A 143246-nucleotide genomic window follows, 5' to 3' on the forward strand; every position below is an offset into this window, starting at 1 on the left:
CTGACTTGTACTTTCATATCAGAGTGCATTTAACTGTCAATAGACCCCATTAGAAAGTACTAACCGCTTATTACGGCGGCATTTAAATCCAGTGGGAGCGGAGCGACACTCTCTGCCATTCCCTGAAATCCCGAGTGGGAGCGTTTGATGTGTCGATCGTAGCGGGCCTCTCAGAACCTGCAAAATGTGTCTGTTTCATCTCTCAATTACTGTCAGGGTTTGAAGTGCTGGTGCTCTACCTTTATCTGTCACAATATGGCTCAAGTTTGGTGAAGTATCTGGAGAAAAAAAAGGAGGCACAGCCAGCGAGTCCAAAAGAGAAAGAAAGAGAAACAAGCAGGCCCGGCAGCTGGTGCTGTTTCAAAGCCTGCCCGAGCCTTAAAGATTAAATCCATTTTGTTTCAAGTCCCGCACCCAGCCCGCCTGATGAGGGCTCAGGGGGTGAAGAGGGAGAGAGAGTCGGAGAGATAGAGAGGGAGAGATAGAGAGAGAAATCTGTTTGATTTGTCAGAACTTCTTTTATTTAATCTACAGCTGTCAGGATGCTGAGAATCCAGACCTCATCACTGGCTTTTATCTGCCTGATTTCACCCCAGGCACCAGACACATGCTCTACACACACACACACACACACACACTTACACCGACACAGAGCGAGCGAATGAGAGAGGGATGAGAGAGGACGATAAAACTATTCATTTATTAAAGAACACAAATAAAAACTAGATAGTTCGAGCATGAAACAGAAAGAGAGGGGCACGTCATCTCGTCTGTGAGAGTTTATGTTCAACTCAGAGTGACACTGCACTGATCTGCTTGACTTTGAAAAGCTCCAGACTGCAGAAAGAAACAGAAGAAACAACTCGGGCAAATCTCCACCGAGGCCCAACAGTACCCTTACATTCAGCTGCACAACATTTCACACAGTCATAGTTATTATTCCTTTATAAAATGCCAGTTTCCCCCCCCCCCCCCCATCAAGACCCATAAATGATTCTTTGAGAAATTGGCCTGATCCAGATCCTTGAGATCTTCCCTGACCCATACAGCATCTTCTCACCAGTAATCTGACGGGTTGTTTCAGCGTAACCATGCTAACAATGGAACAAACAAACCACGCGGCATCAAGGTCGTGCTGAGTCATGCGCTCCGATGGTGATGGTGAGTCAGTCTCAGCTGTCAATTCACCAGAATTTACATCATCAACAAAGTAACTGAAACTAAACTTACAGAAAAAAGAAATTAAAGGGACATCTGTGAGACAGAAACCATCTCTGAGAAAAAGGTAACCTTCACTCTGACTTTATAGTTTGGCCCATGTCCCATGCGCTAACATGAAGGAGGTGGAATTTATGACCTATACAGCAACCAGACATCAGGGGGCAGGGCAGACATGTTGTTCATCTTTATATACAACAGCATAGGAACCCAAGTTCTACATTATTGTTTCGCAATTAAGTACATTTCATTAAAGTATATCAAGCCTTTGTCTCTCAAAAGTATCCGACTATAGCCTTCGTCCTCTGGTCTTTACCTCTGGAGCGGGGTTGTTCAGGTTCATGTCTATTGATTTAACTGCCTGACATGTTCAGCTTTACTTTGGATTTCCCCCTTGACGTTCACTTGTCCTCCACACTTGGACCCCCATGTTTAAAACTGCCCTACTTTAACTTTAATATCACTGACTTTCTCCCTCCATCTCTCTCTGTGGTTGTATATCCTCCATCAGCTCGTCCTCTCCTGGCAAACGCTCCCATTTCCCGGACTCTCTCAATCTTACACAAGTCCAGTCGCTTAACTCTTAATGCACACACGCACACACACACACACGCACACACACACGCCACACACACACACACACACACACACACACACACACACACACACACACACACACACACACACACACACACACACACACACACACACACACACACACACACCAGATCAGACACCTACACACAACATTCATCCGGAGGCTTATTGCAGATGTTTGTCCGCTCCTGTAGTGTGAGCTCGTAACAGAGGAAATTAGAATTAGACACAGGCCTGCAGAAATATGACCCCCTTTCTCTGCCCCCCTCTGAAGGTTTCGATTTTTTTCCGTCTTTTTCTCTCCTCTGTCCTCAAGATAAGTGTTGAATGGAGGAATCTGTGGACAGAGGGCTATCTTGTTATTGAATCTGAGGACTTGACAAGAAAAATAGGCTGCCTAAAGCCGCCCTGTGTCCAACCCCTTCCTGAAGAGATCCAGCGTTTCACCGACCCTCTTCACTCTCTCTTTTCTTTCTGTCCTGGCTGCTCCCCTTTTCTCTTTTCCATACCTCACATTTCACTTTCACCTCTGCGTTAACCTTTACTGTCAGCCCTACCGAGCTGGGAGCTCACAGTGCATTCATAGATGCCTGGTGAACGCATTATGAGATTAATTTATCATTTATGAATACACCAGCCTTTCTTGTCTTGGCTCCTTCACTTGTCTTCATCAGTTCTGTTTCTTTTGCCTATAGTCCCTCTTTTTTTACCTCCACCCCTCCACATCTGGCTGCCTCTGTCTACAGCTCTGAGGTGAGTCTAGACATCTGTCAGGCCGCACAAGACTTTGTGCCGTGTCCAAACTATATGTCTTTATTCTGTGGCCACTTTATTTGTTGACTGATTTATCCCCAGCAGTCATGTTGGGCCAGTTCCTTGGAAAATCCAATCACTCATAATATTTTACGAATATCTAAAAAGTTATTTTTTATAAATTAAAAAAGTGCATGTAGACTTTTACTGTCTTTGACCTTAATCCAATAATTTTGTCGGGATGTCTGCAAACATTTCTCCAGATTCTTACCTAAAGGTTTCAAGCAATCGGCCCAAAAGTGGGGGAATTGACGCGGAATGACCTTAAGGTGAATGCACCAAACAAAAAGTTATTTTAAAAAATGTCTGTGATGCATCACAATATGTTACTTGAGTAAGAATTTTGATCTTGACAACAGGGTTCAGGATTTCAGATATAAGCTCAGCTGAGGTTCACATCTTGAAATGTCTGAAAGTGCAGGGATTCATGAATGAATGTCAAACTGTAATCCGACACCGCTCATCTGTCATCTCTTAAAGTACAAATACAGCCGTTTATTGAAAATATTCCAGAGTGATGCTCCAATGCCGAACACCACAATGGAATCTATTCTTCGAGGTAATGATTCAAAACAATTTCCCAGGAACGTGGTTCATGAGTTTAAGAGCATGTACAGTTAATCTGTCAATGGATCAATTCCTTTAGACTGTAAACTTATAAATACAGATTATATACAGTTATATATTTAGAAGCTTTTTACCTAACAGATGATGTTCAAAATGAATATAACAGACTGGTCTTGGCAGAGCTTAGTTAGTCAACATGAACATTGCTGCAGAGATATTTCTGGTCGTCTAAACCACTAAAATACAATAATTTCACAGATAGAAACGCACACACACTCGAATGAAAATGTGGCTAGACCAGACTGGCTCAGATCACAACCCACTAAGAGGGGGTGTGATGTCATAATCTGCTCAGGATGCCATTACTCCTTTACACAGAAAATATTTGTATTTAAAATCTCACACCTTTAAATTTGTTTTAACTTTAGTCAAAAAGGTAAGGGAACCTCGAAATCTTATCTGAGCACTTAAACTGCTACATCATATCTACTGAGCTCAGATTATAAAAGCAGGAAATACACCTAAAATGACCATTCCAATGTACATAGATACAGAATACATTTTATATATATTTCATATGACGATAAAAAGTTGTTTAAGTCTTCATCATGCTGGTATATTTAATAGTTGTTGTTACATCTCATTATTCCATAGGTCAGAATTACATATACAAGCTAATCTAAATCGATAATTGATGTGTTACTGCCACCCAGAGCTCAAAGCTGGAATATAATATTAATCTTATGGTGACTCAGGCCATTAAATGCATGATTATCTTCAGAAAACCATTAGGTGTCTTATATAAGCATGATCTGTGTGAAGAGACTGTACTGTCACATTGGGGTGTAAGGCAAAGCAAACCTATAATGGATCAAAAGTGTCTTAAGTGACCTTGGGACAACAGATTCAGTTATATTCAGTTATAGATTCACTATTTATCTTCTTGTCACACAAAAAAATAGATTGAAAGCTTAGAGTGCACCCCACCATGTTTCACTGTTTATCGAGTGTTTGTCATTTTCTGCTCATAAAGAAGAGTTTAAAACCACAACCTTCACTCAGGGGCAAAAATCAGTTGCTAAACGTAATATAATACATTCATTAATAATAATTAACTACAATTGAATAATATTTTGACATTTATCGTGAAAATAATCGATATCGACTGATATTAAATCATATACTTTTTGGCCATATCCTCCAATCCTATAAGTTGGTTACAGCACAGTTTAGCATAAAGCAAAGAATGAGGAGACATTCACATCTGAATCAAGATCCAAAGCCCAGACATCCAGGCCCTTCACACAGAGACTACCTCCATAACACAACAGCTCCAGGTCAACACACTGCACTATAACCAGCAAAGAGATCGAACACAGGCCACAACAAAGTGTCACACAGGAAACAGCAGAGAGCAATGACAAGACAGATACATGTGAATCTCACTGACCTTCTCTGAGGTTCCAGTATGTCTGCTTCCATACTCAGCCATCATCACTGGCAACACTGGAAATCTTAGGCCCAAATCAGATTTAAATCAGACCAGGACTTGTCCCCACAGTGACTTCAGGGGTTATTACCATTAAATTTGTCCACTCGGTTTAATGATTTTACAGGTTTTCAAATGATTTAAGACCTCTTTCTTCCGGTGGACTCAAATGGTTTGGCGGTCACACAACCATCAACTCAGACCACGGAGCATGGCTTTCATTATAGGCCACAGGGGGCGCTGTTTAACTCATCTAATCTATCTAATCACAAAAAACAAGGTGGGGGGACACGTCCATAACAGCAAATGTTTAATAATAATTCCTGTGTTGTGATGCCCTGAAGTCAACATATATCACTGTCTTTGTAATGTCTTCTTATTTTTTCTGGATGCACTTTGCTAAAAATATGCTTAATTACATTTTTCTTATTTCTCTTCTCATCTGCTTTTGGTTTATTTCTCTCCTTTCAAAACCTATATTTGACGTAATGTTTTCGTTTACCTCATCCAGCCAGTGCTCTTTGTTGTTTTATGTATTGAAAATCCATAAAGATTGATAAGGGGGGGAAACCAAACAATCATATGTCAGTTCTGTATCAGATCATTTGGTTTTATCCAAAATAAGAAATCCAGGCCCAGACTTCAATTACAGTGGTTCCAATTCATAATTCTAGCAATCTTTTTCCTCCTTATGAGAATCTTAGTTTGCCTCTGCTGATGATACTGAGGACAATCAGTCATTGTGATATCTACTGTTTCCTGTTACAGTAACTACACATACAAGTGTCAAATAAGACTTGAGTACTTCTGTTTTGTAATACTTCCTCTGCCCAGTAGAGGGAAGCAACACACTGATGTATTGAAAGTAGATGGTTTGATAAACTCAAGATGAAACCTATTGTTTGGTCAGAGCAGTCTTCATGGTTGGCTTATTTAAAACAAATGAAGGGGATCTGACAATCAATAGGTGTTTTCAGGATTACTGCTTCATTTTTTGGTCACTAAATATGTATTGTTCCTTAGTTAATGTTCTTCTATTATTGCTATAAATAACCATGCAAATGTATTTATACTTGATTTTGGGTATGTAGGTGTATGAGTTTGTTTATACCTATACATATATATATATATATATAGCCTTATTTTTGTTATTCATATTGTATTCATCATTACATATATTTTTGTAAATTATATACAATATAAAGCACAGGCAAACAACATATTTATAGATGTATAGGAAGCTGGTTAAGAATAAGATCATTATTAATGAATGACTGTGTACTTCTTCTCACTCCTTTTCGAAAATGTAGATTAAATCATTGTGTTTCATTGTTTTTTTCTTCAATAAATGAACTCTCTTTTCTGACAGATGAATGCACACTTTCTTTGACAGTTAAAGGTTCAGTGTGTAGAATTTAGTGACATCTACTGGTGAAGTTGCACGTTGCAGCTGAATATCCCTCACCTCACCCTCCCTTTCCAAACAAGAAAGAGAACCTGTGGTGGTCTTCAGTTGTCATAAAAGCTCAAAAGGTGTTTAGGTTGTCTAGTCTGGGCTACTGTAAAAAACATGGTGTACTCCGTAAAGAGGACTCACTAGTGATGTAAATATAAAGTATTTAAATATAAAGGCTCATTCTAGGGAAAACTACAATTTGTACAATTTAGATGATTTTATATTCAATTTCTGCCATAGATCCCTTTCACCTACATCCCCGGGCCTTTAACCGTGGTTATGAGACTTGCTCTATTTACAAACCACCAGATGTCGCTGCTGGCCAGAGTCTCTCTCTGTAGTAACCTCTACTGTAAATGCTGCTCCATCCTCCACTGGTCGTGACTGGACTGCAGATGAGTTGACATTTCAGAGCTCCCCTTGAGATGAATGATTACAGTACACACTGAAATATGTTCAAGCAGCGGTTGTGAGCCTGGATGTTGAAAATCCACATGCGATCTTATTTTTATTTCTTCTGAACCACATTTTAAAATACTCACATTAGGCTCCATCATTCATTTGCGAGCACTAAATCTTTTTTTTTTTATCTTTAGCATAATCAAGTTGACAGATGATGGATGCTCCACACTGGAAATTGGTGCTCGGGCCCTTCAAAATACATGCACCACCTTTTACCCTACCATCAATGTCAGGGTTGCAGGGCGTGCAGGGTGTTTTATTATGAAGGTGCCAACCGGAAGTACTTGATTTATTCGGTCTCTCTTGATGCATGTCGGCGCACAGGCATCCTCTCTGCACTGGTGGTGTGTGTGAGGTGTGTGTGTGTGAGAGTGTGTGTGAGTGTGAGTGTAAACACAGCCCGGTCGGCTCATGTTAGGAGGAGTGAGCAGCAGCAGCAGCAGCAGCGGACCCCCCCCACCGCCCCCCTCACCCCACACACACATCCCGGCTGCTGAACCAGGGGCTCGGATGCGGAGATGGCAGCCGAGTCCACCCGGAGATTCACCAAGAACCTGCTGAAGCCGGGGAGCGCGGCGGAGATCCGGCAGACGGCGAGCAACGCGGTCCGGCACTCCGCAGTGACGGTGAGTGAGCCCCGGGGGGAGAGAGAGAGAGAGAGAGAGAGAGAGAGAGAGAGGGAGAGAAACCAACATGGTGGAGGACGGAGCATCACCACCTGTGGGCCCCTGCGACGAGCACCAAACGTGAACTTCCATGTGTTTGTGCACCGGGCTGCTGCTGCACATCTGCACGTCTGACATTGACATTCACGTCACATCTGTCCGCGCAGCGCTTGGTGCAGCAGCAGCAGCCTCGTATATCGATCCTGCAGAACAGGAGGAGGAGAGGGAGGAGAGGGAGAGAGGGACGATTCACTACGTCCAACAGAGGATGAGACGCAGTGGTCGTCGCCACATTTCTCTCTCCACTCCTCCGTCGTGAAGAAGCTGCTTATTGGCTGGTAATGTGGCTAGTAAGAGGTAGAGCCTATCGTATTCCCCCCCCCTCTCTCTGTGGGTTGTAGTGTAATCCAGGGTGAATGAAATGCAGCGGGTGTAGTAGGATGCGGTGTGATGCCCAGTTGTGGGGGGGGGGGGGGGGGTAGATGGATGGATGGAGGGAGGGAGGTGCAGAGGAGAAAAAGAAAAGGGGGAGATAAGGAGAGCGAGGTTAATCCGACCACTGGGTTTGATTCAAGGCCAATTACATGATCAGGTTGAGAGTATGGAGGGATGTGAGGGAGATGTGGGTGTGTCACGCCTCGGAAGGAGAGTCTGGGATCGACACATGCATGAGGGGGGGGGGCAGGAGAATGGAAGAAAAACAACCACATGCACACACACACACACACACACACACACACACACACACACACACACACACACACACACACTCACACTGGAGAGAGAGATTTGTGTTTTCATGATGTCATTTTGAGGACAAATCCTCCCCCTACGATCTGTGCACGAGTGTGTGTCTATGTGTGTGTGTCTCTGTGTGTGTGTTAGTGTGTGTGTCCATACTATGGAGGTTAGCACAGGGAAAGGTCACTCCACTCCAGTCTCTCCATCCTCTGCACTGACTGCTGTTAGTGTGTCAGTGGGACACACTGGCAGAGCAGAGCGAAGCGGGGATTGATTGAAAAAAGGAGGGGAAATCTAATAATAGGAGACAGGATTAAAACTAGAAAAGAAGTGAAGAGGCAGTTTTAAACCTCATCTTCATTTTCTATGAGCAGCCAGATGTTTACAGAATACTAATAATAAAGGAATCCTTAAAAGGAAAATCAGCTTTACTGACAGTTTGCATCCATCATGTCCACAAATGTTGAAAGACAGTATCGAGCACTATTGATTTGTTTTGTTGGATCCATACTTTGACTGGTGAGTCACCTTGCGTCTGTATTAGAGATTTACATATATCATTTGTCCTTCTCCAGAAACCGATTCCCATACCTGGACTTTGTGTATCGGCCGATACCGAGAACTTATCCGATACCAGTGCATTTAATGAAATGACAAATGACAAACATATGCTGTTTGCTACTCACCCTGTAGGGAGGTGATGAGTGCTAACGTTGGTGTGTGGCCTGGCTCAGGTTGAACCCTTTGATAAACAAAGACATACAAAGGATGAATGGTGCTTTTATTTTCTAGTTTGACCATCATAGCTGAAAAGAACACAAATAAATAAATCTAGGAATGCACAACAATCACTTTCTTTACTTAGCTGGAAACTGAAGTATTGCATATGGTTATTTTTCTTGTGGGATTTATCAGCATGAAGTATTTCCAAATTGCTGACCTGCTAGCTAGCTCTCTGGCTATCGTGGAACAGTCCTTGTTTGTGGCAGATCAGCACAACTGCTGTGTTGGAGCAGCAAAGAAGAGGTGATTTCTGGGACAATATAACCGCACATACTTTAAAGAAGTGGTATCTGATCGGTTCATAGATTTGCGTACTTGTCGCTGCCAGACCCGGCATTTCCAGCAGTATCAGAGGAATTTCCAAAGCTGGTGTCGTGAACATTTCTAGTTGGTATCATGCTGGACACTTAGATAAAGTGTTGCACCGGAGGAACAAAACACTGCAGAGCTTCAGTGCCTTGCCCTAAAGCACTTCAGCTGAAGTCCCACATTGAGCCTGTGGTTTTCAAGTAAAAATAACAGACAAACTAGAATCTACTGGCGTTCAGTAGAGCGCATACCTCCGCTAAGGCCCAACCCTCCACACAATTGTCTAGTCCTTATAGTAGAAATATAATAGGAAAGAGAAAAGATCCTGGAGCCTTGTAAACCCTGGTGTAAACCCACAGTGAGCTCCTTGGTGGAGGTAACGGAGTTAAGTTACAGAAAGTTACAGAAAGAACGGCCGAGATCAACAAGAGATTCACAAAGAAAGACCCGCTTTTCATCAGCTCTTCTTCTCTTATCATCCTCCAGTGCAACAAACTGCCTGGTTACTCCATTTTTTTCTAATATCTTGAAAAAGTAATGAGGAAAAAAAACATGAATAATTAGTCATATTTACAGATATACGATGCAGGAATGTAGCTAAGAGAGGTTCTGTGTGTTAATGGTCTGGTATAATGTCTGTGTTTGTGTATGTGTGTGTGTTTGTGTGTGTGTGTGTGTGTGGACAGGCTTAGGTTAAGTGAGTGTGTAAATGTCCATAGGCGTTGGATGTTTTTTGTGTGAGTGTGTTAATGCACGGCCCTTTTGTTGGTGAAAGAAACCAGGTCAGCAGAATCGGGCCCTATGGCACAACATCCACTGAAGCGAGAGCCTCTCTTCTCTCACACTGACCCCCCGCTCCATTTTCATACCAACCAGTTTTCCTCATTCACTGAACGGCAACCCCCCCCCCCCCCCGTGACTCCATCGCTTCCCCACTCTCCACTATATCCGAGTCACTTCTGACACTTGTTTCTCACTATCCCTCCGCTCTGCATGGGACCCAAGACAGACGAAACCAAAGTGTCTGTGTGAGTGTGTGTATCCATGAGCCTGTGCAGCCTACATGATACCTGGAAAATCCCCCTGGTGCACGCTGCATTCTTCCTCCGATGAGCAGCTCTGTGAAAGTAATCACCGCGTCCATGCTTCTCATAGCGGTGAGCCCACCTATCCTCAAATATGCAGGGAGCACGGACGGGTGATAGTTACAAGACTGAAGGATGTAACGGTGGTTGAACTTTGGTTTTCCATAAAGACATGTTGTGTTTCTGTGACCATGGGATGTTTTCCATTACATCCTGTCTGTCTCTGAGCTGCTGCATACCACATAACAGTGAAATATGATAGAACTAGAATTTCCACACTGTGGTTGTATGAATCCAGTGCAACCAGTGTAGTTTCAGTCTGTATACATTTTTTCCAGATGAGATGAAGTCACAGTGACCTTTGACCTTTGATCAGCCAAATCGAATCAGTTAATCTGTGAGTCTTAAGTGAACATTTGTGCTGAATTTGCCAGGGTTTCCTGGAAGTGTTTTTCACAGGGGAAAAACGGATTTTGTGAGGTCACAGTGACCTTGATCTTTGACCCCCAAGCTTTAATCAGGTTATCCTTGTGTTGAGTGAATGTTTTTGCCAGATTTAATGAAGTTCTCTTGGTGGTTGGGTGTGTCTGATATATCATGTTCACAAGAACATAAGGTCACATGTGACATTTGACCTTCAACCACCAAAGCAATATCACTGCATCCTTGAGTCCAAGTGAATGTTTTTACCAAGTGCGAAGAGATTTCCTCAAGAGATTCTCGAGATATCTTGTTCACATGGCAAACATGTGCTATGTGAACCTCTGACCTTTTGATATCCGTTTGTCCGTGAGTCCAAATTAACATTTGTACCAAATTCCTTCACTGCATTCCTGAGATAACATGGTCACAAGGAAAACATTTGTATTGTGAGGTCACAATGACCTTGACCTTTGACCTTAGACCACCAAAATGTATTCAGGTCATCTCTGAGTCCAATGAATATTTTTACCAAATTTGAAATTCCCTCCAGACGATCTTGAGATGTGTTCACAATATTGGAATCGATGAACAATTTGAAAACATAGTGCCATAAAAAGCCATAAAAATCAAATAGAAAATAACATTATCCACTGTATTTTCAACCTATTTCGGATTGTTGGCACCAGATAGACTGTTTTTATTTTTGCATCACTGCAAAAGTGAGCAGCCTTACAGTGAGGACACAAGTGTCATTGTTGTTGTGACTCCGGCTCCCTGCTGGGATGAACCACATGTCATACCATGCCTGGAGGACACCAGCCACATTAACCACACAGCCAGGGATTGGGCAGAACGTGCCCGCCCTGGCATCCCACTGTAGCTGAGTCTATTTGCCCACTAGCAAAGGGTTGCTTGTATGCAGTCACCAGCCGTCGTTGCTTTGGGCCATATGCATGCTCATTCCTTTTCCAAATGGCTTCCAGTTTCTGGTGTTTTGTCCCCGTGGTCCTGTCTTTTCTTTGGCAGATATTTCCTCTTCTTGCCCTTGGCAGCACCAGTGCCCTTATGGTATGACGAGCTTCATGCCTGTTCACATATAACTGTCTCTGGTACCCAGTGTCAGTCCAGGCTTTTTCTATGAATTTGCCATTGTGTAGCCAATGTTTATTTTCCAATCATAAAGACGGCCCTGTATGTAATGTAAAGTGTACAATAACTAAACCAGTGTTGTTTTTCCTGATTCAGCATAACTACAAATCCCTGTGCAGACTAAATTCGAAGAGCCAAAATTCTTGCTCTACCTGACAAATGGTAATCAGTTCATAAAGATGTAGTAGAATATGATTTTGAAAAAGATAAATGCAAAAATCACTTGTCTGAAAAGAATCTACTTCTTTAATCTGAAAACTTACTTTCAGACAGACTGATAGAGTTAACATTTTCTAATAATGATTTAGATTTTTAAACATTATTATAAATAATTACAAATATAAAGAAAACACACACACAAAAAAAAAAACTTTTTTGTAAAATTATCTTTTCTGCATTGTTTATTCTGTTAATTAAAATGCCGGCAAATATCTGCAAACATGAAGGATTTGTCTGTGAGAGGCTAGAATCTGCCAGTTGTTGGCGGCCAACCAATAAATCAATCGGTCTATACTGTCAGGTAGACATCTTAGTGTTATACTGGCCCCACTGGTTGAAGACCCCAGAAAACTGACGTGTAACTGAGATAAAAAAAAGTCTCACCTACGTTCCATAAACAGGAGGAGTCAGTCTGATTGTGTGATTTATGAGAGCAGCCTGGAGGTTATGAAATCCCTCCAAGAACGTGTGGGTTGCTTTGGAAACTACCTGACAGTGATGTTAAATCAGTGTGACTTATAGTTAATGGACTTAATACATGAAAACTCGTTTGGTATGACGTCTCTGACCAATGTGGTTCACCTCCATGTTCATTTGCTTGCTCCTGTTCTCCTTAACCAGTTGCCATAGAGAAGTACTGTGAGTGATCTTTAGCTTTAACAGTAACAAGTGAACACATACTCACACTGCAACATAAAGAAAGAAGGTCACACTTGGGTAAATATTCCTTTCTTTCCCCTTTTTACTTTTCTTTTTTTTGATGTGACCCAAAGCTTGAGGAGGTGAAACACATAGTTGAGCTATTATTATGATAATTATTGATATCAACTGATATGAACTTTTTTATCTTGATAGAATTTTTTGGTCATATTGTCCAACCCTGTTTTGTCTACATCCCTCTCCTCTCCTCTCCTCTCCTCTCCTCTCCTCTCCTCTCCTCTCCTCTCCTCTCCTCTCCTCTCCTCTCCTCTCCTCTCCTCTCCTCTCCTCTCCTCTCCTCTCCTCTCCTCTCCTCTCCTCTCCTCTCCTCTCCTCTCCTCTCCTCTCCTCTCCTCTCCTCTCCTCTCCTCTCCTCTCCTCTCCTCTCCTCTGTCTGTCTGGAGCTACATTTTGTGTCAGACAGCATGGAGCAGTCATTTGTTGGTGGGGGGTGCTCTTCGGGTGGTCGTCGGGGGGGACATGCTGTCAGTCTGACTCCGCTCGCTCCCCGATGACGCATCATGTCGACTGCGTGTGATGCATTGTGCGTGACATGCTGACCTGACTCTCTGTCTAGCATACATGCATGGAAGCCCTATAGCTGTCTGCCTGTTACAGAGTAATGTGAGGTACTTGTGGTCTCTCGGAGTGAAGCTGTGTGAAAAAAGCCTTGCAGCCTTCGAGGTTTCATCCGTGTCAGCATTTTATCTCTAATCAACCACACCTCAGTTTCAGGAAGAGAGTCGTCAGTGTCTCGTTAATCAGTCGCTGGCCACGCAGACTAATATTCCCGTCTCATACCAGTAAGTCAAACTGATAAGGCTGCAAATCAATTGTCCTGGTGGAGAGAAACGGGTCAGATTACCAGTAATTACTCTCCCACCATCCATGCCTCTGTTGCCACGGCAACACAAAAAGGTCACTTACGTTGGAATTCTAACAGGAAGCCCTCCTATCTCTCCTCGCATATCTCTACTTTTTCCCCTCCAGTGTATCTTGTTTCATCTCATCTATCGGTCCTCCGGTCCCACGCTCCTCTCATCGACGTCTTACAAGAAATTGTATAAGTTAATTTACTGGTTTGTGCAGCTGCGTGTATTATTCTTTTAATAACAACCCCGGTCCATCTTTCATCGCCGCCTTTGTTTTATGTTTTATTTATCTCTTTTGCTTCGCTTACGAAAGACATTATTAGAAGACTGGCTGCGCCTGTTGAAGGAGAAGTGCGCTGATCCTGACGTTTCTCTCACATGATTCCTCTTATTACATCTGGACAGTGGTGAGGTAGGACAGGAGCCAGAACCGAGCTCATAATTAGATCAGACATCAGCAGTCTGTGGCTCTTATCATTTCAGAAGGTTAGACCATTAAAAGAGGAAGACCGGGGAGGAATGAGGAAGGAAGGGTGAGAAGAGGAAGAGGAAGATTCAGTGAGCACTGAGGCTCTACTGCAGATATCTTGTCATCTTATTAACACTGTCCATGTTTGTGCGTGTAATCTAGTCATACATTTAGCCCAATTTAGAAGCAGTATTTGCACACGTCATTAGCAAACTGGAGTGTTCTATATTCACAAGTTTGCACGCTGGAAACTTTTCCGGTCCCTGTGGGCGTTCACGCGAGTGTTACAGTTCTTTAAGAAAGTTGCGTTTCACAGCACCTCAGGACAGAGAATAGAAATGCAGCGCACTATTGTTTTATTCCCACAGATTCAGATACAAAGCTTTCTGACAAATCAACATTTCCCTGCCTGCCAATACACTTATGCTCTTACATAAGCTGGATATTTGGAAAACGTACCGCAGTTGGATTGTATAACCATACAAAGAGACTCAACAAGAACAATCAAGAAAAGAGCTTTGCGTCTCTTACATTGCATTGGAACTATTAATGTAGGAGTATACAGAATAATACATTTAATATAAAGAACTTTTATAGAATAACACCCTAAGTTGGGTTTCCGCTTGGTACAAAAGTCTTCCACACATAAAAATATATATATATGTGAATTCTTCATTTAATGCTACTTTCGTCCCTCATTTTTGAAGATATATTCTTGATGGCATGCATAGTTTGTGATGTCTGCATGTGTTGTTGTTCTTTCTCAACGATACAGATATTTTCACACTGTGACAAAACTACAGACAAGACCAACGTGGAATTGAAACAAACCCCCCAGTCAGACTTATTGAAGTACACTCTCCTGTCTCTGTCTGTAGTTTGTGAGATAACGTGGTGTTTTAGGGTTAAAGTCTACTCAGCTACTTCTCCTTATCTTCTTCATATCGTACTTGACATAGATCTTAAATTTCATTCATTATGGTCCTAAAAATGCTATATCCAACTCAGCAAGTGCCATAACTGACTGACTCCAGCTAATGTTGATCCGGGTGCAGTTTCCTTGAGGGAAGACCCTGATTACACAGTAGCTGAATTAGCGCTGGTACATAGCGCCACACTGATCAGCCAGGATATTAAACGCTGTCAGAGGTTTTTGATGTTGTGGCTATTGGGTTGTTTTGACTGAACATGAAGTCATGGAAAATAACTGAAACTCAAAAAACAATCAAAACAGGCCCCAGTATTAAAACTTGTAACGGGTCCTCATGTTGTGGTTCATCAGGGTATGACTGATCGTGCCCAGCAGACAGACAGACAGACAGACAGACAGACAGACAGACACACAGACAGACAGACACACAGACACACACACACACACACACACACACAGACACACACACACACACACACACACACACACACACACACACACACACACACACACACACACACACACACACACACACACACACACACACATTGATTTATTCGTGTCATTTTGAATGCACCACCCTCTTTGGTCCACTGTCTCAAAATCACCTTTGCGTTTTTGTCACACGATCGTTATCGGTCTCAGCTTGCATTACTGTAACATCTTGCAAGGAAGTTACAAATAAGATTGTGAAAGTGTCACCTCCTCCTAGGCCGCGTTGTTCACACGAGGGACAGGATGTCATGCTCACCAACACACACTCACACCCACACCCACACACACACACACATAAACACACACACACACAGATGTGGTGTCTCTAGACAACTCGGCTTGCAGCGTTTCTCAGAAGCACTTCTCCTTGGCGCCTCCGTCATGTGGTGCAACTTAAATATGTCTCATCACTTTTGAGATTTCAGCAGCAGGGTGAAACACACCTTTTTCTTTTCCTCTTGTCGGATCTCCCTCTCTGTTCCTCCCTCCACTTTACCTCCTCTCTCCTCAATCTCTTACCTGTTCACTTCTTACCTTGCTCCCTCTCTGCCTTTTTTATCCTAGCACCACGTGAAATCCCCTAATAACCTCCACTTCCTTTCTACTGCCTCCATCTTTCTCCAACAGCCCCTGGATTACGTTCACTCGGCTCTTCTTCTCCTCGCTCCTTGTTCTGTCGAGTGAATGCTTCTGCTGTCACCGGTGTGTTTATACACGCAGACAAGAGAATAGAGAAAGGGATTAGAGAAGATGAATAGCTCTTTGACATTTGTTATGACTGAGCTGCCTGCTCCTCGGCCGTGTTTGCCTGATAACAGTAGGGCCGTGCACTGCCAGGCCTTGGTGTGCGTCTCTCTCGCTCCCCCATCGTCTAAATGACTCATTCAGAAAGGGCAGAGAAATAAAAGCAAAGCGAGGAGAGAGAAAAAAGCCTGCGAGCCTGTCACTGGTGACACTGTCTCCCGCTGAATTCCCCCCACTGTTTGAACTCCGTGTGATGCTGCACAGTGATCTCAGTAATGTACGTGCTGGGTGTGAGCACAGGAAGTCCCTGACATACATGGACAGTAGCATTGTGGTGTAGGACAGCCAGTTGTTGAATTGTATAAGAGAGTAAAAGTCTGTTTAGTCTAGGTAGGAAAAGGGGATAAAGAGAAAGTGTCTGTCAGTGTTTGTGAGAGGTCACATGAGAGAGAGGGAGAGAGCGAGGTCCCCCGAGGCTCCACACATTGTGCCAAAGTGCCTTTACAATAGGCTCTTTGGAGAGAGAGAGAGAGAGAGAGAGAGAGGCTTCACAGCCAGTGAACCGCTGCATTCACACTGAGCTGACCGGGCTGCGCCTCGCCGGAGCTTAACTTTTATCCCCTCTCTCGTTCTGTAAAACTCCATCCAGCCTTGCCGCCCTGCCACGCACCTTCACCGACACCAGCGTCCACTCCACTCGTCCATCCAGACTCTGTTCATGGCCCTCAGGGAGAAGGGTTGAGGAAAGGAAGGGGGGGGGGTCCACTTCACATACTGAGACTAAGAATAGTTCAACGACTCTCTGCGAGTGAATCGCTGTGTTGTGTCTCTCCCTCACTCTGCATTCCACAGTAGGAGGCCATGAATATGTTAACGCCATTACCGTCCGACCTCCATGGCCTGCTGCCCTCACCCTGTGTATCTGCACACACACACACACACACACACACACACACACACACACACACACACACACACACACACACACACACACACACACACACACACACACACACACACACACACACACACACACACACACACACACACACACTGATACACACTGTGGCAGTTCTACGTGAAATGGACTTTGCTCTAATTTACTGTCTCCTCTGACTGGACAGAGTGGGACAGAGGGAGCAGGGGCAGGATCCATCTCATTAGAGATATAATCTGTAACCATTCGTCGTTAAGATGTCTAAAAACAAAGAGACCTATGTTAAATATTTTGTTGTGTATTTAGATTATGCAAAATGTTTCCAACAATTTTCAAAAACAGAGAAAATTTAAGGTCACAGGACTTTTCCTTTCGGTCGACTTTTAACTTCATCACATCCACTTCAGCTGTGGTTTTGCCCGTCACTGCTGTAACCCGCAGCTCAGACCATATATGACGAAGGAGAACCTTTTGTTATTGTTTTTATTGAGAGACCCCTAGCGGCCAAAATGACAAATAATCAGATGCTACATTTTGTCCATGTCGACCTCAGAGTCTGTAAATCTTAAAAACAGGACTGTGTAATTGTCACGTGGTCAAATCCTCTAGATCCCTTTTCTCCCTCTCGGCTCTGCCTGTCGAACTGTTCCCTGTTGGCTTTGATCAACCCGGCTGAACATCCCATAATCCTGTCTGACCGTGTCTGTCCTCCTGGCCCCAGTGTCAGGAAGTACAAGAGAAAGAAACAAGCAGCAGCTTTTGTTCATATTACACTACTGGCATCAGCAGCGGTTACACACATCCATCCACACGACGCTCACAAAGATAAAGGTACACGTGTGCATACACACTGTATTATGTCTGTGGTACCTGTACATCTGTTAGAAATAGAAAAGGCAGTTCTCACTTACAGATCATGTGTTGACTTAAGTAGCAGATCATAGACGTAGACTGCTTGGGGGACCCAATAACTGATAAAACACTTATAGTCTCAAGGGAAAGCTGATTTGGAATAGATATGTATGAAAAATATATATTTTCAATGGTGAATCATTTTTTTTTACACAGCACATCAAAGGGCTGGAGATTAGACAGAGTTGATCCAATAACCAACGCAAAACAGACCTTTATTTACTCAATCTACAGGGATTTTGTAAGGATTCATTTGGTGTTTTGCAAAATACTTGTAGCATTGGATGAGAAGATCGATACCACGACAGCTTCAGGATGAAACTATAGTTCACATTTAGTAGGGTGATATGACAAGCCTGGTTCTGTCTATAGACCTTTTTAAATAAAAAAAAAACATTTTAAGACTAAAAGCCAAAAATGAAATTGGAATTACATGAACAAATACACAACAAATGTGAGTAAGTTTTCTACTTAGGTCCATTTCTAACTTGTAAGGACTCTTTAGGGATATAGTCAAAGTTTTTATTCTGCTTAGTCATGAGTCCTGCTGACTGAGAGGTGTCTCACTGAAATGTGTCCCCCCGGAAACATAGCCTTGAGGTAAATAGCTTAAAAAGTGAAGGTAGTGAAGTCCAACATAGATCCGTGACTCTCTGAGATGGTTGTGGATTCTGATATTAAGCGGGAAGGAGTCAGTAGGAATTTATATTCTTTTACATCCGAAGCCAGTCTGTGCAACTGTGCTTGTGTCTGAATCACTCTGTGTGCATACATCAATATGTGCACCTTAAACGACGGACAAAGACCTGAAATGGGGTCTGCAAAAGAAATAAGCGAGAGGGTGGGAAAGCGCATCGGGCAGAGAGGGAGCAGAAGGGACTTTTAAGTCTGTGAGCAGGGGAGAGAAAGAGGGGAGGGAATTGGGGGGAAACGTATAAGGAGGGATAACGCATAATGAGAGCGCACGAGGAAAAGTCTTCAGAACAGCTGCGTCCTCGGTCTACACTGGGACCTCGGGGAGAAGGAGCAGTGCTGAGTGGGCGTCTGGTGGATAGTCAGCGCCGGGGTGGAGGTCACTCTGAGGTCACATGTAGGCTTTGTGTAGGTGGCAACTGTATGCAGGCGTTATAGTTGAATGATTTATTGCACACGAGGCATTGAGGTGGGCTTCTTCATAGCTGTGACTGTGTAGATTGGGGTGGGGGTCTTCATAAAGTCTGATGATTTTATTATTAGTGTGAATTAAGCTCATCTGTAAATGTTTTAAATACCAACAGATGTTTTACTGTTTTCAACTGTCCGAGTGTGAAATTCTGCCACGACTACGTTACAGTAAATATTGGCTTCAGGCTGATGTAGGATGAAGGGGCGGGTTCAGAGGGAGGACACATTTTTCAAGCTCACAGGAAAACCGAAATCGTTTGGAAAAGTTGCTCGACAAATTACAGGACAGTTACAGTTTCCTACCGTCGGTGACTCAGATCTGCAGAGGAAGTAGAGATAAGAGATTTAGGGTATTTCAGAGTTTGACTTGGCTCCTGTGAAGGAGGGAGGGAACTGTCTTTATTGGCGGGAGCTTCTCTCACCTGGACGGGAAACAGGAGAGGCCTACAGCAGCTGTCGAAATGACCCAGATGTGAACACAGAGAAGTGGAATCATGACCACTGTAGAGGACTGGTGTTTATTATTCTGCTGCACAGCTCTTTCCTGTACTGTCAGCGTTCGATGAACAGATTATTATTGGCAAAAACCTTCTCTCCTTTACAACAGAGGGAACAGCTCTTCTGCTCCGCTCGATGCTGTTACCTTAAAATGTCCGTGGTGTGTGCGGACCAAGCTGACACGTAATCTGCGTTTTACTTTAATATTTAATAACAATCTAACAGTGGTCAGTACCATTTTAAAAGTACGCCACAGAGTTAAAGTGCTTTACCACCACATGCATTTTTGCATAAAGATGGGTAGCACTGCAAACCATTCATTGCAGAGCGCGTGAGAAGCTGTGACCTCAAGCGTCAGGAGGGAGGAGGGGATGGGATGGGAGGAGAGAGGAGGGGGAGAGAACCGCTGGGAGATGTGGAGAGATGCCACGTGGGAGAGTGAATTAATGAGGCACCAGCTCTGTGACAGTAGCTGTGTGTCTTTCTGCTGCTTATACAGCTAATTAAGACTGGTATTCTGTAATGCTATTCTAGTACATGTAATATTTGTACTCTCTTGTCTTTTACAGTTCAGGCTTGTTTTTCAACGTGATGCAGGTTTATGAAGGTGTGAGTCAGTGATTAATTTTCATAAACAGTTTTATCATAAAAATATTTTCTTAATCCCCACCCAGCGCTCCATCCCACCGAGCCTTTGCTAGAGAAAAAAACACATGTAAAGATAAATACGTTAAAGTTTAATCCCAGCTGAACTCACCACATAAAGCCAAAAACAACAAGAAAAAAAGAAAACGGAGAAAACCTAAAAAAAGAATAATACAGGGTAGACGAAAAGAATAGAAACTTCAATTCAAACTGCTTCAACACTCTTGGCCAAGGGTTCAAAGGAATACATTTATTCTGGCCAGAGATTATATATTAAAAATAAGTATTAGTTTGAATGTTTTTACCATTGACTCCACACTGAATGGAAGGATCTTACAGAATAGACAAAGAAACAATACTGTACTTAGATGAGGGTCACCTCACCTGAAGCACAGATCACTTCCACCTACATCATAAAAAGGATTTATTATAATAGAGTAAAATTTTTCCGAGGAAATACAAAAAAATTATATTTTACCATATCCAATATGGTTTCTGGGCGATCACCTGGTGCTGAAGATAAAACCATCTCTGGACTATGTTTTATCCCACATGCATTTCATGTGTCTCCATAAATTATGCAATGAGCAAACTATAAATAAATAAAAAACGCTTTCCCACTTTACATACAGCTGACCTCTTCATTTCTATGTTCATAAGGCCTCTTCAAATGCTACATGAACTAAGCTGTGTGTTGGATTTGTGTCTCGTCTGGATTTTTGCAAAAACTAAGAGGTTTCTGGAGGTTTTGGTGGTCTAGGAGTGAATTTTCAGGCCGGTTAGTTCAAGCAGAATGAAAGGAAATTTCTTAACAATGCAGCTGCTCCTCACCAACTTCCCCATATCCCCCTCCTCATCATCCCCTCTCATGCTCTCGCCCCTCTGCCTCGGGACCTCAGTTCAGTAAAGACATTTTAATAGCTTCCTTTTATAAACAAACCAGCTGCCAGACGACCAGATAGTATCTCTGGCACAGAGCGCCTCCTGCAGGTCATTGGTTGGAGGCATGGCAGAGGCAGCGGCTGGTACTCCGAGGTGTGGAGACTGGCACGATGCACTGGGCCTGCTGTGGTGAGCTCTCAGCACTAGATGGCATTGGCTGTGTGCTGTTGCTCAGTTCCTCCTGTTACTTCCTCCAGAAAACAGCTGAACTCAAGATTCAGATAAAACTCTAAGAAGTTAGACATCACTCAACATGATCTTTTCACTTTGGGGTTGCACAGTTATAACATTCAATCCGGATTTTGATTGATAGTCGCCGTTGCTTTCTCAAATTAAAATAGTTTTCTATTGTTTGCATTAAGAGGGAAGTCCTTTTCTAATTTCCTCCCCGGGTTGCTTCTAACAATGATAAAGCTGCTGTGCATTGTAACATGTGCATTCATGTGACAATCAGACCTCAGAAGCTAAATCAAAACTAACATAGAGATGCATAATAAAGCAGGAACAACAAAATCAAGAGCAGATCCACTTCAAACACTATTTTGCTGCAGCTGCTGCACATTAGGGCAACGCCATGATTTCCCATGAATAGCTTTCACCTGACTTGTAACCTGATAGATTCTGCCACCACATGAGTTTCATATAAACAATTTTTCAGATAAAAGTGGCTTAAAACCTTAATCCAAATTCGTAGAAAGGCAGTTCTGATTGTCATCTTACTATGAGATATAATATGTGTATCAAGTAAAAAAAACAACACATCAGGTGCATCAGGTAAAGAAAAAACCTGCAGACTTTTTGTGTCTTCCTGTTATGCAAGATACGTTTTACTGTGGTTTTGCAACCACCAGCTGAGGTTTTACTAAGAACTGTAAATCAGGATGAGTTTGAGACTATATTAATTGCACTAGAGAAGAAGATGAACTACAGAGAAAAACATAGGAACGTCTTGAGCTGCAGAGTTCCTGTTCTTTATTCTATGAGCTATAAAAATGGGTCCTTTGAACGACATATAAATGACTTGATCAATTTAATTTGCTCAAACAAATCAGATCAAAACTTATTCAGCTCTTTCTGGCATGATCTGCACCTGGGTTCCTGAGAAACAGATTTATTTTATTTGAAAGTTTGTAGTTTCAGTGCTCTCGTCTTTCTGTAGCTGCTCAGTGTGAATCCACCATCTCTGCAGCACATTACACAAAAACACTGGATGTGTGTGTGTGTGTTGTGTGAGAACAGGGGGTGTAGTGCATAGAGGTCGACCTTGTGTCCCTGCTGTTGCCCTGCGAGTGCCACGATGGGGGGGGGGGGGCCAGGCCGGAGTTTGCCGAGAACCCTGCACACGTGAGTGACAGCATCCTTCCTGTTGTGGTCACCATGGGAACAGGATAGTGTTTTCCCGAGTAAACCCAGCGGAGCCCTGTGCCACATCAAAGGCTGCTGCCATGAGTCAGGCTGCAGCTCTACAGGGAGCCTAACTTTAGCCCAGTAACTGCTTACAAGGCAGCGCGGATGAGTTTAAATGGACTGTGGTTTCCTACTCGGCCTAGTGGAGGTATTTGAAATCAGGAGAATAGCTTATGTTGGTCTTTTAGTCTAAATAACCTGCATGCAATTGCGGCTTGAACACACGAATACCGGCAAAAACCAAACTCCTGCAATACTAGTGCACATGGCCCGTGCACTACTTTTTCACTTCCAGTGTTGTTCTGCAAAGAAAAGGTTCCACTGGGAGACGGAGGGATTTCAGAGGCCGATACCGTACAGCTGGAAAACATTAACTCTGAAAATGAGGGCCCTGTACACCCCGATGATGTCATCCTTTACAGACGCTCAGACTGACACACAACTTAACCCTGGTTACACAGAAGCAAACTTTTCCCAAACATATTCCCTATTATTGAAGTTAGCTATCCTCCCGGTGTTTCTTTTATTTCAGCAGGCTCTCTGAACAACACGAAAAAACTATAAACCCTGTCTTCAAGTTGTACACTTTATGTTTTATAAATGAACTACTTAGATTTGAATTATATTGCCTTGAAAACCAACAATAGCAGTAAAATGTTTATATGTTACAACATAAAAAGGCTATTCTGAAATAAAACATGCAGAACCATAACTCGAAAATGAGTACTTTTATACTGCGGTACTCTAAAAACGTCCGTCTTCCTGTTTGCAATAATATTCTCCCAATAATGAATCTGTAGCTTATTGCCCACATCAAGGAGGTCATGGTTTCACCCCGTCCATCATTACGCACAAACTACTGTATGAATTTCAATGATATTTGGGGGAAGGATGCAGTATGGGCCAAGAAATAACCAAATACATTCAGGGGAGGATTCGGACAAAAGAGGCAGATCCAGGAATTGTTTTAATCACTTTATTCTTTAACATCGCATGCATCCTTCAACATTTCCACAGTTTTCCCAGGGAATAATTCATGGATTGACTTGGAAATAAATTAGGGAACTGAAATCAATGAGTGTGTGCGAAGTGGTGCAGCTTGATTTAATTTAAGTGGACTGTTAGGTATGCACTCTACTGAGGTCCATTCTAGTTTTCATATTATTTAAAGGCCCTGATTCTGTCTTGGAGATCTCTCTTGGAATTAAAACCTACTTAAATACTTCTTTTAGTTTAATTTCCTGCAAGGTCACATTTAATAGCAGCAGTTACTTACAAAGTCACAAGTGCTTTCTCTTGTTTCCTTTCCTTTTATCTCTGTTCTCGGAAAAGTCTGAGAAATAACAGTTCCATATCATTTGCTCTCTCTGAAGTTATTTGGAGACTAAATGACCCATGGAATAAAGAAGAGGTTGGCATTCATCATCCGAGTTTCAAAGGAGCTTAGAAATCGGGCATGTGAGTTACAGATGAGCAATTGAGCATAAACGGAGCGACAGAAGAGAAAACAAGCAGGTAAAAGGAGGAAATAGAGCAGATTGTTGCATCTCATTCTGTGTGTGGTGTCAACACTTTGTGTTTTTGTCTTGGGATGTGACACTATCCTTGTAGAGTTTTGTTCTCCCCTCTCATTTAGTAATTTATTTATTCCTCTAACAGTATACTGGTGTTCTGGGAGATGAGCTGCTTAGCTCTGCCTCACCTCCATGTTTGTGTCTCCATCCGCAGAGAGCCCAAGTCTTTTTCCTCGTTTCCCTTCCACACAGGTTCAAGGTCCTCATTGCATATTTAACACTCCACCACCTCGTTCTATGAAATCCGCCTCGGGTGCTTCTGCTCTAAATTCATCCCTCCCTCTGTTTTATATGGAGGGGAAGTGAAACAATCACAAAACGGGCTCCAGCAAAACAAACAAATTGCAGAGAGGATCGTAGTGATCAAGGCAGGGCAATTTTTATTTATGAAGCACATTTCCTACGCAGAGTTAGAGTCAAGGGACACAGAGAAAATCAACGCAGAGACAACATTTTTAGAAAACGATTAAAAAATCTGAAAGCATAGTTTCACACAATTTCCTAGCATAATAAAAGATCGAAATGATTAGTGTTATTGAGACTGCAGCGTTTCCGCATTAAGACTGCAAGGTTTTCCAATAGGAAAGGTGCAGGAATTTTTCATTTGATATTTATTTGGCTTTGTATCAACAGTGAAAGACTTGCAGCATGAATGTAATGTGATCAGACCTCCTCCAATGATGTCACAATAGCCTTCAACCAAATACAAGCACTGTATCTTTTCCATTGAAAATGTATTTTATGTTGTGTGGACCAGTGCATACAAATCATGTTGTAAAAACATAATGCTATAAAAGTTTGAAACTTGGCTGTTGCGTAAATGTTGGCAAATTTGTAAGATTTAGTAATCTGATATTTGAGTAACATGACCTGCTCATTATTCTCTTCATGGAGTATTCCAACTATGTAGAAGCAGCACAGATCTGCTGCACCAGAGAGTCCTAATAATAGGAATTTCGAACAGTCCCCTTAAATTTTTGCACCAAATCTTCCATGTCCGTTTGGACATATAGCTCTTAAATGATTAAAGATACAGATGAAGTGTTGATTCCTCTCTGAATCCACATTATCCCAGCTACATATTGGTGATAAATACAGGTTTCCCGTCCTATTTTCACTGTACAGTGGTGGAAAAAGGCCTACCGCCCTATGAAACCACGTTTAAATCCACCAGATCTGGATTTTTTATTTGGATCTATAGATATCAGTCCCCTAAATGAGGCAGATTTTGCAACGTTTAAGAAAGTTATTTAAAAATCTTGTATCCCCCCTTTTGTGCGGATCTGCCACTAAACTAAATGGGGTCTTTTTTTGGTCCGTGTTCCATCCTTTCACCAAGTTAGTCGGAGTAAGGAGTAGTTTTTGTGTTATTCCGCTGACAAACCAGCCATTCGACAAACCAACAGGGTTGAAGAGGTAAAAATCACATGAACGCCATCTCAACATCACTTACACTCCTTTAAAATCATATTATCTACTAAGACTTTATAGTCCAGTGCAGCATCAATTAAATGCAATAATTCAAATTCAACCATGGTTTGGATGGAGACAGTCAAAACGCCACAGTGATATGATCAGTGTTTGTGTACAGTGTGAAGACAGGCGGAGTGAACGAGAGCTCGGCTGTGGAACATGGGGACTCTGCTGGCAGCTAGAGGGCATGATTGTGTGTGGGCATATTTGCATGACAGGACCATTGTGGCGGCCTGGCGTTCACACAAAGCCCATCTCTGTGGTTTCTGTGAGCTTTAGCTGCAGCCATCAGGCATGTTGCACTGAAGAGCTTTTACTGAGATGCAGTGGTTTTGGAGGCCGGGGGTGCGGGGGCGATGGGGAGGATGGTGTCGGCGGTGGGTGCGGTTAGCGTTTCATCTCTCTCGCCTCTTTGTACATTGCACTGGACATGACTGCACTGTCATCTCCTGCCGAGTGGGACACATTAACATTTCTACACCGCGTGGGAGAGATTTTGCGACGGCCCTGTGTGGACACGCCTCTCTATGCGTTTGTGTTTGTTGCGCTGTTTATATTTAGCTATGTAAAGCTTTATAATAACGAGCATTTATGTGGGCAGTGGGTGGCATCGTCTGTCACATTAACATGGACACTAATGACCTTAATCGTGACCTAACAACATCACCATGGTTACCTCCTACTCTCTGCAGGGAGCGCGGCATTTGCAAATGTCTTGACCTCCACATAACTGTATAAGTCACTAAATTATAGATCTGCAGAGGGCCTTTGACTATTATGCATACAACAAGCCAAATTATATTGCATTACAAGCTAAATATGTTAAACATTACCTTAAACGACCCGATAGGTGCACAAAGCTGTTTCTATTGCAGCGATGCTTCGTACATGCAGCGCTTGTCGGTCACATTTGCATGTTTAAACTAGGGATTTGTTATAAAATTGTAATGTAATTTGAAACATCCACAAATTAAATTAAAGTTATTGTGTCATAACTAAACATAAAAGCTTGAAAAGACACAAGTGAACTCAAACCATCGCATGTATATTACGACAATAAGCTTCACCATATATATATATAGGACATATATTTATCCATGGGAACATATTCTAATTGATTTGAACAGTTATGGTTCCATTGAATAGATATTACAGCTTAAAGGAGTTCCGCTTGTCTCAGTCAGCTGGTTTCCTTTGTTTGGATTCTCTCTCCAAACCAAAATCCAGGCTGCAAAACTCCTCTTCTCAGACGTTTGGGTGTCATCAGTCTTATTTCCCTCAGATCAAGTGTGACTGGCACGAACACGAAGAGGAATTTTAGACGAGATTTCAAATTGCTGCAGAGCATTTGAAAACCATTTGGTTCTCAGAGCGCTCTTTGTTCTTTCGCTTAAGCCACAAACTGGAATCAGAGATGATAGGGACCAGATGTTATGGTGACATGAGAAAAATCGGAGTGGTGAAAGCGATTGTCGCTGGAGCTCTGGGACATCAAATCTGCTGTACAGGAATTTTATTGAAGAGCTTCAGTCGGTTTCCTATTGCCTGTTTATGTGCTGATTCAAAGTCGGGGGGGGGGGGGAATTTCACATTGTAGCTCTACAGTCAGAAAACTCCACATGCATGCTCCGTCTGTAAAGCCGCCCACTCCCCCACTTTCCAACCATCCGCTTTCCTTTCAACAGCCCCTCTCACCACTGCTCCCAAACACTCTTCCCTGCGCCTGACACACACTCTGCCCACCTCCACGCTGGAATATTAAACAGAATTTACTGTCGCAGATGCATGAATATGCATAAACACACACCGCAATGGAATCTCTGTGCACTGTCTTGTGAAAAGCAACAGTTTATTTCACCGAATCAGTCGCAGTGTGCAGGAGTGTGTCGTCAGTGCACACACTGCAGAGGCAGAGCCAGCAGAACTCCTGACTTGAAAGGACCGGTGTGACTGCAAAAAAATTGGACACCGACAAGTAAATGCAGCAGAATGAAAAATCAGAAAGAATATGTGTGTGTCTGCGTGTAGGTGCATACAGTATATGTGTGTGTGTGTGTGTGTATATAGCAGCTGGTTCTGGTCAGCTGACAACTATTGTAGACTGTGATTTGTTGGGTGAGCTGGGCTGGGCTGAACCGTGCACAGCTGCAGTCTCTCTCTCTCTCTGTGTGTGTGTGTGTGCGTTAGAGAGCGAGGGGGAGAGAGAGACATGTAAGGCTGCCACTGTGTGAGCTCTGCAGCGGCAGCATTAGGAACTGGAGACTGGAGCAGTGCAGGAAAAGGCAGAGGGAGCTTGCAGGGCAGGACTGGTGGAAGTGAAGCCTGAGGGGAGGGGGGGGCGAGGTCGGACGGCTATGAAGCCTCAGTTTTCCCACCGGGCTTGAACACGGCGCAGCATCACTGGCTGGACCAGGGGGCTGAAGTGAGCTGCACGAAAACTGTGTCATCCAGACAGACAGCTGAGCTCAGGTTCAGACCAGGTGAAGCCTCTACTGCTGGACGGGACCAGGCCGAGCTGAGGGGCGACAGCAGTGGATTATGGGTTGTTCTGCCAGCGTGGTCCTACTCCTGCGCTCGGTGGGCGAGGCCGACTGCGGTCACATGTGTTCTCGGCAGGACCGGATGTCATTGGACGCGGCCACGCCCACCCTAGAGGGTTACACCTCTGCCACCTCACCTTTGACCATCATTGTAATGGTAACCAGCAGCACTGCACTTCCAACGACCTCCTACCTCCAATGCATGTGTGGGCAGGGAGAGGGGACTCCAGGACGTGGGAGGGAAGCATCACTTGATGGGCTTTACTCTATAGTTTTGTGCATTTGTAGTTATAATGATGGAGACGTGCTCGGAGCCAGTAGGTACAGGGATAGAGCTGTTTCTGTTTTGCCAGTTTGAAGCAGGGATATTAATCCATGTATATAAACTTATTTGTGGCATTTTGTGTTTTCTCCTCATTTCTCTCTGCAGCTGAGATTGAGAATGATCAATGGTCGAGGTCTGGTTGTTTCCATTCACAGCTGAGAGGCAGGAGGACGGAAATGGAGGGAGTAGAATAGAGGGGGATGGTGGGGGTCAGACATGAGGAATCTAGTTTCTGTGGGAAAATTAGCTTTCTCTGCGTTTGGGCTACAGAGAACATGATAAAAATAGCCACCAAAAAGATGGGGCATGACAGTTCTGTGAATTAATGCATGAATGCATGAAAGGATGAACGGCGAGATGAAGGAATCTGTGAATTAATTAAATTAACATAAGCCTGTGTTTCTCCTGACTGACTTTTTCTTTCAGAACAATGTTACATGTAGGACATCTGTTTGGTGTCTGTATCCAACGGTGCTGGCCAGACCTTTTTTTTATTCCAGGAAAGACCCTGGTTTTTGTAAGACTAGTGGAAACAAATGTTCAAGCTTTGGCAAGATGGGATCTTTACTGTCGCCTTTTCAGTTTCCCCTTTCTTTCTCTCACTCCATAAACCTTCTGTCTCCCCTGGTGCTGCCTTTTCTGGTCTCTGTGGCCATCAAGAGCCATGATACTGGAAAGTCATGTAAACCTGCAGATTCTTACACCGTAGAATAAAAGCATCAGCGGATCCGTACAGGCCAGGGAATGTTTCAAACCAAGGCCTGTCACTTAAATTACGATATCGACTCATCGTATGATACATGGAGACGTCCACGATAATTTTTGCCACCCTCAATATGGCTTTTGTTAACTGTAGCAACCAGTGTTGGATCACATCAGGACAGAGTTCATTTATTTATGTCACACCCACAATAAGTCAACAATCCAATCACAATCACAATCTCAGACCACAGCCTTGTGTATTCTGAGCCACTATATGAAGGTGACCTGTAGGCAGCAGAGCAATGGGCGTAAGGGTCAGAGAGGATTGCCTGTTTTACCTACACCTAGTCTCTAAAGTCTGAGTTTAGAGGAAATCATCCGACCGACTTGACCATAGATTGGTACCTTGAGTACCCTGTACATATCATCTATAGTAACACTGTTGTATTGATCTATGACACGGACACTTCTCTTTCTGTTTCATTTTATGAGTTGTTGGTTTGAGAAGATCCACGGTAAAAACCCAGAGCCGGCTGTTTTTGTTGTGTTGGTCAGGTTCATCTTCACAGACAGTGATCCAATCTGTGTTTTACAGCTGTCCAGGTCAGATTTGTCAGTGTTAAGTTTGAAAGGTTTGGAGATATGCAGAACACTTGCATTCACATCTAGAAGCCCATGTCGGAAGTCAGGTTAATGTATAATGTGAGGATCAAGAGAGAAGTAGAGCAATGTGTCATCGGCATAAAAAAACACCAAGCTGCAGCGCGTAAACCGAAAACAGTTGTGGTTCAGGTATGGAACCCTGGGGAACTCCATAGGTCAACTGCTGCTTCGATAAACGTGATAGTCCTATTTCGAACATATGAATGGAACAACATTAAAACTTTACTTTCTTTCTACCAGCTGATCAAGATTTTCAACAAGAGTAATGGAAAATATAATTTGAGATTTGAAAGAACCACAAGTTCATTCATAACTTTGAAAAACTGTTTCTCCGGAGACTGTGGCTATGACTATGGCCGGCTCTAAAACCAGATTATGATGAAATGTGTCTGCAGTTCTTGTTCTTGCCGAGATAGTTTCTTTAGAAGTGGTTAAACGTTCTCCCATCAGAGAACATGTATGAGAATTGTCAATAATTTATAGTACATAAAGTAAAACTGTTAAAAAGAAAGGATTTTCTTTACATTTCTTAACTGCGGCAAACTGTCAAGACTGCAGACTTGTGATCTTAAAATGAATGCGTGAGTCTCACAGATGCTGCATGAATATTAGTCCCCTGGCTGTTATAAATGCATTCTACCCTCTTTACCTCCTTCCCTCACTCCGTCCTCTGCCCTTGACACCGGTCAGGGACAAATGTGAGTCTCTCTTTGGCCACAGTCTGTCCTCTTTGGTGTTGACCTCCTGAGCTGGATGATGTTTTTCCGGTTGGTCATTGACTTTAAATTCTTGTAAATCCACTTTAAAAACCAGGGCTGCTTATGGATAGAATGATATGATCTTTAAACAGCTGAATGGACAGACTCAAACACATTCATTAAGATAACATATTGAAAATTAGTGTGTGTTTTGGCACGAGAATTCGAGAAATGAGGCAGCTTCCTTTAGAAGTTTGAATCCCCATTCATCTCACTGTGGCTCTCCCAAGACCCTGTATCGCTCTAATGATGTAAAGCAGATGGCCTCTGTCTGCTTTCGTCTCCTCTCTGCTGTCTCAGCTTTCTCTGTCCTCCCCTCTCTTCTTTTTTGTCTTCTCTCTGTTATTGTCACACTTTCATCTCATCGCTCCAATAACAGGCAGGAAATCCTTTAAATCTGACACAGTCCAGCCTGTGTGCATGATCTGCGGAAGTCAAACCCAGTGATTTTCCTCCAACTTTGTCCTTCTTGTCTAACAACTTTAATCAGTTCCCAACTTAGATTAACTCTCCTCTTTTCTTTTATGACTAATTCAGGTCATCCTCCCCTCCCCTCCCCCTGTCTCACTCCCTCTGTTTACAGTTATGCTGGAAGAAAACCACGCTGCGAGCCACAAGTCTACTGCTCGAGCTGTAGTTTACCAACATCATCTCCCACCCTGCCTCACCCCTGCTAAGAGGGAGGGAGCAGGCGACTGGAGGAGATGTTTAACAGGGGGGGTAAACAAATGAGTGGGGTAGAGAAAGAGAGGGAATCAAAGGAAGAAGCAATCAAGGAGTGTGCCGCTGAGGATGTTTGATGAGACGAGGAGGCGACAGAGGAGGTGAAAAAGAGAGGGAGCAAAGGAGGGATGGAGCCAGCTGAGGCAGCTGGTGCAGAACAGGGGGAGGATGGAGGGAGTGCAAGAGGAAGAAGACGGGAAGTTGAGCTTCTGCTCATTGCTGCAGACGTTAAATAGACTTGAAGGAGTGCAGTGCTACAAGTGTAATTATGATTCACTGTTTCAGATGCAAAACATCAAAGTCGTATTAGCAGTTATTAAATCACGTCCATACGTCTCCATACATATCCTAAGCTCACAATTGTTCTTGTTTTTACCAAGTCTGAGTTTAAACATGTGTCCGATGACACTGTTTGTGTGTGTGTCTGGCTGTCTGCGTGTTGAGAGAGAGAGAGAGAGAGAGCGCTGCAAAGATTTTACACATCGAAGAAAAAGTATTGATTATTATGTGATAATTCATGTTGATATAGTGGCCACATATTATGTTGCGTCATCACCGTGGTGAGAATAAATCCATCCTGGTGGCTGGCTGCAGTACTCCAGGTTAGCAGATGGAACATGGGCCAAACTTAAAAAAGGCTTATAAAAAAAACGTTTTCCAAATATGGTCTGTGAGATTTTGTGTTATTCTTATCGCACTGATGCATGTTCAATTGTTCATGTTCCGGATATGTTTGGTTTTGACTCGCTGATGCGTCGTCCATCTCTATTTACAGTCTATGGTCCCTTTCACTCGCTGTGAGCAGTTTACTTCCTGCCAAAGAAGCAGTCCCTTTACGTAAACAACATGATCTTCATATCTTTTTCTTAAAGAATACAGGTGGAGTGACTTTTTAAAATGGAACAGTATAGCATTTTATATTATTTAATCCATCCATGCTGACAAAAGGTCAAATGGTGGCATATTTTATAATGTTTTAACAACAGTTCTCTATCAGTTTGTTGTATCATCAGAAGCTGTTCCCTCTTGTACAGGTCTCTGTTCTGCTATGAGGTTTAACGTGGGGAAGTGAGTGTTTGTGTGTCTACAGGCAGAATATGGTTTTAATGTTAGTCTGAATTAATATGTTCTCTTATGGCAGTGGGAAAAGGCATCAATGAATACATTTTGGGTGCTTTTATTGTGGAAAGGATTTTTTTGTTACATGTACATTGGCTTCCAGACAGTCTCCTGTAGGGAGGACAGTTTAGCTGCAGAATAAGAAGTCGATGGTGTGCTTGCTAATTTGTATGCTTGTTTGCTGTAGTTGAGAAGCTATTGCTAAAATTGGAGTGTGTGTTGCCTTAAAGGGAAAGCTATCAAACTGAAAGTCATAGAAAAGGCAGCCTAGTTGGTTGGTTTGTCATTTGCCGGGGATTTTGTCTCTCTCTCTCTCGTTCTCTTTCTGTTTCTGTGTGTGCGTGCGTGTGTGTGTGTGTGGTTATCATTGTGTGTTGGCCATCAAACGTCAACTTCCTCTACACACACGTGTGCTGACACAAACACATAACTCCCAGTCAGTGTCAGTTCTGCTTATGACAGAGCACATGCAAGACGATATGCGTTTTTATATAGTTCGCTTTTAATTTAACTTATTTCGTTATATTCTACCCTTGCGTCATCTATTCTGCCGGCAATGAGCTTCAGGAGCAAAATCACCTTCAGGAGGAAAATAAAGAGCAAACGAGTGCGATCAACTTTCAACCGGCTGAGTATTGTATGTATTTATATCTTTCTTTATGTTTGGGTTAGTTCTTATCCTGTGTCTCGTGTGAAGGGTCACATTGCTGTAGTTTACAATCAGTAACTTACCGCTTATCGTTCTTATCATAGTTCTGAGTATTTTATTCTTATCCCTGTGTGATCTGTGGGCATTTAAGTTTAATCAGTGTTGTGGCTTGTGATCTATTTCCTTCTCTTTTAAAGGTTTCTTACATTTCCTTTAGTCTGGCTGTGTGACGGGAAAAGAAATGAACAGTTTAAATTATGATTGAACATGGCAAAACGAAAGCTACATGACTGGTATCTATCATCTCGCGGGGGGGATGCCACTCATTCCCCTGAAAGCTTTACTCTGACGTCACATGGTTCAGATCAGAGTCACAACATCCCCAGGTCTGTTGATTTGCTCTGTTGCTTACGAGCTCGTGGTTGTTTATCTGGAAAGCACATTTTAAATAATTAGCCAGTAGTTATTAAGACTACAAGCTAATGGTCATTTCCATTATCGATTATCAGTTTGACTTGGCTGGGGTCTTTCTAGGTGGCGTTGGCATGTTTTCTCTGTGCCTGTGTGGGGTTTCTCTTGGTGCTCAGGCTTCCTCCCACAGTCCAGAGACATGCAGATTCATATTAGTTTAATTAGAGGGTTATAAGTAGACTGTGAGTTAGAATGGATGTTTCGATATATCATAAAACAGTTTAATCCTTCCCAGGCCCCATCCCTCCACCAAGTTTGTTTAAAATTGGTTTAGTAAGTTTTGCGACGTCCTGCCATGTTCTAGTACCCTGGCACTACCCCTCACCTGAATGTTCTGGACATTTCCCTTGTGAAAGCCTCTGACTCACACAATCTCCTGCAGTGTTCTTCATATGTGAACTGCAAACTTCTTTCTCTCTGTTTCCAAAGTTTGTGTCTGTAAACAGCTTAATTATTTCAGCAGGCCCTATCTCTGGAAAAGCCAGTAAATAATACTCATTGCCAGAAAAGACGCAAACCAAAAAAGAACTGGAAAGTACAACATTGGTCTCGATGGAGAATAAATCATTGTGATAGTACACATTTGCATGCCAACCTGTTGCACTATAGGAGTATATATTAACCGTATGGGTGGGGGAGCAGAGGGGCTTTTTGTCAGGGATGAGTACGGTATGAATCACCCACTGCTGGGTTAAACTCTTTCCTCCCCTGTGCTCTCTTGCTTGTTTGCCAAGAGGCCTGTTGTGACTGTTTAGGTATCTGTGGTGGGTGAGAGCCTGGGGCTGCGCTGCACACGTTTGAAACAAGACAGAGATCATTACTTCCTCTGCATTCCTGACCACAACCTGCTGTGGCTCTCGCTTTGCTGCCGTTGCTGCTCTGTTGATATCCTCTGAATGACAAGAGAGTGATCGCCTCTGTCTGTTAAACATGTGTAAAATGTCGGGCTTCTTCGGGATTAATTAACCAGTTATATAATCCTTCAGCCTTCTATAAGTCTTTCTGAGAACGAGAAATAAAGTGTGTAATGAATTGTTTTGACTTAAGAGCATCGTCATTTTACAACTTGTAGTTTGTTGTATTAGACTGTAAAAACGGATTGTATCGTTTGGTGTTTCAAGGCCTTACTTTAGTTGCAGTTTTATTTCCTCTGTGATTCTTTTTGGTCCCAATGATGTCATAGCACAACACAGGAAATGATCATGGCTAGTTTTTATAGTGTCTGTCATGACGACTTAATTCATTCTGTCCCATTACAGATACTATATGATATGAAACTAAAATTTATCTAAGAAGGAATGCGTGTCGGATGTGGATATTACCTAAATTTAAGTGCATATAACAACATGTTACTTTTTTAAGACTTTCATTTGGTACGTGTGTTAATGTTTTATTTAGCTAAATATCATTCAATGCTCTCTGCAATTTGACTAAGCATGCATAATAACCTTCAATGTGAGACACTTCATGATGTATCATACCACATCGTATCATATCTTATCGCATAGTACGGTATTGTATCATATCACACCACATTCAACCCTATTGAGGTCTAACACCCGGCCAAGCTAGTGGATTCTGATCAAGTGTCTCTGTTTCCCTTCGCAGCAGGAGAAGCCTAAGCTGATCGATCCTCTCGACTATGAGGCTGTCATCGCCGAACTCTGGGACGAGTTGAAGGAAGACCCTCTCAGAGACCTGCTTCTATTCCCTGACAATGATTTCTCGGTACGTGTCTGTGTGTGTGTGTGTGTGTGTGTGTGTGTGTGTGTGTGTGTGTGTGTGTGTGTGTGTGTGTGTGTGTGTGTCTGTCTGTGTGTGTGTGTGTGTGAGCGGGAGGAGTGGCCTGATGTTTCTTTGGGAAACACAGTTACTCAGTAGAGTGCATACCTCTGTTAATAGCCAACAGTCCCCTTAAATGTAATCAAGCTGCACCAAATGGCACACTCAGTTCACACACTACCACGTTTCAGTAAAGTTGGTTTGGTAGTTTTTGCATAAACGACAAACAGCAATGAAAACACGACCTCCTAACAAGAACATTCTCGGTCTATATAAGAGTTCTGTGTCTCGGTGTAGAGTGGAGTTTTTCTCATGGTTTTGGTGATATGGGGAATTTCCAGTAATTTGGAATCAAACATAATGACAAATACCTTGGTGCCGGCTGAATGCTTCCACCATACAGAGTCGAAAGTAGAGCAGTTTGCAAGTGTGCCCAGTAGATATACTGCACCAGAGGAGATCTACCTACCTTTGCTAATGGAAAGCCTTTTACTTATCAAACTCCTTTGACCATCATCAAATATTGATGGTTTGTATCAGACACATCTACTGTAGACATAATAAAAACCCAGTAGTCGATCTATTATTTAATGTCAAGAGCAAACTGCCTGCAGAGTGCGGAATTAAGGTCTAAAATACATCAAGTTGCGCCAGTTTTAAAATGTGTTTATAGTATAAATGCCACAGTTGTTAATTGGACAATGATATAATGTTTAAAATGCAATGTTTGCCTACACTCCAGCACTAATAATGCATGTTTAATATTCGGGTCTTTTCATTACAAACAACAGTTTATTCCGCCATGCTCGCTTTAGCTCTTTCTTCATCAGTACCTTCATTACAGCGCTAATGCCTTGTGCAGACGCTGATCCGCCGTACATTAAGATGGACTTCATTGGCTGCTTGTGGTAAAAAGATTAATTTGCTCGTGAACCTCAGAGTTGAAGCCGGACTATGTGACTCGGCTCTGGATACACAACAGTTTCCCCCCTGATTTTCTTTGTCTCTAAAGTCCATCTCCATAATTGTATGTGAAAGAAGCTTGGCAGAGTATTGCTAATGCACAAAAGGCATTTATTAGATCTGCTTGTTTGCCAGTTGGTAAGTGAGCTCCGTGTGTTATAGCCAGCTGACTTGGCTGGATGAATCACACTCCGTCTTTGTTCTTGCATAAACGTCTCCAGTGCTGACTTTATGTTTTATTCGGCTCCGGCACAATTTATCAATGTGCACCTTCAAGATTGAATGTTGATTTTCTGCACACTTCATATAATTCATTGCATGACTCATAGGTTACACTATTAGTTGTAGATTAGTCAACGCTGAATTATTAATCTTCCCTGCACTAAAGCTGGACAGAAAGAAATTCAAGAAGGAATAGATTAAAATTCCATCATTATACTGGAGAACATTTTATCAAGTTCACTCATGAACTGGTGAGGAATCCTGATAAGTAAAACCACTAACATCTGTCTACTGCCTCGGCTGATGGGAATCTCGTAAACTGAAGTATTAGACAAAGTGAAATGTTAAGGGATCACAAAAGTGTTTAAGATTTATCCTCTGTGGACCATGAACATCTGTGGTGGACCAACCAGCAGACTGACGCACTCATCCCTATTAGAGATAGTTATATAGATGGACTGTATTTATATCGTCCTTCTACAGTACAAGCCTCATTCACCCAATCACACACACACATTCATAAAGCGCTGCTATATGCTGCACTTCTTCTATCACACACTGTCAGTGCAGCCGTCAGGGGCAGTTTGGGGTTTGGAGGAGCCGGGTATTGAACCATTGACTCACTGGTTTGTGGATGACCTGCACATTTCAAATGTTACGTACTGGGGAGGTTAGGTAGATAAGGATTGAGTCAATCAATCAATCAAATTTTATTTGTATAGCCCATATTCACAAATCACAATTCGTCTCATAGGGCTTTAACATGGTGTGACATCCTCTGTCCTAAACCCTCAGCAAGAGTAAGGAAAAACTACAAAAAAAACCAAAACCTTTTAACAGGGTAAAAATACGTAGAAACCTCAGAGAGAGCCACATGTGAGGGATCCCTCTCCCAGGACGGTCAGAAGTGCAATGGATGTCAAGTGTAGGAAAACATCATCAAGATTAAAGTATTTTAGCAGCATTGATAGGGTAAACATTTTGAAGGATAACTTCAATACGGTATGTCAAGCAGTCCTGCTGCAATCATCAGTCTATGGTCAGCAACCAGCAGGATCATGATCCGCCATCCCAATCAGAGGCCACTTTAGTCCACAGTCATTGTCCACTGCCGCTTATTAGGATCCATCATTGGCTGCCGCCTCGGTCCTGGTCCACCGCCATCCGATGCCAACGCGACAAAGGATCCGCAATTCCCTCTACGATCAGCCCGCACGATATAGAATCCGCCATACTGGATCCAGCATTGCGACCTCTGATGCGCGATCCACAAATCGTAATCCATGGTACGGCCACAGAGGCCCTGGATCTGCGGGCGATAAAGCAAAGGGATTCCGGGGAAGGGGGATAGGGATGGAGAAGAGGAAGGAGAAGCTAGAAAGAGAAGCTCCGTGTGTCATGTGTCATAAATTCCCTCTGCGTCTTAGCGTCATCAGGGTTTTTTGCCTTGTAACCATACAATGATACAGGCCGAACAATGTCACATATATATATAGATAGATGAATAAGTTCATGGGAGCATTGAGTGATGTCAAAATATTCTCATCTTCTGATTTCCTGTCACGATAACAACCCCCTCAATGTTTTTGCCCCTGTAGGTTTCCACTGTGCCTCAGGAGAGACGCACGCTCAAGTCAACTGTTCCTGAGGGGGCGGAGCTACAGGCTGAATGTCTGCTGGTCAGACAGGTAAGGCTTGCATGTGAGTGTGTGTCTGTGCGTGTGTGTGAGTGTGGGGAGGTCTTAACTGAATCTGCTGTGGTTTTGAGTGTAAAAGCTTTCAGTTGCTGTCTGAGGTCTGTCAGTTTTGGCTGTTTCCAATAAAGGACATCCTGAAACCAGCTGGAGCGGTATCTCCACGCCTCTAAAGTTAACCAGATGTGTGCGCATGGCTTGATGTGTATTAGCCCGTGTGCGCATGTGCATCTGCGAGACCCATCAGGGTTCATGTCAGATCGACCAGCCTTAATGTCAAGGGCTCGGTGGAGAAATCATATCTGCGGAGACGGAAACTCCCCAGACGGTTCTGTCACAGCTCACTGGAGACTAGCTTTGGTGTGTGTGCGTGTGTCTGACTCCCTGTCCTGTGTGTCTCTGTGTGTGTCTGTGTGTCTTAGTGTGGTAGCTGATTACATGTTTGGTTTCTTTATAATTTGACATTGTTAACAAAAGATGAAGATCATTCTAAACAAATGGATTAAAGACAATAGCACATGACATTCAACAAGCAGTAAGACTAGAGGATGTGAAACTGTGTGTGTGTGTGTGTGCGTGTGTGTGTGGTGTGTGGTGTGTGTGTGCGTGTTTGTGTGTGTGGTGTGTGCGTGTGTGTGTGTGTTTGAGACAGAGAGAGACCAAACCTCCTCTACGTGCTCTGTTAAAGATCTGTTTCAGCCCCCAAGACAGACGAGATGTAGATGTAAAGGTATCTCCCTTAGCAGATTCCTTTGGGGCATATTCTTAATTCAGTCCCCTTTCATAATTTAAATAATCTAATGATAAATCCCAGTCTGCACATCAGTAGCTCAGCCTCAGGAGAGCTGATTTCTGAGGATACTTTCATTGTACTTCAGCTTCCCTCGCTGTCTGCTCACGTGTTTTAGCTGATCCGGGTCAGAGTTCCCTGTCATTTTCGAAAATGGATATATTTAATCATATCCTGCTTAATCTCCGTCCTCTCCTTTAGGCCTGTCAGTATTACAACTCTGAGCTAAATGTGGTCCAGTTCAAGTATGATGAATACGCCGGAGACTACCGCCTGCTGCCCAGGTAATCCCTTTGGCATTGTTCTGTTTCAACCATTAAACCCAGTTCTGTGCACAAGTCCTGAATGTAATGTACCGTTTTGTACACTTTGGGTTGTTCTGTCAGAAGGAAACAAGGATTTTGGAGATTTTTCACCGCCAAGTGATTGTTCTTTTTGCGTCTGCATCCATTAGCGTCCAAAACATTTAACCGCTACTTGGTTAGAGTTTCACATGAATGAGGTTTCAAAAGTCTGAGACGAAGTTATAAATCTTGAGATATAACAGAAACATTATTGGGTTGAATCCTTTGTTGCATATCCCACCTTGTCTCTCCTCCCCTTGTTTCCTTTAAGCTTCTTCACAAGTAACTTATTCATCCAATAAGGCAAACATGAGCCAAGAATTATCAGTAATAATATACATTTGTTAAACTGATGGGGCAGGTCATTAGCAACAGAAAGAAGTTCCCTCCTTCCTTTTTTCAGATGTCACTCATCCATTCAGATATCCATCTACTCCTCCATTTAAATCAGTCCATCAGTCAGTCAACCAGAGTTTTGTCAGTCCCACTGAGACTGACCCACAACAGCCCTGCAGTTACTGCTCTCAACCACAGGAATGTCCCTTCTGTGTCCCCTGGGTTGCCACTGTATTCTTCTAGTCAGTTCACATGACCTTTTGAAAAGTCTCCCAGGATGAACTATTAAAGTGAGATGCGTCTTAAACACACGTTAGGGCACAATAATGCAAAAACATTGTTCCATAAATGTCTCACATCCTTTGTCTTTTTGAAATTGTGGGAAACCCACAGTATTTATTATTAGATTTAATTATTATATTGTTTGTTTGATGAGCTGTGAAGTTCCGCAAACACAAATGTATGATCAGTGATTCAAAGAGCATGTTGAAGTGAAGCGATGGTGCCACAGGAATTTAAAACATTTGTGATTTGAGTGGACGAATATCCTTCTGTTGAAGGCCACTATTAGCACCCCCCGCCCCCTTCCCCCTTTAGTAGCCAGCCCACGATTAACAGAAGTTTTCTAAGCACAGTTCCCTTGAAGAGACTTTTATTTTTTTCATGCAGCTTTTTTACGGCAGTGCGACTTTTAGCCGAGTGCAGCCTGGCTGTCTGCAGCTCCCAGCGAACACACAAAGACATTTCCTCCCATGGCTCACACACAAAGACAAGTCAGCCTGTGAAATTAGTGGAGCGAGATCGAGCGAGGACGACCTATTGTCCCCTCCCGACAGGACGATGTAGCACAGGCAGCCGTCCACAATCATTTACTTCAATCAAATGGTCCATTAATTGAAATTTCATCATCACAGAGCCACATTTTCTAAGTTGATCTTTCTCCGATCTTTTGTAGGAAACTGTACAAAGCAGAGAAGCTGCCGTCTCATTCTTTTGAGATTGACTATGAGGATGTGGACAAGGATGAGGTTAGTAATGGTCGACCTATTGAGAAATGCTTTTTCCACTGAATGCATTACATGCTGCGTACGTCCGGACCTTCATGTTTAAATCCATTTATCGCAGCCTTAAAGCTGTTAAAATATACTTTGCAAGTGCAGTTAGCTCATTACAAGTCACAGGGACATTGTTTATGAAGATAATTTCACTGACAAATAGCCATCTTGATATAGAACAAGTCTAGAGGATCCTTTTCTTTATTGATCACTGGCTTCTGTGTCAGGGGGATGAGTTGAAGACTAATGTATCCTAACTGTGTTTGCAGGATACCACTTCCCTGTCCTCGTCCAAAGGAGGAGGAGGTTGCGGAGGAGGAGGGATCGGTGTGTTTCGGTCAGGCTGGCTCTACAAAGGGAACTTTAACAGCACCGTCAACAACAGCATTACTGTTCGGGTGAGAAGATGTCAGATGCTTTTCATGCACTCGAGCACTGTTTCTGTCCGGCTTTTTCACCCTTTCACTCATATTTTCCCGTTGGTTCACCTGAAATGTTTTACCTCATTCTCTGACCTGGTGGTTTGAACTTGAATTGTAATATATCTGTACATACACATACTTTTAAATAAATAAGTAAAAATGATTTGTCTCCTACGACATCGTGCATACGCCTGGTTAATTTAATTTCTCTCTGTGCAGTCATTCAAGAGGAGGTTCTTCCAGCTCACGCAGCTGACGGACAACTCCTACATCATGAACTTCTACAAAGATGAAAAGATTTCAAAGGAACCCAAAGGCTGCATCTTCCTTGACTCGTGCACTGGTGTGGTACAGGTGGGTTTGAAAGCATGTCACGTAAATGCAATAACTGCAATAACTAATTTAGAACATCTACTATATCAAACAGTATATTGGAAATAAATCTATTTATATTTATATTATATTCAGATTTAAAAAAGAGAAAACTGCCTAATTTAATAGAAGCTTTTGTTTGCAAAGTAGAAACTTCCCATTGACATATAACTTTAACTGAGCAAGTCATTATCTTTTAAGTGGAAAGTAAGATTTTAGCCTTGTTGTGTTTTCGAATTGTTTGCCATGACTGAGTGATGTTCCTCTGGCAAATCCCTTTAACACTGTCGAATAAATCCATCTTTCCATTCAAAGGAGGAGGAAACAAACTGTTAAGGCTTTTTCAAAACTACATACAACATCCTGTTTATGAGTACCCACAGCCCTGGCAGATGAAAACAACTGCTTATCCTCCCCCATATGTCTCTGTGAAAAAGGTCAATTTTAAAAAGGCGGTTACTTGTTCCCAAACTAAGCTAAGCAAGGCTACATTTATTTTTCAGTATCTTCATGTGTTAAAAGGAAAAAAACAGTAATATTTTCCAAAAACCAAGCCAAGCTCTTGTTATTGTTGTATAACCACATTATCCTCTGCTTCCCAATAAAGAATAACCGTCTGAGGAAACACGCCTTTGAGCTGAAGATGAACGAGGTTACGTACTTTGTGCTGGCCGCAGAGAGCGAGCAGGATATGGAGGAGTGGATCAGCACGTTGACTCGCATCTTACAGATCAGCCCCCACGACGGGCCGGCTCCAGACCGCAAGAGCCTGGACCTCACTGACCATCGGCAGGGTGAGATCAGCTCTTATTTTTGTATTTAGGAGTAAAGTTTTGCACACGATGGAGGGGATGGAATAATAATTGGAAAGGGCAAAGTGGATGGAAGCGCAGACGGTCATTTAGAGGAGAGAGGGAGCATCATTCCAACACATATAAATCTCAGTGTCCTTAAGAGAGGAATGATTTTTATAGTCAGCAAAAAATGTCACCTTTCCCTCTCTGTTTGACCTCGTCTGAGTGAATAATATCTGCCGTCTAACGGGGAAGTTCGGCCGGGTGAGGCTCAGTCCGTAACGTCAATGCCAGGAAATAGAGTCTGACACCAAACAGCGACTCCACCTTGATTTAAAGCTTCATACCTTGTCATTAAAAACTTAATATGGAAGCAGAATTCATAAAAGTCATCCTTATACGCCAGCTCTATGAGAGGGTTTGGCATGGGGCCACAGGCTGTGACTTAACACACACTGACCGAGCATTGAGAGCCGGCCCGGTGATGTAATAGCTTCAGCTGTCACTGCTCTGTGGTGTGTTAGCGAGCCTCTAAATCAGGCTCGGAGCGTGTGGTGACCCACCATTAATGACCCACCATTAATGACCCATTCTTTTCAGAATGGCCTTTGGGGAGAACTGCTTCTGGCACATGAAGGTTACATTTCTGCAGTAGCTTGTCTGCCTTATTATCCATAAATACCACAAATGGAGTTATATTTGATTCTGAGATGTTTATATGTCGACTGTATCTACTTAGATCGTATTCAGTGCACTTCTGCACCTATTTAATAAAATATTATATGGCTTTTAACCCATGGGGGGGAAGGGACTGCTTAGATAAACTTTAGCATCCACTCAGTGATGGCAGTGATCTCTCACGAGGAGGAGTCACTCTCTGGAGTCCTGATCATGTTTGTTTTCTTTCCAGACGTGTTCGACCTGTCGCTGAGTGACTGCTGTTTGCAGGAGAACGAGGACGCTACGGAGAACGGCATCAATCCAGAGCTCGCAAAGGTCGGCTACACTGACAACTCTCCTTTTCAAACACTTCTGTATGACTCAGCTGCTGCTGGCTACAGTCAATGTGATGGTATTTAAATTAGATTAAAGTCGATGCATTTACAGCATACTGCAACTGTGAGTGTTGTTTTAAAGGTAGCCTTTGGAATTTTTGACTGAGTGACTTTTTTCAGTCAGTTCGGTTTAAAGGGGATGACACCCCCCCTCATCCCCCTACGAATCACCTACTGCTCACGCAGCATGTTCATGATGTGATACACATTCCTGCTGATGTTTTCACTCTTGCGTTAATTAACAATTGACGATGGTAACTTCCCAAGCAATGCTTCAGCAAAACACAAGAAAAAAATCAGTCAGCGCAAACATGGACGTAAACATTGCCAGTTCCCAGGTATTCAAAGTCGGCTTTGCAAATATTTAATGAGGACGGAAAATGTGTTTCTCCTGTTTTTATCGGCCTCGGGGATGCACACAATGCATTTCGGTGAGAAACACTGAACGTAAACATAAAACTCCACATGCTACCTTCAACTTCCAAACCATTAGAACAAACTAAAAACATAAACTTTAATACGTGTGAAAGCCAGAACAAACAGGAAAAAACATTTTGTTATTTTATTATCATCATGACTGATAATAAGGTTTTCACTGACTGTCTTGTGTTTGTCTTGCCATCTGCCTCGTCCCAGTATATCTCAGAGACAGATGAAGGAATCCGCTCTGCCAGAAGAGAGGAGCGGCTGAATCTGTTCTCTCTTGACCCTGACACTCCTGTACGTATGGAGTCTACTCAAAACTTGACATCATGTATTGTTGTACTTTGTGATTTTATTATTCAGTTTATACTCCACATTTAAGCAGCTCTCCTTGATTACAATCAGTCGTTTTTGGTTCTATCCAAGTATCCAACTGTCCTTTTACCAACCACAGGTTCTGAGGAGCCCACGGACTGAACATCCCTCCGAAAACACGTCGGTGCGTCCATTTGATGAGAAGCTGGGAAGAAGGTTCATGATAACCTGCAGATCACTGAACCTCATGCTGCAGAGCTGCGTCAACGAGACTGAAACTGGACCGGTCACTAATGTGAGGAATAGAAGCACGCGCTCACTTATATAAGCCTGCTTCAATGTTTCTCATACTTTAAAATGCATCCATCCATTATCTTTACTGCTTATCGTTTATGAGGGTGACAGGGGAGCTGAGGCTATTAAGAAATAATCGTTCTTTATTTCCTTTATACTTAATACATTTTCATTTCCATGTAAGACACAACAGCCCTAGTAATAATTGTAAATTAATGAAAGGAGCTATTTTGCAGAGTGAATCCAAAGTTAATGTACAGAAACTGACTGAGCTGAATCTCTTGCACTAGATCGAGCCCTTCTTCGTATCCCTGGCTCTGCTGGATGTGCGAGAAGGGAGGAAGGTGTCGGCGGACTTCCACGTAGACCTCAACCACGAGGCGGTGCGTCAGATGGTCGGAGGCTGCAGCAACGGGACGGGCAGTCCGGTGATTGGGCCCGTAGGTCAGGAAAATGGCCTCTGCTCTCCTGCCGAGAAGAAGCCAGGAGACTGTCACCTCAGCCTGGACCTGGACCACTGGCTTTGTTTTCCAAATCAGGTACAAGCTTGTTATGAGTCCTAGGAGGAATACTGACCACTCTGCATTCCACATGCCCAATGACCGTAATCTGCTTTTCCAATGCTGTCAATGCAGGCCATCTTCTCAGTGACCAACCCCCACACAGACATAGTGATGGTGGCAAGAGTGGAAAAGGTGCTGATGGGAAATATTGCTTGCGGGGCGGAACCTTACATCAAGAACACAGACTCCAGCAAGGTCAGAAAGTCGTTTCTCTTCATCAGTTGGTCACACAGACAGATTTGCTTTAATATCTGCTTCCTCAACATCATCACATTTCCTCCGAATTTATTTTCTGCCAACAATGAGCTAAACCTTTTATTTTGCCTTATTTCTTGGAGTAAGCTGGGAAAAAATGGCTCTTGAGCTTCTCAGGACGTTTATTTGTCAGGAAAGTGTCTTAATCTAGTCATGCAATTTAATATTTGACATTTACAAAATGGTTTTCCTGTAAGACCAGAGTTTATCTTCATCACAGAGTGCCAGTCAGGAAATAAATTAGTTTTTTCCGAGACCCCATCCAAGCCATTTCCTGGCTTCCCCGCTGGCAGCGCTCCACGTTGTCCATGTTTAAGACGGCTGAGTGAATCTCCAGATATTCAACCTGCTTCCAAACAACCACTGCTCTATGCCGTCTTTCTGTGGCGATCAGTGAGAATTAAGGTCACATTCCATTGTATTAAAAATATCAACATTTCCGTGTCTCTCTTTCTCTTCCTGTGTCTTGTACAGACTGTTCAGAAGATTTTGAGGTCCAACAAACAGTTTTGCACTAAACTGGGGAAGTACCGCATGCCGTTTGCCTGGTCTGTCAGGTCAGTGTTCAAGGACAACCACGGGGCCCTGGACCGAGAGTCTCGTTTCTCACCTCTCTTCAAACAGGAGAGCAACAAGATTTCCTCAGACGACCTGATGAAGCTGGTGGCCGAGTACAGGAGGTAAAGCGCCAGTAAAGACGGTCACATACTGAAGACCTCCTCCAGACAAGATGATTCCAGATTTCTAACAATGTGGTTCTTATCTTTGTCTGTGTACAGAGCAGAGAAGACCAGCAAACTGCAGACCATCCCTGGGACTGTGGATATCTTAGTGGACTACGTTCCAATGGAGCATCCTAGTAAGTTCAATACTCCTAATCCATGTTCACATTGTGCTTTATATCTACCATCTATTTCTTGTCCACTCCTCTACTGTGTCATTTGTTTTTTTATGTTTTGGCTGATATGAGATTGTCAGATGTTTGCTGACCTGCACCAATATGAAAACGTTGATTACGCACAATGAACAATGCAGAAAAGATGCATTTATGTTCATAACATATTTTGATTGTTTTCTTATTTTAAGTTCTCTATTTGGTAGTATTTGTGTTTTCTTTTTGTTCACAGATATTTGTAACTTTTTGCTTGGCTTGTGGTAAAAGTGACTTGCAGTAATTGAGCCGTGGTCCGGCTGACAAACGCTGAAGCTGCACCATAGCTGCTTCTTCTTTAACAATACACATGCCAATGGTGAAGCTGAAAAGATGAATGGCTCTGGAGATATTGGAGCCAGACAGACAGAGAGAGATTCCTGGAAATATCAGATAGATAAAGTTTATGGTTAAACTGTAACATACCAAGCCTCAGTTACCTCTCTATCTCATATGGATTCGATAAAGACATTTCAGGAATCACTGCCAAAGTTTTTATATATCCACTGATATATCAGTATTGGATATCGGTGTTGGCATCAGGCTCTGTTTTAAACCCTTCCTTCTCTTTGCCTTCAGACTGTGTGACATCCTCCTATGTGCCGGTGAAGCCCTTTGAGGAGCTGATCAAACACCAGCCGACGGTGGAGGTGGAGGAGTTTGTCCAGGACACCACCAAGTACACGCAGCCACACCGGGTCTACAGAAACCACATCTACGTCTACCCCAAACACCTCAAATACGACAGCCAGAAAAGCTTTGCCAAGGTACAACACAGCTTACAGTATACCTTGTGTATTTTTGAACACACTTCATGTTCTATTATTGCTGGGTAATATCTATTTTTTGTAAGGCCAGTTTTTAATGGAACAATGGTTCTATGTTCACAGGCTCGTAACCTCGCAGTCTACGTCGAGTTCCGCAGCTCAGACGAAGAAGTTGCCAAACCTTTAAAGGTAGAAAGTTGTCCAAAACATGCTGATGGGACGTTCATTGTTTTTTTATGAGACTCCATTTTCTCCACTTCAAGCTCTTGATATCGTGGGAACCTGGCCCGAGCATGACTTTGTTGTTTCCCCTTTTCCGTCGCTGTAATTGCAGTGCATCTACGGCAAGCCCGGAGGTCCAGTCTTCACCACAGCAGCCTGCTCCACAGTCCTGCATCACTCGCAGAGCCCCGACTTCTATGACGAGGTGAGGACAGCTTTCTGCAATAAAAAAGGGACGAGTATCAGGAATCCACCCATGAAGACTGTTAGTAGCTGGAGGTGGATTCATCATCGCTGTCCATCATATGAGCCATTATTTGCTAATGTGTCCCCAGGTGAAGATTGAACTTCCGACCCAACTTCATGAAAAGCACCATCTTCTTTTCTCTTTCTACCACGTCACGTGTGACATCAATGCTAAGACTAATGTCAAGAGGAAAGAGGCCCTGGAGACCCCAGGTGAGATGCTGGAAAATCCCCAGACAGAATTTCACGGAACATTTATAATATTTCCAGGTTTCGTTCTTTTTGGTCTTTTCCACAAATTCTGTGATTTTTCATTTTTGTACGCGTGTGTTTGTTTTTCAGTCGGGTACTCTTGGCTGCCTCTCCTCAGAGAAGGCCGTTTGTCATCTCAGGAGTTCAGCATCCCCGTCTCCTGTAACCTGCCACCTGGATACCTCGCCATCAAGGAGGCCAGCAACACCAAGGTGAGAGGGCCGGGAGTACAAGGAATAGAAATACAAAATACTGTTGAATAATACAATCATTTCGGAGAGATGGGGGATGTAGAGCATCATAGAATCTGATAAATTCAGCTGTTGACCTGCTGTCTTCTCTTCTAACAGAATGGAGCGGATGTGAAATGGGTCGATGGAGGAAAAGCTATTTACAAAGTGTCCACCAACGTCGTCTCCACAGTTTACACTCAGGTGAGAACGTCGTCTGAGTTTTCTTGTCTTTTTCTCGCCTACATGTCTGTGTTGGATCGGTGATATGTCCAAGGTGCAGTAGACTCCGCCTCTTTGCCCCTACATGCTTGTATAGATAGAGCTCCAAAAAGTAGTGTAGAAAATGGATGGTTGGATGTTTACTAAGCACCAAATGCATATGCCATGTCAGTGCCTTAGCTTTAAAACAGAATATAACCCAACCTATTGTCTATTATCTGCTTTTGAAATTCTCTAACATTTGAGCTTAGGTCTGCTGCGACGGTTTCATCTTTTAAAAGCTTTTAATTCCTGTGAGGTTTAAAAAACTGCCTCGCCCTGCCTTTGCTTTTATTTGTATCTTATTTATTTTTATTCCACTTAATTCACTATTTATATATAGCTATATCATTTTTTAATATCCTCTTATTGTATATGTTCATCTCATATGTGTAGTAATGTCATGTTTTTGCTGTGTATCTTAGCTTTTTGTCTTGAAGCAAACTGAGTCTATGGTGTTCATAGGATGAAATTTGCATTTTTGTATAAAAACAATTTGAGCTCAAAATGCTCAGAGCTCATTAGTGCAGACTTGTAATTATTTCTTATGTAGATCGACATATGAAACAAGGAAACTGCTTCTGTTTACGGTTTGCTGCTACAGGATGTTTGAAACAAATCTCTTGATTGGCTGGTGGGTTGTTAATTGCATTAGCCCACAGTCAGATTAATTTCACTTGCATTGCTTTATAAATGAGAAATTAAATCAATTCATTCATGGTGCACATTTAGGAGCATCACATGTTGTGCAAATGCTTAACAACAAGAAACCATTAACCCATTGAAATAAATGATTAAAGATGCATGTAAAAAAAATGGAATGTGTACACAGCACATAATACCAATGAGCAATACATTTTATTAATTACAAATTTTCAAATAGGGCCAAATATAATGACATGTTTACATTTTTTCTTAAATCCACTGTGGGGTTTTCTGTTGTAACAAACCCACCACTTCTACAGCAAGATAAAAAATACACATTGGGTAGAGACCCCCAGCTGTACATATATACAGTATATCCAATTTATCCCTGATACAAACGCTACCATCTTGCCCATTTGGAACCAGACTCCGTGCAGTAGTGATCTGACGATTGAGCCGATAGACATGCTCGACCAATCAAGAGTCAATATCTGCTTTCAATCATGACGTTTCACCCTGCTTTAGCATCAAATAACTCAAAATCAAACGTACTGAAAACAACGAGCACTTGAACATGCACCAGTGTGATAAGAACTACCAAAAATGACATAAAACCATCATTGACAAAAGTGTATTTGATGTCTACTTTGACTTTTTTTATTTCTGTCCATGTCCCATTCGCAAACAAGGAGGAGGCAGGGTTTATGACATGTACTGCAGCCAGCCACCAGAGGGCGATCATGGCAATTTGGCTTCACCTTTGGGGAGCCGCCATGTCGTCCACCTTTATACACAGTCTATGGCACAGACTCTATTGTGCAGTGTTTCTTCAAGTATGGAAAAACTACAGTGCTCTTGCCAGAGTCGTACACTTGTTGCTTTGTTCTTGAAAACCATTTCAGCTGTTTGCGATCAGGATGATACTGAAACATCCATTAAACGATTTATATTTTAAATATCGTGAGCTGCTGATTACTTAAAGCAGAACCAGTCCACTAAGTATTATTACAGATGCTCAGCAGTGAGTTTGATGGATTCTTGTCTCTGTGCCAGGACCCCCACCTGAACCGATTCTTCCAGCAGTGCCAGAAGAGAGAGCTGGACCTCTCAGTACCTCCTACCTCCAACTTCCTCAACTGCCTGAAGGTCAGAGAAAATGAGCTGCATCCTCTCAGTTCTGCTTTTATTGGGTTTGAGATGTAAACCAGGACCTACTGAAGGCTGCTTCATGTCTAATCACAGCACCTGAATGTCCTTTTGTTTTCTGCCTCCTTATAATTAATGTTTGTATTTGATTTCTTTTCGCCCATCTCATCTTCCAACATATCAACCTCTTACGCTTCTTTTTCCACCCTCCCCCCAGGGTCTCCTCAGCATGGAGAGGATCCCAGTGATCATCCGTTTTCTGCCAGTGCTCTTCAACCAGCTGTTCAAGGTTCTGACTCAGAATGACAACGACGAGGTCACCACTGCCACCACCAGGTAGGAAGCGGTACTGCGGTGTGTGCAACAGAATGCATTGACAGAAGGGGTTTGGAGTTCAGTGGATTTGATGAAGCACAACACAAGGGAAGCACACAGTGTATGAAATCCAAGTTTAAAACGCATCGCCTCTTTTTATTGTTCCAATGAGGCTTTTTATGATTTTATTTTGTGGTTAATCCAGTATCAAAAAAATATAAGAATATTTTTAGCCAGCTATTGAAGAAAAAGTGTCTTACAGATGTTTTTCTTTATTTAGGAGTCAAAGTTGTTAGAAATAAAACTTGTTATTGTCGTGTCTCTGCAGAGTGCTGATCCACATAGTTGCAAAGTGCCATGAAGAAAACCTGGATCACTATCTGCACTCCTTTATCAAGGTATATCAATTTCAAAAGTGGTGTTCTTGCAGTAATCCTTGCAATTAGTTGTGCGTGTGTGTGCATGTGTGTGTGTGTTTTTGTTATTTTCCATGTAGGAATGGGATAGCTGAAAATACAATTTGATTTAAATAAGGCCTTTGTGTGTCTGTATTTGTGTGTGTATTCTGGCCAGCAGGAGCGTGGTTAGGGCCACGTGCCCAAATCAGTGTGCAAACATACACAACCACACACACACACACAACAGAAGGAAGAAGAGGAGAAAAACGAATAAGAAGGGTGATTGAGCAGGAGGCAAACTGGGACATTGGGCAGGCTCAATCAGTTTGTTTAGGGCTGTAAATCAGAACGAGAGTTAGAGAAGAGAGCAGAAGAAAGCATGAGACCTGTTTCGTGTTGGCCGCAGTGAAGGAAAACCACTGCGGCAGAGACGAATGCTGGGAGGTAGAGGGCTAATGGAGCTAGGGTTACCATGGTAACAGATTGGCAGGATGTGCAGTCTAGTGCAGTCCAATTTAAACTGCTGAGTGTGTGTGTATGCGCACATTCATTCATCACACATGTTTTACATTTGAGAGGAATATTTCATTCGCCTTGTTTCAGGTCATTGTGTGAGTGTTTTTGTTCATCTACGGTATTTATGAGTATCTGGACTAGTACGTGTATACAGAGCTGAAGACGGCATCAATCAAGAAATAATGAATGAATCAATCAATAAAATAATCAGCAGGTTTGGGTAAACTTGTAATTTGCTCCCAAAATCCAAGAATATACACTTTACTGTAATAAAATGGGGACAGTTGGGTTTCTCTATTATTTTTCTTGACCTTACTATGTTAAGTGTCCTGAGATATCAATGTATGGTGTGATTTGGCACTGCACAAATAAAATTCAATATAAATTGATGTAAGATGTATTTTAAGAAAAAGGGAATACAGTGCAAAATATAAAACTAGAGATATAAAAAATATACTATACTATTCTACTATATACAGTCTATTTACAGTCCATACGTACATAATTAAAATAATTGTACGTTTTATACCATTCATACAGTATATTTCCTCATCTGTAACAGCTTACTTCTCTCTGTGTGCAGTATGTGTTCAAGTCAGAGGCTTATGGCTTCAGGACCGTCCACGAGGAGCTGGCTAAGGGGATGACCTTTGACCTGAAGAGCAATGAGCAGGCAGCAGTCAGGAATGTCCTTAAGGTTCGTCTTTAACCTTCGATCTTCTCCATCCCCTTTGTCTCAAATGGATCCCCAGATCTTCCCTAAAAGGAATTTATAAATGTTTATTTCGCTACTGAGAAGAAGAAACAACTCTACCAAACAAAATATTGTGTTACTCGCCTTGTTTTCATGCTGGAGCAGTGAGATAAATATTGGAACAAAAATGATCTTGCTTTGATCTCTCCTGGTTTCAGTTCTCCTGGTTCTTCTTTGAGCTGATTGTCAAGTCCATGGCCCAACAGTTGGATTCTGACAAGTTAAAGGTAAGGTTCTCAGTTCAGTGTTGTTACTTTGCTTTTGTGTAATCGGACCAGGGATTAAGTGAATCAATGTCTTCTGCTGATTCCCTTAGCTTCCCAGACCTCAGCGTTTCCCCTCCACCTACCTGAGCCGTGTGGACACGCTGGTGGAGACGGTGTCCGAACACATCTTCTGGAAAAACAAAGACCTGCCAGAAGAGACACGCAGCGCCAACCTAGCTGTGGCTGCTTTTGTCAAGGTAGGAGGACAAACTATATTTTTGTTCCTGATTCAAATGTTAACACTAAAAACACAATATATAAAAGGTCTTAGTTAAAATGTGTTGGAATGACTAGTTGTTCCCAACAATGTTCAACCCAGAGAAATATCAAGTTTTATTCAAGGTACTGGATTTTTAATTTTGGTCGCTTTTTAATTGCGTCATATAGGCTTTATTCGTCTCTGCTGTAACTTCCAGAGGAAACAACGTGTGCAAATTTATATATTACACCTTTAAAGGAAAATTCAACATTGTGGGAGCCTGTTTAGTTTGAGTAAATAGAGTTTAAATGCTTCGACGGATCAATACAAACTGTCTAACATTCTGAAAATGAAAATTGCTTCGATTTGGAGTTGTTACCTATTGATTTCTCCATCTATGCTAAATCATCTCTCGCTCTTGTTAACGTCCGTCTCTCTTTGCAGCGATGCTTCACTCTGATGGACAGAGGCTTCACTTTCAAACTGATTAGCAACTACGTCAACATGATCACTGCTACTGACAGCAAGGTAAAACAGAACATGCCTGTTTAAACTGTAGTCTGGGTCGAATAAAGTGCGTCACACGAATATTGTTAAATAAATTATACGCCCTCCTGTGTTTGTCAGGTTTTGTGTGAGCTGAAATTTGAATTCTTGAGAGACGTGTGTAACCACGAGCACTACATCCCTCTCAGCCTCCCGTTACCCTCGGCCCGCATCGCAGGTGAGCGCCCGAGTCGTCGTCCTCCTGTTGGGTCGACACGGCTGTTGATGTGATAACTCATACATCAACGCTCTCATTTGTCTATTAACACTCCGTCTCTCCATCTTTCTCTGTCTGTCATTCTCTCCGACTGTGTGTCCATGTCAGACCATGCATCCCCCGAGCCACAAAGCACTCATGGTAAATATGTTCAAACATTCCTCTGTCACATTGTGTGTGTGGGCCGCAGTGTGAACGCCCTGAGCTGCATGAAGATATTGGCATTCATGGAAATCTGGCTCGTCACATTATTCGCTGACTGTCGCCAGATTTTTGTTTAGAAACGGATTAATTAACTCCCCCGATGGAAAGCAAATATTGGCACGTTAAATCCCACGCATGGATTTTCCATTAAACACGCGAGTCTTCTTCCCTGTGTCTCCTCAGTGTCGGTGCCCGAGTACAACCTGACCGGAGAGTTCTGCAGGAAGCACTTCCTCACCGGCCTGCTGCTGCGGGAACTGGGCCTGGCGCTCCAGGACGAGCAGGACCTCAGACACTTAGCCTTGGCCACCCTGAAGACTCTAATGGCCAAACACTCCCTGGACGCACGCTATGCCACCAAGGTAGACAGGACCTGTGTTTATATGGGGTGGGGGGAGTACGAGGGGGACTAAAAGGCATGAACGTCAAGTCGTGAGCTCGCAGGAATTCTTCCAATGTGACTCATGCAAACACAAACACACACGCGGACATGTGATTGTTCGTAGCAGCTGGGAGCAACCGCGTCTCGGTGAATGCTGGGAAGTGTCTGGATCACATGGAGGCAGTAATCTGTCTTCTGTTAAACGCTTCCAAATACTGCCAACCACAACACAACAGTAGCCTTGTAGTCAGGACTTAGGTCTGGTTGAGTCCGGACCAAATGTGTGGAGTGAAACTGAAAGGTCAGACTGGGAAATGTGGATGAGGATTAATGAAGACCACATGTTTTCTTGGCAGGATATATTCTATATTATGTAACTGCACAGATTGTTTCTATCTATGATATTTATAATCTATAGAGATATATGCAAACAATCAAATAATGCATACAAATATGCAACACAAATAAACCAGTATTCTCCCCACAGATTGTAAGAGCAGTTTTATTTTGTAATATTATGTGTTGCGGTGTGCATTATATCGAGCCTCGATTACAGTTATTTCATAATGGTTTGATAAAGTCATCTTAGGAATTATTGCCAATTTAAAAAATATATATATATCTACCATTATATCGGTATTGGAAACCTTTTGCTCCCTGATGTTGGTATGGGCCCCCAAAAATCTATGGTGTTCTGGTTTGTGGATGTGGGCTTGAATAACCAGCTTGTTAATCAAATGAAAATGATATGTTAGGGTGTTACAAAAATAATATCACGTACTATAGAGTCTGCTTAAATGTTTATAACCAACTAATGTGACGCCTGTTGAATCGACTTCTTGCAGGAGAAGCAGGCGAGAATCGCGTCCCTCTACCTGCCTCTGTATGGCCTGATCCTGGACAACATGCCTCGATTCTTCCTCAGGGACCTTTTCCCCATCTACTTCACTTCTAGTGACCAAGTAAGAGAAGTGATGGAAGATGACATGGATGTTTGTTCTAGGTGAACCTGTACATATTCCTGCTTGGGTTTTAAGTTTCAATAACGTTGCCTTTCAACATAAGTTTGGCCTCATTCCTATTATTCATGGTTACCTACTAAAAGCGCAAATATTTAAGTCAGGGTGATTCTTCTAAATGTTGTAGTGGAATTAAGGACACTAACACAAACTTTAACCATGTGATTTTTTACCATATACTTTACATAACTTTAGAGTTTGTCCTCTTTCATTTCCACCACAACCTTTGTAGGTTTACTTTCACTGTAAAATAACTAAACACCTAAATTTAAGGGATAATTTCAGTTAAATTAAATTAATAAACTTTTGTTGGTAGCCCCCTTGGATGCTGTATAAAGTTTTAAAAACAAAATAAGAGTCAGGTTGAATATATTTATTTAAATTTAAATTAGTCCTCTCTTCTGCCACACCAGGGCTCTCGAGATGACCTCAGTGTCGGAGGGGTAGTGGCCGGAGGGGTGATTCCAGTCACTCGCCATGGCAACTCTGTGGACGCCTCCTTTTCCAAAGAAGTACTTAACTCCATCACAGGTAACGGTTACGGATGTGTGATACATGTGGTTTGTAGGGGTGTTTCTGTACTGTCTATATAAAAACGTGTGAATGAGGACAAGACATTGATGCTGACACCCTCCCTCCCTTCCACCTTCAACCAGCCTTTTCATCCTTGGCAGTTGCCATGGGTAACCAGGCCGACTCTCGGGGATCTCTGATCAGTGTGGACTCCAGTGACAGGAACAGTGAGAAGATGGACGGTTGTGAGAAGGTGAGCGAAGGAAAGAGTAAAGAAAACAAAAAACACACTCTCACCTTCTGTCTTTTAAATTCTCACTCTGGCGGAGGAGGAGCAAGCAGATCTGTCAAAATAACTTATACATACATTGTATTCTACCTTTTATGTGATTGATATGTATTTATTGTATGTCTTCAATATGAGTCGAAATGTCTGGAATAAAATTTTGGCAGGAAATAAATAAAAAATGTCAATGGTAGCTTCATCCAGAAACAGCTACAGTAAATCTGTGATTGCACTTCCTGTCCTCAGTTTGCTCGCCCTCAGTCCCTGATTGGCTTCGGCTCTCGCTGTGACAAGCTGGACCAGGCGGAGACACGCAGCCTGCTCATGTGCTTCTTACACATCATGAAAACCATATCTGAGGGTAAGACATTACAAATGTCCTTAAAAAAAAGATTTTCACACTCAAACATCATAGTTTAGTGTCTACACTTGTCAAAATGTATTTAAAAATGCCTTCTTATGAATTATAATATGATCATACTATTATTACTACAATATTATATATTTTGTTTTATTAATATTACAAATCAAACTTATTTGACAGTTACACCCAGGTCTGTTTCAGTCACATCAGCACCAACTCCGAATGAAAATGCTAAAATAACACTGCAGTGATGAGCTACCCCCCACCCCCCCTCTACAAATCTCTGTGTGATGTTTTTTGTTGCTTGTTTCCAGATGTGCTGGTGTCCTACTGGCACCGAGCCATTCACCAGGAGATCTCAGACTTCTTTAACATCCTGGAGTAAGTGCTCCTCTCTTTTTCCTCTTTGTCGAGTATAAACACAGCTCCTGTGCGGCTGAAAACACTTAGACGGCAATGGGGGACGAGCAAGTGAGGAGAGAAGAAAAGGGGGATGTAGCCAGAGGGGGAGCAGATGAAAGTAGTGACACAGCAAGAGGGAGAGGGAAGAATAACAGACTGTAATTCCAACGAGAGTTTCCTATCCACCAAACAGTAAATTAACTGTCTCTTTCCTGTTTCCGTCGGCATGTTGAACTGGGACAACTCATTTTGATCACATGCATTCAATTTACCCCGTGTTCTTAACACGACATAAAAACAAGACACTTCCACTTAAAACATTTTTTTGCATTTCCTTTTCCTCAGGCTGTGTCTTCAGCACTTCAGGTTCCTCGGAAAACGCCACATAGCGAGGTACGTGCCTGCTCCGTATCGCTTGGGTCGACAAGAAGATGGACCAGCTCTCATTCACATGCATATGCTTATTAACTCAACATACCATACCACAACCCTGCTACACACACACACACACACACACACACACACACACACACACACACACACACTGATTCATAATTTCATATAATCATGAGCACACATGCAGAACGCATTCGCTCACACTGACACATGTGCAAACACACACAGGAAAATAAATGAACCAGGCACAGTCAGGCAGAAATACTAATATGTGTTCTGTATGCGTGTGCACGCTCAGGGATGAGCTTCAAGGAGGGGAGCGGTAAAGGAGGGAAGAAAAGAAAAGAGAGTGGGGGAGGTGAAACTCCTGGATCTCCGCTGTTGAGAGAGAAGCACTGCTGGATATCGTACTGTAGTGTTTGGCGAGCATAGTAGGGGGGTTTCTGTAGTGTGTGTGTGTGTGTGTGTGTGTGTGTGTGTGTGTGTGTGTGTGTGTGTGTGTGCGTGTGCGTGTGCGCGTGCGCGTGTGTGCATGCTCTTACTGGAGCTGAGCCATTGGCACTGCTCGAGTCCTCCATCTTCTGGTTCCTCCCAGCTAATTCAATTAGTCCTCTTTTTCCTTTCAGCAATGAGATGCTAAGATGTAAGCCAACAAAAGGCTGGGAGGACACACTGCCTTACTGTGCGTGGAGGCATTAACAGAATAAAGATAGCTGGGAGCTTCGCTAGCGCTCTCAGACGTAGCTGAGCCTGTCTAGGGCTGCGAGATACTTAACATTCGTCTGTAATACCGGGGCCATGGGGGACTCGCAGTCGTATGCCTGTGCATGTCTCAGTGTCTCGCTCTGTTAGCCGGCTTTGAAGCCTGCCTGAGTCAGTATGGACCCCATTGAAGTTCAGGAGGGTTGAATTAGTCGAGCAGGATGAAGCCAGCCAGTAAGCTCAGGAGACGGTGAGCCAGCCAGTCTATCAGACAACAATCCAGCCATTAAAGCCACTTTGTTACAAATCTTAAGTATGTTTCTGCTTTATTATATATTCATGACTACCACAACAATTAAAGTTAATGTTTGGATAAGCATCATGGAGATTCCCATTAACTGAATATAAAGATGGACGATGTGTCTCCTGTTCCTCCTGAAGCCAAAGAATTCCGGATATGACATCTTTCACATTTAGAGACAGAATCTGTGCAGTAACACATAGGGATGGATCCTATGTGGGGAAGTCCTGCCGATACTCATGCTCGACCAATCACACTTCAGTCTCAGCTGTCAATCATGACATTACAAGAAATTAAAACCAAACTAAGTGGAATAACGAATCCATGAACAAATATAAGTGTGAGAAGAACTATCTGAAATGATAGAAACCATCTTTGAGAAAAATGTATAAAACATGACTTTCTGGCTTGATCATGTCCCATCCACTAACGTAGAGGAGGTGGGTTTATGACCTATGTCGCAGCCTGTCACTAGGGGGCGCTCTGTACAGTCTATGGTTTCACCTTATGTTAAATGACCAAGAACTGCTGTAGGTCTGCGTTATCACTTATGTTGTGTTGTGTGGTGTTTTTTTTGATAAAATTTGACCGACTGTATCCTAGCAACATAACAGATTGAGAGTATTTTTGCTTAATGCTGATTGGTGCGTGAAAGATGAGAAAAGAAGAAAATCTGAAATCCATTGTCATCCATTGTGATCTATAATTTGGAAGAAAATGGCTTGCTCTAGTTCTGTTGCTCATGGTAACAAGCTGTGTATGAAAATAGGTTTTCAGGGCCTTTAACACAGAGATATTCTGTCTCCTCTAGTGATGCTGTAGGGAATCTTCCTTTCCCTTAACCTTATCCAGTTCAGACTTCAGCCAAAATACATTAACACATTATACATAAACAACACACACAACATGACACACAAATGGCTTTGAATTATACAGTTTTGTCCGTGTCGTCCTTGCCGTTGTGGTCGTCACCTCCGTGCATGCGTCACCTCCTCCCCCCTCCGTGCATGCTGCTGCTGTTAATGGATCGTCGTTGTGACTGCACATTCATTGATGTTCTGTTGCATGAAGTCTGTGTGTGTCAACACGAGTGGTGAATAAACAGGGGATTAATGCTGGCGCTGTACGTTAGTTGTCTTTGCTCCTAACACCCTGCTACACATCTTCTATGTCGCATGTCGACCTTGTAACCCGCTGCCTCCGCGTGCTGCCTAACGATTGGCCGGACTCCCCACCTGCCGCTCGGCTTGACTGAGTTTAATAGGCTCAGAGGCGAGCGTGCTGATTGGCTCGCACGGCATCTTCGTCTTCTTTCTTTTCTCGCAGGCGAAGGCACCGTTTGCTTTTTGCAGCTCGGCAGTCGAGCGGCACAAGAATAGGATATGCCGGAACATCTGTTTGTTGGAATCCATTTGCTAAGCTGATTTTCTGCTGCAGCTTACGAGCCATTCAGCTGCTATCTACACATCTATACATCTCAATTCTCACGCTGTCCACTTTTCCATATTAACGCTGACCTCAAGCTTTCCCACCAAAAATCAGTTTACATAGTATTTGACTAATGGCAAACTAAAACCATTGACTCTGCCACACCACTAACCTTTTCCATCTGGCTGACCTCCCTCTCTATATGAGCTGTTTGATAGATTTTTAATGACGCAAGTTGCTGTCATCACACCAAGGTCAAATTAGAGACCTTGTATGCTTTCAGCTTTTCATGTAGCTGTGCTGCAATACAATGTGACCAAGTTCCTTAAATGTCGGACAAGGTCACAAAAGCTTTTACAGTTTGATCCGTAAGATCAATTTTGTTGACTGCAGGCGAAACAACAATTCGCATGCCGCATATAACAGTGACGGTGAAGTTGGTGAACACTAACAACAATGCTGGCCTTAACATAACTGACTAATGGTAGCTCTGATGTGATTGGCTCGTGAACAGGAAGCTAGCAGCGGCAGTAAAGCTGGCCCAGTCCATCCAGGCCAATGGCACCCTGAAGGGCTCTAACCACCCCTCCCAGTCCTCTCAACCCTCCAGCCTCTTCCCACAATGGTAATCACCCTCCACCAGGAAAACAAGCAAACACATCCTCTGAAGGGATGAAGAGTTTATGGTTTCTGCTCTAGATGCTAGTGATGTCTGGTGATTGGCTCAAAATGTAAAGTTTCTTTAACAGCAACAACCTCCACACTATTGAAACATCAACGACCACAGATTTGGATTAATACATTCTCGTCTCGTGTGAATTCATCATGTATGTGTTCCCATGTTATAGACTGTAACTGTGTTCCCAGCATGACCCTCCTCATACCTGCAGTGTTCTGTCTGATGTGTATTTGTCTCTGTATTCCCATGTGTTAATAGACTCTCGATTTATCTGCCGATCTCTACAACTGGTTTGGTTATGCTGCAGTTTTCATGTTAGGTTTAAAGATTTAGTTGCACCTTCTCTGGAATGTAATTCAAACAAACGTTTAAACAAAATCACTTGAACTGAGACTAGCTGCTGAACAGGCCTGTCGTTTCTAGGATGGCATCTGGGGCGGAAAGTCATCGGCACGCTCGCTCCCAAACCATGCCCATCATCAGGGGCAAGAATGCCCTCACCAACCCCAAGCTGCTGCAGATGATGGACACAGGTAACACACACACACACACACAACAAATGTCCCTCAAGAGCCTTTAAGATCTGTGCAACATACGACTCCCTCGGAAAAGCGTCTATAAGATGTTGATCGTTAAATGACTGTTGAGTTATTCATACCTGAGTCTTTCCAGATGGAAGTATTCAGGACGGGGACAATCTGAGTCCTACGGACGTGGAGGCGAACATGTCCACTGAGGTGTCGCTCACTGTGCTGGACGTGCTCGAGCTCTTTGTCCTCCATCACAAGGTCTGTGTTCCTTTCACACTTTACAACCTCTAACCACATTTCACCACACTATGTCATTTTCAGTTTTCTTTTAGAGATTCTATTTTAACTGATTGTAATGTGTGCTGTATATGTGAAGCCTTCTAAGATTACTGTATTTGCATTTATATTATTATCTCACATCTGAGCTCTGAACTCTTTGAACTTTAGGGTTTGAATTTTTACAGGACAGTTAAATGCCTAGAAAAAACTAGGTATATATATTTATCTTGCTCAGTATCCTTTTAAAAATAAAAATCCGATTTTGATTGCTCATCAAACATCTCATTATTCTATTGTACAAGACACCACAACTCCTTTTTGTAAAGATCAAATGTTAAGTTGTGTTCAATGCACAGTGAAGTTAAAATGCATAAAAAAAACCTGCACATAGTTCATGCACTTTATAGTAAAATGAATGACCCTCTACTGCCACCTGCTGGATAGAATACTCAGTTTTTTAAGTGCTCTAAAGGTGTAAGTACTTAATGCATGAATCATTCTAAATAGATATAAAAGGTTTTCCTCTTGAAGCTAAATTGTGTTTTCTGCTTTTTGTCTTTTTTACAAATATCCAAACAGAAGCAGCTGTTGCTGGATGACGGACAGAACGTCCTGATGAAGAAGGTGCTGGACACCTACCTGCTCTACTTTCAGATCAACCAATCCACCGCCACTCTACGGCACATCTTCGCTGCTCTCAGGCTCTTTGTACAAAAGGTCCAGCAAGTTACAGTCTACACATTTCACATTTATATGTATTAGATCACAGCCCTCACATCTCCATCTCCTTCTGCAGTTCCCCAGTGCGTTCTTCCAGGGTAAAGCCGACCTGTGCGGCTGTCTGTGCCATGAGATCCTCAAGTGCTGTAACCATCGCTCCAGCTCCACCCAGACGGAGGCAGCTGCTCTGCTGTATTTCTTCATGAGGAAAAACTTTGAGTTTACCAAGGGGAAGTCTATAGTGCGCTCACATCTGCAGGTGAGCGGAAGCAAAACGACGGGGTTTGGGATTTGCGAATTCAGTTCCTCCCTTTAAACTCCTCTTTCCACTTCAGGTGATCAAGGCCGTGAGTCAGTTGATAGCAGACGCAGGGATCGGAGGTTCGAGGTTTCAGCAGTCGCTGGCTATCATCAATAACTTTGCCAATGGAGATGCTCCACTCAAGGTTTTTATTACAGATTTCTCATCAGTCATCGTGATTCATCGTTTATTGTACAGAGATATTCAATTCTACTTTCTGCAGAACACGTCATTCCCTGCTGAAGTGAAGGACCTGACCAAGCGGATCAGGACGGTTCTGATGGCCACGGCTCAAATGAAGGAGCACGAGAAGGATCCAGAGATGCTGGTGGATCTTCAGTACAGTTTGGCCAACTCCTACGCCAGCACGCCTGAGCTCCGGCGCACCTGGCTGGAGAGCATGGCCAAGATCCACGTGCGCAACGGCGATCTCTCAGAGGTTGTTGATGTTCTCTCTCGTCTCTTTAGGCCGCCCTCACTTCAGAAGCTTGACAAACTGCTTGAAAGGTTGAGGCGTTCATAAAGGCTCATGGTTTTGTGATGGTTTTTCCCTCAGGCTGCCATGTGCTACATCCACATCTCAGCCCTGATCGCTGAATCGCTGAAGAGGAGAGGTGAGAGCACACATTCTGCTGCTTTGACTCTCTGAGCTTTCTGCAGCATGGTTTGTGTATTTGTGTACGCACAAAAACCTGCCTATATGCAGGTCTCTGAAACAGCTTGTTCATCTTTTTACACTTCGTATTCTCTAACCAGAAATTCAGACTAACATCATCTTGGGTCCATCAGCAACCCTCATTCTCTCTGCTAACAAGGCATATCACATGGTGGTTGATGTGTTTTCCTGACAGTGAGCTCACTGGTCACTTGAGTGTGTTTTTATATTGTGGAGATTAATAATGAATCCAGGAATCCAACTAGTTGTGTAGATCCTTCTTTTCCTCCAAACACCATCCTTTCATTTTGCTCTGCTGCACGTTTGTCTGTTTGTAAATCCGTTTGTTCTCAGGTGTGCACGTGTCCTCACGCCTGCTGCAGCATGTCTCTGTCTTTCGCTGCACGTGTTTGATTTGTCTTTTTGCATGTGCTTCACTTGAACCAGTAGTGTGCCAGTACAGACCGTAGCGTGCCAGCAGCTCGGCTGATTCTTGAGCCTTGTCTTTTATTAAAAAAGGCAAAAAAGCAAGTGGACGTAAAATTTTGTAAACCCCCCCTTCCTCCTCCTCCTCCTCCTCCTCCCACCAAACAGGCTACTGGAGAGCTGACAAGTCCACGATGTCCAGTGTGTCCCCTGAAGAAAGCCCTGTCTTTAACTGTAGCTCCTTACTAACTACCTCCCGAGATGCAGACAGTGAGTGTGTGCGCCTGGGGGCTGTGGGGTGGGGGGGGTTAGGAGTACAGACCATAATGATGGAGAGACCAGCGACGGGGTTAGAGAGAGTGGGTGTCTACACTGAGGTGATATGGTTTGGATTAAAGGGATTTCCTGTCAAATCGTAACCTCTCTTGTTTCCACTGTATATTGAACTTTACGGTGAATGTTTTGAGGAGCACTTTTCTCACCTTAGAGATGTTTGTTTGTGTCAGGTTTGCACATTATGCTGCCACTGTTTGACCCTCACTGTTTCTCACTGGATGAGCTGTTCAGTGTCACTGCTGTTTGATATAAAGCACAGTCACATTTGATGTTTTATCATTTGGTTTGAATCTTTGCAAAAGTTAAACGCTGGACTGTTGTATGTGTGTTTACAACAAGCATCAGCAATCATGTGTGACACTTCATGGGAAGTGCACAGCTACACATTAACTTGCTCTTTTTTCCCTTTGCGACACCCCAGCATCGTTCTCTATGGGCTGGGCAGCGTTTATGTGCATCAGCCCCAATGTCAAGGAGGAGGGCGCCATGAAGGAAGACACTGGCACACAAGACACGCCCTACACTGAGGTTAGTGCTCACTTCTAGTCCTGCGTGAACTTCACAAAGGGCAGGTTCTATCGCTAATGTAACATGTTATTATAATCACTGTCGAAGGTTGGAATAATGCGGTTAACACGTGACAGTTCTCATGTGCTCTCTGACGCCGCTGTTCTGTGCAGGACACGCTGGTGGAGCAGCTGGAGCTGTGTGTGGACTACCTGTGGAAATCTGAGCGATACGAGCTCATCGCTGACATCAACAAACCCGTCATCGCTGTCTTCGAGAAGAGACGGGATTTTAAGGTAGCTGTGTGTGTGTGTGTGTGTGTGCGTGCGCATGTGCAAACCGAGCTGTGTTTAACATTACGTGTGTGTGTGTGTGTGTCCACAGAGGCTGTCAGAGCTGTACTATGACATCCATCGCTCCTACCTGAAGGTGACTGAGGTGGTGAACTCAGAAAAGCGGCTCTTCGGACGCTACTACCGTGTAGCATTCTACGGACAGGTGAGGAACGCTTGCTGCAGAATACACACAGTAGAGACCGACCGATCGATCAGGCTCTACCTCTGAGCTCAGGGATAGTTTTGAAATACGTATTTGACAATAACTGTTAATATCAAGTCTTCGGATCAAATACAAAATAAAAACTTTTAGCAAGTATCGGTAAAATGTGCTTTTTGTCATGACAGTTTATTTTGTTTAGTTAAAAAAAAAAAACATGCAGCAGATCCATAGCCTTTCGCCCCATTTCCACTGAGCAGAAATCTGGCAAATACAGCTGAAACTATATATGTAGCAGGTAGATTGTGTTCTGGTTAATCTTTTAGTCCCTGAATTTATTTGTGAAGAAGCAGGCCTTGGTTTTTAAGACTCTGGATCTTTTACATCATTCCCCCCTTTTGTTAATTAGGAGATAATATATCTATGCACGGATTTGACAACTTTGAAATGAAGCTGATAATGAGAATATGAAATATAGAAGGAGAAAGACACGTCTTGTCTGTGAGACAAGGACATGGGAAGATAAGGAGTGAGTGAGTCATTATTCTTAATTTCTCTGTCTGCTCTCGTTTTTTTTCCTATTTTCCTATATTCTATATCAAGATTGCGGTAAGTTTTCTCTGTCTTTGATTTTCCTCTTGCCTCGGTGCTAACCACTTTTACCTCTCTTCTCCCTCCGCCACTATTAACCCCTGCTGCTCTGACCCCTTGAAGGGCTTGTGTCCAGCTTGCTGTGGTCCATTTTACTTTTCCGTAATGTCGAGCGATGAAAGTTGTTCCCTCCCTAAACTTTAAGAAGAGCTGGTGTCAAACAGCTGTGGCAGACAGGAAGACGCTGCTCAATAAACCTCATTCATTCTTTGACATTTTAAATTGACCTCTGAACTCTCCCATCCCGAACTAAACACTGACCCTAACTCAATGGCAAAATGTGTTACTGTCTGTGCCTCAAGAAACCACTAGAGGGCAAAGTTAAATTAAAAAAGACTTCACAGTTTGTTGAGACAAACATCGAATCTGCACAAACACAAACACATGCATCCTCTTATGCGTGTAACAACCTTTGCTGATTAGTGTGTGTGTGTGTGTGTGTGTGTGTGTGTGTGTGTGTGTGTGTGTGTGTGTGTGTGTGTGTGTGTGTGTGTGTGTGTGTGTGTGTGTGTGTGTGTGTGTGTGTGTGTGTGTGTGTGTGTGTGTGTGTGTGTGTGTGTGTGTGTGTGTATTCTAGGGTTTCTTTGAGGAGGAGGAGAGCAAAGAGTTCATCTACAAAGAGCCGAAGCTGACGGGACTGTCGGAAATCTCCCAGAGATTACTCAAACTCTACTCCGACAAGTTTGGAGCCGACAACGTCAAGATGATCCAGGACTCCAACAAGGTAAAAGCCCAAATTTGGCCTGAATATGTAAAACTGAATGATTTCCCTGGTTTGTGGACCTGCAACTTCACAAAATATTCCCGACATCCTTTAAAAACAGGTCAATCCCAAAGACTTGGACCCCAAGTTTGCCTACGTACAGGTGACGTACGTGGTGCCCTTCTTCGATGAGAAGGAGCAGCAGGACAAAAGGACGGATTTCGAGAGGCATCACAACATCAACCGCTTTGTGTTCGAGACGCCGTTCACTCTGTCAGGGAAGAAGCACGGAGACGTGGAGGAGCAGTGCAAGAGACGCACCATACTGACCAGTGAGTAGTGCCGCTGTGGCTTAAGAGGTAGAAAGGGTCGTCCACTCACCAGAATGTCAGGGGTTTGGTCCTTTGTATGATTGGTGGGTGATAGAATAAAAGTGTTGCAGAGAGAGTGCTGTATGTGTGTGAATTGGGGTTGCGACTTGTCTTGTAAAAGAGCTTTTTAAAGGGCTGATAAGACTAGAAAAGCTCTATATAAATACCAATTCTCATACTTGTTTACTCTCTAAACAAAACAAAACCCCACTAGAGCATACTGTGCATGTGTCTTTTTATTTTCCTCTCCCCAGCGAGCTCCAGCTTCCCCTACCTAAAGAAGCGTATCCAGGTGGTGGAGCAGCAGAGCACAGAGATGAACCCGATAGAAGTCGCCATAGATGAGATGTCGCGTAAAGTCTCTGAGCTCAACCAGCTGTGCAACATGGAGGAGGTGGACATGATCCGGCTGCAGCTGAAACTGCAGGGCAGCGTCAGCGTCAAGGTGCGGATCCTTCAGAGACACAGACATGCATGCTGAGGTTCAGTGGTGTTGTCTCGTCTCACCTGATCTTCCTCCTCTCCAGGTCAACGCAGGGCCGATGGCGTACGCCAGGGCGTTTTTAGAGGAGAAGAATGCCAAGAAATACCCGGACAACCAGGTCAAGCTGCTGAAGGAGATTTTCAGGTATGAGTTTACTGCTCAATCCAGTGGGTCGGGATTTGGTTCTTGGCTTCACGTGGCAAGGATAGTTTACACTTAAAGGTTATTATGTTATTTTGCCTCAGTGAAAGGGATAGCCAGTGTTTTGGGGTTGTCGGCCCTATTCTGGTGAACATTCTTCAAATGTTGTACAAATGTTCAGTTGGACTTAAGGATGAAGTCATTCGATTTTGGAGGTCAAAGGTAGAAGGTCAAGGTCACGGCCTCACAAAACCTGCTCTTGTCCTCTTGAATATTATCTTTCAAATCTGCCTCTAAGGAATTTCAGTTGTCACTTAGACTTAAAGATGAACTGATTCGATTTCATTGGTCTGGTATGAAATATACGTACACTGAAACTTCACTGATTGGCAAAGGCATAAAACCACAGTGCAATAACTAGTTTTATACTCTGAACTTCTTAGACCAGTACAAACTGTGCAGGCTTTTTGTTTAAACTCTACCCTGGCAAATGTGAAACACAAGGGAATCCCATACAGTTTTATAAGGGCAACTAGAGCTATAATAATATGTACATTACTCTTTATAGGTGCACATGAGAAATGTAGTTCAACACATCTGTATTTCCCAAGATTCAGCATGTTTGATCAAGAAGCTCTTGAGACTTAAGACTACATTACAATAAGTGTTTGGCTCCCTGCAGGCAATTTGCGGAGGCCTGTGGTCAGGCGTTGGATGTGAACGAGCGTCTGATCAAGGAGGACCAGCTGGAGTACCAGGAGGAGATGAGGGCTCACTACCGGGACATGCTGGGGGAGCTGTCTGGCATCATGAACGAACAGGTCTCACTTTGCAAACACCAATGCGTGTCCAGACTGCGCTTTGCTTCTTTATTTGTTTTTGCCAGTTCAGTTCCACGCCATAATAAGCAACATCTTCTCTATTGCATTTCTTTATGAGACATTTGGCGTCTTCATCTGTTTTCATCAGTTTTCATCAGTAGGTTTTCTCGCCTCATTTTCCTACTGGTTTTTTTTCTTCCTCTCATTTCAGCTTCAGAAAAGCGTTCTTGATTCCAGCACCACCTCTCACTCTCACAGCTCTCTGTCCAATCTGTCTAAGGCTGGTATGTCATATCAACAAGTTGCCTCATGATAGACATCTTGTCACTTTGCTACTTGCCGCTCTCCTGCCACATCGCAGCCTATTCAAAATCGATCCAAGAGCCAAGCAGCTCGTCTTGATACTTGGCTCCTTTTTTAAATGAACCTGTACCAATTCAAGCCTTTTCTTCTCTCTGCTCTTGTCCAGATTCCGCACACAAGACAACCAGGAACGGAACGGCACAGCGGCTACTGAACGGCCACTAGACTCACAAGGAATTCTTTGTGCCACGGAGGGCATTTTTGTTTTCGCCATGAACCGCCCTGGAGCGCCAGTTTTTAAGCATCAAAGTGGCTCATTTGCTTGTTCCTGACCGAAGTTGTTTCTCGCGGCGGGCCAGTGGAAACTGTGACAAATGGCGAGCATCGAGGACAGAAGGGGAAGAGGTGTGTAGACTGTGGTTGTGGTAGTCTGTAGTCCTGTCGTTGAACGTTGACTATCTACCGTAGAGGCCAGGCTGCTGGACTGTTAGCTACCGTTTGTTTTGGTTTTAGAGACTCGACCCACGTGTTGTATGGATTCTCCCCCCCGCCCCGCCGACTGATTAATCACCTCACACACTGACAGACACACCCACAGACCCACTCATACAAACACACACACACGACAACATGCGCCTTCTCTCCACAACCCTGTCCCTTTAGAGAACAGTGACCTTACTGAGCTCGGGGTGCGTTCAGCTGTATGTGTAATATTTAGCTCTCCGGTACATTTTGATGACAGTTTTTACATTTTCTTCTCTGTGGAATAGCGTTGTATTTCAAACTCTTGCAAGATTATTAATGTGAAAAAGAAGAAGGTTTGAAAGCAGGTCTTAAGTAACCATGAATCTGAGGAATTGAACGCACCCCCAGCTCCTGTTTGAATGTAGAGCCGCTCCACATTGCTACTTTGTATCCTTGCTACCATTCTGGAAGTATCACGTTGCCAATTTTCAAATGGAAACAACAACAAAAAATTATGTTTTGTAACATTTTTATGATCGAAACTGCATTGTTACTGTTATCATTTCCTGTACTGTTTTGAATTGTAAATAAGAAATATTAATATTTAAAACGTTTGAAATGTTTCTTTTTATAAATATATACAATGTATAAATATTTGTTTAGCTGAAATTAAAAAAAGAACAAAAACTAAAGTTTTATGTATAACATTTAAATAAAATTTTGTTAATGTCCAAAAATCCTGATTATACTTTCCTTCAGCATTTCACCCTACAATCATATGTCTTCTGTACTTTCACAGGACGTGCACCTTAGCCTCAGATCACTCTTCTCTCCACCATTGTGCACATTAATGGCATTAGGTTTCCAATCATGCTGAACAGGGGTGAGATAGCTTCTCTGAAATGAAACCGTGCCTTGGCTGCAGCTGTGCACAGCAGCCCCTCATATCCTGTCCATTGACAGCAGCTAATAATGGATAATGGTGAGCTCCCTCACCTGCACAGTAGATAGAAATGTGTAAAACACAAACGTGTAATGAGAAAACCCAGCCTGAACCAAAGACGGATATCACTCCCTGCCTCGGTCTGTGTTGCAGTGGATGATGGACAATGGGTCTATAAATCCATCATCTCCCAACACCAACTACATTCTAACAGTAAATCAGACTTTAACAGTGAGACAACAGTAGATTAATAGTATACGCCGTGAGTGAAACTGTGCTTTCATATCCACAGTTATGTGATCTTTATTGCCTGCCATCAGATTCTCTTCACATGCACATAGGGTAATGTTTAATGTCACTATCCATCCATTATCTAGTATCTATACCCCTTCACGTTCTGAGGTGGGCAGGGGGACTGTAAGCTGGAACCACTCCCTGCTGATGTTGGGTCGAGAGGGGGGGGTGCACCCTGGACACATCGCTGCTGCTTCACAGGCGGGTCACAGGGACAAACGTAGAACTTGCTAAATCTAACCAGGAATGGAACTAAGGGTCTTCTCACTGTACACACTACACCATTGTGCCACCTAAATGTCACTATGGTATCTTTAATACAAGCAGCGGGGCTTAGCTTGAAAAGGGTCAGTGCTAAAGAGGAAAAAGCTGTGGTGCATCAGAGCAAACAGATAAAAGAGTCAGGGGTGGATATTGAACAGAAGAAAGACCTCTGGCTTGGGGTCAATCTGACATCTTACCTCCCTCCACCATCAAGACCTCTGCTGCTACACTTCTATTATCATCCGAACAATGTTGTTCAAGTAAATTTGTGGATGGTTAAAATATAATAATAGTTTTTCTCTGCATATTAAACGAACTGTAGATATGAGAGCACATTTTTAACTCAAAAAGCAACAATCCTTTGTTTTAGATCATTGATTTCTTTTCTAAACTCGTGGGGTCACTGCACAAAGTCCGGATCCAAATGAAACACAATCTGAGCAGTTTGTATGGATCTGATGGAGCCCAGGGGCTCTCACCAGCACTGCTGTGTGTCTGTCTGTTGTTTGCTCTCTTTCTCTTCAGACAGTCTCTGTTGTGTTTACCCCGGAGCTCTGTTTCCCTTTGTGCTTTGCATCTTCATTGCGGGATCCATATTTCACTACAGCCATTACTGAGGCCCCAAGCAAACTATTCCACTTGTGGTGTTGGCAGCTGGAGTAGAATTTGGAAATAGGAATTTGATGAGAGAATATTTATTTCATTTTATTTGACGGGAAGTGTTTTTGAATTGTCTTCTTTTTATGCTTTCATTCCCTTGATTAACTTTTTTTTTGCTGTTTTTGTTTTCTCTGCTGGACTTTGTTGTAAGTAAGACTTAATATGAAATTATAATATACTTTATTTTAGTGAAAATGCTTTTTTAGCAAACTAGCTATGTTGAACATGACCTCATATACAGTATTATAAATATACAGAAACCATCTAATAGCCTGTAGTTACATTTTCATCTGTTTGTTTGTTTGTTTGTTTGTTTGTTACCTCCGCCAAAGTGTTTATGATTTTATCTGTGTTAGTTATTTACCTCTACCAAGGATATTATTTTTTAACCTGCTAGTTAATTAGTTAGTTGGTTAGTTAGTCAATCTATCAGTTAGTCTGTCAGTAATTAGGGCCTGATTCAAGGAAGGTCCCATTTAATTTTGATGCGGGGTTTTACAGATATAATAAATGGATCTTGATGAAGAAAATCAGGCATTTTTAGGGGGCTGATATTTATGAGTTTGTGGAGTTTGGTCCAAATCCAAATTAATATCTAGTAAATTAAAATGTGGTCTCAGGTGCTTTTTCTGTTACCCCTTCTGTTACCCCAGGGAAAAAAAGGGGATGGATCCAAGAATTGTTTCATCAGTGTAGTTGAAAGTGAAATGATGTGAAAATGTGGTCGTGTGCACTGCGGTGGGATCTGGTGTCAGTTTCTTTCCAATAGCTGTCTATAATTACTGACCATGCAGTGAGAGAGCAGCAGAGTGGTTGTTTACTTATTGATGCTAAGCCTGGGGTACATGGCCCTGCTCATATAAAGAGGTTAAGTGGCCCTGAACATACAGCTGGTGGTAATAGACATCATGTGCTCGTCCCTCTCTCTCTCACTTCAATGTTTTTATCTCTGCAGCTGACACATTTCCACCAGTTCTCCTCGGTCTCCCTCTGCGGTCGCACACCTGAGGCGCAGCCCTGCAGCACCTCTTCATCGAGACTTCCTCTCCTCCCAGCCAATTGGTTTATCTCTCCTCCCGAGTCTCATCTCTCTCACCTCCCATCCATCTTTGTAGCCTATTTCATGAACCAGAAAGAGCGGGCTGATTGGGTTTCTCTCCTGTGCAGACGGGCTTGTGTGCGCCTGTCTCTCTCTCTCTATCTCTCTCACAGTGGCCTTGACTCCCAACAGGGTCAGGTTGCTCTGAGCCAGCACCATCCATTCAGTCCGGGTTGTAGATGACAAAACCCTGGTTACGCTACAGGTACAATGTGTCATATTTAACTTCCTGAAAATTTCTCGTCATGTATTAAGAAGTATGTGGACAGTGTTATACCTCACCTCGTGTGGGAGTCAGGCCAGCTGCTCAAAGACTATCTGCTCTTTTCATCACGGGTTGTAATCTGGGCTATTCCGGCAACTGACTGTAAAATCTCAGCTGTATGGAGCCTCATCGAGTGTAATTGTCTGTAAATTTCTCCTTTGTGTACAAAACCGTCTGTGTTTATGTCTGCTGCAGTGATTCCTTCTTTTATTTGTCAAACACCAGTTTTGTTTTCATGTATTTTACTGCCTGTCATCGTTAGGTTAACCTCGGACCTCCGCCTTTTTAAAAACAACATGGATGTTAATGAGACAGAAGACCAGCCATTTAGTGGGTTTGCCAGCACGTATGTTTCAGTTTTCTTGTTGGACTGAATAAACCTCACTGTGAGTGAGCTTTAAAGTTTAAAATGTACATAAAGACCTTCAGAGAGTATTCAAAAGCACACACATGCAAACGTGATAAACTCTAGGTGCTGGACAGAGGTGAAGAAAATCAAAAGACAAACTTGTTTTATTTCAACGTCACACCTGGAATGTAAAATAAATAAGTGTATGGGAGCATTAACATTCTTGTCTTCTACTTTTACATTAATTCAGTCAATATTGTGCAATGAATCCACTTGACCTGCATTTTAAATGCTCTGTCCTATTCAGATGTCCTTCTGCGTCACTGAGAACATAAGAAATTACTTTTTCTTTGTTTTCCTCCAAAGATTTATCTTCGCTGACAGACTTGATAAATATTTTAGAGGGAGGATATAGTAATCCCAACTCAGACATGGATGTTACATGAGGAGGAGTGGGGTGCCAAAAAAATCTGATCAGTCTCATCTGCTCTTAAGCTTGAATAAGAAGTTGCTACACATGTTATATTATCAATAAGCTTTTTTTTGCTTTATCAGTGCTCCTGCAGGTTGACTGGGTCTCCTGCCATCCAAGCTCTGGTGCAGTGCACATTTCATTTCCGACCCCTGCTCAGTTTTCCTGAAACTGGACGCCGGGGCTGATGAATAAAACATCCTTTGTATGGTGCTGGCTGATCACCGGAGCCCTTTCAGCTGTATAAGTGGTGAAAGGCGACATAATCTTCCTCAGAACAAGATCTGGACTGAGATTGAGAGAGAGAGACAGAGAGAGAGAGAGAGAGAGAGAGAGAGAGAGAGAGAGAGAGAGAGAGAGAGAGAGAGAGAGAGAGAGAGAGAGAGAGAGAGAGAGAGAGAGAGAGAGAGAGAGAGAGAGAGAGAGAGAGAGAGAGAGAGAGAGAGAGAGAGAGAGAGAGAGAGAGAGAGAGAGAGAGAGAGAGAGAGAGAGAGAGAGAGAGAGAGAGAGAGAGAGAGAGAGAGAGAGAGAGAGAGAGAGAGAGAGAGAGAGAGAGAGAGAGAGAGAGAGAGAGAGAGAGAGAGAGAGAGAGAGAGAGAGACACACACAAAAAGCCTTTGGGAGCAGCATGTTGAATCCACAGCAGCACGCTGAGCTTCTCCTGCGTGACACGCTGCCGGTGTTTGGGAAGCCGTGGTTCTGGCAGCGCAGCAGCAGCACCATGGAGAGCACCCGCAGCCTGGCGCAGGTCATCATGGAGATGCGTGATGATATCAAGAAGCTGGAGGATGAGAACCAACAGCTGAGGGGGGACTACGGTCAGAGGACGTTTGGGACCAAGTCAGGGGAGGACAGCCGGGTGTCTTCAGCACTTGAGAACCCCTATTTGAACCTGAGACGAAATGTGTCTGCACCGGTCCTGGAGGGACAATACAAGGGTAAGAGGAAAGAAAAGGTGTGCTTATTAAATGTGTTGTTTTACTGTTTATATAAAACATGAGGAGGCCTCTATAGAGCACTGAGAAAATGATCTGTTAAACAATGTGTGAATTGGCGAAAGGAGAGCGACCATTTTCAAGCAGCATTCCAACAAGTTGCTGATCCGGGATTTTTTTAAATCAGAGGCCGCACGTGGGGGCCACGATTTACTCAGAGGGGGGGCGGAGTTATTTTTCTAACATCCATGCACAATTCCTGATTCAGCTAGCTGCACATTTAAGTCATTCTTACCGTGTGCTCTGTAGCTTTGAGCAAAACCAAACCTCACTGAATATATTTTTAAAATTGTTACATGTTCATGCACAATGTATAAACTCGTTAAAGAAGCTTAGAAAATGACAATTCTTAACAAGTTCTCATATTTATTGCCAAGGGGGCAATCACATTTCAGCTGGGCTGGCCCCGCTCTTGAATCTTCCCCTGATTCCAATCTTTTAATTCAACCTTCATTAATTTGGGTGTTTCAAGATTGGGATTAACAGTAAAAATAGTGGTAGTAATAGTAAAGAGCCAAACATATCATTTTAGTCCTTTGAACTCCAACGCTGGATCCCATAATGGAATTTCTCTTATTGAAATGTTTTTTTTAATGAAAAGGCACAAAAACAAGAAACACAATATGAGAAATTATTTCAAGGTATACGAAAGTTATACAATTTTGAAATTGGTATATAAAGATACCAATAAACTTAGATTATACATCAGTAAAACCCATATACTGCTGTTCTCTCCAAAAATGAATCCATTCCATTGCATCACATTCTCGTCATGTCACAGAGAACACTGTGATGACTGTCCGGCGGTACTCCATAAGCTCCAACCTGTCTGGGGTGACACTGAGAGAGGGGAGGACTGACAGGGTGCGGCGGGTTGAGAATGGATGGAGAAGGCTACAAGAACAAATCCAGCACGGGAACGGCGTCCTTGGTAACCCAGTGAGAGAAGTGGGAAAAGCTACCAACAGACACTCCCTGCAGGAATATGTCCACAAAAACAGGTACAGAGAGGGGCTCTAAATCCCAGAAATACAGATTTAGAGTAAAATTATTAAGTTAACTTTTGTTTAAAATTAAATATATAAAAACTGAAGCTACAGCTGGGTCTTTGTAGCCATATAACACTTGTGATTTTTTTCTTTTTTAGGGCCAAGGTAAAAACTGTCACATTCCTTCTACCCGTGGACGACATCTACACCAACCGTCCAGTTCTGACCAAACACCAGGAGGAGCCTAAAGTCTCTGAGCTGTCCTCCATAATGGAGACAGATTCTTGAATGTACACCCAAGTACTCTGTGGCCCGTGGGACAAAGTGCAGACATGAACTAACCCTCTCCATCTAGGTCAGTGTGGATTGGGCTCTTAATGAGCGAGCCGGGCCGACCGATTTTATCACACCTAACCACACAAACAGAAGACTCTGGTTACAGGGGTTGTTTTCATCAGGCCATGGCGACCGACGTGGGGCCGACGATGATGAGACACGGGCCCTCTGCAGTGAGGATCAGGTGTCCGGCCTCCTCTTCCCAACCCGGGGGTGTCGCTTTGGAGTGAGACGCACACCTGCAGGTGACAGCCCTTTTACAGACTGTTGTGGTTACTCAGGCCTCGTGAGCAACATCAGACTCATGGTTTATTCATCCTTGTTTCTTTTCGTGTTGAAAACTGAAATGGGTTGTCAAGGGGCCACATGCGCGTTTCAACACGTGACCTGTTTCTTGTCAGTGTTCTTAAAGAGTATATTTATTTATTTTTAGTCCAAATAGTATTGGCTTTCCCAAACAGAATGCTCCCTGTAAATAAACTAATGTTTGGCCTATATAAAAAGTAGTCATTGTAAACTATTACCTGTAACATAAATATTGTTTTTCTCTGCTAGGGAGGGTTTGTTTACTGGTTTGTTTGCTAAATACTTTTTACAAGTTATTGGGAGTCAGTAACTTACAGAATAAATGGATTTGATAGAAATACCAACATGTATAATCAAAATACAGATAATGTTCTTCCAATCTGATCCAAATTGTCACATGTATACTGAAGGGAAACTTTGACAATGCAGAGAATCCATGTTATCTTCTCATAAAGAGGCTGAGGAAACATAGTGGGAGGAGTTTTACAATGATCAGTATTAAAGGCTCTTTTCATTGTTTAGAAAATGACATGTTCTTCTTTTTGGCATGCAGAGCTTGTAATACAGAACATTATTTTAACTCATTTCATTTTATCCAGATGATAGTGTTTTGTCTATGAGTGAAAGCGATTCCCTGTAACAGGTAGAGTTTTACTGCCGGCCACATTGGACTGAACAGCTACAGCCTCTGGTTACTGATTAACCAGGAAAACCTTGTACTCCTTCTTCCAAGTTCTCTTCAGCTCCTCCAGCTGGTTGAAAACTTCCATTGTTATCTCACAGTTGAAGAAATCTTCAGCAACAGTTCCAATGGTTCCTGTAGAATAGTGTTTTCACTTGGAGGCAAAAGGAAAAGATTAAAATGCTGTTTTTGTTTACCAGGAACAATGCGGCATATTCCTCTGCAGTGTTAAGAATAGTGGAGGAGCATGATGCTGTCAGGGTTCCTCTCCACCCAAAACAATGCCGCATTCATCTCCTGCATGAATCAAACAGTGAATCAATGTTTTCTCTTCGTCGCACAGCAGACCTCAAACCAGAATAAAAAGGATGTAGGCCTACAGAAGACAGGATGAGTAGGGGGCAGGCAGCTTTTAGGAGAAGTCGATGTAGCTATGAAGTGAATCCAAAGTCTCAGTAAATTCAAACAAATTTCCTCCCAAAGTCTGCAGCATGTGATCAGAGCCTGAGCGTTTATAAAACTCAAAGAAATATTTTCCAAACTGCCTCAGGACTTCGTCTGGCTTTGCTCCTGAGAAGGAACAAGAGAACAAAGCAGAGCTGTATGTTCAAGCAGAAGTATTCATTGATTTCTTTTTCACTTAAAACTGATTTCAAATGCTTCTAATTTTAGACTGCATATTGAAATGACACACGAGCAGTTTGCCTGAAAGCTTGGAGGCTTCTGCTCCTGACCGCATGGTGATTTCATCTGCATGGTAATGCTCAATAGGAATCCTGGACTCCAGCTTCATCTCTAACATGATGGTGAGGATTATGTTTTCCTTTTGAGACATTGGGTGCAGCAAACATTTGGAATTGTTGCTTTAAACGTAGAATGAAATGTTTCTAGAATATCTAAATATTTGACGGGTAATTTTTTGTCGGTCGACTTATCAATTAATTTATTAAAAGCTAATTTTCCCCTGCTATTTGGTGTATATGATTTTTATATTGTGTTTTATTTACATTGTATATTTCGGTTTATTTTTGTTGTGCACTGATTGCTGGTTGTACATCAAATTGCCCTTGAAGGATAATAAAGATTTTATTTTATGGACAACTTTAGTTAATCACAAGCTGCTCAAACCAAGCAAGATCAGCAGAGGAACCCAGCAGCCAGCAGGGGGCAGCCTCAGGACATCACATGGAAACAAGCAGCAGCAGACTGCTTGGAAATTAAGCAGCAAAGATCCAGGGATTCCTTGTTGTTGTAGATTCGTTCAGTAGTGAGGCCTCACCTGGTCTGTGCATGAAGTGGAAGTCAACCTGAGAGGCTAAACTTGAACAAGGACATCCAGAGGGGGACAGAGAGACAGCTCACCTTCGAAGTAAAAGTTCAGGAGGCCGGAGGTTTGATTTGATTAATGAGTAATGAGTGACCCTTACTCCTTGTGCTCATCGATGGGAACAATATGAGATGGGAACAATATACCATTAGAAAGTAAGCCTGAAACAAATAATTCAGAGTACCCTGTAGTGATGTGCAAACATAAATACTTTATTTCTCTGAGAAACTTTCGCTCCAAACCCCTCTGACCCTGATCATCAAGAAATAACAAAATCCTCCCAAATGTATTTGTAGAAATAATTACAAATTCAGTTTTATCACACAACGTGTGCTTAAACACTTTCATAAAGCATCTGCAACATATCACATAAGGGGAATGAGTAATTTTAAGGTTGTTCAGCTCGTCACTAAACCAATCAAATTGCAAAAATAACACTCTCTTTCATCACTGCGTTTTCTTAACACTACAACCACGTATGAAATTTGAGAACCTGTAAGAATGTGTTAGCGCCACGAAATGTTATTAATTTTTAATAACTTCTGAGAGTCATAAGTTCAGGGAAAATGTGTTTCTATGCCCAGAAGCTACATGAAAGACCAAACTTGGAAATTCAAATTTTGTTTCCAGCACTAAATGAATAGTCAGTTATACTGAGAGCTTAACTGTGAACTGGCTATGAACTTTCTTGCACCCCCTCCACAAAATGCAGTTTATTTACTGGTATTTGTTAATAATTTACTGTATATAATTTAAAGCCCTAATAAAAGGACCAATCAGACATAAATATTGACTTATGTTTAGGTTAAACATAGACAGTCTTTTTTATAAATGTAACCATTTTCGATTTATATTAAAACCTTATGTTTTCTCAAGGGATCATGAGTCAATGTTCAATCTCTGCTTGTGTTGATGGTGAAATACTGATCACAGGAAGATAAACAGCACCGAGAAGATTAAACTTCTTCACTATGTTTCTGTCCTGGTGGATCTCAGGTCCGTAATGACGTCTGCAGAGCTTTCATGTCCCTCAGCAGCCTCAGATTCTTCTTGCTTCTCTCTCCTGGTCTAGGTTTGACTGCTCCGCCAGAGCGACCTCTTGTGGACACTGTGGTAATCACTTTCCCCTCATTCTTATTGTGAGACTTGGCTTCCTTTCTTAACTTCTTTATCTAGAGCGGAGGTGAGAAAAGGTAACACAGAGGAGTAAAAAGACAAAAACTTATAATGGAATTGTGTGTGAAGTGAACTTTTTGTCTGCGTACTGACCTGTGCTTTGTGTTTGTAGAGTTTCCCGATCTGCTCTCCCTTCTTTTCCATTTTCAGCAGCAGCCTCTCCTGCTCCCTCTGAAGTTCTCGTCTTTCCTGGTCAGACACACTGTTTTCTACCTGCATCATTAACTCGTCATGCTCCCTGCAACACACACACACACACACACACACACACACACACACACACACACACACACACACACACACACACACACACACACACACACACACACACACACACACACACACACACACACACACACACACACACACACACACACACACACACACACACACACACACACACACACACACACACACGAAGATTACTACATATCACTTTTCATAAGCAGCTCCCTCTGGTGGAACTCCACTCACAAGCTCATGAGTCGCAGCTCCTCCTGTAATGCTTGCAGCAGCTCTGACAGCTCCTCCCCGCTCGCAGAGGATGAGGAAGAGGAACTGTATGAATATCTGCGGTTTGCAGTCCCGTAGCTGTTTGAGTTGTTACAGAGTACACTGCTGTTGCAGAGGTGCGGCTGGTGTCGCTTTAGCAGAGACAGAACTGACTGGACGTTTGCTCTGACTGAGTGGCTGCCTCCCACGGCCTAAAAGTCAAGTCAGAGAGGGGAAAGATTCGATTAGAGAAAGAGAGAAAAAATGGATATCAGTATTGACATCTAAAAACAATTTTGTTCCAATGCTCAAAAATATATATAGGTATGCCCATACTACCATTCCAGCAACAAACGGAACATCTCTGAGGCTCAGTCTGTAGTGTGGCTGTATGTTCGACTCCTGCTGTGGCAGAGGTTTCTGGGGAGAAACGTTTCAGAATTACCAAGATTAAGATTCACAGGAAGATGCTTATGAGACAGAAGATGATAAATTAAATAAGGTGCTTTTCCAGAAAGAAAATCCGAAATTAATTATAAATATCCTTCCTTCTAGATTGGATTTGGCATTCACAGATGGATAAACGACGTAGATAAAAAGGAAAAGCATCACTTGTGTGAAGGTGTTTACCTGTGAATCATACTTCTTGTCTTTGGACTGTCTGGTGGACCGGCGAGGGGACACTGACTGCAGCAGGATCCTATTTGCGTCCAAACCCGTCTGTAGCTGTGGAAACAGGAAGGGAAATAAAAACACCTTTTTACACTAAACAATGCATGAACTTTAGAATTTCCGAGTTTACATTGAGCATTGATAGAAATATTAATTTATAATGGAAAACAGGACTTATATTATATTGTTATATTACATGGAACATTAGAACCTGCCAATAGTGAGGGTGATGTATAGAATTTAAACACAATTATGTCTCACTACCTGGATGGCCTTGTCCTGAATGAGCTTTCTCTGGAGCTCCTCCTCCTGTTGTTTCATCTCTAGTTCATTTATCTTCATCTGACAAATTCACACACACAACCATTATTATTGTACAAGTAATACAAGAAATGATTTGTACTTGTCACCATAGACTTGTGCTTAAAACAGGCACTGACTGTTGGCTTTTTCCTGATTTTAAAGTATGTTTGGGGCATACTGATAATATGTGATGATTTTTGTAGATAAAATATTTCACACTTAGTTTGCTTATTCCTTTAATCAACCTCTGAACCCTGACGGTTTATCTAAGGCCCAAGGAGGGAGTCGCAAGCCACAGATTGGGGACCAGTGCCCTAGATTCATGGATAATGTCTGTTTCTTGGCCCCAACTTACTGTCTCATTCTCACAGAGATTTTGAGTTTAAGCTTGAGGAATTAGTGTCAATCAGTCTTCAGTATAATATTCTGTGTCACTGTCATAGCTATGAATATGTTTTATTGAGCTGTTCGATAATAATTTACACTTCTTCATGACAGTGCTATGATCTCAGAAGTTGAAGTCAGTTGACTTTGTACCTCAGCATTGTTCTGAGTGCGCGTGAGCCTGAGATAATCCTGCTCCAGCCGCTCCAGCTTCTCCACATGAGCTCCCTCAAACACTTTGCCAGGCTGGCGATCAGTGATCTTGGCTCTATCCATGGAAACCTGACAGCATGGGGAACACAAATAAAAACCTACACATTCACTCTCTACCACATGACAGCTATTCACTCAAAGATGTTCACTCTTTAGCTCAGCGAATGACACTAAGAACTAGTAGGCTAACCTGCTGTTTGACCAGATTGGTCCTGTCTGCCTTGGCGTTGCGCAACATCCTCCTCATGTGATCCAGATGCCGCTCCAGTTTCACACAGCGAGACTCTGCAGCAGCAAGGTGGGTGATCAACACTGCGAGAAGAATGAAGGGACGCCATGAGACGCAGGGAAGGAGAGAGAGGAGGAGAAAACAATAAAAAAAAATGCAGGGAAATGGATAGCTAAATAATGGAAGAGGTCACTAGTTATGTTGTTTTTATCATGATATCTTAATCAAATACTGACCTTGGTTACAGTTGGACGAGTCTGTTGTCTCTCTCTGCGTCTCTGTCTGATTACTGGAGAGCCTCTGTGTGACGTTTTCGCTCTGAGGACGAACGTGTGATGCATTTTGTACAACAGTTTGCACACCACCACGTTCTGCGCGTCCTTTATCCAACTCTAACCTCCTGATCTTCTCTTGAAGGTTTCTCAAGGCAGATAAGATCGCTGCATATGCACACACACGTGACATGTGTGAGAAATTAGGTATGAGAATGTGGGACATACCGATGGCGAGCAAATACATTCAGGGAATGGTTACAGATATTCTATGTGTAACATGATATGACTATGATATGACAGACATGTTTGGAGAGAAGGTGAAGTGGGTAGGGGAGGAAAGGACAATGTGAAAGAATGAATAGATGTGAAGGGAAGCTGAGACATCGTAGTCGTCCAGGCATCAGGTTGCACACGTAACCATGGAGATCCGTAACACACCACGGTACCTGACTGGAAACATTGTAAAGGGAATATGTCCGACATGCACAAATGAAACCCACCTGCACTGTTGGTCTCTGGGAATGCTTTGCTGGGTGACGATGGGAGACACGACTGACGTGTGCATGCCTGTCTGGGTGGGAGGTGCAGCAGTGTGTTGATGAAGGGACGGTGCGTAGGGTAATCTTGGTAAGACGACAGGGACAAGGTGTCAGACACGACTTCCCTTTGGGGTGGTGGACAACGGAGATCCTGCAGAGAAAAACAGGGCGAATATTAAAGATCTCCAGTAAATCTGACGTTGCATTAGATCAGTAACAGAGTAAATAAAGCACAGGAAGTGAAATAAACATGTGCATAAACCTTAAAAAATCCCCTCACTGAATTTAAAGTGACACCACGATTTGTTTGTCATGCTCCAGTCAAATTCAAAACATTGATGTGACACTTCCGTTCACTTTCAGGTCTGCAGCAGCATCAGCTGGTCTGAGCCTGGCTAACTCTGGCTAATATAAACAGCATTAAAAGAAAACACATGTTATTACTCATTTTAGAGTTTAAATAAGGCGAAACAAATAAAAACTACCTGCGTAGCATCCTCGCCAGCTGTTCGTGACAGGGTCTCCATTGAAACGCAGCCTCTCCAGTCTGCCTCGCTCGTAAAGAACCAAGGGAGTAAAACTATGCTAAATATGCTAATGCTAGTTGGGAGTCAAACTGCATTAGTTTTGAATGACGCCTGTTAGCTGGACAGTTTCAACCGCTGCTAATACGAACTGAGAAAAGAAAACATCACTAAGGCAAAGCAACACAACCCAGGGTTTCTCTGCAGGGGTGTGATCCATTTACATCTCAGTCCGGCCCGACAGGCCCCGCGCACGGAGACTGTTACAGGTTTTTTGCAACACAGCTCATCCACCGGGACCTCTTAGTGAACAAAACAAGCGCGCCCAGCTTGCTGACCGGAAGTGTAGTTTTTCCTGCCACGGAGAGTTCACACTCCAGAGCGGGGATGCTTCTGAATGACACTACAATAACCATGAGCCTTTGCAGAGAAGGCGGGACGGGGGTTTTGAGACATGCCGGGATTGTATGGCGACTGAGAGGTGGCTTCTGAGGAGGTGCGTGTTGAGCTAAGCTATTTAACACGTTACAGAGAATAACAAACAATATTAAAAGTCATAAACGTGTTTTATCTGGAGGAGGGACCGAGCCAGCGTGTAAACACATGTTGTAAACACGTGTTTACTTCGTGGTAGTATCGTGAACTCATGGGCTTCAGGCAGAAGTGAAAGCTAACTCGCCATCTTCTCAGTGTGATACCTCTTAGCTTAGCTACTACGTAAATCTAATTGATCGCTTAGAAACATATTGCAATTGGAGGTTTCATTGACTCTGGTGTTAACATTACAGTAATGCCTCTGCAAAAATGTACTGTACATGATGCCAAATCATATTTGAATAGTATTTGCATGTGTCCCTGCTGTGAGTATAGTTGCAGCATATCTGAAAAGTATCTTTGAAAGTACTTAATATAAAATATTCATGGCTGGCTGTTTTTTCTGCAGGAGAAGCATTTTCTGAGCATCTGTCCTGGTGTTGACACATCTGCCATTACCCCCACATCATCATGTCCTCAGAAAACACCTTGTAAGTCTTTACAAAAACAATGTCTGAATGTTTCTTTTCTCAGTTAATATAGATTGATGTTTATATGCAGGCAATGTACAATGCCGCCTAATACGAACTGTGTTTCACTGATTCTATTGTTTTAGGGATGATGAGGATACCTTCAAGATCCTTATCGCTACAGACGTTCACCTCGGCTACCTTGAGAAGGATGCAATCCGTGGCAATGACTCGTTCAGCACACTGGACGAGATCCTTAAATATGCCAAGACACATCAGGTACATACGAGTTGACAGATGTGTGAATGTTCAACACTGAGGATCCTTTGTCTCAAATACCCTCTGATTTGTGTTTTTATTTGCTTGCAGGTGGATTTTATCCTGCTGGGTGGAGATTTGTTCCATGAGAACAAGCCGTCGCGGCGATGCCTCCACAGTTGCATCAGTATGATCAGACGATACTGCATGGGAGAGTCACCGATACACTTCAACATCCTTAGTGACCAGACTGTCAACTTCAACACAACCCAGTCAGTCCCTCTGTCTCTGTCATTCCTTTAACCAGTGCTCCTGAATGAATGTTTTATTATCGTTGTCATATAAACTGTATATGTTGTTGTGTTGAAGGTTCCCCTGGGTCAACTATCAGGATGAAAACCTGAACATCTCTATTCCTGTGTTCAGCATCCATGGTAACCATGATGACCCAACTGGGGTGAGTTGTTTCCTGGATTGGAGAAATAATCATATCACACCAAAAAGGCAAGCATGTGTTTTTCTATGTGTCTTGTAGCTTTTGTATTTGTTTGTTTGTGCATAATGGTGTCTGTCTATCTCCAAGGCTGAAGGTTTGTGTGCGCTGGATCTGCTCGGTGCTTCTGGTCTCATAAATCACTTCGGTCACTCCGCGTCTGTGGAGAAGATAGAGATTAGTCCCATCCTCATGCAGAAAGGCAACACCAAACTGGCCTTGTATGGTCTTGGTGAGTATGTGATTTGTATAATTTTTGTCAGTATATGTCTAGGTTTAATTAAAAGAGTTGATTGAAAACCAACAAACGTTCTTTGTGTGCAGGTTCTATTCCAGATGAGCGCTTGTACAGGATGTTTGTCAACAATCAGGTAACCATGCTTCGCCCCAAAGAAGACCAGGATGAGTGGTTTAACCTCTTCACCATCCACCAGAACAGGTGTGTGGATGTATGTGTATGTTGGAAATCCATTATGAGGGAAGAGCTGTAAGATGCAGTCTTGAAATTCAAGAAACAAGTGTAATCTTTAGTATTCCTTATTAAGAATGCAGGTTGTTTGTTCCTAGAATGATGTGTTTTCAGTGCATGTAAGTAAATCTTTGATGCATTATCTTTGGCATTGACCGGACGTGCTCTCCATTATATCTTCTTTTTATCTTGCCAATGTGTGTGTTATGTCCAGGAGTAAGCACGGCCCCACAAACTACATTCCCGAGCAGTTCCTGGATGACTTTATTGACCTGGTGGTGTGGGGTCACGAGCACGAATGCTTGATAGCACCAACGAGAAATGAACAGCAGCTCTTCTATGTGACACAACCTGGCAGCTCTGTAGCGACTTCCCTATCCCCTGGAGAGGCTGCCAAGAAGTACAAATATACACACACACATATGGTGAAAGACCACCTCCATATTCTGAGCATTTTTTTAGGTGATCAATTAGCTACAGTAAATCATTGTTTGGGTTTATCCAGGCACATAGGGCTGCTGAAGGTGAAGGGACGAAAGATGAACATGCAAAAGCTCCCCTTAAAGACGGTGCGTCAGTTCTTCATCCAGGATGTGGTGCTGGCTGACTACGAAGACCGCTTCACACCTGATACGCCCCAGGTCACAAAGAAGGTGGAGGAGTTGTGCTATGCAAAGGTAAGTTTTCATCTAAGATTAAGAGCCAGTCCAAGTCTTATTGTTGGACATCTCACTTTCTTTCTGCTCTTCTCTAGGTCACAGAGATGATAGAAGAAGCTGAGAGGGAAAGACTTGGTTGTCCACTCACCCCAGAGAAACCTCTCATTCGCCTGAGGGTAAGTTGATCACACTCGCAGCATTTGCACACACCTTCATATTCACACACCTTCATTTTCACACTTTGTCTAAATTCTTCAACCTTATTGCCTTCCCCAGGTGGACTACAGTGGAGGTTTTGAGACGTTCAACACATCTCGCTTCAGTCAGAAGTTTGTGGACCGCGTGGCCAACCCAAAAGACGTCATTCACTTTCTCAGACACCGTGAACAAAAGGAGAATATCAAAGGTCTGACACAGACTAAACTAAGCTATGGACCTGCAGTATTCACCATATATCTGTGTTCTCAATTTTTTACATGCTGCAAACTTTATGTTTTTTAGATGAGTTCAATGTTGATTACAGCAAGCTGGTAAAAAACACAGTGGTGGAGGGACTGAGAGTTGAGGACCTGGTGAAACAATACTTTGAGGCAGCCGAGCAGGTACTGTACACACATGGACCTTAATTAGTACGCTGACAAGTTGTCATAACACTTATTTTCAACTACTTTGCATCTGCAGAGTAGGACTGTGACAATATCACATTTGCCTTATATATATTGTGGTTATTGTGACTAATACAATTTACAGTTATGACATTATCACAATATATTTTAAAAGTCAGGAAAATAATAATAGTAATGCTATCAGTCAGTTTCACGGTCTGTTGTGTGTTTTGTCTCATTAAATTAACATCAAAATATGTCAAAATCACTACTAGGGATGTGCAGATAGAAGATGATCTCAGGGATCCCAATGATTATTAGCTTAATTATCATGAAATCAATAATACCATATATATTAGCACTACCACTCTTGACATGTCTCCATCCCTTCACAGACAGTCCAGCTGTCTTTGCTGACCGAGCAGGGCATGGGGAAGGCCATTCAGGAGTTCGTAGACAAAGACGAAAAGGATGCAATCCAGGAACTGATCAAATATCAGCTGGAGAAGACACAGCGCCACCTCCAGGCCAGAGGAGTAACTTCAAAAGAAGATATCGACACAGAGGTAGGGAGTGAGGCTTTCATTGGAAGTGGGTCAAATGGAAAAAATGTTTTGTAATTAATGATAATAATTTTAAAAACTTTAAAATGCAGAACTATACTATACAAAGTGCTTGTGTGTGTATGTCATTTGTAAGAGTGCATATTTTGGATTATCAGATCCAACGATACAGAGACTCCAAAAAGAACACGACAGAGGAGGAGAATGAAATCAAAGAGGTTAGTGGGCAGAATGCACACCTGCCAGAACTGAGCCTCTATTGCTGCAACTGTTTACTTTTCTGTTTTTCTTCCTCAGGCTATGAACAGAGCCAAAACTCACAGATTGGAACACAGTAATGACCCGGATGTATCCAGCGGATTTGCCGATGTTAATATGGACTCTGACTCTGACTCTGCCTCGACCTCATTTGCTGCCCCAACGCGAGGCAGAGGGCGAGGAGGCAGGGGACGGGGGGGCCGGGGCAGGGGGAGAGGTGAGTTGTCATTACTGTCTGTCACGACTATGAGGTGAGCACAGAAACACACAAGGATAGATGGAGGTAAATAGAGAAACTAGATTCTCCAAACATTTATTCAAGTATGTTGGCATAGTCCAACACAATGACTTAGACAAGAGCAAACACGTTTTATGTGATCACTGACCTGATTATCTGGACATTGTCCTGAGTTGCCCTTACACACATGCGGCACACAAGAGGACCTTGTAAATGTCACATGTATTCACACCCACTTAAGGTGTGGGATGAAGCCCGGGGAGAGCTTGTAGAAGTTGTACATGATGCCAAAAGGAGTGTTTTGTTCACACCTTAATCAGTCAAGTTTCCTGGCATTGTCAGTCTGACCTTTTCATGGACGTCTTACTGTAAATTATGTTTCTTCTTCCCTGATGTATGCTTGTATTGTTCCAGTTTCAAGTCAGTCACATGATAGACATGTCACCTCGCTGTAAATATGCCAAACAGTGACATACTTTATTGAACCATGCGCTCCATTGGACATTAGACAGACTTTTTACTGTGTGGTTGGCAGGGTATAGTCCATCTGATATGTGTTCCAACTGATTAGAACCGCTTGACAGAGGGACAGCCCACTAGACTATTGTGTAATGGTCACGCAGAATTATGTACAGTTAAAAATACCCATACTCTGTGTTATTATTATTTTCAAGAAAATAATAGATATCAGTTATTTAAAATGTAAATCAGTTTGTAGGCAGCCGAGATTTAAAGAACTAGATCTATATGATAACAGGTGAACCGAGAGGTTACCTGATAATCTCTGACAGATATTTAATTAAAGAATGTGTAATTTAATAATGTGAACAATGTTGACGTACAGCATTGGTGCTGTTTTGCCACACTTCCAGCAGAGGGCAGTCAAACATTTTCAGACTATGTTTACACACTTGCTCTGTTTGACTTTGGGGCTGATGAGTGTTTAAAACCAGTGAGAAGGTAGACTCTCAAGCAAAACTCAGCCCTAATTAAAAACCCAACACTGCAGCTATAATTTGTCACTGCATGTACTTCGTAATAAAAAACATTTAGACTTTGACTGTATTGGATTATGAAAGGGGGGTGAAGTACAGTTTTTTTAGGATAGATTAGTTTAGGATAATTATTTTAAGTTAAAAGCTGGATTTAAGCTGCATTTTGGCAGATTTTACACAGTTTCAATTTTCATACTGACCAAAACAAATGAGGCAGTGCTCTTTTAATTGGCATACAGCACTAGAATGGCACACTGTGAATTAAATTGGATTAAGTTACGTTTGATGGAGCAATGGTTCAGTCACAATTAAACAGAACACACCGTGATTTCTAGCAGGTTAAGGTCTGTTTTTTTTTTGTTTTCATTATTGTTAATGCCAAACATTGATATCTTGCTCCTGTTACGGATGTGGCAGAATGTAAGTTGTGGCATTACAGCAAAGAGAACTTGGATGGTGCGTTAGTCCAGCTAAACAAAGCATAAAGTGAGGGGGGGGTATAGCTGTTCCTCCATAAATCCTCGTTCCACTGTCGTTCATCTCTTCTTCCAGGTGCAACTGCCTCTGAACCAAAGCCAACCGGCCGGGGCCGAGCCCAGAAATCCTCAGCAGCAACCCAAAGCATTATGCAAGGTAAGAGAACGTGAGATCATGTGTGTAAAGTTGAGTTTCTGTTGATTTACTAATTTGGCAGACACATATCACAGGAATCTTGTATTATTATAATTGTATAAATCTGTTAATTGCCACATTTTCTGTTGCTTGTCTTTCAATTTCTTCTTTTCCTTTCACCTTCTCCCCTCTTTACACCTCATTCTTCAGCATTTCAAGCTCCATCCCAAAGATCTTCCCGGACTGGCGCCACCAAATCTTATAAAGAAGAGGAGGTAGGTTAGATGGCAGCTGAACATGTCTGTATTTTTGATGTATGTGATCTGTACCTTCCTCTAACCTTGGTTCTCACATTTATCCATCTTCAGTTGACCATTGTTGACTCTGATGAAGATGTCCCTGTAATGAAAGCTACCCGAGCCCCTCCAAGGTATGTTTGTGTCGCTCCAGGTCTCCTGTGCAGTCTTTTAAAGGATATTTATATTAAATATTAAAGGACAAAAGTATATTTCCTTTCCATTCCCCAGCCACATATTTTGAAAACTAATTTGTTAAATTTTTATCTGGATTCTTCTCATGCTCATGACAGATCAGCATCGTCGTCTTCTTCCTTCGCTAAGAGCAGCTCTCAGAGCCAGAGCCAATCGTCTAAAGGAGTTGCATTTGATGACAGTGATGATGATGATGAGGTAACAAGCAAACATATGGAAATGACAGATCATCATTCTGAAGTGTCAGGCTGCAAACAATGTATTTTTTCCAAAGGTGAAAGTGACTTGTCCTAGAAACGTAGTTGTCTGGAAGGTGAAGCTGATCTGAATTCCTGATCTCTTCAATTATTACATTAATTATTAAGAAAGAACAGTTTACCCCTACAGTTAATGTAAAATGATCTGTGTAGAATTTGTTTAATTAACTATACTTGATTTTCTCAACTTTTCTGTTTTACTTGGAAAATGTTTTAAAATAAATCACATTTGTTTTTCAGGATAACCCATTCAAAGGCCGCAGCCACCAATCACGGAGATAACCACGAGTGCATCTATTATAAAATGCTTATTAATATTGGTGATTTTCACACAAAAAAAAACGCTTTTGTATAGGAAATGAGTTAATGCAGTTTTGTCTTGAAGGACCTTAAAGTGCACGTTTCAATTTTCTCTCAAACCTTCCCCGTGTTGTCAAAAGATCATTTTGTTGGTAAGTTACTGTTGCTTAAGGTTTGTGATCTCTGGGGGCAAAATGAAGGTCTGCAGTTTCCACCTCATTTGCCAGCCACAGACATTGAGCTTCCTAATGAAGTGCATCTGCTACTGTTCATATCTGAGCAGTGCTGGGTTTTGTCATTGGCATTTGTAGTACTCTGATATTCAGGACTAATAAATCAGTTTTTTTCATATATTTTAAGTGTGTGTTTGTTTCTGAAGTGTGATATGTGTCTCTCTTTCAAATGCTGTGGTTGCAGTGTCACGGAAAGCTTTGTGTTAGGGTTGGAAAGTGGTTAACTGAACACCCACAATGGGTCATGGCATCTTTCCACCACTAGGAGGCAGTATATTCAACCCAGTCCTAGGGGGAAAGAAGAATAATTTTATAGTGTGGAAAATTTGATGTTGCATAGCATTTCTCCAAAGTAGGATTTAATCAAGCTGCTGCATAAGAAGGCAGAACTTCCTATCAAAGTCTTAAGTTATACGAAGCATTCATCTACAGATGGAAATTTGAGGTGAGGATTCATACTTGCTGATTTCCATTCCCTGTTCTTGAGGAAGAATGTGTGTGCATGCGTTTTGGAAGGAAGACAACACTGAATGGAACAAGGAGGGATAAATTAAAATCGAGATGTCTTTATTTTACTGTATTTACAACATATTTACACATAAAATCAAAAAGTACCATATATACAGTCAAATGTGCCAAATTGTATGCAAACCTTAAAAAAGGATCCTATCTGTGTTCAGTATTTTTTAATATACAGTATATACAATATGTTGACTCACTTTTAAAGTCAAGTGCTTATTTCTACTTTTGTTTAAGCCTGTAAACCAAATGATAAATAAAAAAGGTCTTTTTTACCTTGCTTCACTGATGCTTAAAAAGGACGAAACTGTGTGGGGGGTTTCGGCTGAGTGCACAAATGTGAAAAATTAACATACAGTTTTGAATTTTAGGAAGTGATATTTATATCCCTTGGCTGTGATGGTTAAAAACAACTTGACCACCACCTTAAATAAGGCCTGAATCTTTCCGAAGGCCCAGTGGAAATCTAAGTGCACTTTAAGACTGTATGAAGGCACCGTGAGATTTTTACAGTCTTCAGTGCATTATTAGACTAGTCACTTGAATAACCTGCACACACACACACACACACACACACACTAACATCAAGTAGTTCTCACTTTCCAATTAAAGTGCTTTTGTCTTATCATTCTGCGGTAGAGAGCGAACACCGTCTGTACTGTAAAAAAGTGCGTCTGCCCTTTTAATAGTGACACACAACAGATCAAGTGAATCAGCACCACAAACGCATTAAACTGAATTGGACTGCTGAGATTAACCTGAGGCTTCACATTGACTCCTCCTGACACACAGAAGTTTACCCTATGATCCCTCACAACACATCTTACACCTAAAAACATTCATCAAGTACATGACGCCTGAGGTCGGCCAGTCTGGTAATGTACAACATCTTCACAGTTAAAACGGTTATTAACTTTTATCCTCATGCAAGTTTCAGAGATCACATATTCTGTTTGTATTTGACACAAATTGATATTGTTTTATTGAGTCAAAGACCTGGATCTGTCAATGCTCAAAACATGTTTGCATGAGTATTCTGCTATGGAGACCTCAGACTGGCCAGCAACTGACAGCTACATAAATATACCCCTGAGATAAGAACCTGAAATGGCACAAACAAAACTTGTGTGAAATGTGCGTTTGTGCGAGTGTGTGTCTAACAGTTTGTTATGGAGATATGTCTTTCACTTCCCCATCCTCTCTTTCTGTGACACGTCTTTGGTTAACCAAACTGATACTTTTGCGCTAGTTTCTGTCAAGGGTCGTCAAGCGTTCTGTGGTGGACGCCTTCAGGGGTTTTTCTGTAAGGAAAGAGAAAAAAATCATTTTTTATTTAGCAGTTGTCATTTTCTGTCTCTATGTCAGTATAGTGTGTGTTGTGGCAGTGTGACAGTGAACAGCAACTGTAAAGCATAAACCTTCTAGGTTCACATTAACAGCTTTTACCATTTTCCTTTTTCCAACTATCAATCAAGAAATCCATTAAGTCTTAATATATTGCCCATATTCACAAATCACAATTTGCCTTAAAGGGTTTAACAATCTGGGTGAGACATTCTCTGTCCTTCAAAACCTTTTTAACAGGAAAGAAAAGTAGAAACCTCAGAGAGATAGTGAAGGACAGTCCTCCCCAGAGAAAAGATAGTGTCTAACATACTTGGAGAGGAGAAAAAATGTTTAAACATTAATGTAAAAAGAAAATGTCTGTCAACTAAAGCCCATAAGAAGAAATCATTTGGTTTTGGTTTCCCCCCAGAACTCCTACTTTATTTTGCATACAGTCACCTTTAACTTAGAAAGGTCAAGAGATACAGCTGTTACGCACAAAGTTTCCTGTGTCGTGTACCTCAATGACCGTATTGATCCAGTTGACCATTTCTTCCACGTTGCAGTAAACACCGGGCCTTCCTTTCCGGGCACAGCCGACGCCCCAGCTCACCACTCCAACCAGATGCCACCTAGAGGAGGTGAAGTGCACCAGAGGACCCCCACTGTCCCCCTGGGATTCAAGAGCAACAATTTGATACCATGTTAACCTCCAAAACACTTGACAGGAGAGAGCACACATGTCGGGTGATCCTTTAAAATACAACTACTAATGAATTTAAAATGTTCCTTCCTGTCTTTTGCAATGTTAATCTAATTTGTAACTGGATTCAGTTCTCGTTACCTGGCAAGCATCGACCTTCCCCTCCGGGAAACCGGCACACATCATCCTATCGGTTATGGATTTCCCGTACACTGATGGACTGGAACACACAGTGTGGTCTATCAGAGGGATAGTGGCCTTCTGAAGGGTAGGAGAAACGTTACCTGAGGACAGAACAGGGATACGACGTTTGAGTGGGGGTGGAACTTCACAAATTTGGGTTTTTATAAATTCACGAGTTGGTAGTAGATAAATAATAGAGGTTGTGTGTAGATTCTTCACCATTTTCCTCCAGGTATCCCCAGCCAGTCACAGCCATGGAGGCTCCAGCAGACAGGCCCAAGGCTTTAGGGGGGAGACATACAGGTTTCCGGGCGGCTGGAGGACAGGAGTTCTTATTAACTTTTGTCATACTACAGTTTGAAGGCACAGTTAAAGTTATCAAACGGCTACTTTAAAAAGAAGTGCTCGATTTTCATGCTTCAGTTGTTTCTGTAACTCCCCAATGAATGACCTCTGTGTATGATAATGCATGATACAAATAGATTTGACTGCGCTTCAGTGAAGAGCTTGCTGTGTGCCATGCCCTCCACTAGATGGGAATAGAGTAGCCTACTGTATGTTCTCACCCTCATCACAAAATTCCCCTTCAGTCTAACTAATAAATATTCCAATCTGTAACGTGTAGTAATTTCTGTCTGTGTGTTTTAAGGAGCATCGGATTGAACTCTAACCTCCCACTGTGATCGGGCTCTTGAGTCTCATCAGCGCCAAGTCGTAGTCGTTGCGCGCTGGGTCGTAGTTGCCGTTCACGATGATTCTGTCGACATAGGAACCTCCCAGCGAGCCCATGTTTGTCCGGCCTGACACCACTCTCCAGCGACTCAGCTCCTTTTTACTGCTGCAAGACCCAAACCAGGCGGGAGAAGAGGAAGTGTGAGCAAATTGGTCATGCGTATACTTTAACCACAGTGGGAATTCATTAGAGATGGTATATATATGTGGAGAGTGCACTGACCCTGTAAAGCAGTGGGCAGCAGTGACCACCCAACGTGGGGACACCAGCGAGCCTCCACATGTATGTTGTCCCCCCTGCTGCAGGCTGACCTGCCAGGGCCAGTCCTCGATGACGGCATCCGTGCCCCCGACGATACGGTCCTGGAAGCCCACCGCGCCGCAGTCTGACAAGAGAAAGTTGTCTTGTTAGTTTAAATTTCCACGATAAGAGTTTCGCTGCGTACTGCAGACATGTTTGGGCCTGTTGGTGTGAAACCAGTCATACAGCCCTCTACTGCCTGCCACGGAACAATGTTGGTGACGTTGGTTGCTTTGCTAAATATAAAACTCACCTGAACAGGACAAAGATATCACAGATCCGGTTTTGCAAACACGCCTGTTGGAAAAAAACAGCCATTACACACGTGACTGGAATGACTGCACAATTCAAGTCAAACAAAACACACAATCACTTCAATTAAAATGTCTTCACCTGACTTCACCCCCAGCCCCACCCCCCCACACTGTTTTTCCCCGTTTTGGTTTCATTTTTTTTTATGTAAAATACATTTTGCGGTCTTCACTTTCATAGAGGTCGGGACACAGAGGGAACAAAAACTGAGGGAGTTTTAGTTTTTTTCAGGAAGAGAAACTGTGAGAACAGAACCTCTGACTCTCTTTGTACACGAGAAGAAAAGACAGCAGAAGTTAAAAGTGAAAGGGAGAGTAAGAGGAAGATTTTTATCTTTAAAGTCAATAGCCTCTTTTTTTAGTTCAGGTGGGAATCAGCTCTCAGACAACACTGTTTCCTAAAAAGCAGATTTGTGATCACTTTAGATCTGTGACAAATAATTCAGTCAAGAGTCATGAGGTTAAAAGATTTGGATTTTTTGATGATAAACTAGTGCAGTGGCTGGTATGGGCTGTTTGTCCGTCCGGCCTATGGTAGTACAGGTTGCTGCTTTCTTTTTGAAACTGTAAAAGTGACCTGCAGTCATTGAACCAATGCAAGTAAAGACTGAAGCTGCATCTCCACCGCCGCACGAGACTTTCACCTGTTCATTAAAAGTCCGGTGAAGCTCGAGACATACAGTATGTTCCATGAGCCCCAGCTGCCATTGCAAAAGAGTGCTATTGGCCTGTTTATTTCGATTTTATTAACGCATCATATGTCCAAATCGTACCAAACGTGACACTGCACTTCCATTAAACAAGAGACATGCAGAGTGTGAAGTGGATAAAGAGAAGGGTCCTTAACATATACGAGCCACATAATGACAGAGAGAGATTTCTGGAATTGTTAGTTAGATGTGACGCCTTCCTCACCGATCAATGGTAGCCTGATGTATGGGTGTGTTTTTCTTCTCTGGCTTGATGGCTGCGAAAGGTCCAGCTTTCAGGGAGTTCATTAAAGTTCTCACTGGGACATTGGTGTGAAGAGGTTTTCTGTTAAGACAGAGGAGGAGACGTGTAAGACTTGAGTTCAGGTCAAATCCACCGTTCGACACATTTGAAAAACACAATCTACAGTCAATCGCTCACTGTGTGTAGCCCAGGTGCTTGCATGCTCTCTGTGTGTGCTGCTCGCTCCAGTCGTCACTGCACACACTCCTCCAGCCTGAGCCGGGACTGTACACCTGCAGGATGTTCTTATTTGAGTTGAGACGCACTGGAGGACAGGAGGGAGGGATGGCAGGGAGAGGAAGAAAAGAAGAGTACATTTTCAAGCTTTGTTTCTGTGTGTGTGATGACAACAAAGAAAGAGCTGAGTGTCTGCTTTACCTGGGAAGGTGGTGTTGACCGTATATTTTGACAAACAAGTAATTTCATCCTCTCCTCCAGAACAGTCATCTTTCCCATCACAGGTTTGCTCTAATGGGATGAACTTCACTGAACCCGAACAGAAGAAGTACTTGGTCTCAATCAGCTGCTTAACTGAAAGGAAAAGGAGGGACACATTGGAACAGGAGGCCATGAAATTTGCAACTTTGCAAAAACATTCAAGTCTAAATATTTAGGTGAGGCCTTTTGGGCAGGTCAACATGTGTTGTATGGGTGCGTCTTTGGAGGAGGGAGCCGATGTCAGGAACTGTGACTCACTGAAATACGCGGCGGTGACCAGGATCCCCAGCAGCACTATCACAGTCAGGACAGTGAACAACACTTTCTTCCTCTTAGACGCCTTGTCTTTCTCAGTCTTTGGAGCCGTCATGGGCTTTCTGTGGCGGCCTGGACGTGGAACCACTGGGAAGTAGAGTGGGGGCGGGAGAGAGGCACACAGTACGTGAGACAACGGTAGATAAGGGAGACGAGAGAAGGGAAACCACAAAGCAAATGAAGAGAGTGAGCAAAAAGACGAAATTAGTCATGTGAAGGAGATCGTTAGCAGAACTGTCCCACACTACACTTTCCAAGTATTTCACATTATAATGACGGGGCTCTCCCATCAGTGCAGCAAGGTGCTGTACGTGAACACAAATACAACACCAGCTTACCTGGGTGCCTGGGATTCAATGGGCAAATGCTTTCCTCTTGCAGCTGGATGGTTGTCTGGGGAAAGAATGAGATACTTAGTGGAAGACAAGAGAGGATGTGAGCACAGGTGTCAAAACAGGACATGGCTTAAAAGGAAACTCCCAGTGTGTGTGTTTGTGTCGAGGAGGAGTTTGACATTGTGTAACGTTGTGACTAAGTGTGTACATGATAATCTGAGCTTACATAATATCTTATGTCTTAATGTATCCTTTGTTTATTTTCAAGTATTGCTCCCAGAGGACTACAACAGGTGTGTAGTATGGAACATAGTGTACCACCACAAGTTGTCATATTACACCCTTTGGCATATTACTCCCGTATCCATATGCTGCAGGCGGTTCACATAATCTGTTATCACACAGAACACTAGAGCCCCCCCCCATGCAAGTGACAGACAGTGGGATGAGGTGCGGAGGAGTCCACTGGGACCTTGGGAGGCGTCCATTCAAATGCAGCCGATACTGTGGGGAAAGAACAGGCTCTCATATTGCAGGGTGGTATAGAGAGGTGTGTCCGCTCCTCAACCACAGGAGCCAGGTGGGTAGAACCCAACACTACTCAAGTATTCCTGAGGAGAATATATATCCTGTAGCCTGGTTTCATGATTACATAAGGGAAGATTCATGGGAGGGTGGGGTGTAGTAAGAGTTATAGCACAGAACAGTGGGCACACTGGGCAGCATCTTCTGGAGCTGCAGTTCCCACCTTTTGGCTGTCTAAAATTATCCAGCATAACGTAAAACTAAACATTTGGAGCAGAAATATTAAAAATCTTGTTTGTTTTTTCTAGTGACAGGTCCCGGCCCACAGGTTGGGAACAACTGCTCCATATTGGTATATAGGCCCTTTCAAAAAGCCTGGGTTATTAAACCTGGGACTAGCCAGTGTTGTCTCTCTTTGCTCAGACATTTAAACATTTATCACCATGTATTTACCTCAAGTACAAAGTGTAAACACCATGGGTTCCTTGAAACAGGTTTAAGGATAAGAATCAGAGCTGATTTCGTTAGACATTTATGAAAGAGGAGTAACTGCAAATTATTTTGATAAGCGATTGATGGTTTAACTAACCTTTCATGCAAAAAACAATTGCATGCAACAATTCTTATGTTTTGCTGCTTTTCTTTGTCATCTTGAAACAGTAAACTGGCCATAATTGATTTTTAAACCATTAGAAACTGTTAAATTCAATGTGAAAGTAATGAGCAGATTAATAGGTAGGCTGTTGAAAGTTGCAGCTCTGGTGTGAATTGTTCAATATTAACAATAAGCTCTGTTGTTGTTAACAGTCTGCTGCGGCCGATCTGACAACATCACAGTCTTAGTTGTTCTACCATTTTCTGATTGAGGACAAATGCAAGTTTCTATATTTACGCTTCATTCTGCAAACTGAGGGTTGATTACTAAAAAATAAAACAAGGCGAACCTAACACGTGGTCTGGTGGAGGGGAACGAGCATGTTGAATTTCTAACACCACACGTCCATCTGGATTGTCTCTTACCATGAGGTTGGGTCTCTTCAGTGGAGCTACAGGTTGACAGTGTGGCTGCAGATTGTAAACAACACGTGGAGCTGCTGCTGCTCCTGGAGCTGAGTGAACCCCAGAGCTGTGTGATATGTGTGTCGTGTCCTGTCGTGTTTCTTTAGCTTAGTAGTGTGTGTTTACCTTCAGCTGTTCAGACATGGAGGGACACACACCACAGTGGTGATGGAGACGCTAATTAAACACCTCTTTAAGGTAAGATGGCTGCTTCCTCACTCACATCACCTGTTTATTAATGTTTCTAAATGATGTCATGTGCATGTTGGGGCTGTAGACTTCTTATAAGTTACTTTTAATAGAGTTTAATTAACATTTAACCAGCTTTACCTGATAGGCGGCTAGCTTTAAATAGCTATAAACAGCTACCTAGCTAGCTGTAAATCTGTCAAGCAGACAGTTTTAAATTGAATATCTGACACGATTTTACAACAAGTGGATCTAAATAAAAGTGTTCGTCACTCAGAACTGTGTTAAAGTTGAATTATGACTCTCCTCTGAATGCTCAGTCCAAAGCTAAGCCTAGCATGTAGCTGCCTAATGCTTCCTAAAGTTACGGGCTAGCGGCTAACTGCGGCTAACGAAGTTTGAAAACCGATGCGCGTCTTTTCGTGGTCCTACGGTAAATGTCATCGGAGCGGAGAAAAGTCAGAGGACGCATTATTATGAAGGTTTGATTTGTATTGAACACAAGACAATAACAAGTATAATGAAATGGAACATTATATTTTTAAGTTTTTTTTAATGAAAATTAAAGGCAAAGTTGGCTACTTTTTTTTATTATGGCACTAATAAGTTGCTTATTTTAAATATTATTTTAAGAAAATCCTTGAGAGGCGATACACATATTTCACGTCACTCTTGTTCATGGTGACCCTCACTGTCTGCATGTCAAATTTCATAAGATTTTACTTTAGAATTCTTTAGAAAATTAAAGGCAAAGTTGTCAAACTTTTCATTATGGCCCTAACAACTAGCTACAGCTCATCAGTATGGCTGCTGAGAGCATTTGTTTTGTTCATCTGCTGTTCTGCCTTTTGTCTTGTCCTCACAATCTTTTCATACATTATCTAACCTAAAAACATTTACAGAATATGCTGCATGTTAGTTGATGCATTTGATTAAAAACAGATCAAATGCAGAATCTTTGATGACCAAATTAGGACTTGCCCGAAACTTGGACCACCTGTTAAAATAGATTTAACTAAATTTCACTTCTGCTTTATAAATGAGTTAAGGTAAAGTCCCTCATATGCATATTTCTTGGCTGCCAGGCTTATTTAACTGCTGCTAATTCAGTTAAAAGGATGTTCCTAAAATCAACTTAGAAGCAAGAAATGTGAGTCCCTCGGGATTAATAAAGTATCCATCTATCTATCTATCTATCTATCTATCTATCTATCTATCTATCTATCTATCTATCTATCTATCTATCTATCTATCTATCTATCTAGTCAGTCAAACAACAAGCAAAGTGTATAGACTCCATAAAGAGAGAAAAGCAAAAGAAATGTTGTAAGGCAGGTATTGTAAATTTTTTTTGGAAGGGAGCTCAATTCTGTGAGGAATCAGCTCTTATGTAAGATTCTCTATGTAGTCACGTCAAAGCCAAACCTTGATGGACTGCATTCGTCACACATCCAGACATTTTATTCTTTACTCCGCTTGAGTTGTCAATTCGTTCTCGGATTTCTCTTTACATTGAAATAAGGAATGCTTCGCTCACAATGGGCATCAAGCCTAGGAGCACTTTGCTTTGTAACATAACACTTGTATTGACTGTATTGAGTCAACAATAATTTTACACCCATATACTTTCCCTTTTTATATAACTAGACTTAGCTTGGTTATGATATAACCCATCTTCTTAAATGACCTAAGAAGACTGATCACCTGGTTTTGAAGATGAGATATTTGTATAAAGTTTCCACCAGTATACAGATTTGAAAGTATGTGTTTCAAAACCGCCAATAACTTTCTTCTTTGTTAAAATGAGATGAGTCATTTGAATCACACACTCATCACTGATCCCAGGTCATCACCTGATGAATGAGACAGCAGAAACAAAGTGGGCGGTCCATCCAACCTGGGAAAACCACAACGATGGCTACTGAATGTCACGTTCTCAAAAAAGGACAAACACGTATACGTGGAAATACACGGTCTGTTTTGTCGGGTCATGTCACATGATGATAGTGGTTACTGGGGAAGTTTCTTCATTGGAAACACGACTAACAGAAACCAATTTATGAGCCTGAGTCGGGTAGAAGCAGCCAAGTGGGATTACACCTCGAATATCATTTCTGCGGTAACATCTAACTTGTTTAGTCTTTTTTTTTCTTTATCCCTATGGATCATTTTCCGGCACCAGCAACAGGTCTAACTGGGTCAACCTCCACTGACAAAAAGCCATGACACGTTGAACCTTTTGTTCGGCTTGCTCCCCTTCGCTGCTTCACAGCGTTGTTGGATTATGTTCCCCTGAACTGAAACTTTCACAAAAGAGCTTTTGTGAAACTACTTGTGACATGTTGGACAAGTTTTAATCAGAAGATAGGGATCTAGACCAGTGCTGTTCACATATGTTTGGTTATTTAGAGGCAAAAGCAGGCATATATGCATTACTATAAGCAAAAGTGCTGTTAAATCAGTACAAGATCTGTTAACTAAGACAGAAATGTTTGCACACATATTAGATGGTGCAGACATAAATACCCTATAGGGGTCATATATTTATCTGTTGCTGACGCTAAGCTCAGGAAGTCTATTCAACATCAGGTTTTATCCTACAACTGATCATTTTGAATCTAATTTAAAATCCCACCTTTAAATCTTTCTTTTAATTTCGCCTTATTTGTTTTTATAATTCTGTTAATCTCTCTCTCTCTTTTATTGCATATTTCTCTTGCTCAGTTTTAACCTTACTTTCTATTCATACTTGTTTTTCCTCCAACGTGTTTGTATAACTTTGGCTCAACTTTTTAACCTGATATGTTTTGATATAAAGTATTAATTCACGCATGCAAAACAAAGCCACTGCTATGACCCAACAGAAACAAGTTGAACCATAAAATATGACCACCTGTCTATGTACAGTAGCACTAAAACAAACATCCTTTCAGCATACACAGTGACTGTGTTGTTAAAACGGCCCCTCCAATGCAAAGTCCTGACAAGACCTGACAACTTCCTGATGAACATGTTGATTCTGCCACTGGTTGCACTCACCCACATGATGTAGTTCTATTTTTCGGTTAGGTTAGGCCCAGATGCACCTCATCTGACAGGCAGTTCAGAGTAAACTCTCTTCCTCCCTTCCTGAAGGTGGGAGTCCTCAGAAACTCACTGTCCGGTGTACGTCCTTCGTCCTCCTCACTTTCCTGCTCCAATGGCTTTAACCGCAAAAATCCTGGTCTGACTCTCTCTCTCTCTCTATCTCTCCCCCCTATTCTCTCTATGGCTGTGTAACTCTAAGGCTGGTGCTTAACTTGCCCCTCTCTCAAACCCCAAGGGTGTATTAAAGACTGCTCGTGTGTAGCGTTGTGTTTCAATGCTCCGTAAATTCAGAGAGCGAGCTGCTGTTTTGGGTGACCAAGCCCTGCTGACGAAACAAAACAAAAAAACCAAACTATTCCAGGTAACTTGACACCTGAACCCTTCTCTCTCTCTCTCTCTCTCTCTCTCTCCTCTCTCTCCTTGTCTGTATGCCTTCCCCACTTTTGTCCCTCCTCCCACTCCAAAACGTTTTGAAGGATGCAGAACATGGAGCTGCACCTCTTCACACAGGCGAACTCAGACATGTGTATGTGCGCGTGTTACCAGTAGCCCTAAGGCTGAGGTGTGTCGTTGAGCACCTGTGTTGTTTTGACTGTATAATAAGAAGACTGATGGTATCTGTCAGAAGTTCCTGTTTGACAACCAAGTCAGCGTGAAAGTAAGATACGTAAGCTAAAAATGAAAGGCTAATTCTTTTTTATCATATTATTCATATATATTAATATGTCTTTATGCAAGTCTTAAAGGGTAACTGTAAAACAACCCATAGAGCGCAAGAACACTGCAGTTGTAGGCACACATCCAAGTCAATGATGTCACCTGCCCTGATAAGACCACAAGGAGACTTGTTTTGACCTAGATTGGTTTGTGGCTAGAAGTGAAACGGGCCTGTTTCAACCACAACTGTTTTCAGTCATGAACTCTGGAAAAGTTCAGGAAAATGTCAGAAAGCAGCTCAATAGAGGAGAATAATTCTGAATTCTGAAGTGTTAAATTACCCCCGGTGACCAACCTAGTCGGTGTTGGTTAATTCGGCCATTGTGAATGTCATGGGACACTGTCTTAGACAACAAGAGAAAAAAAAAGCTTCATGGGGAGTTTGAAGGGTTAAAAAATACAAGACAGAAGAGGGGTTGGCTGAAGAGAAAGAGCCATTGTTAGAAACAGTAGGAGATTGTGTTGCTTGACCTGGACGATTAAATGCAGTGAACCTTAACGCTAACTCTCAAACATACTTTACTTAGTCAAGTATTTTATGGAATAAACTAAAGAATATGTGTGAAAATATGCAGATGAGTGGATGGATATATTACAATTAAGTATAAGGGCCATAGATATTACGAGAACAATTTTTTCCTTTTAGTGGCCCTTATACTCATACTTTACATCGTATAATTGTGTGTAGCTAGCTAGATATATTATAGATAGCTCTCTGAATGAATCATTTTTACGACTCCTGAATGTCCTGTAATAACCTCTGTTAACCCTGATTATATTCAGGTTGCTATAGAGCTGCCAAGACATTAAAGGTTCAGTGTGTAGAATTCAGTGACATCTAGTGGTGAAGTTTCATGTTGCAGCTGAATAGCCCTCACCTCACCCTCCCCTTCCACACATGAAAGGGAACCTGTGATAGCCTTCAGTTGTGATACAAACTTCAAAGATAGTTAGTTTGTCCAGTTCGGACGTATTTAAAAAATCATGGTGCCCTCCGTAGAGTGGACCAGCTCCAGCTGTAAATATATCGAAATATAAAGGGCCGATTCTAGGGTAAAAAACAACAACAATTTAGATGAAACATACTAGCGAAAACATCACTAGTATGGTGCATGACCTCCTTTTGTCTATTTTCTTGACTGAGATTAATTGTGAGTGAGTTTCATTTCAAAGTGATATACCGTGCTGTACTGTATGTAGAGTAAATCATCCATTTTCCACCTCATCTAATATAGCATATTTCCCTCTCTTTAAATCACATGAACATTGAGCTGCGACAAGGTTTCTAATCTGAAAGTCTGACATGGTTGAACAACAGCCGAAAATATATTTGCTCACGCTATAAAAGAGAAGATGAGAGCCATACAGAGATTTCATAAATCCTTTGCACTCCCTTGTTTGACTTGTTTGAACACTTTTATTGTTCTGCCTAGTCAAACTGGTTCATTTGGTTGATTATCCCCTCAGCTCTCACAGGAGCAAAAACACAATCCATATCAGATGGATGCAATTCATTCTTTCACTATTCTTAATTTCTGCGTCAATAACACAATGGTTGCTCCCGTGTTCTTTTGAAATGGGGAACATGCCAATGGGCAACCAAATAGACTCTATGACTTCCTGAACTGCACATAGTCCAGATTGTCCACGTATTAACAGTTGTTTAAGAGTGTTTCTAAGAAAAGTGTATATCTACAAACACTATGTTTAAGAAGATCGATTTATTTGTTTCTCATTAACTCAAAAGCTTTGTGGCCGTGGGTTTAGATTCTGTGCCAATCTGAGAAAAATAAAACTAAGCATGTAGCTTCAATCGTCAATCACATTGGATATAATTGTCTTGACAATTTAAAGTTTTGAGCAAAGCAAAATGAACATGAAAGGGGCTTTCTTGCCATTTAATATCTAAACCTCAATTCAAGATTTTCAAGGTTTAAATTCTACTAAAGATATTCAGAGATCCAACAAGTTATTTAATATACGTAAGGATCCAAATAGAAAAAGAAAAACAACTGGAACCTTAAACTTAAAAATGTGTTTAAACGCACATATTTAACATGTGGAACAGTCCTTAAAAGCCTTCTGCATCCTTATCAGATGTCTGTTTGTTGACTTGATTTGTAACGGATCAAAGTTCTTTTCAGTCGGCTGCATTTGAAAACGTTTGCAACATCTACCCCTCATACAGCATGATATTCTCTCTTTTATTCTCACACACAATTGTTTAAATGGGGCAAACGCATTAGGTAGTTGGAAAAAAAACACATAATTACACACACTCAAACATACCTGCACAAATATCTGCCCTCTACCTGCACACACCACTGTACTCTTCCTCACCTGTAAAGCTGTTGTCGCTCCTTGTCAGAAGAGCATCAGAAAGTCAGGCAGGTGTAAAACAGTATTCCTGTGCCCTGAATTTCAGCATGTTTCTCTGAGGAGTTTCTCAGCCAACTTTTATTGTTTCAACAGGGACCACCCTCTGCCCTGCACTTCCATGGCAAACAGCTTATCTCTCTCTCTCTCTCTCTCTCTCTCTCTCTCTCTCTCTCTCTCTCTCTCTCTCTCTCTCTCTCTCTCGCTCTCTCTCTCTCTCTCTCTCTCTCTCTGTGTTTTTGTGTCTCTCTCTCCACCTCAATTTACCAGCTAAGCCAGTACACCACCCTCTTCCCGCACAGGTGTGCATTTTGTGAAACTTGATATGAACCTTTACAGAAGTTGAGGGAAGTGCGTTTGGGAAATAACTTGTTAATCATTAACACTGGGACAATAACATTTCTCGTTTCCTGGACTGCAAAGAATGTGAAATTGTTTTTAGACTAATGTTAGATCAGACATGTGATGTGTTTCAGGTAGAATAAATCAAATAGAATTAGAAAAATATGACATGTCAAAAACACAAAACAAAAGATTGGGGAAACAAACCGGGGTTACTTGAATGGCACACAGTGAAGAGCATACCTCTACCAAGGCGTAACAGTTAGTCAAGCTGCACTAAAGTTTACACACTCATACATATCAGCTCTCTAATTTTGCCTGATTTTTCTTTCATCGGGTTTCATAAGTTATTCCTCGGTAAAATTCAAGTTCAAAATTGTCGTTCATAAGGTTTAGTTGAATATTCTGGTAAAATACTAACAAAATCCACGGTCTTGTATCACACCACTGGGAATACAAAATACTTTTCTAGTGGTGTTATTGAATCAGCTGTCACCTTCCACACCTTACCGATATTATATGAATAGATTCAAGGTATAAGGAAGTGTTTGTGCGATATCCTGAGAATTGGGAAGTTTACCGCTTTCTATGCAACTCGAGCAGGCTCCATGTGTCCACATCAATATATTAGGTTTGACATAGGGACAGATAATATCAGCTGAGGGCTTTGCAAAATAACATGTATCTATTATAGCCCTGATCACTCTCAAGGAGTATCAGTGTCACCTCTCAGTGTGTTGTGCTGGTAAAATGAAATTCTTTCCTGGAAAACTGCTGCCATATGGCCCAGAAATCCCCCAAATTATTTCCTGATAATTATTTCACTGCACACTGCTCCCGATGTGCCCCACATAAATACAAAGACCGGCAGGTACAGTAAAAACATATCTACAAAACTAGACAATGCAGCAGAAAAATAATATCACAAACACCCCCAACCGTCTCCAGTCCCTCCCCAAAACAATCACATTATGGTGCATATCAGTAATGTAAAACATACCATCAAGCTTCCATAGCATAACACACAATTTGGCAAGTTAGTGACGATAATTATTACTTTGTTTGCCGTCAGTACACATAAAAACATCACTACCAGTTTCAGAAATTAATATTGTGAAGATTTAAGTTTACCATATCTCTGGGTTTGACTCTCCCGCCTTGAAATAGCTTGAAAACTATCGCCACTGTCAAAACCGATAACCCCGATTCACGGTGTCTGAACACTCTGCCATTTCAAGTTTGGTTTACATATTCATTCCTTTATTGGACCAGATTGGATCATTTTTATTGCACATCAATTGGATAGCAGCTATCTTACTTAACCTTTGCACAAACTGTTATGATCATGTTATATGATGCCACATAAACTAGGGCGGACCGACACCTAACATGGTTTCTCTTCACATTCTACGTTTTAATGAAAGGATTTGGAAAATGGATTTCTCTTTCTATTTGAGGGAGCAGTGGTCAGAAAATGTAAACAATGAAAAACACTACAATCAACAATTCAGGATAATTCATAACCATCTTATTTCCTGGAAATCCAATCTCATTATCAACACTTTTGTCTGATTTCCCTCTCAAATTCCTTATAGCCATATGATTTCTTCTATAGGTAATAAAGTTGCAGGTATCTTACAGCTTACAGTCATATGTGTTCTTCTATAACAATATGAAAATGTTAATTGGTGACCACATCATTCAGATATTGCACTGTAATTACCCACTAATATCTTAGTCATATGAATATTGTATCAATACTATGATTTGCAATGTGCAACCTCTTCTCATTCTTCCACCTATCAATCTGGCCTTTGAGCTTAGATTATTGTATAACATATTCTGTTCCCAAGGTTCAGTTATGAACTTACATGCTCATATCCTCATTTTAAACACACTCAGAGTTTGACCTTTCTGCCTGGAGAAGTGGTTACAGCCACATTAGCAGCCACAGTATCAAGAACTTTAGTCATGATTATAAGTTCTTAATGTGATATAAGTAAGTTAATGGAAGGCGGCTAACTCGCTGTGTTACTTTGAACACATTTGTGGCTCTTGTTCTGTGGTTAAGTTAGAGTTTTAGCGAGTTAGAAAAGGTCACGTTTAAACACTCAAAACTGATAACATCACATGAATGAGTGGTGACGTCTTTCAGACTGTTGCAGACACCGTGAATTCAATTCAATGAGACAAAAGTCACAATATTACAAGAATAAAGTCGGAATTCAATAAGGAAACAAGTCACATTATTTATAGAAAAGGGGAAAAATACCCGTACTTGCTGGAATTCCACTCTTTCTGAATCCAAAAAAAGGTAATTTCCTTAAGGTCTGTGTGGTTCTTTCTGGCTTTTTTTTTCTCTGTCTAGTATAGACACAATTCAGGGGTGCATAATTGTACCAATAGGAAACACCCAAGAAAATCCTGCCATGCTACAAATGCTACAACAGAAATAGCAAAAATAATTGCAGCATTAAAGGGAGTTGGTACTTTTTACAGCCCACATTCAGTTTCGGTAAAGCTGGTGACCTCTGTAAATGCAAATGAAGACGTGTAATAACTTAAGTCATCCAACAGGAGTCTCCATGCACCAGGTGTTAATACCTGGCAGTGTATTTTTAGAGTATAAAAAGAGAGGCTGCTATTGGAGCTGTGACGTAAACGCTAATTGAGAGGCCTTTGATTGTGTGGTTAAGATAATTCTCTTGAGGTCGGCCTCGAGTGAGTTTCCTCTTGGTTCTCAGTGAGACTGAGGTGGGTGTCTTGTTGGACTGCACAGTATCACAGTACTCCAGAGTCAATTCTAAAACAAAGACTGCTGTCCATGTAAGAACGACAGGTCGTCCCATCCACTTTGTTCTAACATTTGTGAAAGAAGGGAGGGTAATGGACCGGCAGGATAGAGAGAGGAGAAACCGGTTTAAAAGAATGACTGGTATGGGGACATGGACGTAGAGTAGACGTAGGCAAGGGAGGAAGAGGCACTTTTGTATGTTTACTCTTCACAGTTGAGTCAAATAAAAAAAGAGACTCGTCTGAAGTCAGATAAGTAAGTTAAATAGCTCTACAACAAACGGAGAGTGAGGAGAGGACAAGGCCAACAAGACATATCCTCAGTCATCCTGACTAGTTCGCTATGGGGAATGCTGGTAAGCTGAGATTTTCATTTCACTTCTGTTCGGCTTGAGACACACAACTAAAATTCAGAGATATTTTTCTACTCAATTATTTTTTTTTACAATATTGCTGTTTCTATATTCCAAGGAAACCATCTTCCTTTGTTAGATTCAGTGCCCATGAAAGCTTTTTGTCGTTTATTTTTTTCCACCGAAACTAGTTGTGCTTCCCTGTATGTTTACTGCTAGCTTCGAACATTTAAAATCTTTAGCCCTTTAAACCTACATGGCCACTGACTCCTGCTTTTACTGCATGTGTACAATATTGCTGTTGTTTGAAAGGTCCTAAGGTTATACACTGACCACGTAGGTGAACTTGATCTTGTGCAGTTCTGGAAAAAAATCTCCAAATGTCGGCGTGATAGAAATCCCAGTTTTTCGCGTGATGTGTCATTTGTTTATTACTCTCTCAAGCTCCACACACTCACTTTCCGTCTCTCTAGATAGCTAATGATGCTCGGGCCTGAATCTTTCACAGAGATCGATCATCCAATTTTATTTCATCAGGGTGAATATTCATTTATAATGAACCCATACATATTGATTAATTAGGCCAAGGTTACAGTTGGTAATTCTGTATTGTCAGTTATACGATGCCCTATCAAATTAAACAAAAATTAAAATGAGCCTTTTTATTGCTCAGTTGTCTAGTTTATTAGTCTTGAATGGTTGCATTGTCATCTTTGAAAATGTGTTAATCTATAACTATGATCGAATCACCTCTCTGTTTTTGTATTTGCAGGGACCAGGGTAAACCCAGAGGCAGTTGGGATCGCTGTGGGCTTTGGCGTTCTTATAATCCTTTTCACCATTGGCTTTGTACAATTCTGCACCAAGTACAGATGCCAAAATTGCAAAAAATGTTGCAAGAAAAAGGGTGAGCAGAGCTTCAATGAGCCATTGCTAAAACTTACTTACTATCTTCTCTCTAGCAACTATTACATTAATAATATTTCCAAAGACCTCTGTGGACACTAATCACACAATAAGAACTATATATGGGGCCAAGATGGTAGCAATATATAAAAATGCCAATGCATGATGATTTTACGAATCCAACTAGTTTTTTTGTACCTTGAGCTGAGGCCTTTTTCGTCACTTCTCTCTTTTGTTTCTTTTTGTTTCGAAATTAAATCCAAAGTTGGAAGCACAGATCTCAGAGATAAATATCTAAAATCTGCACAAATGAAGCTGAAACTCTCTGCATGGCTTTATATCCCAGGAGAATATACTTAAACCCAGTGAAACGGGTGTGTGTGTGTGCTTACATTCGATGCTTTGCAACATCACCCAACAAATATGGAGAATCTGTCGCACGATTGTCATAATGCATATTCATTGTGTCTCCTCTTCCTCTTTAGAGCCATCACTGAAAGACAAAGTGCTCACGTAAGTGGCTTGTTTCTCACAGGCTTCTGAAATACACATTTTTCTATCCTCACTCATACAGTAATGGTTTAATGGTTGAGCTTTGTGTTTGATCTTTCCCTCTTCAGCAAGGTCGGGATGAAGAAGAAGCCTGCTCCCTTCTCAATCAGCAGCAGGGTGAAATAACAAATCGAGATGTTTAGCAGCAGATTCTGGCAGCCATCTACGTGATTGAAAGCAAACCCTTCATCTCTCGCTTTCCCACGCACTGCCTTCCTGTTTTCAGAATGTGTGTTACTTGTTTGTGTTAACATTTAGCTGCTATAATTAATGTTTCATTCGTAATTGATTTGTTTAACGTGAACAGGTAATTTTCTATATTATTTTTGAAACATCTTTAACTAGATGTGATACAATGTGATTGTCTCTTTTAATTCGGGTCTTAAAAACTAAAGATTACTTCTTTGTCTTGAAACAGAAAACAAGGTATATCACGCTGTAGTGTGTACAAAATTGTATTGTGATTAAATTTCGAATATGAATTAAGAACAAAAACAAAACGGGTAATTTACATTTAAATATATCTTTTCCGTTTTGCTATTTGTCATGAGAAACTGTCACACCCTACAGAAGTGCACACATTGTGCCGCACACGAGAAAAAGGTTCAAGGGGAAGGCAGAATATCAACAGCTCAACCACAGCAGATCAGTTTTCTTGTAAAATGCGAGTGACTTCCCCCCCCATACCTCTCTTATGCCTTTTTAATGTTCTATTGTGGCCAGAAGTTCAGTTTCAGGTTTCTCAGTTTTTTCTGATATGAGCTGCTTCCAAAGAAGTGAACAAAGGTCAACTTTTGTATTCTGTCAAAAACAGTCATAACGTATACGAGCACAAGACCAAAGTAGAGAGACTAGGAAGGTTTTCATTGAATATGATTGAAATTATTTTTGACAACATTCAGGCTTTCTGTGATGATCATCCACAACATTAAAACAGTTAAAAATCCTTTTCCTGAGTTTCGTCCTTAGTCCTCTTTGATTGAGGGCTTCAAAAGCACCAGGCTTGCAGCATATCAGATGGTAATCTCTTCTACCTCAAACAATCGTTTAATAAGTAAATCTTGTCTGGGAATTTGCAGAGTAATTTTGTGACAAGGTCTTGTTGTATCAATGTACATAATCGGGATTTGGAGATGCAGTACACATTGCACAGAGAGCTCCAGGTGGGGGGTCGGGGGCTCTACAGCAATTTATTTTACTCCAGGGTGTCCGAACATGTTAATCCAGCCACACAAACATGTTGTGATCATCAGTGGCCATGTAGTTGTGATACTTCTTAGTCTAAGTGATTTGTTTCTCTCAAACTTAAGAGAAACTTACTGCAATGCAGGACATTTCAAACAAGTGGAAGACTGAGAGAGGAAGTGTTTTTTTTACTGCGTTAACTATCTTTAAAACCATTGCTCTCTTATTTGCATATGGGAACCCCAAGTACCGCTAATAGATATGAAATGTTGTTTTTTCCAGTAGGTGTACGTTGGATATTTCATGTTTGTCTTTGTGCTTGCTTGAGTCATGGTTTCTGAAAATAAACATCAGGCCATTTGTTTACCCCTGGTTTTTTTTATGAGTGAATGAAACTTACTGAACATTTCAGCAAAGGACTCTTTTAATCACATGTAGAAAAAAACAGAACTGTGTAAATTCACAGCAATACACAATAAATATTTTAAATAACATCAAATAAATAAATGGAAGTAGCTTAAAGACAGGTCTGCAGTATGTCACATAAAAGTCACTTGCTTTGTCGGAAAAAAATGCAAAACAATCTGTAAAAAAACATCCTGCTCATTATAGAAAATGACAAGAAATGTGTGGTGCTTAATTCAGTGCTTCTCTAGAAACCAGTACACAAAAACAGTGGAAATGTGACCGAAACTTTAAAGATGATTTCATGTTGTCAGAGATGTAAAAGCAAAATGTCCGAAAGCACGTAACTGTTTAACCGTTCCTCCACATTACTCCCCACGCCAGTTTCACTTCCGGCTTGCTGCCTTCTAGTCAGCTGTGTGTATACCCAGTGGGAAACGGCTGCATGAAGTTCAGGCTCCATCTGTATAAGCTCACGAGACTCAAACAGATATCAGCCAGCAGCTGTCTGGTTCTTATTTCCTTCCTATATGAGCAACAAGTGCTTCGTTTCCTCCCACACTTGAGATTTGGAAGTCAAGAAAATACTCCAACATACTCCCCAGAACTAACAGATGCCACCATTTCATGACTCAGAGTGTTTCATGTCGGGACGAGGGAGTGTACAGGTCCATGATACGTTGTTTTATATATAGCGTTGTTGCTTCACAGTATCAGTCAGTTGTCAGCTGTACGTCATTGAGGGAGAGGCACACACTGTTCATATTGAAGTCATGTCCTCCCTCTACAAGTGGGGGTAAAGTCGATAGCAGAGGGAAAGTGTCCCCAAGTTGTTTAAACATGTTTTTTAAATCGTCCATCATGACCGTGTCCATTTGCGATTTTTGAGAATAACTAGAAAATGTAAGACCCGCTTTGTAAGAGTCCACAAAATCACACTTGCTGCTCAGTGGCACATTCTCTATACAGGTTGATCTGTATTGTTTGATGACCTCAGCTCCGTTATGACCCTGCTTATGGCACCAAGTGCACTGACCTGCTCCCGAACAGATACACGCCTGAGGGCCAGCTCTGTAACCTGTGACCACTTCGGCCAAAACTGTATCTGGAAGAATCTGTTTAAACGCCTCCTCATCATCACTAACACACGTATGCACAGCAGGGGGGCTCTGTGTGCGGTAGCTACCCACAGGGACGGACTCCTTTAGGGGCCTGATGTCCGGTCCATCCAGTTCCACTGATGAAGAGTCCAGCTGGCAGCCCAGCCCCACTCCGCTATCCTCCCTTTTACGAACTTTGTCAGCATCGCTCCTCTCGTCCTGCAGGGAGTAATCTGTCTGACTGCCGGTGGAGCTCTCTGTTCCTCCCCAGCTGCCGCAGCCGCTGTCGTCTTGTCTCGTTAGGGGAGATCCTCCGTTGCTTGTGGCAGAGTTTGACTCCCCGCTTGTCCTCCTGTCCTCCTCCTTTTCATTGTCCTCCGTCATTGCGATATGGGTCTCCAGGTGATATATGTCGGTTTTCACTTCTGTTCCGTAACTGGATAGGAACCATCCTCTGTCGGTGACAACCTCCACGGCGCCCTCTTCAACTGCGAGGGGAAGCCAGTAACTTTCAGGGGATTTCTGGTCAAGGGAAGATTCAATATTAGTCATCGATTGATTAATTGTCATTTGCATGATCAGATTTAGCTATGACCTTTATGAGCTATGTCATGAAGCTGTAATTAAGAATGTGATGCAAAGGTGGTCTTTGAGAATTGATAATTATTTTCCTAGTTGACCGAACATTGTCTGGCATTTTATCCACTTACCAACGCAGCAGGTGTTTTCCCTGGGAGTTTCACGTAACACAGGACGATGGTCGCAATGACAATGACGATTAACAGCACACCCAGAATAGACAGAGATGATACAGCAATGATGTACCACTCTGGAAGGAGCATAACAGAAAATATTTTAGCATGTATGACTGTGGATTTATACAGAGCAATAGAAGACAAGAGTGACACAGGATTGGAGTAGATCTTCTCATCTCAACAAGAAAGTGAATAGGTTTCTTGTCTTTTACATAAATGTCGTACTATTTTAATTAAGGCTACAAAATGTGCATTTGTGTGTCCAGCCTATACAATGTACAGCATGTGGCAGAACAGTGTAGTATACACTATATACATGTATACAGTATATCCATAGGTAGGCCTGCTGTAATTACAGTAATACACTAGCATGTCTGTATTGTTGCCACATACAACTATTTGCCATTGACGTTCTTTGTCTTTACAGTCATTCGATTTTTAGGTCTTCGACTACATTCTTTTAAACTAAATAAATCAACTTGAACTAAATTGTATTCCATGCCGCTGTGTGTTGTTGTGTGCCGTCACTGTAATAATTTTCTTACCTCTCTCCGGTAGCAGCAGACACTGTTTAGGAGACACATCACTCACAGAGCGGGCTCCGATACCCTCCACCTTTATGCTGACACAGTACATTTTTCCCCAGTGGAGAGAATCGAAAGTCGTGGTCTTCTGCTCCATCCCATCAAGATCATCATCTCTCAGGTATGCTATGGTAATCTGCAGGGTAGAAATCAAAATGCCATGCGGGTCAAACACTGAACCTGAAAGGGGTGCGCCTGAGAAGTTGATTCAAGAAGATTAGATTGACATTAAATTTCAAAATATTGTTAATGTGTTTTAAAGATTATTTAAATTATACAATATTCATATACAAACTGAGTTTAACTAGTTTATTTTCCGCTTAACAAATATTTTGCACAACTGTTTTCTAGTGTGTTTGTCAGTGTTTTGAAATCCCTGACAGATTAAGAGTGTTTCAATTAATCCCAATCTTGTTTGTCGAATTTTTTACTGACTGGGTTATTGGATAGCGTTGCTGCTGTCTTACTTTATTTCTAAACCTTATTTAACGCCCACCTTATCTTGCTCCGTCTCCTCCAGGTAGATGGTGTAGGTGAGCCCATAAGAAAAGAGCTTTCTCAGAATGAGTTTCTGATGAACCTTAACTGACAGAGTGCTGGAAGTAGCCAGCAAAGTGAAGGAGGGCGGCTGCAGTTCACCTGTAAGAACAGAGGAAGGAAAGGTAAGAAAAACATTTTTTTTAGTGTGACCATCCAAAGTAGAACATTCAAACAAAGCCGCACTGACCGATCATACCAAAGTAACAACATGCTTACTTTCAAAAAGGCGAACTCTCTTTACTGCTGTCCACCGAGATGTGTCGTCTCCTGCGACCAGCTGAACTTTGACCCTGTACATAGCGTTATAGTCATATATAAGGCTGCTCAGGTCACAGTAGCAGTTTGTGATCCCAGTACAGCTTTGCACCTCGGTCCAGTTACCATTGGACCTGTGGGTAGAAAACACAGCAGTTAACAACTGGAAGGAGCCGAGTCATTGGGCGACACAATGCGAAATAGAATATAGCTTTAAGTAAAAGTCAGAATCAACATTAAATATTTCTCCTGAGAAAATAATTATAGTTGGCAAAGGTTTAGAGGAAAACACATTTAGATCATTGGGACAGAAATAAAACAGAGAACACTGGGAAATGTGAATTGCAAAAAAACAGGAAGTTGGTGAACAGAACATGGTAACTCTTAAGTAAAGCTGTTGCTTCTGATATTTCGAAAGTTAAACTTACGTTCTCATCTGTACATTGTACTTGGAGTTCAAGGGGGCGTCCGCAGGACGTTTCCAATATATTAGTACCTCCCCATCCGAAATGTTCACCATCAGGTCATCAGGCAGAGGGACGTCCAGTCCTGCCACTGAAAAAAAGAGGGGAAACATGATTTACATCAATAACTATTTACATTTCTCCAAATTAAGTAGAGTTAAATTGCTGCTTGAATTTTAAAAGTTTTCTACAGAACCAAAGACCATTTTCTAAACATGCTGAAAAGGTTTTTTTTAGGTAAATGCTTTGCGAGGTATGTGGTCCAGTGGAGAAAAGGAAGTGTGGGTTATGAAAAAACTCGGTGATGGGATTTCGTATCACTATGACACTGTGGGTGTTTTGCAAAAGGGAACAGAGTTCTTCTAATATCAACTCCGGGAATCCTTACCCAGAGTGGAACAGGAACATTACTATAAAAGAAGATGTTTCCCCCTCTTCTGACGCCTCAATTGACCCACAGTGTTTCACATAAATAGATTTATGTAACAATTCAATAGTGATAAATGAAAATTAATGTCAGGATAAACATTTTAAAAAAACAAAAGGTGGTTTAATTTGTCAAATAAAACATTTCGAAAAAAATGCAGTGTTGTTAATTACCTGACAGAGAGTTCATGCAGATGACAAGGAAAAGAAGAATTAGAGACTTGCAGCTCATATCCATTTTTGTTGTCCAGAGAAATATCATCATTCAGTCATAATTCACAAGTTGGTCGGCAATAAAATCCCTTCTTGTGATCACTGAGGCAAATTAAACTGAAGAAACATCTTCTCCTCAATGACTCTGTGTAATGGTTCAGTCGGACAGAGAGGAGGCAGCTGTTGATACTGCTCCTGTCTGTGTCTGTGGAAGAAATAAGATGAGCCAGTTTTCCCCCGAATGGCTTGATGTACTTACTTCTCCTCAAATAAGCTTCCTATCTTGCTTAACTCCCCCCCCCCCGCCCTCTCAGATGACAGCGGGTGACACGCTTCCTGCTGTGACGTAGCTCCCAGTTTCATCTCTCTCTCTAACCGCTCTCATCAGACCTTTTTCCTCTTTCAACATTCTCAACAAATGCATGATGTGTAGAGGGAACTGCAGTTCAGAGCTGTCATGAAGAAATCACCGTTAGTCTGATGAGAGTTTTAGAGAAAGGAAAAGTGAATTAATGATCCCCTCTTTGGCTTTTTTAGTGGCAGACAGGAGATGGATAGGAGAGGCATTCTGACCTCTTACATATTAGAGTCTTAATTTCTCTATGTGTGGGGTTTCCTGTGAGACTCTGCATAAAACCTCAGTTGCGGTTGACTGCATGATAGGTGGCCTTTGCAAAGAGCAGTGGTTGAAGTGGCTGTGAGAACTCATGTTAAACCTAAACATGTACACTGACTACAGGGGTACTCAGAACAAATAGGGAATTCAACCCTAAAATTAAAATGTTTCTAATTGCAAACAAGTAAACCAACTGTGTTTGTAAAGTTAGGAGTTTATATACATTACTGACTTTTAATGTGATCATGACCCCATGCTTTACGAGTCCAGTAGAATTTAGATTTCATGTAGGTTGGGATATCTGTCTCTTATCTGGACAAACCACAGCGCGTGCTGAACCTATCTCCATTACCTCATGTTACTCAAAAGAGATATCATCTCCTCACGTTTTTTAAGAAAATGCATGATTTAAAAAAAAAAGGGGGTTTGAGTGGGTATGCGAGAGTGAGTAGTTAGTTGTTAATCAGAAATGTTAGTTATAAGAAATGTTATTTTATGCTCTGACTGTCATTATTTCCATTATATAGCTCAGATAAAATCATGCGCACAGTATTGATATAAGGCCTTAAATACACCAACACACATCTGGATTTCCCCTTTTGCGTCCGGTGGTTACTGCTCTATAGTAAATGTGCAATAACAACATAGATTTACACCACAATTGTCCTAAAGAATAACAATAAAACTTAATTTAATCACGGTTACAAAGTGCTTGACAAGATGTATGGGAATAAAACAACACAGAACAAAACAAGACTAAACAAAAATAAGGAAGATAAAAAAATTCTGTTAAACCAGTTGAAACGTCTGTTAAAACCAGTTGAAAAGCTGATATTAAATAGCTTTACCATTTTTCAGCACTGTTTTCAAACAGGTAAAGTAGTGGCTAGTCTAATACTCCTCAGGCAGATTATTCCAGAGCCTCGGGGCCCAGATGGCAAAAGTGCGGTCACCTTTAGCTGCAAGCCTTCACTTAGGAACTGCTATCAAGTGTTGGAAGATCTTAGATTACAGCTTGGAGTATAAATAGAGGCTGAGATTTAAATGTTAATATAAGAATCTTAAAATCAATCCTCAAATTTACTGGTAGCCAATGAAGGGAGGCAATGATTAGAGGGATATGAGCCCGACGTTTGGTTGGTTAAAACTAGAGGGCCAGTCTCTATTGATTCAGTCTCTTCAGTTCTGCCTCTGTTTTCCCCGGGAACTGTTCTAATAACTATGTGCAATGTTTACCTCCTTCTTGTGACATTTGTTTCGTCATGAAAAGAGCAATTACCATTGTTATCATGTTAATTTGATCTTTATAATTGAACCCACTTATAAACATTGTCAACAGCTGACCTGTATTACTGAGATCTTGACTTTTCTAAGAAGTTAAATGTATCTGTTGAGCTTTGAAAGGAATATCAATATGTTTCTGAGAAAGTACTTTCTCCTTAATCACAGCCAAATATGTCACTTCAATTCCCCCTTTTGTTTCAGACTTCTTCTTCTCATGTGACCTTTGAGTTTTTGTTCCTGCCAAATGCAAACATGTTTTTGCTACTCTCATCTTTTGGTTTCTGTCTCGCAGACGAATAGGGAACCACGGACTGAATGTGAAAAGTTGCAGCTCTACTGCTTGTGTTTATTTAGGGGAGGGATTTTTCCTCTTGAGTCATTTGGTTTCGTGGGGAGTTCCCTGCAGTGACTAGATGCACATAGGATGCAGACTCTACATAATATCCCCCTCTAGTGGTGGTAGAGGGTCTGCTCACGGTGAGTCTCTAGTCGTCTGATAATCTAAATACAGCATGCAGTATCTGAGTAATGGCAACATTTAGACAGAGCCTCATAAAGTTTAGAGTTTATGGTTTAACACCATTAATGTTGAGACAGACCTGCAGTAGTCAGATACTAGGCTCTAACATTATATATTGATATACATGCCGAGGGGGAGGGGGGACATGAAACAAAGGTTCTCTCAGTCTAGTTAAAATCAGGGATAGTATGGTTTTATGCATCGTAGACCATGAGGCCACCACAGTGCTCTATATCAATACTTATTTATATAGTAACATTATTATATTGTCGTTTCTTGAGTATATTATATATTCACCGGACATTGCGCAACATCATCATGTGGTGTCTTGAAAATCAGATGAAATGATTTAGCTCCAACAGTTCCCAAAACCACCCCATTATCCAAAAAACAATCACTGCCACCTTTCCTTATCCTTTATATCCAGTTTCTGCTGGTTCTGTTTGAGTTTCAGTGTATTGTGTTATCTGTAAATCTATGTGCCCTCCAGTAGGCTCCCAAGGGCTGCTCAGTGCAGAGATTATAGCCTCACATCAGATGTTTTATTTGTTTGCCAGACAGCAGGTAAAAGGGCACTAGAACAGAAGCATCTATTTGTGCATAGCTTTATTTCTAGGTTTCAATAACAGAGCCGTGTTATTCCCCCCAGCCCTTCAAGTCAACAAGCACATTTAGGTGCAAAGTTTACAGATGACAAATCCTGGATTAAACTCAAATAATGAAACATTTCCTTGTATCGTGAAAATCAATCAATAGCAGCATTTTCAAACAAGTTCCTGTCGTTTTTTTGTACAGGGAAGTACGGTCCATTCCCCCCCAGCTGGTGTCATATGAACCGTAATGGAGCTTCATACTGTGAAACGAGCGCTGACGCTCTCCGGCTGCCACCAAACAGGTCTGGCAGGTGGGAAACTGGTGCACAGGACACACCCGTCTCTGTGATGAAAAGAATGAAGGGTTGAGAGAATGATGGAGGCTAGAAGTGGGAGGTGTTAGGCGGGCAGGCAGGCCTACCTGTTGCATAGATGAAGGTCAGTGACAAACACAGGTAGAAAGGACAGAAGAAGAATAGAGGGGGAAGAATCGAGGAGTTAATGTGGCGTCACCATGGTCTGACCGCTGCTCCGCGACGGAACGCCTGGATGTGAAAAAAGAATTTACCTGTTGACACCTGCACTCTCCACTCTTCTGTTGCCCTGAGTCCGATGGCAAAGCATGACCCGGTAGGTCCTTTCTTTTTATTTCTCTTCAAACACAAAAACCCTTCTTCTTCTTGCCAGTTTGTGTCACTCAGACTTTGCTTCTGTTCATCTGATCCGCTGGTTGGTTTGTTTGAGTTTCAGTGTATTGTCTTTAAAGCTGTGTGGCTGTTCACTGCAGGGATTATAGGCTGCAGGTTTCTCTTGTTTAAATAGACTTACCGGCGGGCATGTTATTCAAATTTAAGGGAATTTGACTGTAGCTTTTGCCTTCACATACTGGTAAAGTGTTATAAAGGGGTTCTGTTTTTAGTTTCTATTGGGAAATCCTTTAATACTTCACTAGTAGCTCGTTAGATTGTAATTCATGTTTGTATTCAGGTAAGGAAGTGGGTTTTAGCTTTAGAGGTGGGGGAAATTTCTTGCAAGAATGTTGTTTCCTTATCCAAAACCAAAGGCTAAGGACAAACGGTGTTGTGTGTTGTACACAGGGGCCGGCCTTGATTTATTTTAATCACTGTAGACAATTAACTAAATCTACAGGGACACCACCTTCATGTCACATAGCTTTTTAATCTATCAACAAAGTCATTCTTAGATTGAAACAATGCATTTCAAATGTCATGTGAGGTCGTGATCTTTTAATTGCTGAGTACTTTTCCACCATAATGGCCAGTGGGCAAACTGTGCAATATGATCCATGTGTACTCCAGTGGGAAATATGATGAATCTTCTCCTCCACCTATTTCAACTTGGCCATTTCACTTTAATCAAGTGAGGTGCATTCTGCCTATACGTGAGTTTTGAAACCTGATCAGTATGCAATAGAAGTGGTGTTATGAAACACCTTTTGTCATGGGTCCACCTACAGCCCCTTGTGACCTTAAGAGATTTGTTCCTTTTCATTATTTGGTTGAAAAGGAACAAACCCCCCCCCCCCCCCCCCCCCCGCCCGTTTATGAAGGTTGAGACTGAATGAAGAAGGGTCCCAAAAGCTGATTGGAACTCAATATAGTCTTTCTCTGTGCGTTGGTTTCACTTGGCGAGGTTACTGCTCAATGGTGCACACACACCAAGACTAAATTGACTTTACTAAAAACAGAGTGGCAGAACCTGACCCTGTATGTGACCATACAAATTTTAAGCTCCATAAAATTCCAAGCGAGTGTGTTTGAAGTCTTTAAAAGCTTTTTATTAATAGAAAAGCAAAAGAGAAAAACTTCACACTTCTGTATTGGTTTGGTTATTGAGTTCGAGCAGGTCGTAAGGCAACTTTGTGCACAAACAAGTTTAGTCACATTACTAAAAGCTGTCAGGGACTTTTGATTCATTGCATTCATAGTGACACAAGCACTGCATTGTAATGAGTACATGTAACAACCGTGCACAAAAGTATTCACTGAATTTGACTGAAAATGAAAGAAGTAGTTCAGAAATATGCGTATTCACTTTCTTTACTAAGAACAAGACGAGAAGAACAACACTCTCATGTCTGTGTCATATGCAAAGTTAGTGCTTGCAGCTTGTTATCTTAAGTTTAGCATAATAACTGATATCAGGGGACACAGCTGGCCTGGCTGTGTGCAACAGTGACCTCTGGACATCAACACTTCTAAAACTCACTATTCCAAACATTATATCAAGTTTGTTGTATCCTGGAGACTTCAGAATATTTCCTGGCCAAGTAGTAATGCACAATATAATCCTGCTTATAGACTTCAACCCAATCACGCAACAGTCTCAGCTGTCAACCATGACGTTTCTAAAGGATTTCTTTGCATCAAATGACTAATTAAAACCAACTTGAAGGAAAAACCCTCGAACACCGACATACAAGCCGCATCAATCTTTCTTTCTCTATCTCAGCCACACGGAAAACCTGGTTGATCTATAATCACTTACAGTACAAACACCGGAAGCTACCTTTACTGTTAGTGTATTTTCTGGCAGTACATCCTCGTTTACAGTAAACCAGTATTCAGAGAAGCAGGAAGAGAAGGTGGTTTGGAGAGTGAAACAATGCGGAATAAATGTTGAGTCATTATGGTAGAAAGATACACTGAGACAAAAGGAATCAGTGGTATTTGAGGCTATTATTTTACCAGGAATAGTCTGACTAACCTGTTTGTTTCCTTATCATGAGTCATTGAAAGGGAACTTTTTAACGAGAGATAAGGTCGTTGGGTAAAATCCCTTTGGAGACTGTTTACAATCGAAACCTATAGTTTCAGTCGCCTTCCGTCGCCCCCTTTAGCAGATGTCAAGCTACCTGTCCCAAATTTAAACACTGGGTCTGAAATACGTGATATGGCTACTGGGAGCGGAGAATGAAAAAGGCCAGATATTTAAATCACAGTTGCCAGGAAACACCATTTGTGTCTTTGTGTGTGAGGTGTGGACTCAAACACAGAATTGATACTAGTGTCAGGACTGCATGGTGAACAATGGGCTACCTACTCAGTCTTAGCAACCAAAAACACACAGCTATTTGCTTCCTTATCCATTGCCTGCCTATTCACTGGTTTCTTTTCTGTTAAATGTCCCATACTGTCTTATTTCCAATGGACCAAGACTCTAAATCATATTGTGTGATGATTAAAATGATTTTATCTTTACGATGATTTACTTACTGTGCTTTATGTCCTTCTTGTCTTTACAGAACGATCCCCCTCCTCCTTACTACCCTATTACTGTGCACACATTGCCCCCCCTCAAGCCCTACGACGATGTAGTATATGGGGTGGGCCCCGGCCTGACACCCCCCGTCCATCCCCATTACATCGCCCAGTATTCACCGCCTGTGACTGTTCCACAGGTCACACACGCAGGTAAGCATGAGTGATAACCACAGCTTCATCAGTTTTCTGACAAAACCAATGTTGCAGGTGTGCGAGAAAAACAAATGGAGAATGTGTGCGTCAATGTGTCTCTGTGTGTGTGTTTGTCTGTGTCCAGCCGGCGGCCATAAGAAGAGGAGATGCTGTGAGAATAATGCCCAGTGTTACGGAGGCTCAGGGGGAGTTTTCCTGGTGCTCGCTCTGCTGGCACTGGGCATCTGGCTTGGAAGTATGTTGTTTTTATTCATACTGATTACTGGACATTGTCATTAATATTCATACACGACTCTTGTAACTCTTGTATATGTTGCCTCTGCCCTTGTATTGCCTTAACAACACAAAGCTTACCTAAAAACAACTGTGTTGACAGAATACACAATAATAATGATATTAATAATAATAATACAGATGTTCTGATTTCCTCATTTCCACTGAGCTCTCTTAGTATTACTCTTTTCTTTTTAGTTGAGGCTGTTGCTCATGTTCAAGGGAATTAAATTCAGTTTGATTTGATTCATGTCAAGCTTTAGTATTAATTTACGAGCACAATAACGGCACACTGTCAAATCTACAGATCCTGCCCAGATTCCTTACCATCTAATCATTCTACCCCAACAGTCCGTTTCGGCACCAGGCTGGCGACCGCAGCGATCCTGTTCGATGACAAAGATAATTACGAAGAAGATCTCTCCTTACCCAAGTACGACACCTGCCCCAACAATACTGTCTACTGTGATGGAAAGAAAGACTGTCTACTGGGTAGCGACGAAACAAACTGTGGTGAGTACGCACCATCACACTGATAGACCTAATCAGAACCAGACTTAGGATAAATGGGGACCAAGGATGGAAAAGACACTTGACAGTCAATAGAATGTAGTGAGCAGGATGGTTGATCTTCATTTAAGTTCTCAAACATAGAATTTATATTGGGGATAATAAGCTATTGCATTCGACAAGACAGCATAATTCAATTTTGTGTACACTTTACATTTCAAAGTGAAGTTATTATAAAGTCTAATATGAAGAAACAAGAAAGAAACAACTTTCAACAGTATGCCTACATTTGTCAAGTGAAGCTTTCATTTTTTCACCTTTTATTTCAACTTTGACCTCAGTTGTAGTAGCCGGAGCAGCAGCTAAGAGAACGATTCCACATGCCAATCACATTGTGTTAGACATGAGCCTCTGAGGAGACGCCATCTAAATTAATATCTGTGTTTTGCCTCCTGTCTCGTCTTTCACCAGTGACATTTGGTAGCGACAATCGTCTGCTGGTCAAAACCGCTCAAGATGGCCGCTTCCTACCAGTGTGCTACAGCGGCTGGGACGAGAGCTACGCTGAACAAACCTGTGCTCAGCTAGGTCTCAGAAAGTAAGGAATCACCAATCCTCTCAAAGTTTTAAGTGTGCGAAACAAAAGCCATGAAATGTAAGAGAGAAGTTACATTAGATGCTGAGAACCATTTTGGATGGGTGCTCCAGCATCAAATCATTTATTACCATTCCCCATTATCAGTCAGAGCTGGCTCAGCCTCCATGAAGGAGAGATTTAGTTCCTCAACAGCAGCTGTAGCAGAGATGTAGGTTTCTATCTCCAACCTGTGATTTATCCACTGAGATCCATCTCATTTCTCCGCCACCTGCTGCTGTGAGTTTAGAGCTGAATTGATTCTCTTCAGGTCCCTCCGGGGTTTCTCAGTGTGACAGAGCCACAATTAGTTTCCAGGTCCAATCAGGCATTGCTTCAACAAAATGGTATCGATATGTGCAAATGTATCACTAACGCTTTGTTGAATTACCCTTGTCTTTTTCTTCAGGCACTTTTCCTCCAATGCATTGAAATCTCAGGAGTCCATTGCTCTAGAATTGGCCGAACAAGCACCGTTGCCTATCCAGAGTCTGGTGAATGTCAGGTACAAAATCTCCCCTGGTCCGTACACAGCTCACATTTAATCTATTAACCTTCCATTCTCAGTTTATTATAAATTCAATGCCATAATGTAGATCAAATGTGAGACGTATAAAAGTCTCCTGTATGTGTTTATGTTAATGAACATGATTATCTCAACGTGTCATTTCACAGTTCTTCCTGTCCCAACCAGGAGATTGTTTCCCTGCAGTGTGTGGGTAAGAAGGAGCCTCCATCTGGTCCTATACAGTCACGTTTCACACACATTTACACATGAGCTCTCTCTGCCCCTCTGTCTCTCACAAACATGCACAGGGCCAATGACATGCACCTCCAGTCAGAACATGAGTTTTGCTGCCTGCTTTTAATGTAGAATCTGATAAACTTTGAATTCAAAATGGCTCAGAAACATACTTGAAGCGCAGAATTCAAGAACGTTTTGTCTCTGTCTGTGTAATGGTACAGTATCGTTCACTGTCTGTCTTCCCCAGACTGTGGTAAGCAGAAGTCTACATCCCGGATCATCGGAGGTAGTGCAGCCAAGACAGGTCAGTGGCCTTGGCAGTTGTCACTGCACTTCGGAAAATCCCACGTCTGCGGCGCAGTCCTGATCTCCCCGGACTTTTTGCTGACCGCTGCCCACTGCTTCCCGCGGTGAGTGACACAGAACATGTGCCCTAGCCATCTTTTCCACATTGTGGGATTCTTGATGTCTTGGAACAGTCTTGTTCCCTCTTGCAGAATTCATATATTGTAATTATGTTTGTTTCGATGCAGTCCACACTGCCGAATTTTATTGTTCAAATGCAAAGATAGATTGAAATGCTGAAAATGTAAGTGCCATGTCCACATCAGTATGAACCATTTGCTTTCCAGTAAACACTCTCTTTCTGTGTTGCAGAGGCAACTCACAGTCTCTCTTAGCGAAGAACTGGAAAGTGTATGCTGGAACGGTGTCTCTGGACAGTCTGCCTAAGTCTTATCATGTGAAGAGGATCCTGCTCAACCAGAACTACAACAACCAGACTAACGACTTAGATGTTGCTCTGATCAAACTTAAATCTCCAGTTGTTTTCAGCGGTAAGTCAACAAATTCAAATTCTCTTGAACAAGTCACAACATTTTCACTACCTCCAGAAATGTCTTTACATTAATCTAAAGTGCCATCCATTTCAGTTTACGTGTTATCCATTGTGTTTGCAGAAGTTCAATTCTAGTTGTTTTCTTTATTCACCAGATAAAGTTCAACCAGTTTGTCTACCAAAAGTTGGCCAGACATTTCCCCAAGGAACCAAATGCTGGACCACTGGCTTCGGCGCCACTGTGGCAGGATCAAGTAAGCTTAGCTAATGAGTGTCCAAGTGTGTTTATTGTATTTGGTCCCCTTAGATTTCATTGTAGTGGAGAGACAGACGGATATAATAAGGTGCATGTATACATTAGAGAAAGTTCAATTTGACCAGATCAGAACAAACATGCATTTGATTTTGTCTGTGTCTTTCTGAATGAACGGGAAACTATGTTTTAAACCTCTCGTATCATCATTAAACTACATGATTAAATGAGAAATAAATGAACGCCTATCAATCTGGATCTAGTACCAAAATGGGTCTTTAGATCTAAAAGCAAGATTACAAAAGACAAACAAGAACGCTGCCGACAAAAACAACAAATACAACAACAGATCCAGATTTCTATTGGGCATTTTGGCAAATATCCTCAGACGTAATACCAGACGAGCAGAACACAACAGAATAACGTTCTGACCACTTTAAGGAACAGGGATAGATGAATAGTCTCTGTCCTCTATAAGGAGGCTGATAGAGAAATGAGAACGATGGACATGAAACAAAAGTAATGTCTGATGGGTACTGCAGATTGACAGGGGAAGTCAAATGACACAATTAATCATGTAAACCACAGACAGAGGGAACACAGGACTGACTGTTGCCATGCTAGGGCTTATACAGTGGGGTTCAAAAGTCTGAGACCACCTTCCTATTCACATTCATCAGATAATCATATCTTTATGCCCAGTTTAAAATAATCACCTTCATTAAACTGCAATTTTTTTACATATTTTAAAGCCGTTTCAAGACAATCAATGAGCACATGGTTTCCCCAATACAGACAAAGTCTCTAATGATCTGATGGAAGTGATTGTGGACATCATTGGTAGAGATGTGTGTAACGGCCGCGATGTGTATAGAGGCCAGGTGACCAGAAACATGCTGTGTGCTGGTAAACTGGAGGGAGGCAAGGATTCCTGTCAGGTGAGCAGTCACTGTCAAGCGACAGGTATATAGTGAGAAGATGCAGTTTGCTTTTAACACCCGGGAATTCCTTAACCAAGAACAACCTGCTCTCTACAGGGTGACAGTGGTGGACCTCTGGTCTGTGAGTCTGACGGCCGTTGGTACTTGATGGGGATCACGAGTTGGGGGTCTGGCTGTGGAGATAAAAACAAGCCCGGAGTTTATACCAACGTCAAAAGTGTTCTTCCCTGGATCTATAGCAAGATGCAGGTAAGAGTGGATGGAGCAGACAAACCCCTTTTCCACCCTCTTGAAACGGGTTCCACTTGACAGTTCACGCACATCATATTCAACCGTTAGAGGCAATTTGACCAAACATGAATTGAATGGAAACTTGAAAAGTCCGTTCCCTGCTGGAAGGAAAGAAATAGCAGGTTTTTCTTGTGCAAGCTGAGACAAAATCAGTGGGTGTGTCATAATCTACCAATTGGAAAGAAGGCGGCATGTGAGAAATTGTCAGAAATACAGAGTAATTCACACAGTGCAAACATTCACAGGTTATCATCACAGTCCACTGTCCTGCTACTACTGTTTACTGTGCAATGCTCTCTATTAATGATTCATCCTTCATTACAATGGTTCCATTCAAAAGTGGTGGAAACGTGGACTGGTTCACTGAACCATCAGGAAACCTGAACAGAATAAGAGTTAATTTGGTGGATAAGGGGTAGCAGTGAATAAATAGTGTTGTGTGACACCTGAATGATGAAGCATTAACTATCAGGTAAACTAAAGGTTGCAGGTTTGTTTCTGCTTTGTGCATTTTAAAAATTTGATTTAACTTTATTGTTGACTGTTGTACGGCAACCTTGAGTATCTTGAAAGGCGCCTTATAAATAAAATGTATTATTATTATTTATTATTATTATCTGAACTCTTGCTTTGCCTCCTACAGCAAGAGAAGCCCTGATGTCCCCCTTCACCGATGAACCCTGCACTATGAAGTCGTCTCAGGGAGATGGACAGACTAAGGCACAACAGTCCCCTTAAATTCCATCATACCTCAGAAAATTGCACCCATAGAAATCAATCCCTTAGATATGCCAAATCTTTGCATCACGATCCGTGATTTATTGCCTTGGAAGTCTAAAATCTGTAAAACAACATCCTATCTCCCAATGCTATACAATGTGGGGGGAAATATCCTGAATATCACCCCTTTCTCTGCAAAATGTAATGCGTTCGTTCTTAGTCTGTGTCCATCCTTCCAAGTTTAATGCAAAACAATGGACTTGGGTGAAAAGGTGTCCTCTGTGGCTGAGGAAATGAATTGATGAGGATTTGCTGTAGACAGGAAGGCACACAGATGAAGGGGTTGGGGGGAGAAGCAACACAGCAAAATGCACAAGCTCTACACAGGACTTCAATCTTTCTCGTGATTATCAATGCACACCATAATCCATGCAATGACACCCGTTCTCTTCATGAATTTTTCCTCCTGTCGCTTGGTGTCTCCATCATACGGTGTATACTTATGTTTACCTACAGTACGTGTTCAGTGGAACCTAAAGGATGGCTGGACCTTCTGTCCCGTGCTCTGTGCCAATGAAGCTGTCCACTGCACTGTGATCTCTAAAACTGGTTTGATAATGATACACTTTACACAATGATCCATGATTGTAGAGGTGTGTTCTCCCTCCTCGGAGACACAGCTCCTGTCTCTTACTTGTTAATTGTTGTTTACCACACTAAAATAAAAAAAACTGACACTTTATGCATTCACTTTAAAAGAAAGAAAGCAGTGTGACCCTCGAACCTGCCTTTGATAAGCTGGCGCTCACATTGTGAATTTAATTTCAGAAATTGTTTTCCTTTTATGTTGTATGTCAATGTGTGTGGGTGTGTGTCGTCTGTGTCGTATGTATGTGGAGTTGCCATGTCTATCAGAAACGTCTATTTGTCTAATGTATGGGATCAATGAGTTTTTAACACTGAGCATTAAAAAAAAAAGAATAAAGATGAAGGATATTCTTTATAATGGTGTGGAATTCTTACAGAATAAAGCCCGGCTGTCAGTCGCATACACACACACACACACAGGAGAGAGAGAGTGGTCTTTGGTGTATGTGTGTGTGTGAGAGAGTGGGAGAGAGAGAGAGAGTGTGAAGGGTAGAGAAGGAGCGAACAAGAGAGCGCCACAGAGGGTTTAAGGCACTGACTGACTGAACTGCCACTCCAGGAGACACTCTGTTATCCATCACATCTCTATTTTGTTATCTCCAGGACAAGCAGATGAGAGAAGTGAGCACTTTATATTGACAGATGAGAATATCTGGAGCCTTGTGAGAAAAGCTGATTGATTTTTTTGTGTGGGTGGATATCAGTTTGTTGGCCAAACGGTCCGCTGGAGAAACGAGGAGGTAAGTTTGACATTCATCATGTGTTCCAATATGTCACTGTTGTCTTATTAATAATGATGTTTTAGGGGTAGGTGATTTTCAGGGTGGGTGATGTGTGTGGGAAGAAAAACGCAGATTTTCATAGGAGACAAGTTATTTCCTGGGGCTATTAGGGGATTTTCCCTGAAATTATTTTACGCAAGCGTTTGTGCAGTTAGAGATATTTACGCACAGTTGGATATTCTGTCCTTAACTTGCAGGAACACCGCTCCCGACGCGTGTGGTTATTAAATGACTGCTCTGATGTGTCACCAGGGTGTGTCTGCTGGCTGGGATCACTCCAGCCCTCACTGAATGCGCGGCAAAAAACCCCATTATGGATCAATGCGTAAAAACGAGTGCAACCGGTTCGCGTCCTCATTAAGTGTCGTGAGGGATGTCAGTGGCTTTATTGCAAATGGTTACTTGCTCCCACTGGAACGGAGGATGGATGGGAGGATGGATGGATGGATGGCGGCTCGCTCTCCAGCCCCCTCCATCAGAGGACCCACAGGTGGTGGGACGCACACAAAGTGGATGGATGCGTCATCCATCTATATGTAAAAGCAAATCGCTCCAATGGGTTGCGAGGCTGAAGCCCGGCAGTGCGCGACGGCACCTGGGCAGAGCCATGGCATCGTGATGGAGAGGAGACCGGTGCTCTTTGTTGTGCGCAAATCAAACAAGCTGCCCCCCCCCCCCCCCCCCCCTTCTGAGTCGCTGAGGTCGTATTATTCAATGCATGTGCGGTGGTTTGACGTAAATGAGACAGTGAATTCCCTCCGACTCATTCTGAGTTGAAAGCTCGGTGCCACACCCCTTCTCTCACCCCCCCACCCCCCCTGTTTATCTGTGTCCCTGTGTTCTCGTGCGAGCCCCGTCATTTCTTCACCCATTTCATTTTTTTTTTCAGATTGGAGACAGTTACCATAGAGATAACTGGACACTATGGAGCGACGCGCATTGTTGCCATGGTGATTTAACATCATAATGATGGCAGATATAGGTGGCCCAACTTGTTTTTTTCCACAAAGGTTACCCAGACCTGTGGCGTGACCTATTTATCCGCCCTATATGTTTTTATGGATGCTGAATGAGAGGAAATATTGTTTTTCTAATTGATGTCATGTCTTTGGTTTGTTTCAGTATTTATATTAGTAGAAGCATTTGGGTCGTTTGAGAGACCTGCGTGAAAAGGGGAGAAATGGCACCATCATGCCTATTATAGCTCACCTCACCTTTAAAACCCTGCATTTAAAGAGGGACACACACATTATTAGGTAATTAAACCCAAAGATCCACCCACACAGACACACACCGTCCTGCAGAGATACAGACAGGTGCAGCAGCGTCTCAGGGTTTACAGGCGATCAGACAATAAAACAAGCACAAGATGCCGGAGAAAACTATGTCTTATATGTCTGATTTCATTTTACCGTCACACACATACAGGATCCTGAACACACGAATGACACGGTAAGAGAGGTGGGTGGGTGGGTGCAGTCTTCTACTGTAGAATCACACACGGCGTTCTTTAATGACCTTGCCAGATTTTCCCAGGGAAACTGTGTTTGCGTTATACAACCGTTTGCGTCACGCTGATCTTCTGATCTTCCGAGTTACACATGCCAGATATATGATGTCAGAGGTGAGACCGTTCAGCACTCTGCTTATCGGCTCGTTGCTCCGACTCTCTGTTGTTTCTTGGCCTACCTGTTTCTCATCTCATTTGCCTCACCGCATTCTCTGACCTTTCTCTCTCACACCCTGTGTATTTTATGCTGTAAACGCCACCATCACACAACCCACTGCCCTTCCCCTGTTGTCTCCCCTCAGACGCTGTCTCCTCCTTGTGTCCCTCGCCTGTAGATTCTCCTGCCAGACAATGTCTCCTCTTGTCTGCCTGTCCCCCATTCTCACTTGTCTGCCTTTCTTTCCTCTCCTTGTTCCCGCGGCACAGAAAATCGCCTCCTTCCCTTGTCCTCCTCAAACAGATTACAGTCACCCCGTGGGGTCCCTCCTCCTGTCCTCTCTCAGATAAATGGGGGCCTGTGTGGCTCTAGAACTTGATATTGCCAAACAGTAGGACAGTGTGAGTTGAAGTAAAGTGGAGGGGGACTCTGCTCATGTGCTTGACTTGCTACGTTACAGACAGCAGGGTCATGCTGCCAAAGACCCTGAAGGATTCTCACGGGACAAGCATGTGACACTGACCCACTAACGGATAAAAATACCCCCTCCAAAAGAAAGAGATTCATATGGCACTGCGAACAAATTAATTATTTGCCTTTTTTGTGCGAAGTCTGAAAATACTCGTTGGAAGACTGAGAGTTTATAGTCACTGGTGTGTCAGTAACATGCCCCTGCTTGGTTTCAACAGGGGCATTTTCTAAAAATGGGAAGGAAGTAGAATGGCCCTTACTCTGCCAAGGCACAACATAAATCCAATCAAGCTGCATCAAATCACACACACTCATAGAAAAATCAGTCCCTTCAACATGTTGGATTTTCCTTCATCGAAATATTCCCTAGAGGTAAATGGTGAAAATGACACAATGACAAAAAAAAAAGTGAAAAAAGACAAATTCCTGCTCAAAACTTGAATGAGTTCTTCACAGACCCATTCCGCATCCTTCCACTAAGTTTCATGGAAATGTATTCACTGTTTTTTGTGTAATCATGCTCACAAACAAACCATCCAATAAACAGACGGACAGGGGTGAAAACATAACCTCCTGGGCAGAGGTCACAAAAAGAAACAAGAACACAGATCAACAACAAAACTACAAAGAGAACAAATATAGACCATCATGCAAAAAGTGATGAAAAGCAGTGGTGGTATGAATGTGTGTTTGGTGGTAGAACAAGTTTGCCTGGTGCTGTTGGATGAGGAAGGGGAAGAATGGGTAAGTAATGGTAGCAGAGGGGAGAGAGCTCCATCATCCTCACAGCCTGAAGTTTGTATTATACACGATACCAGGACACTGAGGGTTGGGTTGCTTGTAATGATGTTTACTGTGTGAGCTTAGGGCGGGTGGAGTACATGTTCAGGAAGGAGGGGAGTGAAGCTCAGCTCAGCTCCCAAACCAGTCAATCTGTAATCAATCATCTCCTGCAGCCCAACTCTCCTTTGGACAGGAACCAGACCCGGTGGACTCAATCAAAAAACCCTCTCAAACGAAAGCTGCAATGACTACAGTCAATAAATAAAGACGCTCTGTTTCCCTTCACCTTAAAACGGGATAAGTGTCGCGGTATAAATGCCATTTAGTATTTGGAGTCTGGCCTGACTATCTCTCGCTCGCTCCAGAATCAGTGGAGGTTGTCCAACGAGCCACTTAACCCCGAACACTTACTGTCATATCTATGCTATTAACAAGTCTTACACTAGAGAAGAGCCACAAAGGGTCAAACTCTCTCCATCCATCCAACGCTCTGCCCTTCCATTAGTCTCTCACTGCCACGGCATCATTCCGTATTGCTCCTGCTACATACAAAGACAGAGGACATCTAGGAATATGTTGCAAATGGCAAAATAGATGGCGCATGCACAATTATATTTCAACTGAAGATCTCTGTTATTAGTTTTAAACACATATAGTTATGATTGAACACTTTTAATTTCTTGTGGAGAACAGTAATTGTAAGGTTTAGCATCTCTCCACTATCTGGTGAAGTTCTTTTTACAGATAAAGATAGAAAACATGACAGCTCCCCAAATGTGAAGTGAAAGTGTCCTGATCACGTCCTGGTGGCGGGCTGCAGTATTGGTCATGAATCCTGCCTCCTACATGTTGGCGGACGGGACATGAACCAAGCTAAAACGTTTTCTGCAAGGTCGTCTGTCGTTTTAGGTTGCTGTTATCACACATATATTTGTCCAATTGTTATTTTGTTTCAAGTAAGTTTGGTTTGAATTAGTTATTTGATACTAATGCAGGGTGAAACATCATGGATTTCAGCTGAGACTGACTCCTGATTGGTCGAGGATGCGTATTCGCTGGACCTCGATTCTGAGGCTGTGATCGCTACCGGACAGACTCTTGTTCTAAATGCGTAAGATGGCAGCACTATTGGGAGTATGTTAGCTTAAGTTCTGGATATTTGGAGCAAGCGGAAACACATCGACCATCTTTAAAAACAAACTATAGTGGCATCTCCTTCAATCCGGCCACATTTCTCTGTTTTCCGCACATCCCCCCCTACATGTAGAGCTTTTCACTGCAGTCAGGCAGAACGTGATTATTGAACGATGAAGAGGAGGGTTTAGCGAAGAAAGGGAAGAGAGACAAAGTATCAGACAAGGTGTCAGACATGGAAGGCAAGCACTGATATGAGTTTAGTAATTATGCAAAGCACAATATGTATATTTACGGTTCTATGTCACAGTCAGGACTTTACTGCTAACTAACAAACATATGCCGATGCGAACATTTTGAATTTTTCCTTGCATGAAACAGTCCATTAAACAAGATCATTTCCCCTCTCCAAGGTCACACAGGGTTGATTTTCCTTTTAAGGGTACCATTACTCTAATGGATGCCATGGACCATCTGCTCTGCAGTTGTCATCCCTTGTCAGAAGTGTCTTGGTTGCAATCTGTTGCTCAGGTCTGTCTGAAAGCTCGGCTCACAAATCAAATATATGAGGATCAACCACCGTACAAATAGCAACTAAGCAGGACGATACAGTCGCTACCTCTGCTAATGACTATAATGGAGTCATCAGCATTATATCCTGCACCGGTGACACAGCTGAAGACAGACAAATAGCTAAAAGGATAAATGGATCCAGTCAGTCAGAAAGCAAGTCTGTTCGATGGACGGAAATATATGACAGCACAAACGGACGCTAGGTGGCGCTCTTAAACAAGACAGGTAAAGCTAAATGGATTCTTGAAGACATTACACCTGTATTGATCTATATCCAAACACTCCTCTCGATATACCCTGTGAGTTTGTTTGCCTCCTGGAGACTGATCGTACATTACCAGACACTTCAGATGATTTGATGTGGAATTAGACCACTTCAAAATATTGATAAATGACTTGTTGCTGTCACGTCGACATTGGAAGTGTCAGTTATTTTATTGACATATCAGACCGACAGGGAGAGAGAGAGAGAGAGAGAGAGAGAGAGAAAGCAAACCTTTTACAGCTGTGGGAGTTTTATAAATGTGAGGATGTGGACGTTTTAAAACAATCACATACAAAAAAGGATACAAAAAAAAACCCAACTGGGAACAATAATAAAATGAAAAAACAATAAGATATCACCTGCATGTTTGTTTACTCACCTCTAATAAAATGTGCAATAACGTATACAGACAAATACGAAACTTACAGATTACACTTGCATTCCCAATGTGTATAGTATTGTATTTGATATTTCAATATATATTCAGCTCTTTTATTTAATTTAAATTTACTTTATTGAAATGTTCTTATCTTATTGCATTGCAGAGGTGACCTGTCATTGCTTAACACTTCGCATTGTGCCGTTGACCTTAACTTACATTTGACAAGTCAAACTGTAAATATAAACTTCATATGTGAGAATTTAAATGTTGCAGATGAAATCAAGGTTTCAAAATCAACCTCGGATTGAGGGCCAGTGAGAAGAAATAGGTCACTGAATAAAAGGAAGAAATACCAAAGTTTAAATCAAGTAACTAAAACTTTGATTTGCCAAACATTATCTCCCGGGATCAGATATTTTGCAGATACGTTTATGTTGGTTTGAAGTATTTTTTTATAACTATTTTGAATAATTGTACTGCAGCCATGCCAGGCCCCTGGGAGAATGTTGTTTTCTTCCAATATCTTTGCCAATGCTTCTTAATAAGCACTCAATGCTAAGTAAAGCTAAGGGAAATGTCGTGAGATTTGCAGAAGGACATGAGTGTGTGTAATAAATGTAGTTGGATTCCACTTAAAACCTTAAATGTCCTCCTCGCTAGAGTAAAAGACCCTTTATTAAACCGTACCATAAATTTGGGTCAAGGTTGTGTGGTGTCCACAGGGAGGCAGGAGTAATCTCTGCCAGGAGAAGAAAACATGTATGCAGACTCTGAACATGGATCATTATGCGAGATATGAGCCATATCTGCAGGCGCTCTCCGAGGGTTCGGGCCGAGCCATGTGCTGTGTGATGTGATTTCTTCTTTTCAGACGTCCATTACTGTGCGGTCTGTGTGGTGAATATAAACTGAATGTTCATTGTTATTGTTCCAAACCGTGGGGTGGCATGTGTGCTGCACACTTATGTTTTTTACTGTTCTGTTTCTCTTTCATTCTCTATCATCCTACCTCTTTATTACTTTATCAACAGTTGCCATGGAAACTATTTTGCTCTTCCTCTCCTCACTTCTGGTCTGTGTGGCTGGTGAGTGCCCCCCCTATTCTCAAGCAGCATTCACACACACACACACACATACACACACACACGTACACACACATGTACACACAAACATTCTCGTTCCTCTGTCTTGGGTAGGACCCTCATTGGCATAAGGTAGATTTTTTATTTTGCATGCATTTTAATTATTTGTTTAAACATATAACCCTGGTTATATAACCCGTCCTTCAGCATTTGACCCTTATCTCCTGGCCTATTCCCCCACCTAACCCCTTCCTGCCCATACAAACTATCAAAGGAACCCTTACCCATCTCACTTACTCCCTCCACAGTTGCTTTTTAATTCTCAAATATCATCTCTCTCATATGACTTCTGTATACTTATGCTATTACACATTTATTGCATATTTATTACAAATTCCTTCATTTATTTATCTATCACCATTCTTATGGTTTTTAGCTGTATGTGACACAGGACAGTCATTATGAAATATCCCCCAAAAGACCAATGTGCAACATTGACAAAACCGCCACACTTACACCAATCATATCTTCACTGAACCCTGACCCCCCTGACAAGGGTCCTCACAAAAATAGAGGTACAAGTAAAACACACACACAGACACACACACGCACAGTATCTGTCCATGGGGAGGCAGTGTAGGGGCAGGCAGTGATGCAATATGAAAAAGGCACTCTGTGTGTGGGCTAGTGAGAAAAACATCAATTACTACTTCATAGCTCAATGTGTGGGTTTCACAGACCGGCTGTGTCACTCCCTGCGTGTGTGAGGTCTGTTCACACTGTATGATTGAATGTAAGACGCACAAACAGCCTCACACTGTCGCACACTGCAAATACGTTAGGCCGCGCTGGCTGCAAATATTTTGATGACACCCGGGTCTCATGTTAGGAAAAACATCCACTGATAAATAGATTTATAGACAAAGAGACAGAGGGATGAGATTTGTTTGAGGCATTTTCCTCCCGTCTGATTTCCTGTGTTCCTTTTTTTCCTTTCACCTCCCGACTCTGACCCCCCCTCCCCTCGCCGCTGCCTCTCAGCTGTGGCAGACCCCGCTGCACCGGGTGAGTAGCCTCGATGTAATCTTTAACACCTCAGTCAGAGCAGCCACATGCACGGGTGTGCTGGTGTCCAGATCCAATCAAAGCCTTATGGATTTCCCCACTACAGCGAACAGTGGCAGATGTATGGATTAAGAGGAAGAATTACCAGACCAACTGTGGGTTGATTAGAGAGATTTCCATTGAGTGCTCAAGAGATGAGAGAGGTTGTTTGGTACGACAGAGAATAATGTGTGTGCATGTAGCATCTAAATTTAAAATTTGCACCTATTGCACATTGGGCACCATCTTTAATTGAGGGAGTATATTTTACTGAATTGAATTCAATTGACATCTGCAGACGTAGTAGTCTCTTGATTCAAGGATCTCTGGCTCTGCTTTTATCAACCACAACTTGGTGATTACAGGATATGTATTTTAAATGTCTATAAGTAGATGAATAACTGATCACTTAGTTTGGCATTATAGTGAAATGAAGCATGGGTTTCAGACTTGGAGAATAATGGCAGTACACAACCTACTTCTCTAGGACTTTGAAATCATGATCCATCATCTTTCATTTCAAACTTCATATTTTTTTGCAGATTTTTGCTTCTGTCACGGAATGAAGAGGTTCCGAAAGGAATTCTCACTCCAGGGTTAATAGAGCAGAAATATTGATTTGTATTTAAAAGATCACATCTTCGCTTTTATCATTGTGCCTTTTATAAGTACATCCAAACTATGACATGGTTTTGATCAGGGAAACATGGCAAACAAGCTATTGTTAAGTTTGGTTAAGATACATGAACCTAAACCCTTAAGTTAATCAAAACCATGGTGATTTATAAAGGCCCTGAGGCAAAGACTGGTTCGGGACTGGACCTGTGAACACTAGCTGTGTTTTTTGCTCTGGTTTCTTTAGCGTTTTCAAGTCTGTTTTTGATGAATTTTCCAATTTATGGCAAATTTAGCGCCTCCAAGTGGTAACACTGAGGACAGATAGCAATGAGTGGTGCTTTGAACAGCATTTTTGAAATGTGAACATCTTGGTTCTATATGTTTGTTATATTTTACAGATGTGAAGGAGAAAGAAGAAAATCCATTTGTTTATGGTAAGTTAAGGGCAATTGTTGATTCTGGAACACATCACTCAAGAGTGTTTTCCATTAATGGTGTATTGTTAATTTGTTGTCTCCTGTTCTTCTGTAGACTATGAGAGTCTCAGGATTGGGGGATTGGCATTTGCAGTGGTGCTGTTCACACTGGGCATTCTGCTCATCCTTAGTAAGTTCACCTCAGTGTGTGTGTGTGTGTGTTTGTGTGTGTGTGTGTGTGTGTGTGTGTTTATATGATTTGTGCGTGCACTCAGTCTAATCAAGTGTTACAATCAAATAAAAAATAATTAATGGTAAATAATTAAATCATTATTGAATTCCCACAGACTAATGCCGCACCTTGTTCTTTTCATATGGTTATTTTTCCTTATTTTTAATGATCAGGTTTCACTGACCTACTCTCATATCTCACTGATTGGACCCCTGATTGGCACAGCTAATGATTTCTTATTTTTCCAGGTCGGCGGTGCCGCTGCAGTATCAACCAGAAACCCAGGTATGTCAGTGAATCAAGGTTTGGTTTTGTAAGTCATCCTATGAGTTGGTTACCATGACAACATTTCGATATCCTCTTCAGGGCCCCTGGAAACGAGGAGGCGCAGGAGGAGGACCTGATTGTCTCCAAGGGTAAGATGTACAGTTTAACCTCCGGCTCACCTCCTGACATACATCCATAATTGAGTTTGACTCTCTGCACGGGAGGGAGGGGGGGGTGGGGGGGTGTTCACTCCATGTGGATTTACCTGCACATGTTGAGCTGCAGTGTATATGACAGAAAAAGGGAGCATACAAGTTGTATGCAGCATAATTGACCTTTTCAAAAGGCATATTACAAGTTTCATAAAAAAAAAAAAAAAAAAAAAAAAGTTATTACTAAATCAACCGGGAGAGACTCATGCAGCTTATTGGAATCTCTCCTCATCTCCACATCGGACATGTCATAGTTGGCATCTTTGTTAATTAAAGAAACAATTAAGTACATGATCAGTTTCATACCATATGTATTCTGTTTGGTTTAGTTTGGTTCGTGGGGTCCTTCACAAGAGTTTTTAATGGGAAGTAACTAAACCTCAATATGCAGACTAAGTTTAATATTAAGAAATGAGCTATTCAAACAGTTGCAGTCCCCAAAAGTGGAGCCAAAGCATCTCAAAGCCCCCTGGTGTCCGGCTGCAGTTAGGCCCAAACTAAAAAGTCAATAGACAGGTCATATTTTTCTCAAAGATGGTTTCTGTCATTTTAGACAGTTGTTATCACACTGATATTTGTTTAATTGTTCATTTTCTGGCAAGTTGGTTGTTTATTAATAAATTGATGCTATAAAAACAGGTTGAAACGCAATGATTGACAGCTGAGAAATGATTGACAGCTGAGACTGACTCTCGAGTGTCGGAGGACATTAGAGTTTGTGTCTGTGCCAAGTTAGCCTCATTTCTGGACAGTCTTTATATACCGCCTATGGTGTATATCATGAAACAGCATAGAGTTCATCATCAAGAGTTCATCATCAAGATCTTCAAAGTATAGTGACACACACACAACTCATGTTGACTGTTTTAATTGGTTTGAGTCAACATAGAATTCATTAAGTTGGTAATATTGCTCATTCATGCAGAACTTTCAAATCAGTTTAAGGATGCACTGACATGCTTGAACACCCCCCAAAGACACAGTCTTCTAAACAGCTCCGGCTTGTAATGGTATTAACATAAATCTGGTAAAATATTGGGTGTTTATTATATAATCTCAGATTCAAAAGTCAACAGCAAGTTTTTATTTTATAATGAGATCTGAAAGGTATTGGAGGGGATTTTTTTAATGGATTTTTTATTTTATTTTTTAGATATGAAGATCTGAAGTTTTTTTTTAAGATATGAAGGTTGAAATTGTTGAGTTAAAGAGTTGCTGAATGCATACAAAATGAGATGCATGGTTCCACAAGTGATTGCGCATGAGTCGATGAGTGAGTAAAGGAGAGAGAAGGGCTGACGTTCAGGAAGTCATGACCGTTGAGCAAGTTCGAAGTTCGACTAAATCCCTCCTTCTTGTCACCTTTCAGCTGCAGCAGTCGCCAAAGAGACTCCGGCAGAGAACTGAGGCAACCGCCCGCTGCACCAGACTGCCTTCTGAAACGACGACCACTTTTATTTGATATTAAGCCACTTTAACAATGGTGATAAGTCTAACTGGTGATAAGATATAGGGTATATAAGAGAGGGAGGTGTACGTTTAGAGGCGTCATATGTACATTAATCTTGTGCCCTGAAGACAAACCTTTAGCCTGTTGTGTTCCGTTGTGACCGTGCCAGTCCCTCAGTTCTCTCGTCCGTCCCTGCGCCTTCGTGTGACCGTCACTCACTCCAGTTCTGTGTCTTCGCCAGTAGCACCTTAGACTCGCGATTGTCTTTTAAACCCTAGAAGTGTTTTAAATGTTGTGTGGTCCGCTGTTCCTTGTTTTGTAATTCCATCGCCTTTAGGTTTTAGGATTTGTCGATTTGGCTGTTTATTAACTTTCTGTCAGTTTGTCAGGGATAATGTTTGTCAGTTTAGATAATAACTATATCAATATAAGCAGTACACATATATAAGTATACGGTATATATAAGTTAAGATCCTTTATGAATAACGTATGCAGTTGAATATCTGTGTTGAGTCTATGTTTGAACACTTGAGTGTGCACATGTGAATCTTCTGTTTATCTATGTTTTTGTGTAAATCACGGGTGCCAGTGTTTCTCTACATGTAAATGTGATGAGCCTTATATCAGACAATCTCAACTGCCGCCGCTCTCGGACTGGAGCACAGGGATGGTTTGCAGGTTTCTGCACGAGCTCTTCCACTGCAGCGTTTTCATTGTGTATAGTCGAGGAAGCTCCTGCATCAGCTGTCTCACTGCCTTCTCTTCCACACGTCCCCTCCGCCGCCGCCGCCAGGATTACCCAGTTTCCAGCAGACTATGATTAGTTTCCTCACACACACTCACTACTGCCGCAAATCTGTGAAGCCAGGGTCTGTGTCTTTTAACTGTTGGCGAGTCTCTCTAATGTCATGATGCCTTGAATGATCATGTGTGCAGTGCAGAGTTTCAGAGACACTCCAAAAAAATACACATGATATATATGTGACTACATTAATAGTAGCCTAATGTGAGACAAATCATAGCGAGAGAAACAAATAACCAGTCCTGTCAGGTCAGGCTTTCACCAGTCGTGGGTCTGAGTCCACTTGTTTTTAAGACGACTGCTGTACGAGTGCATGCTATGATCATTCAACACGTGACCACTTGTTGTGTAGCAAACTGTTGTGCTTTTTAGCGTGAATAAATATGAGTATGTCTGAATAAACAAAAGGTAAATGTTTTTTTTTTTGTGTCTCTAAGTGAAAGCCAGATGTTTGTGTTTGACCATTTCAACCTAAAGAACATTCAGATTCCACACATTGAAGAGTCCCTTCAATGTCGGTCAAGGTTATAAGTTAGTCTTGGGGCGATGAAACTACAACAGGAAGTGAGTGTTCTCCCCAGCAGAGTCAGTGGCATGTTGCTGTGATTCCAAAGGTTGACAAATCTTGTCTTTATTGGCTTCAGAGTACAACATTTATGAGACAAGTCAATAGTTAACGGAGCGGCTGGATTGAAATATGTCCTGTGGGCGTGTAAAATTGGGTTGTGTGTGTGTGTGTTGGTGTATGTGTGTGTGTGTGTGTGTGTGTGTGTGAGTGTGGGGGTGGATCTGTGGGGTGGGAGTTTTATCTGCACCTGCCCCAGACGTAGACGGGGCCACACACACACAGACACACAACGGCACCTGGACAGAGCCTTCAGCAGCTCAGGTGAGTTTCCACATGCTTTTATAAACCAGTGCACACTTTAAAATGTATGGGTCATAACAATCAATGTGTTGTGGAAAATGCAATCAGTTCAAATATGTGTAACTGTTACTGTGGAATCGTATCGGGCTAAGTTTCGGGACCAGGGTGGACTACGTGGCTTGGATGTCCTTAATTGAAGCCCAGAAAGTGTATTTCTATGTAAAAACAGTGATTATTGGCCTTGTTTGGTCTCAATCTTGATAGATTATGAGGCACAATGTAAGAGCACACATGCCCCAATTAATAAACACTGCAAAAGTAGGTTTAGAGGACCGACAAAGAGTCAGTTGTTGTGTTCTTGTTTGCATCGCTACGCTTTAGGGGCGATTACACATTAAAATCATTAGTAGTAGCTGTGTATTATTCGGTAGGTTTCACCACAACTGCTCTTCCTCGCTCCATCTATAACCTCTATCAGGCTGCGCAAGGTTCAAGGTTAATGAATATTGGAGCAGTAATATATTAATGAGTAACTGTCTGACTGTGGTGTGCCCTCACGGCTCAGCGGTGCAGTGAACAGGCCCCAGACACATGATGAATGAAAGCAGTGAAAAGAGTCCACAATTCACAGTGGCACCCTTTTTACAAAGTGGAGACTGAGAGGGGAAATTTTTAGTCTGTTAATCTGTGTAAGTTAATGATTATGGGTCAAGTGATGTAGATCAAATGAGAGTTTCCTGTGAGCGTGTGTGTGTGTGTGTGTGTGTGTGTGGACAGAAAGGGTGGGGGAGAGAGGATCAATCACGTTATTAGCCTCTTAAAGTTCTCAGTAAGGATCCGAAGCAATCACTTTACCATTGAGTCTGCAGCAGGAAAAAAAAACAAACAGAGGCCGTTTGTCAAGACGTATAGAGTTTCTGACTCTTTCAGCCACCTCTCATTTAAATCGCATAAGCCGATTTAAAAAAGCGTCTACACAAAATCTCCAATTTATTAAAATGGAAAGACTGACAAAGAAACCGAATCCTTTAACAATGCATTCCAGATAGCAGACGTGATGGTTAATACTTTTAAAAACAGCAGATGTGGATGGATCAGCTGCTGGAGGCTGAGCGGCTGTCACCGGCCTTTTGTTAACTGTTTCCACTGTGTCCCTCCAGTTTCGTCCCCTGAACACACACACAAACAGACGAGGCAACATGTCGTCCCCTAAAGGTGAGTTACACTTTAACGTGGCAACAATTTGAGCGACCGGCAAGGTCACAACCGCGGACTGCAAAGTGTTAATCATGCACCACGGTAACATGAGGTTGACTTATTACCTGCTTATTAAGAGGAACATACCGGTATATGAACACAGGTTGAACAAACCCTGATAGTTTGACATGACAGTTTTCTGCAGGAGTTTATCATGTTCACAGAATCCATTAATACTGAGGTTGGTCATGATTCTGTCTGTGCTGCTGTCAGGCTGATACAGTGAGGAGACGGTGGACAATTGGTACAAGTGCCCCTGGAGTGGTATCAAACATTAAAGGGTCATCGCAATAGTATAAAAAACTACATTGTAGAAAAATACTTTTGATCTGATGCAATTTCAGAAATGGCATAACGTCTGCATGTGAACCACTTTCAGGAAATAGAGCAATACTGACTATGACCTATTGTCCCAGTTTGCACAGATCCAGAGAGTGACTCATTCACTCAAATCTGAAAGCCCTTACCAAATCCATTAATAGGATGAATGAAGCCCAATGAAATGTGACCAATTTTGAAGGTTTCTCATAATCATTCACCTCATCTGAGCCAACAGAGGCGGATTCTCACTCTTTTCTACTTCTGTGCATTCCTCTCTATCCTCAGGTCTTGAGATTGACCCAGATGCAGACTTTGTATATGGTAAGTGACCACAACTCTAAGCGGGTTGCTGCTCCGCTGATATGTTCTAAATATTGAACTTCTGCTACTGCTCTGAAAAAAGAGAGAATAGAGACACCATGCACGGGATAATGGGCTTTTCTGCCAGCACGCATTTGGGTTAGATGGACAAATAAAGTTGTCATGTGCAGAGAGAGAGAGAGAGAGAGAGAGGGGAATAACAGGAACCACGTGAGAGACATCAGAGCGCCAGGAAGTGAAATGGTGTGAAAAAGAAGTGAAAGAGGAAGATAGAAAATGTGAGAGAAATGAGGGGGAGAGTCGCATGTGGTGACAATGTCATTTGTGAATCTACAGACTATTACACACTACGTGTGGGAGGTCTGGTGTTTGCTGGAGTCATTGTGTTCCTCTCCATTATCCTGTTGGCAGGTGAGTCAACAGCCACATTCAGTGACTGTGTGTTTGTGAATGTGGGCAGCTTCTATATTACAGTGTATCATTGGAAAGACTGGGTGAATGCACAAAAAAGTGTTGTCCCTGAATGATAACAGTAATTATGATAAAGCATATTGTTCATTCATTTATCTCTGCTCCCTCCGTAGAGCTGTTTTCTTCACTGCTGTTATGAGAGTAGCTTTGTTGTGAGAATGTGAAAAAAGACTAATCCGTCATCTTCTCATTTTTCCTCTAAAGGCAACAAGATACTCAGCTGTGGCAAATCCAAGGTAAGAGAGCTGACGTTGAAGAGCTGAGGGAAAACATGGCTGAATTGTGACACCTGCTGGCCATTACGGGACAATACAAATTCTGAAAAACTTTTAAAGTTTCATTGTGTAGAATCTAGTGACATCTACTGGGGAAGTAGCATGTTGCAGCTGAATACCCCTCACCTCACCCTCCCCTTCCAAACATGACAGAGAACCTGTGGAAGCCTTCACTTGTCATAAAAACTCAAGAGGTGTTTAGTTTATCCATTCTGGGCTACTGTAATAAACATGGCAGCCTCGGTAGAGAGGACCCACTCCTGATGTGAATATAAAGTCTTTCAATATGAAGGAGCCATTCTAGGGTAAAGAAAACAACCATTTGTACAATTTAGATGAAATACACTTTTATATTCATTATCTGCCAATAGATCCCTTTCACATAAATCTTACACACTGGACCTTTAAACTCTGCACACTGACAAGTTACAGGCTCCTCTCTTAACAGCTCATGATAAAATAACACTAAACTTAACAAGGTATTGGTTAGTTTGCAAATGAAAATAACAAAAACTCTTGTATCTACAGCCGAAGAAAACTGAAGAGGAGTAACACAATCTGCCACAATCTGCCACAGTGTTGACAACTGTTATGTGTGTTCAAAATATGAGACTTTTGTAATAATAAAGTGTATGTGACCCTTGTGTATTTTGGTTTGTTTGACAAGAAATATACAATTTCACCTCCAGTAAAGTGCTCAATCATTTTAAGACATAAATGTAACAATATTAAGGACAACATGTACCACATGAAATTACCAGAGTACACAATACATATATATAATAACAATATAAAGCACCCAAATATTCTGTAGAACATTGTGCTCAATATATGAATATAGTT

General features: G+C 42.0%; 7 protein-coding genes across 11 annotated transcripts; 4 read left to right on the forward strand and 3 right to left on the reverse strand.

Moving 5' to 3' along the window:
- Positions 1–7120: 7120 nt before the first annotated feature.
- dock10 (dedicator of cytokinesis 10) lies at positions 7121–68705 on the forward strand. Its single transcript, XM_061072480.1, has 55 exons — positions 7121–7228; positions 35297–35416; positions 38254–38343; positions 39341–39423; positions 40775–40847; positions 41144–41272; positions 41516–41650; positions 42276–42462; positions 43373–43458; positions 44154–44237; positions 44395–44550; positions 44840–45088; positions 45185–45307; positions 45842–46047; positions 46147–46226; positions 46878–47065; positions 47189–47254; positions 47400–47492; positions 47623–47746; positions 47876–47997; positions 48136–48219; positions 49975–50067; positions 50285–50403; positions 50711–50780; positions 51880–51993; positions 52209–52277; positions 52367–52513; positions 52960–53043; positions 53143–53239; positions 53387–53419; positions 53666–53844; positions 54710–54826; positions 55297–55414; positions 55540–55649; positions 55929–56043; positions 56361–56427; positions 56794–56841; positions 59790–59900; positions 60378–60487; positions 60627–60742; positions 61343–61480; positions 61560–61742; positions 61819–61929; positions 62008–62223; positions 62341–62398; positions 63034–63135; positions 63623–63729; positions 63882–64004; positions 64093–64206; positions 65432–65578; positions 65679–65889; positions 66183–66373; positions 66456–66556; positions 67236–67374; positions 67844–68705. Exons 1-55 carry the CDS (start codon positions 7121–7123, stop codon positions 67889–67891), a joined length of 6492 nt encoding a protein of 2163 aa, XP_060928463.1. The 3' UTR covers positions 67892–68705.
- An 8609-nt stretch (positions 68706–77314) lies between these two features.
- Positions 77315–82126, reverse strand: cep57 (centrosomal protein 57). 2 transcript variants are annotated; one of them, XM_061073265.1, is made up of 11 exons: positions 81892–82126; positions 81368–81557; positions 80829–81032; positions 80554–80675; positions 80304–80432; positions 79728–79805; positions 79422–79517; positions 79131–79211; positions 78774–79003; positions 78393–78537; positions 77315–78295 (listed from the first exon to the last, which is right to left on the reverse strand). In XM_061073265.1, the coding sequence occupies exons 1-11, from the start codon at positions 81931–81933 to the stop codon at positions 78116–78118; spliced, it is 1497 nt and encodes a 498-aa protein (XP_060929248.1). In that variant the 5' UTR covers positions 81934–82126; the 3' UTR covers positions 77315–78115. The 2 variants fall into 2 exon arrangements, with proteins under 2 accessions (XP_060929248.1, XP_060929247.1); XM_061073264.1 differs by having other exon boundaries at positions 79128–79211.
- Positions 82127–82370: 244 nt separating this feature from the next.
- Positions 82371–89485, forward strand: mre11a (MRE11 homolog A, double strand break repair nuclease). The gene is made up of 20 exons (XM_061073688.1): positions 82371–82426; positions 82874–82955; positions 83081–83213; positions 83304–83464; positions 83562–83649; positions 83776–83917; positions 84010–84124; positions 84369–84554; positions 84660–84831; positions 84909–84989; positions 85090–85219; positions 85315–85415; positions 85814–85984; positions 86140–86199; positions 86279–86456; positions 88025–88105; positions 88295–88359; positions 88453–88514; positions 88674–88773; positions 89073–89485. The coding sequence occupies exons 2-20, from the start codon at positions 82936–82938 to the stop codon at positions 89112–89114; spliced, it is 2088 nt and encodes a 695-aa protein (XP_060929671.1). The 5' UTR covers positions 82371–82426; positions 82874–82935; the 3' UTR covers positions 89115–89485.
- A 426-nt stretch (positions 89486–89911) lies between these two features.
- Positions 89912–103596, reverse strand: tmprss4a (transmembrane serine protease 4a). 3 transcript variants are annotated; one of them, XM_061073689.1, is made up of 13 exons: positions 103439–103596; positions 95525–95579; positions 95130–95273; positions 94812–94964; positions 94572–94698; positions 94356–94475; positions 93383–93426; positions 93052–93214; positions 92768–92934; positions 92316–92411; positions 92055–92197; positions 91731–91883; positions 89912–91185 (listed from the first exon to the last, which is right to left on the reverse strand). In XM_061073689.1, exons 3-13 carry the CDS (start codon positions 95239–95241, stop codon positions 91174–91176), a joined length of 1290 nt encoding a protein of 429 aa, XP_060929672.1. In that variant the 5' UTR covers positions 95242–95273; positions 95525–95579; positions 103439–103596; the 3' UTR covers positions 89912–91173. The 3 variants fall into 3 exon arrangements, with proteins under 3 accessions (XP_060929672.1, XP_060929675.1, XP_060929674.1); XM_061073692.1 differs by having other exon boundaries at positions 95525–95582; positions 103438–103445; XM_061073691.1 differs by having other exon boundaries at positions 103388–103445.
- Positions 103597–110087: 6491 nt separating this feature from the next.
- Positions 110088–115967, reverse strand: il10ra (interleukin 10 receptor, alpha). 2 transcript variants are annotated; one of them, XM_061073382.1, is made up of 8 exons: positions 115917–115967; positions 114309–114546; positions 113673–113799; positions 113206–113378; positions 112946–113088; positions 112411–112585; positions 111821–111939; positions 110088–111632 (listed from the first exon to the last, which is right to left on the reverse strand). In XM_061073382.1, exons 2-8 carry the CDS (start codon positions 114397–114399, stop codon positions 110724–110726), a joined length of 1737 nt encoding a protein of 578 aa, XP_060929365.1. In that variant the 5' UTR covers positions 114400–114546; positions 115917–115967; the 3' UTR covers positions 110088–110723. The 2 variants fall into 2 exon arrangements, with proteins under 2 accessions (XP_060929365.1, XP_060929363.1); XM_061073380.1 differs by lacking the exon at positions 115917–115967 and having other exon boundaries at positions 114309–114573.
- Positions 115968–117639: 1672 nt separating this feature from the next.
- tmprss13a (transmembrane serine protease 13a) lies at positions 117640–127008 on the forward strand. Its single transcript, XM_061072921.1, has 13 exons — positions 117640–117990; positions 120626–120794; positions 120922–121032; positions 121422–121583; positions 122052–122178; positions 122624–122719; positions 122890–122933; positions 123207–123369; positions 123617–123795; positions 123953–124051; positions 124846–124988; positions 125088–125240; positions 125926–127008. The coding sequence occupies exons 1-13, from the start codon at positions 117973–117975 to the stop codon at positions 125938–125940; spliced, it is 1479 nt and encodes a 492-aa protein (XP_060928904.1). The 5' UTR covers positions 117640–117972; the 3' UTR covers positions 125941–127008.
- Positions 127009–127150: 142 nt separating this feature from the next.
- fxyd6 (FXYD domain containing ion transport regulator 6) lies at positions 127151–139311 on the forward strand. The gene is made up of 8 exons (XM_061073276.1): positions 127151–127390; positions 133739–133792; positions 134831–134854; positions 135910–135945; positions 136043–136117; positions 136408–136444; positions 136526–136575; positions 138008–139311. Exons 2-8 carry the CDS (start codon positions 133744–133746, stop codon positions 138043–138045), a joined length of 309 nt encoding a protein of 102 aa, XP_060929259.1. The 5' UTR covers positions 127151–127390; positions 133739–133743; the 3' UTR covers positions 138046–139311.
- Positions 139312–143246: the final 3935 nt, after the last annotated feature.

The sequence above is a fragment of the Limanda limanda genome, chromosome 6, assembly GCF_963576545.1.
Source record: "Limanda limanda chromosome 6, fLimLim1.1, whole genome shotgun sequence".
Lineage (NCBI taxonomy): Eukaryota > Metazoa > Chordata > Actinopteri > Pleuronectiformes > Pleuronectidae > Limanda > Limanda limanda.

Coding starts and splice junctions, on each gene's coding strand:
- il10ra (XM_061073382.1), bottom strand. CDS start 114,399: ATGATGATATTTCTCTGGACAACAAAAATGGATATGAGCTGCAAGTCT. Junction 113,800..114,308: donor CTGCATGAACTCTCTGTCAG/GTAATTAACAAC, acceptor TCTTTTTTTCAG/TGGCAGGACTGGACGTCCCT. Junction 111,940..112,410: donor TCTGCTGCTACCGGAGAGAG/GTAAGAAAATTA, acceptor TGCTCCTTCCAG/AGTGGTACATCATTGCTGTA.
- dock10 (XM_061072480.1), top strand. CDS start 7,121: ATGGCAGCCGAGTCCACCCGGAGATTCACCAAGAACCTGCTGAAGCCG. Junction 64,005..64,092: donor AGAAGAGACGGGATTTTAAG/GTAGCTGTGTGT, acceptor GTGTGTCCACAG/AGGCTGTCAGAGCTGTACTA. Junction 65,890..66,182: donor GAGACGCACCATACTGACCA/GTGAGTAGTGCC, acceptor TCCTCTCCCCAG/CGAGCTCCAGCTTCCCCTAC.
- cep57 (XM_061073264.1), bottom strand. CDS start 81,933: ATGGAGACCCTGTCACGAACAGCTGGCGAGGATGCTACGCAG. Junction 80,676..80,828: donor CTCGTCCAACTGTAACCAAG/GTCAGTATTTGA, acceptor TTCTTCTCGCAG/TGTTGATCACCCACCTTGCT. Junction 79,518..79,727: donor TTCAGGACAAGGCCATCCAG/GTAGTGAGACAT, acceptor CTGTTTCCACAG/CTACAGACGGGTTTGGACGC.
- tmprss4a (XM_061073689.1), bottom strand. CDS start 95,241: ATGACGGCTCCAAAGACTGAGAAAGACAAGGCGTCTAAGAGGAAGAAA. Junction 94,476..94,571: donor AAGCACCTGGGCTACACACA/GTGAGCGATTGA, acceptor CTGTCTTAACAG/AAAACCTCTTCACACCAATG. Junction 93,427..94,355: donor CATCAGGCTACCATTGATCG/GTGAGGAAGGCG, acceptor TTTTTCCAACAG/GCGTGTTTGCAAAACCGGAT.
- tmprss13a (XM_061072921.1), top strand. Junction 121,033..121,421: donor ACTGGGCATCTGGCTTGGAA/GTATGTTGTTTT, acceptor CTACCCCAACAG/TCCGTTTCGGCACCAGGCTG. Junction 123,796..123,952: donor ATCTCCAGTTGTTTTCAGCG/GTAAGTCAACAA, acceptor TTTATTCACCAG/ATAAAGTTCAACCAGTTTGT.
- fxyd6 (XM_061073276.1), top strand. CDS start 133,744: ATGGAAACTATTTTGCTCTTCCTCTCCTCACTTCTGGTCTGTGTGGCT. Junction 134,855..135,909: donor GGCAGACCCCGCTGCACCGG/GTGAGTAGCCTC, acceptor TATATTTTACAG/ATGTGAAGGAGAAAGAAGAA. Junction 136,118..136,407: donor GGGCATTCTGCTCATCCTTA/GTAAGTTCACCT, acceptor TTATTTTTCCAG/GTCGGCGGTGCCGCTGCAGT.
- mre11a (XM_061073688.1), top strand. CDS start 82,936: ATGTCCTCAGAAAACACCTT. Junction 83,214..83,303: donor AATATGCCAAGACACATCAG/GTACATACGAGT, acceptor ATTTGCTTGCAG/GTGGATTTTATCCTGCTGGG. Junction 84,832..84,908: donor AGGAGTTGTGCTATGCAAAG/GTAAGTTTTCAT, acceptor GCTCTTCTCTAG/GTCACAGAGATGATAGAAGA.